This window comes from Phodopus roborovskii, unplaced genomic scaffold (assembly GCF_943737965.1).
Source record: "Phodopus roborovskii unplaced genomic scaffold, PHOROB, whole genome shotgun sequence".
NCBI lineage: Eukaryota > Metazoa > Chordata > Mammalia > Rodentia > Cricetidae > Phodopus > Phodopus roborovskii.
In genome coordinates, this window is record NW_026126013.1 from 25,526 (window position 1) to 169,704 (window position 144,179).

At 36.0% G+C, this 144,179-nt stretch overlaps 1 protein-coding gene across 1 annotated transcript; it reads left to right on the plus strand.

Moving 5' to 3' along the window:
• The first annotated feature begins 9,487 nt into the window (after positions 1-9,487).
• Positions 9,488-104,487, plus strand: Nrk (Nik related kinase). The gene is made up of 28 exons (XM_051179327.1): positions 9,488-9,987; positions 17,057-17,122; positions 49,761-49,817; positions 50,967-51,038; positions 54,672-54,797; positions 56,800-56,910; positions 58,307-58,397; positions 60,617-60,747; positions 62,891-62,945; positions 64,248-64,326; positions 64,883-65,058; positions 66,140-66,203; positions 66,639-67,803; positions 70,228-70,326; positions 74,428-74,495; positions 77,032-77,123; positions 79,142-79,239; positions 80,481-80,863; positions 81,971-82,232; positions 83,942-84,107; positions 84,876-84,947; positions 86,391-86,534; positions 88,827-88,985; positions 92,778-92,878; positions 94,753-94,902; positions 97,823-97,958; positions 100,919-101,058; positions 104,227-104,487. Exons 1-28 carry the CDS (start codon positions 9,931-9,933, stop codon positions 104,320-104,322), a joined length of 4,416 nt encoding a protein of 1,471 aa, XP_051035284.1. The 5' UTR covers positions 9,488-9,930; the 3' UTR covers positions 104,323-104,487.
• Positions 104,488-144,179: the final 39,692 nt, after the last annotated feature.

The window sequence follows — 144,179 nt, forward strand, 5'->3', positions numbered from 1 at the left end:
AATATAAATAAATAAAAACGGTTCTGCCCAGTGAGCACTTTAGACATTTGCCCTAGATTTGGGTATTGTATTGGCCTCTGTTGTCACTATAACACCAAATTAATATTACCTGTTTACATTGGGTTTCTCAAGTTCCATCTTTGTGGACTTGTTTTCTATGCTCAGCTACAAGATTCTTACTTGTATCTCTGTAAAATACAATAAGGTTGGTATAGGCCAATAATTCTGGGCTATTGAACAGTGTGATTTTCTTTAAAATGGACCTGCAGTTTTAATGTTCCAGCTAAAGCCCAAAGAAAATGCGAATCATGAGGGAGGGAAAAGTGGGAGGAACAAGGAAACAAAAATCAGCCGAACTGCCCATCATCTATGCTTATATTCCTTGCTCCATTTCAATCCACTCCCTGCCTCCCTTTCCTAACCTCTTGCCAATTTATCATTTCAGTTTCCTGCCAGCCCCAGTCTCATCTCTAGTTTTATCTTCTCAGCTTTTCTGCTTCACTGCCTCCCAAAACTAGGCCCAATTTATTGCTTCTCTCCTCTAACCTGTTCTGGCCTTGGGACCCTTTCCTTTGAACTCACCCTAAAGACTACCTCCTGACTCAGCCAAATCACTTCTCTAGCTCTACTCCCTTCCTTTTGAGACTATAGTCAGGAAAATACATAAATCTGCAAATGAGTAATTCTGCCAACTTTGGGTTCATCAAGAAAAGTTATGTCTGTGCCTTTCATGTTCCCACCTAAAATATCAATGAATAACTTGAACCATGAGCCAAGAATACAAAACATGTTTCATGCTCCTTTTAGAATAGCTCTGTTTAAGATTCTACTTCCCTTTTTCTCAAGTCTAGAGCATCTAATATCTTAAGCTAAGACTATTCTCTCTTAAGTTAAGACTACTATCTCTATGGCTCTATATAGATTTACTTTTTTCTTAATATGAAATATATTTTAATTTTAACTCCCAAACTCAAACATTCTAAGCATTTGGCCACATACTCCTACTACCTGGCATAGATTCTGTAATATAGATACAGAATATTTTCAATTTTATGAATTTTTTTGTTTGGTTTTTCAAGACAGGGTTTCTCTATGGCTTTGAAGCCTGTCCTGGAACTAGCTCTTGTAGACCATGCTTGTCTCAAAGTCACAGAGATCTGCCTGCCTCTGCTGCCCCAGTGCTGGGATTAAAAATGAAAAGCACGTACCACCAATGAAAGTTATTTTGAACAGTGCTATTCTAAAATGTTTGGTTATTCTGAGAATAATCGTTTGAAAGACCTATTTTTATTTATGTGTATGAGTGGGTCTGTGTGAATGTATGCCTTACATATGCATGTACCCATTAAGAACACAAGAGGACATCCGATTACCCTGGAGCTAGAATTACAGGCAGTTGTGAATGAGGTACCTGATGCAGCTGCTGAGAACCAAATTCAGATCCACTAGAAGAGCAATACTTCTTGTTCTTAAATACTGAGCTTTTCTTGTATTTTTGTATCTAAGTTCACTTTATTTTCCATTGATTAATTTTCTTCTATTAAACTGTTTTCTTTTGTTAAAAAGCCTGGAATAAGCTCGTTGTTGTTTTGATTATATTTATTCTATTTTATTCAATAATAGATTATGAAATCATAATATATATGTAACGTGTGTGTGTGTATGTATTTGTGCACGCACATGTGTGTGTAATGGTCTACTTGATGAGTAAACCAGTCAACTAGTTATTTAGTGCTTCATTATATAGCATCACTAAGGTTAGTTTCTTAAAAAGTACTTTTTCCAGAACCTTCATCCAGTAGCTGATGTAAACAGAAACAAAGATCCACAGCTAAGCATTGAATCAAACTCCTGGAATCCAGTTGTTTTTGGGGGGGATGAGCAAAGCAGTCAAAATCATGCTGAAGAAACCCACAGAAACAGCTGACCCGAACAAGTGGGAGCTCATAGACCCCAGTCTGACAGCTGGTGAACCAACATGGGACCAAACAAGACCTCAGTGTGAGCTAGGAGAACTGGGCAGTGTATGGTGCCCCTGGAAGCAAAAGAAGATGTATTCCCAGTGCATGCACAGACTTCAGAAGCCCATTCCCTATGGAGGGATACTCTTTCAGCCTAAATACATGGGGGAGGGACTAGGCCCTACCCCAAATAACTTGACAGATTTTGATGATCCTTCATTGAAAGCCTCACCCTCCCTTGAGGAGTGGATGGGGGATGGGATTGAGTGTTGGTGGGGGGCATGGGAGGGAGAAGGAACTGGGATTAACATGCAAAAGATGATGATTTATAATAAAATTATGAAAATACTTTTTCTCATGTTTCTTGTATGTCAGAAATTTGGGAACGTATTAAGGTTTATCACATTGCATTTGGTTATTGATTATAACATTGGCTTCATTGGAAATTTAAAGTCTACTTGCAAAATGGTGCATTCACATGACTGCCAATTTGGTGGCAGCTCTTGGCCATAGATTTCACCACAAGACAAACTTCTGTATCTTCAAAGTTTAGAAAATGGCTTCCCTCATACTGTGCAATCTTGAAATTTTAGACATTTTGCTTCGTTCTGATTTTCTTCAAGACAGGGTTTCTCTGTAGATTTGGAGACTGTTCTTGAACTTGCTCTGTAGATCAGGCTGACCTCTAACTCACAGAGATCCATCTGTCTCTGTCTCCCAAGTTCTAGGATTAATGGTGTACACCACTACTGCCCAGCAATTTTAGACATTTTCGTGACTGGATTTTACAAGTCATGCATGAGCACGAACTCGATATTCTATTGACCACACAAGGCCAGATATTATATAATGTGGGAGCAGATTACACAAGATGAGTACAGATATGTAATTTACTAGGGGTTGCACTGAAGGCTTGCAATTACACCATTCAAAACAAGAAAGGAACTAGTTTGTTTGTCATGGCTCATTATAAGTAAACTTTTGTTTTCTCCTGGGGAGCACTCTTTGCAGCCATTCTTACAGTATTCAGAGAGAACATCTCCTAGAATAAACAACATATTAATTATTCTATACTTTTTGTAATTCTTCTTTTGTCCTGTTGTAAATTTTAATTTTTGCCTATTTCTAGACATGTGCCCCTTCTATTATGCTTCAAAGAGCATAATAGGATCTATAGTTGTTGTTTCTTTCTTATTGTAATTATAGTTAAGTATTCTGGGCCTAGACACTTGTTCTTAAACACACACATACAAATGTTTGCCCCCATCAATTTCTTTCCTTTTCAGCTTCTGTATAAAACTATGTAACTTTATTTTTGGTTCAGTAAGTATTCACTCAATAAAATGAGCTTTAAATTTACTTAATCATGTTTGACTGACACTCTACAATTGGAATATTACCTCAGTAATACAAAGTAGTACATTGGAAATCATTATTACTCTAATATAAACTCAAAGTATGTGATTCTTCTTCATAGTACTTTTTTTACACAAAACACACAAAAAATTGGAGTTGTTAACCAGCATTTTAGTATTTTTAAGAAACTTGACTTACTTTTGTTTATCTGATGAAAAAATGCATATGAATATATGTCTGTGTATTGTAAGTACATAATAGATGAATTACAGTAATTTGCTTTTCCCATAACTTATGGATCATGTTTTCTTAAAGTGTATCTGCTGAGGACAATTTACTGATTACTACATACATATGCATAAATATATTCTGATTTTGAACAAAAGATCCCTATGTTCTTAAAAATTGAGTTTTGTCATATGTATGCATGGCTCCTCCCAAACAGTACAATAATCTATATTTAGGAAAATCTTGCCCAGATAGTTCCTTATATCAGTTTATAGTCACACTATAAACTGTGTGCTTTCTTTTATCTCTGAACAAATATTATCCATTTTTTATCCAGTTTTTATCCAGTTTTAAGATAAATTCCTTTTCTTCATAGATGGATAATTTCTTGAAGTTCAGTGCTAGAATTCTGTGGTCTTTTCCTTTTTAAACAAATGTTATTTTCTAGCTTTTCACTGGTAAACTCAACTTGTTTTTAAAACCCTGACTGGTATTACTGGAGATTTTTAGGTACCCACACATTTCAAATTTCCTATGTTGTTAATATGTAGTGCTCTCCTAGCGAAATTCAAATTATTATGTCCGAATCTGTCAGAATTTAGTGAACTCACTAAAAGCAGGAACATAACCATATCAATACAGTATTACTAGGTCATATTAAGAGCTTAAGCCACAGTCACTAAAGCTTGGGATTCTTTTGTCTTGCCCATTAACATGATCTCCTGTGTATATGTAACAAGCAATAGTAAATGTGTATCCTTTAGTTGCTGGGCTCAGAATTTGAGATGAGTATTTCATATCTTCTAAAACAAGAAATGACTAAGAAGGAGACTTGATGATCAATTTCGGAAATCTGCCTATTGGCTTTAGTGGCCCTAGTTTAATTCTCCTATAAAACAATTGACTTCATTTTTAAGAGTAGCATTCCAGTTTTCAATAGCAATGAAACCATGTTCATCCAGGATCAGGTTTCCAGGGCCCCATTTTAGAAACAAGCATAGCTCAAACCAGGCTGAGCTTAAGAGCATTCCATGACAAGCAACAGAAGCTTTGCAAACTATGGTCAGAAGACACATTTCATGACCTTTAGCCTGACAAATAGTGTGTGGATTGTTGCTTTATCCCCAGAGGAGGAGCACATAGGAAATATAAAAAAGCAAGGTAGCAAAAGTCTTCAGAACTGTTGTAGAAACTGTAGCATTGCAAATACATCTCCACAAGCAAAATTTTATCAAGTCTTTAGCACAGCAATTTCCAAAGTTTTCCTTCCTTTACTGGGACTTCTTGAGATTTTCAGATAGATATGCTGTCTCATGTTGATTCTAAGATAATGGACCAGTAGTGGTTTGAATTGAGCTGTATGGATCTTTTTTTCAAGAGAAGTGTTGTATAACCTTGCTTCCCTATTCCTTCTCAGGACCCTAGCCTATACACAATAAACTTATGCTAATAGAAGTTTTTAAGATAATTCATTTTTAGAAGTGACATCTTAAAGGAAACCTAATAAATGACAGACCTTTTGTTTACAGCAGTCTTTCTTAATCCTTAGTAGCTTTCCACATTTTCACTTAACCACAGTGAGCTATGCTTCTAAAGTATTGACTAGAAAATTCCAGAATTACTGATTTATAAGTTTCCAATTACTCTCATTAGAGTATGTTATTATAATTGTTCTGTTCTATCATTAGTTATTGTTATTAATTTCGTGTTCTTAATTATCAATTCAACCGTATATGGAGTAGGAAAAGATTAATAGGTGGGTATAGAATTCAGTAGAGTTCAGTAACTGCTGTGAGTTCTGTCACATACTGGGGTCTTGGAACATATTCTCTGAAGATAAATGAGGTGGAATTGTACTTAATTTTTTAAAATAAAGTATTTCATAACATTCAAAAATTTAAAGTAACATTGTACATCTGTTGACATATATTCTCAATAGTAAATGCATAAATGAAGGGAAAGGAACAACAATTGAAAATCTTTTCATTGCTTTTTTGATATTTTTGTTTTGTTTTGTTTTTGATCATCTTGCTTCTGTTTCTAGGGAGATCTGAAACCTTTGAAACCATTACTTTTCATGAACTATACCTACATTTTTAGTGTTATTCTTTCAAGACTAATTAGCCAAGTCTATGGGAAAAAATGAATATGAAGTTATTTTTTACAAAGATGGAATTACTGACTTGGAATCTGATTTTCTACTAGAAGGCACATTGACTGGTGAGAAAGGAGATGCTATCAAGACCAAAGAGGCACACTGGACACCTGGGGGATCAAACCCCTTATTTACAGAATTTTACAGTGTTTTTCTCAAGTGGCTAACGTTAGCTGTCCCTTTGCATTTAGTGTGACACATCTGCTAAGGAGGATTTCTCACAAACACAGTCTCCTTTCAAGTCCGTACTGAATACAGTTCATTCTCAGCCAAAACTCTCTCTGGGAGAAATGTTAATGGATTTCAAAACTATTTTTATTTATTCTTTGAGAATTTCATACATGTATACAGTGTATCTTTATCATGTGGACTCTGTTCTTCAATTCCTCCAAGACCCTTCCTAGCATGTCTCCCTCTCAACTGCATATACTCATTTCTTTATGACTCACTGAGTCCAGTTAGTGCTGCCATGTGTGTATGAGTGTAGGCTCTCCCCTGGAGCAGGGACCACTTGCCAGGGGCCATGTCCAGGAAGAAAACTGGTTCATCCTCCTCCAGCAGTAAACAACTGCTAATAGTTTCTCTTCTAGGGGCGGAGCTTCATGACCTTCCACCGATCCACGCTGGAATTTCGACTAAGGAGCCATGGCATGTCTTCTAATGGGGATTTTTAGAACACTGAAGGGTGCTTGTGAATTTTCTGGACAGATCTTTAGCTTCAAATTCATGACATTTCCCTATTAGATACTCTTTCTGGAGCTGTTTGCCCAGAGATTCATAGGCTTTGCTTAGGCAATGACTAGGTCCCATTTCTTTTTATAAAGCTCAGGATATTTCTTTAAGGGTGAAGGGGGAACTGGATAGGTTAGGGGCCTAGCTAGTGTTATCTGATCTCACTTACCCTTGGGCTTTTTTGAATCTGGCTGCTCTTCATACAGTCTGAAAATATGCACCAGCCCTTTCACAGAAATTGAGAAGTGGTCACTGGAGTCAGAAAGCTGGGTTGGAAGACAGGATCATCTAATTGTTTACTACCTGTGAGGCTTTAAGCAAGCTACTTCTTAACTCTCTGCCTCAATTTGCTTAACAAGACAATGAAGACAATAATGAATAAACTAGAAAAATGTTGGCAAAATTAAGGAGATATTACACGTAAAGCTATTAGTGTGGTGCGTGTGGTGCATATGGTAAACATTTAAATAAAATTTAGTTATAAAATATATCAACAACCAAAAGTTTAAAAGAGTCCAGGGTTTTAAGAAAACACAATGGGTTGGAGGAAGAGAGTGTGGAAAAACATGGGACCTCAAATGTGGACTGAGAGATCATTTCTGGGTAAAAAACAGTCTGACAAATTCCTGGACCTTGGACAAAGTAGGATTACTTTTATGGCTGTTGAGGTCAGGAGGGAGAGAGGGGAGGAGAGAGAGGGTGGAGAAACATGTGGGACAGGGATAGGGAAACTGGACTGTGGGGTGAGGGGAAAAGAAACCCTGGAGTTGGAAAACAGGTGCTGTTTTTGAAGACTGTCCTTTGAGCTGAGTCTTTGGGTGTTATCTGTATCTGCTGACGCAGTAGTCAGTCAGGTTGACTTTCTTCAAGTACTTCTCAAAAATTCCCATAATGTCATCTTAAAAGTCAAAGTGTCCACATTCCTCCTTGCCTCCTTTTTCCTTGAAAATCATAACCAGAATAAATAAATAAATAAACAAATAAACATTTTTCTATGGAGTTCTGGTTAAACATCTAAGTTCTGCTTGCCCCACCCACAGGAGTCCATCCAGACACTTTAACCAGACCTGTAGAGTCAAGAGGGAAGGCTCCTGCAGTTTCCCAATATGCGACTGGAAAACAGAGATCTAATCTGGATTCTCTTGCTTGGTCAGGATTTACTTTCCTAGGCTGAAACAGTTGGCCACGGAGGCATTTCCCCACCCCCCACATTCAGCAAACACTGGAGGTAAAAATGTCAGTTTGTGAATATGTCTTCCCTTTAACAAAGAAAGATCATCCTAGGATAATCTTCAGATTCCCTGTAATTGTATTTCTTGATTTCCCTGGCTTGATTTCTTAAAACAAGACATAGATACAAAATTATAATTTCCTATCAAATACAAATCTTCCTTTTTAAAGTTATAAAATACCCATATTCCAACTTCCACTTAGGAAAACCCAGAAGCATTTTACTGGCCATTCAGGAAATTTTAAAATGTTTGTAAAGGAATAGAATTTTGTGTGGCAAAGTTGTCAAGTATTGAGTTCTTTGAAAGTGTAATTTCTGTGATTATATATATATATATATATATATATATATATGTATGTATATAAAATTTGGTTTAAGAATATTCAATTTAAAAAGGAAGAAGAAGATTCAATTTAGTACACCCAGGCTTGTTATTCTGAAGGAGGTGCTGGTTGGTTTATTCTACAGCCGTTAACAGAGAATCTCTTAAGTATCAAGACTGGGTTCCTTGGACAAGCTGTAGCCATTACAAAGCTCACCGAGGCTCCGAGATAAAGGATCGTAAAGAAGTCCAACTCTAGCGTTGAAACAGACAGAAAATAAACAAAATCTACTAGCATAAAAGAGGAAAAATTACAAAACTTCTGAAGCTGGGTCAGAATGATAAACTCGAGGCTGGTGGGAGGAATTATTCTTATAAATCTCCTTAGGATAGTTAACAAAATTTGTTAATTTAAAAAAAAAAAAAAAAAAAAAAAAAAAAGAACCAGGAAACGATCCCTAATAGCACTGTGACTTGGTGTTCGGGTACTCAAAGCACAGTAAGCTAGCTCCAGGGAATGTAAGCAGTTTCAGGACATTTTCTAAAGTATTCTTTGTAGTGTGCAAAAGCTTAGAATGTGGTTAGTGTTATGCACTGGTTCCCTTTTCTGTAAATGCTTAAAGAGGCAACTTATTTTAAGGATAAATCACTGTAGGATTTTGCCCCGTAGGAACCAAGTGCCAGCCTCCTTGCGCTTCCCCGGGAAACGGAGGCGCACAGCTCCGAGCCCTTAAAAGTTTTGCAATGAATGAGTGAATGAATGAAACCGGGCCCCGACGCTTCAGGCTGGAAAGCAAGCAGAAACTTTCTGGTCTCACTGCAAGCTCAAAGCCTGCAAATTTAGGACCCAGAGCAGCCAGGACTGCTGACAGTGGGTCTGTGTCTCTTAACCTAGACACCTGTTCACAGGTGTGTTTTTGACTGAGCAGCCTCCGCCAGGCGCCAGTTAGCCCCTGGGCTAGAGGAGAAGCAGATGCCTCCAGGGGGATCTAAGGAACTTTCTGGTCTTTTCTGGGCTGCTAGTAGCTCTGAAGATTCAAGTTGGAGCCAACCTAGAGACTCCACTCCTCCATTCACACTAGAGCATATCCAAGTCTGATTCCCTAATCCGACGGGAGAATCCCTTCCTTCTCTTTCCTGATTTTTTTTCCCCCGAGCGACGGAGCAATTAAATTACAGGGAACGAGAAAGAGAACCCAGACCACTAGGAAAGTTACAGTGTTTCTTTGGGGGGCGATGACGGTGCGGGTTGTTTGGACTGTGGCAGAGCTGTGGGGCCCAGACTGGGAGCGGCGCTGAGCGGGACCGGTTTTCCGGGGCTGGCAGCTGCCTAGCAAAAGTTTCCTGTGGAACAGTGGCCGGCGGGGGCGGGGGCGGGGGCGGCAGGCTCAGCCCAGGACCCGGGGGCGGGGTGCGAGCGGCTAGAGGCTGGCCCGAAGACCGTTAGTGAGGCTCGCTCTGCCCCGGGGCCCCCTGGCTCGCCTCCCTGCTGCGCGGCTGCCCACCTGGCGACGTGACGCTCGACCAATCCCCTTCGAGCTCCTCAGGCCCCTTCGCCTTGCGCCGCCCCCCTCCTCACCCTGAAAGGCGCACCCTGTCCCAGCCGCTGAGCGCTCTCGCCGCGGAGCACCCTTCTGGTTTCTTCGTCTCGGACGGACGGACGTCGGAGCTCTTCTCTTCCCCTTAGCCAGACTTACTTTCCCGCCTCTCGAAAACTCCAGCTTCACTCTTCCTCCTCTCTTCAGCTCGCTCTTTTCCACTCCGTTCCCCTCCTCTCCCACGCCACAAAACCCACGTCCCCTTTCCTCTCTCCCATCCCCTCCTCCCTCCCGGGACCTACTCCCTCCCCGGGACCCCCTTAAACTCTTCTTCCTCCCTCATCTCAGAGACTCAGTCTCAGCGCTCCTGCTGTACTCGGTCTCCTGCTTCGGTTCTTCTCGAAGTCATGGCAGGACCTGGAAGTTGGAGGGACAAGGAGGTGACAGATCTGGGCCACTTACCGGTAAGTACAGAAGTAAAAGGACCCTAGGCCAACGCCCTCCTTGAGCGCTTCTCTCTGAGTCCGTTGGGGGGGGGGAGGGGGCCCACACCCTGGGCAGCCTAGGCCAGGACTTCGACGGGCCATGGCTCACGATGGGCCAGGGAAGCTCCTGAACGGAATCTGTATCCCTGGGCTCCTTGCTAAGGTGAAGGCCACAAAAAGCAAAGGGGCCGGTGAGGTTGGGGTGAAAGTAGTGGGTCCTACAGGGTGGGGCCTTTTCTAAGTAGAGCCCGCTTTGTCTAGCTGCTCCTGGGTACCTGTAATAGCAGAGTCCATGGAGAGGACAAGTGGCTACGACCTTCCCCCTCCCCTTCCCCCCCTCCATGCTTCTTTTGCCAGTAGAGATCTCTGCCTATGGGTGACCCCTTAAAAATAAGGAGCACTAGGAAATTGAAGCATCGAGTCACACTGATCTCACTTTGTGGTAGCAGTTTCTAAAAGTTTATTCTCACCAGGAAAATGTTCTCGATTTGGTATTGCTGGAGGGAAAAGAACTCGACGGCGCCTGGATAAAAACTGAATTCTATACATGCCTTTTAAGTTTTGAAACAATTTATTATGCTCCTTAGATAACTAAATATAATTTTTTTTTTGTTCGTGGTTATGTGCAGGATCTCCTTTTGCTCCATGTCCAGTTGAAATTGATTGGTGAACTATTAAAGTCATCATAAACAGCGAGCAGACTTACTACTGTAACAACACCGTTTATTTCATTGGCATCTGGTTTCTGGCTGATACTGGATCCCACCCAAATCCATTTTTCAAGTTCCCTTTTTAGACTGGCATTTCACTTGCACCGTCTCTTGAATGCAAAGGGCCCCTGGACTCTCCAAAGGAGAACTAAGCAGGCGCTGTTCTGGAATGATCGCCAAGCATGTGTGGTTCAGGGCATTGGCCTCCTTGCCTTGAGAAAAGCTAAATATTAACTGTGAGGTTATAGGACTATTCAAAGTCATCTTGCCTTAATTAATTTTGTGTATGTTTGGTATTTAAAGATATGGGTTGCTAAAGAAAGCAGATACCTGCGTCCCTAAAAAGGGGACACGCCCTAGGCCTCCTTTTATAATTTTACAGTACGTGGTATGGTATGTGGTAAGGGGAAGTGATCTACATGGGCAATATTTTAGCAAACTTATCAATCATTAAGAAAACGTACTGTTGAATGGCAACTGTTAGAAATGCTGTTATTGTTGCAACTCCATAAAACAAGCCAAAGGTTAACAAAATTAAACCATTTTTTTTCATCCTACACACACCCGAAACCATTTCTTTTCCAGGATGTATACATGATATGGATTTTGGAGGACTTAATTGGTGGATTGACTTTTGAGCAGAATTTTCTTTTTCAGATTACGATTGATTTGTTTGTAAATAATACTGTAAAGCCAGTGAATGAGCTGCTCACCTCCTCAGCATTCTGTGTGCATGTGTGCATGTGTGTGTGTGTGTGTGTGTGTGTGTGTGTGTGTGTGTGTTGCTCATCTCCTCAGCATTTTTCAGCATTCTGGGTGTGTGCGTGGCTGTGTGCCTGTGTGTGCTGCTCACCTCAGCATTCTGGGTGTGTGTGCATGCGCGTGCACGCGCTCGCGCGTGCGTGCCTGTGTGTGTGTGTACGTGTGCGCGTGTGCGCCTGTGTGTATGTGTGTGTGTCTTGCTAACCTCAGCATTCTGGGTGCATGAGTGTGTGCATGAGTGAGTGACTGTGTGCATGTGTGAGTGTGTGTGTGTAAGCACATATGAACAAGCTGAAATAAACTGCTATCTAAAAATGACCAAATTGGGGAATGGAAAAAACCTTATAGAAATTGATAGCACAGGGATCTCCAAACCCAAAGAATAACAAACACAAAAACGTATAGGTGCTATTACCACAAACATTGGGGACAAATTCCCTGGATTGACTAACCTGGTCATGTCTTTGGAACACACAGATCTAATGAGAGTCCATGAGATAAGCAAAAAGGCTGGAGTCTTTATATTATAATTCACTAAGCATTAGTGTTCTCAAGATTGGATGATGGTGGCGGTGGGTACAGGAGAAAAAGATGAGATTCTTTTGTAATTTTATGGTACAAATGAGATTTTCTCTCATTTTAAAACATGGGAGGTGCAATTTAGGAAAATTATTATATTTCAGAATTTTATATTAAAGTAATTTTCTGTACTATCTGAGCAAATCATGGGTAATTCTCCCCTCTCAATAGATGCAAATTCAAAGAAAAGAAATATAGCGGAACAGCATCATATTCTTCAATATTTTCTTTACAATAAATGTTTACAGATTTAAAGTCATTCTTTCTTTAGTCACTGAGCTATAGTTTTTGTTTGTTTGTTTGTTTGTTTGTTTTACTAGTGCCGGCTGCAAAGTGAGTTGCAGCATAGCCTGAACTTCCAGAAAGACCCTTTTCATAGCACAAAACAACAAAAGAGTGATATAAACTTACGTGGTGTTTTAATTAGATAAGATTTATACCTAAAACATTAAGCAGTAGTGAAATTAGAGGAGAGAAATTAAATAAATTTCACAATTGTAAATGTTATTTTGATGCAATTATAAAGCTCCTTGCATAGGGGCCTCAGAGTCATAGATAAGAAAACCATTACAATTATCAGTGAATAGTGCCAATTTAATCATATTTGCTCTTTGTTTTTAAGACAGGCTTTCATGTAGACCTGGCAGGCTTCCAGTTATTTATGTAGCTGACACTGGTCTGGAGCTCTTGGTTCTTCTGTCTATATTTTCTAAGTGCTCGTATTAAAAATGGATCACCAGAGAATAATAGTTTTTAATGACTTGCTCTAACTTTTCACGATTTTTAATTGAATATATACTTCCTATAGGAGAAGAAAAGCACAGATTTGTGGCTAATGCTTCGTTTCTTTGCGAAGAAAATTGTATTGTTGTATGTGTTTATAATTATAACTGTATATTACATTTTTGTTAATTTATAAAGTATTATATGTGTATGTATGACCGGTAAACCTGCATAACTCAACCTTCTTCCTCTCCAAATCTAGCTTGTATTTTACGATTGTCCCCCAAGCCTTCTCTGCCCAGTATGGTAATGACATTCCTTACGGATTTGGGCTTGGTATTTGACACTGCCATGTATACTCCTAATCTATATTGGGGTCAGGATTAGACAGAGTTTTGAGAACAGTAGTGGCAGAGGTGATCTGAAATAGCACATGATCCAAACACTATATTTGAAATATATTAGGTTTTCAGTTAAATATAACTTTCAGTTTTCCCAGTCTTCACTAAGAAGGTAAAACCCAAGTTCTGCATTCGGTCATGAGAAGCTTCCCACTTTTCCAAGCCCCTTAGATGCTTTGTGGAAGCAATTTTTCCTTCAAGTGCACAAGGTTTGAAATATCCAGCATATCATCCATTACACGTAGAATACTGCCTCAGCTTGACATTGCAATTCAATCTATTTTATGAGGCATGTTCTCCATCTCTAGGACAGCATTTTTCCATATGTTAGTGTACGAAGACAGGGTACATGCATTAGAAGTCATCTGGGTATCTTAAAAGAATCCAAGGGAATTCTGATTTCATAACAATTTTGTTTTTATTTTTAAGCGGGATTTCTATATGAGTCTCATGGAGTAACTATATGTTCAACCTACAGACTATGAAGTAGAGATCTATATAGATCTTTCTTTCCTAAGCTCTGATTCTATTGTGAAGCTTGCCACTGTCTCTGAGTTTCACTCTGCTACTTATCTCGTTAGAACCAACATTTTAGGAACTCTCCCCACAAGTTCTCATAAAATTACTGTTTGTAATATTAAAAATAATGTAAGAAAATCTCTCTATACACTCACTGCCTTTGTTGTGTAACCAGTGGAACATGCTCCTTAAACTTTAAGTGAATGTAACTACATTTGAAACTTCTTGGTACCTGTGTTGACCATGTATTGCATTTCTTCCCTCCCTTGTATAGGCACATTTACTTTTATTGATCATGCTAGGAAATGTGTCTTCCTTGACCAGGAAACACTGCCTTCTAGTGGTCCATTTGCTTCCCTCTTCCACACCGTTAAGAAAATTAGCCACTGGAGTGTTCAGTCCTCTCCTGCCTTCCTTCAGAAGAAACAACTCTCAAATTCCAGTTTTCAAGGGCGACTCTATTAGGGATTTTAATTTAGAAGAGATAATTTGGATATATAGAAATATGTGAAAATAGTTTTAAATTTTTTCTGGCTCAGAAATAAATTGACTTTTTGACTTTTTTTTTTTTTTTTTTGATTTCTTATTTTATAGGCCAGAGTATATATGGCTGACTAAAAATGGAAAATGAGATATAAATACTGTGCATTGATTTACAAATCAGCACAGTTCTCTCTTTTAGTAAATCATTTAGTTGTAGAACAGATTAGAGGTGAGATACGGGTTAGCAAGAGCAAATGGAATGAATGAAAGGAATAGCCTTAAAATATAAGAATACTAAATTTGATATGCTTTTAAAACTTGAAATTTAAGTATTTATTATTTAATTTAAAATGAGCATTAGGGTAATTAAGATGGTTTCATTACTTATGACTAGAAAACACAGATTTCTGACAATGTTAATGAAGCTAAAAGAAGATTTCTGTGATTTGCACAGTATAGTTCCTCACTTTCTTTTTTGAGTAATTAGATACTTGACTTAAAACAGCACTATAAGATCTTCTTGTTGTAGAAGGGCAGAAATAGAATAAGATAAATTCCTGAAGATTCAGTTTCCAGCTATGTATCAACAGACAATATGAGAGTTCCAAAACATGATATCTTATCATGTTAAACACAACAGTACTTAACAAAAGTAATAGCTTACCAATAGGATTTAGATAACTTGTCTTTTTTAAAAAGTAACCTGGCCCAGCAAGATGGCTCAGCAGGTAAAGGTTCTTGTGGCCAAGTCTAAAGACTGGAGTTCAATCACTGGAACCCACAAGCTGAAAACACAGACTCCCAGAAGTTGTCCTCTGATCTCCATGTGTGTGTGCATCATGACATGCATAAATGTGCCCACAGACATTACAGATTAAATAAATGAATGAATAGATAAATGCAATTTTATAAAGTGAGCAGTTGTTTCTCTTGAATTGCTAATGGTGTAAATAAACTTATCAATGATATCTTTGGAAGAAATGTGCTAAAGTAATAGTCCCTAAAACCTGGTTCCTAGTAACTCTTTTGTTGTTTACCTTTTCCCCATACATCTCCCAGTGAGTCAAAGCAAAAGCTTATACTAGATATTAAATATACTTTGCTTTTCAAATACTAAAAGCAGTCATTTAAAGATTCTTTTTTATTTTCAGCTGGAAGATGTGCCTTGATCTACTTGCTTATAATCATGACTTTATTGTGTTAGTATTAATTTAATTAGTGATTTAAGAAAGTAGGACTCTGGGTTGCTGCCTTAATGTTTTTGTCAATTTTGTGGAAACATCTGGATTTTAGGATGAAAGTATCAGATGTTTTTTCCTGCAAAATATTAGAACTCAGAAATCACCGAACACAATACCTTCATTTTCCACATGTGATAATGGAACCCAAGAGAATAAATGTCACCCAGAGTTGTATAGTTAGTTATTAACATCTGGAGCCAAAACTCACTTCTTCTGACTCTCAGTCCTTTTGACTAAGATTAATCCACAGTTGTCATTTAACTATGGCAGTTTTGCTAGATCACATAAATATCACACTAATCTTAAGAAATCTATGACTTTCTTCATGTATGTTCCTTACACTAAGTAGCTTTCTGTTTATACTTTTTTACCTTGTATTTTTCACAGTGATAAAATTAATTTATAACATCATTAAATATTTGAGTTCTGTATACTTTCTGGATTTCTAAGTATTTTCCAATTTCTTCACCATTCGGTGTATAAATTGACATCTCACAGTTCATACAAATTGTTAAAAAATTCTCTGGTGTTTATTAAAAAAACAAACTTTATAGAACCATATTTTTGGTGAACAGGAAGATAATACTCACATTACGAGGTAAGAGCACAATCCTTGATGATGAGTATGAACGACTAAGGACTGTATCCATCAGTATATTTTCTTTGATCAGTTTGTGCCATGAAAAGACACTCAGGTTATATAAATGTGCATGTAAGAAACAAAGCCAACACTATCTGCTGGTTTTAGATAGAAGTTCCTAATGTCATGATTTGTGCTTTATTATTCATATACAGAAGCAGTAGTTCTAGGTGTTTCTGTCTTATATATCAGTTAATTAGGATTTGTCCAATATCTACCCTCCTTTATGAATGTTAAACTTTTTAATCTATCTCATTAGAACTCAGAAAGGGATAATAAGTGAATACTTTAGCAAGTGTGTTAACTTAGTTCTATCTTACTTATAGCTGTGTAGTTTACTCACAATTATGATTCACTAAAGCTTGCCTGGGGATTCAGAAAAACAAAGTCAGCCTCAAACTATAGAAATCCTGCAGTGTTGATATACACCTTTAATCCCAGCAGCTAGGAAGTGGTGGTGCACACCTTTAATCCCAGAACTCAGGATTAAGAAGTAGACAGATTTCTGTGACTCAAAGGCCACCCAGATAGATCTACACAAGATTAATCCAGTCCTAGAGAGAAACACAAAGGTGATCTCAGCACCTGGGATCACATGCCTTTAATGCCAACATTAGGGAGGTGTAGAAGTCAGGAGCAAGGCGTCAGTATCAGGTATTATTCTCCAGGAACATTGAGAAATATAACGTCCCAGCCCTTTTAGAGGTAAGAATTTCCTTTCAGGCAAGCTTTAATATGTCATAAATAGAATATTACTGCACTTACCCGTATACAGCTTAATGTATGATTATATACTTTCTTTGTGTTTATTTTTCTAAAAAAATAAATTGGTATACTCAATCTAAGGACATTGCTACCTATTTTATTGGGAAATGGGTTCATCAAACAACATGTTTTAGGGGGTGCATTTTATTTTGTGAATTCTAAAAGAACAATGCAGATTGGAATTTTTTTCAAGAAAACTGATAATTTTTGTTCTGCTTTTCATAGGATCCAACTGGAATATTCTCACTAGATAAAACCATTGGTCTTGGTACTTATGGGAAAATCTATTTGGTAAGTGGAACTAGGTCATTTATTCATTCATGTTTAATTTTCTAATAACAACAGTAATTATGAGTCAACCCCCAACAGTGTAAATAAAATATTGGTAAAATATAGGGCACACATTTGAAAGGTGAATAAAATTAAAATATATATCATTGAGACTTTAAAATTTATTGTTTTAATGCAAAAATGGATTGGAAAAACAATGTTGAACCAATGAGCATAAAATGCAAAATTAGTAGCAAAAATGAAACTATTTGATTGAAAGGGGGACGTCAAATAGAATGTACAAAGATTTTAGTCATCTATATTCAACTTTAAATTGAATGTTTTATTATTGATAGACAAAATTCATTAATTTTCTATATTCGTGCACATGAGTTGACAAAAGTGTAGATAGTTTGCTAAAAAAATTCTCAATAAACGCTGTACTTATTTAACAATTATATATTAGAAACTAAGTATGCCCTAGGAACTATGACAACCTCTTGGGACGAACTAATGAATGGAACTAGTGTCATTCCTACTCTTCTGGGGCTAATAATACTGAAACATATCATTAGTGTGCATATGTATAGAGGATTTTTTAAAAAACACCCACATATGTTATGCAAGTAAATACACAGCCGTACAATTTTAATTGTCATGAATTTACTGTTAGAAAACTCATAGCAATATAGATGTGTAAAACATGGAAATTCATTTAGATTGGAGGTTCAATGTTGACCTACTTCCTGAAAAATTAGAAACTGATGTCAGGAGGATAAAAATAAGGTATTGTTGAGGTGGATATTCAGACATTCCAGGGGGGTTAGGATAGCATTAAGGGCTTGCAAGTAGCCTTATCACTTTAGTCAAGCCTGCTTCTTGTACTCTAAAATATTGGAAGCTTATATTTTCTCCCTCTTATAAAGTTTTAAAATAGATGGTTATATACAAGGAAGCACTTTTTTTTCCAATGATTTTCCCTTGAAACCAGTGTTACTGTCCCTAGGCTAACCCTACTGCCCAGTTGACCACAGGTCATATTTATATCAATCATGTAGCAATGCCCCAATATAGACCTAAAGGAAATTTCTTCTTTCCCATTCGGATAAGGATGCCCTCTACAAGGATGTGTCTGGAGCAACATCTTCCTAGTGAGGCTTCTCTAATTTATCTGCCCACATGGGAGTGAGAGATGCTTTGTAAAATTTTTTACCAAAGCACATTCCACACAGTAGCAAGAGCAATGTAGGCAGGCTCTAAGTATAGAAAGCAGCTTAATGAGTACAGGGAACAGAGAGAGTGACAACAAAAACGACAAACGTTTCCTGTTGTTCTTCAAGTGGTTTTGGTCTTACATTACTTATGCAGTTTCATTTCATATTGCTAATATTCTAAGTTTTGCCACATAATACAATGATAAAACACCTTATAAATGCATAGCAAAATACCTTTTTATGACAGATACATTTAGAATATGTATATTCTATAAATATTTCAATTCCTGAGATGGCTGTGTATGTGTATATATGTATTTGTAATTCTTCTGACTAAGAAGCATAGAGCCTTCTCCATCACCAAATGTTGGAAATAAGGTAAGAATTAAAATTCATCAGAGCTCTGATGTCCTCACCAGAAGAACAGTCAAAAAGGAACAAAGGTATGTTATGCATGAAAATTTATTTTTTTAAAACTCTGGGTCTAGTATATAATGAACTGAATTTACTCATGAGTTTAAGCAAATATTGGTAATCATGAGTTTAAACCAATATTTATAATCATATAGCTATCACCACAATTAAGATTTAAATATAGATTTTATGTTAATGAAAATCAAGCAATGCTCTTACACTTAGTTGTATGGTATAATAGATGACATACAATGATTACGATTATTATAAACTTTGTTTTTACATGTAATAAAAGCCTTCAGTTGTGCTATAAGTTTTATTTATATTAAATATACTACTCTATACTTACAGTTTTTTTGGGGGGGCTTAAATGGTCTACTTCTTTAGACAAAAATAAAAGTAATGCCTTTTATATTAATGTTTAGTTTATCCATTTCTAGAATTTTCATTTCTTTATGAAAATCCAATTTTATATCTGCTATGAAGACCTTAAGACAGAATAATGTTCCTTATAGTTTGAGGCTTCTACTAATGAAATGCACGAGTTTCTTTTACTTCTGGAAGGTATTTCCAGGCATAGGGGCTTGATTGAAATTTTCTTTCTGCAATATAAACATGTCACTCCATTTCCATGTGGTTTCTATAGTTTCTGGTAAGTGTGTGTGTGTGTGTGTGTGTTTGTGGTGTGTGTGTGTGTGTGTGTTTGTGGTGTGTGTGTGTGTGTGTGTGTGTGTGTGTGGTTCTGAGATGTCCTCTCTTTCTCTTGCCCTGTCCTAGTAGTGTTTTCTCTTCCTTCATTTTGGCTGTGCCATAAACCCACACAGAGAGATTCGTTATTACATACTGTTTCTCACTTCCCAAGACTTTTGCAAATTCATGCGTTGTCCTTAGTGAGTCACATTTTAAAAATCCATGATTTCTTCATGTCTGCTTGTATGTATGTCTGTTTCCCCTGAAGCTACAGATGAGTTCATACCTTTCTTCAGACTTAAGGCTTGTTGATGGCTTTGAACTCCTCTCTAGATTCAAAAAGTGTGATTGTTTGATTTTTTTGGTTTCTTGCTGTTAGGTTAGGAGTGGTTTTATTTCTGGATTTTATACTCTCATGCAAATTGAGAAGTTTATGTAAATATCTTTTAAATGAATACTTATGATTCAGTCATTCACTGTATGGTAGGACACATCAGCTTCTAAGAATTTTATCTGAACCCATTTAGATCCAGAGCTAAAAGTACTTTCCACTGTCATATTTTCTAAGCAGAATCCAGTTTTGACATAGTGGTGATTGAAGTTCTGTTTACAACATGATGATTTTTGTTCTGTCACTCACGTGTGACTTTACCCCTCTTTATTATATTTCAAATTAATTTTTTCTGTAAAAATACATTATATTGCCCTCATAGAAAATAACATGGAGTAAGTGATCATCAATTTTAAGTGGATTATACTCTTTGCACTAATAATTCTACTTTTAAAAGTTTATAATAAAACACTCCAAATTAGAAGAATAAAGACACTCCCTGGAGCAGAAAGTTGGCATATTGTGAGGGCATAGCTCCACTGAACCAGGCAGATCCAATTCAGTGCTTAGAGCTAGGGCAGGGAATCAGTCATTTAACCCAATTACACATTTCCTTTGGCTATAATGTAGAGTTCATCCTGCTTACCTTGCAAACAGGGATGAAACTTAGAAACAGTATTTATAGAATGTTTGGCATATTGTAGATTTCTATTAAAATGACTATTACTGTCATTACTGTTGCTATTATTTCCACAAAGAAAAACTCAGTAGCATTGTAAATAATAAAAAAAATGATCGAAAGGACTTACCTTATACTTGGTATTACACTGTTTTGTAAAGCAGTATTTAGTAAAATAACAGAAGTATACTTCTAAATAAATAACATATTTATTATTACACTTATATCTTAATTATACTTAAGCTTAAATATGCAGCTGAAAAATATTGAATAAAACTATTAGATTAGTAAGTTATTGGATAATTTTTCTGCTCCAGGTTTTTTTTCTCAACTGTCTTTTCTGACTATAATGTTACATTGTTGAGATAAAAATATGTCTATATTTTACACAGATGTAAATATCTACTATATATTAGACAGTAGCAGCTGTTAAACAAGTAGCCTATACAACAAAATAGAGATATGATACCATTCAAAGTTAATGTGAGAGTGACTCACATAGTCCCTTGCTTTTTCGGGACTGCCAGCCACATCCCCTGCTGTTGTTTGTTTTGGTGAAAGTCTCTGCAATGTCTTCCAGCTTGTTTCCAAGGCCTCCTTCTCTGGCAGGTTTCCAGCTGTCTGCTGAGGTCTCTGCACATAGAAATTAAGACCGACTTTCACTCTATTCTACCTTGTAACTCTTTTCCCTTCCTTCTTCTAAGTAGACACCTATCTTCCCTCCTTATCCCTCATCCTGCCAATACAAGCTTCACTTGACATAGTGGATTTCTTTTTCATTCTTTATATTAGGAGAGAGAGAGAGAAGTACTGCTCTTTCCCCTTTCATCAAGTGGGCTTAGAAATGGCCATTTTTCTTTACCTTTAGCAACTAGTACCATAGCCTTTTGATAAGTAATTTCAATTGGAAAAATAGTTAATATTTGGCCATGGGATGACATAGGGTTATGGGCTAGTAAGATGACTCACTGGATAGAGGGGTTGCAGCATAATAAGTGTGATGACCTGAGTTCAATCTCCGAGCCCTTATGAAGTTAGGAGAAAATCAAATCTACAAAGGTGTTCTCCAATCTCCATATGTACACCATGGTACATAAGTAATGACCCCCAACCTTCCAGAGGGTAAAAATAGGTTGCAACTCATTCTTCAACGATGCAGGATAAAACTCAAATTTCTCAAGGAGCAATGTGCACAGAGGTGCCTCAGTAATCTTATGAAATATTAAGCAAGAGAACAAGACCTTTTAAGGAATAAGGGTAGAAACTAGCAACCTGACTTTCTTTCTTAAACAAAGCATGGCACTTGAATTTTCTGGGCATATTTATTCAACAATAACATAAATTATGTAGACATAATTGCCTCGGGTTTCTTGTAGCTTTGAGATCTAACACTTTACATAGTGCCTGACACCACACATAATGTAAATAAGTCTTAACTATCAACAATATAATGGCAGCAATCCTGTAGTCTTTTCACCTTCTCAAACACTAGAAGTTGATTATTGGCTAGTAGCAATTCATTGGAGTAGTTCCATGTTGTAGTTCACCCAATAAAATATTCTTCAGCATATTTTTTGTTTCCTCCTCTAGTTCATCATTTGATAGTCTTGATAACTAGCTGAGTAATTATTATCCATTGCACTGGTAAAAGTTGGCAGTAGGAATACTAAGAATGCAAAGTTGCATTGGTATATAATATTAGGGAAACAGTCAATAGGATTTTCTGAATGAATAAAATGACCTTGAGTTTCATGAGCTCTCAACTGAACATGAACTTCTGAAACCTGCTCCTACATTGCTATTTAGATATGATGAAGACAATAAAAGGAGCTAAATTATTGGAGGCAACCATTTCAAGCAAAAAAAAAATTCATCTGAAACATAGTAAAAATTTTACATGGATGGTTCTGAAATTGAAGATTATTTTGAATGTTGAACCTTAGGAGACCTTAGTGGAGAAATCTGTCCCTCAGTAGTCAGAAGGTTAATTCAGGTAAATGATAGTGTGGCATTATAGTCATGAGCAAATTTCTGACTTGTTTTTGCTCTGGAAATGTACCACTAATTGTGGACATCTTGTTTAAAAACACTGTCAAATGCATGGCTCTTAAAATTTAATTTTTTTGTACGCCATGCTGGACACATTGCTTCTATTTGCAAACCTTACCAACCAGGTGAGATTGAGGTTTATTAGTTACATGTTCTGTATTTGAATTTGGTGCAATGAATGGGAAAAGAAAGGAAGGAAAGAAATGTCTTCAAAGTTGATGACATGCAATTTATGATATTTAAAATTAATTTCCAGAAATATGGTGCTGACATTTGAGTTGCCTAGCCACTAGGTCTATTGGATGGGAGAGTGAATATTTTTCCTTTTAGGCTGAAATTATACTGTTTATTTGCCTACCAAATGTCTAGCACTGTGAATGCTTTCTTTTTAGGTAGGAAAGTTTCCTCACATCCTTGCCATTTTGCAAATATAGCTCAATTAAGTCAGCCAACAAATATTACTTGAGTGCCCACAGAGAACACAACACTGGGTATTTTATCATACATTGCAAGCCTCTGGAGCAGGCGCTGAAGTTAAAGCTGAGTTGAAGCCATAGGCCTACCAAGCTATTGTGTCTCCCTGATGTAAAATCACAACTCCAGAGCAGTGCCTTGGTTCTACCACCTTCCTGTGGCCTTGCTCCTTTTTGATAACATGCTTCAGATGAAGATTGGTCTCTCCCTCAAGTAACATCAGACTGACCTAGCATTAGAGATGTTACAGGAAAGCATTGTTTTGAATGTTTAAAATGTTCATGATATAAATTTCCAAATTCTTATTGATTACATATTGTGCCTCTTATACTGTATTGAATAGATTGTGATAAGATAATCAGAAACCTGTTGAGAGACAAGTTTTCTTGGTTTATTTAAGTGAGACCTCACATTTGACAAAGGGATACTGATGAGGAAGAAAAATAAAAAGAGATTAATTAGAGTAAGCAGAGAGAGGAGAAAACAGGAATGTTATTTTATTTTTTAACTGGATGTAGAAAGTATAATAGAGCTTTTGATCTATGAGATTCCAAGAGTTTTACCAAGAGAACAGAGATTGAATATTTGTAATGTAGTGGTTAAAAGGACTAGTACAATCCAACTAAATTGAGAGTCAGGACCAAATTAATGGAAAGTAATGATTCATAAAGGCCATGGAGAAAAGGATGTTTTTCTGTTATAGCAATGGCATCTCTCAAACTGTGGGCAAGGATATAGGCCTGTGAATTTTAGGTTTGCCTTTTTTCACTATTTAATCAAAACTCCTTTGTCTCAACTAAACTTGAAGAAGGAAGAAGCCATTAGTACTATATAGTACTATAATTAATGAAGACTAAGTCATGTATGAATTTCTGCCTCTAAGATACCATTGATTTATTCAATATAATATATGGAAGAGCAAGTTTTAAGCACGTGTATAAATCATGTTCACAGTTACAGAACAAATTCAGTTCCTTTGGCTTTTTTTCTTTGCTTTTAGTAGTTTCTTATGAGGTCATCACCACATCTTATAAAATGGACACTTTGTAAAGTAACAATGAAATAATGCAGTAAAATAAGAACAAGTCCTAATTGGGTTTTGCGCTTCTAAACAGTCTATTGTATTGTGTACCTATGTCTAAGGTACTGTTGTGAGTGGTGCCAAATCTGTGTTTAGAAATTGGTATGTGATAATGACACTCTGAGGGGTATAAAAAGAAAAGTGGAAGCTGCTAGAAATTTATTTTGCTCAGAGAATGTAATGGTAAAAACCTACAGAGAAGCCTATTAGCAAAATTAAAGGAAAATATAAAGGACAACCAAAATATACACATAGGTCTTTATGCCACACTTTTATTTTCTCCTGCCTATCTACCCTGTTTAAATAAATTGCTCCTCTACCAAAGCATGAGAAAGAAGGGGAAAATGAGATGTGAATTGTTGTGCTATTAAAATTGGAGAAATAATGGCATCATGGTGGTGGCTTATGCGTCATTTGTATTACAAAATAACAAAGCATTTTTAAGTTTGTCTTTTTAGGCAGAGTCCCTTTATGAATAAGAAAAGAAGGTTGGATTTTCCAGAGTCCCCTGAGGGGAGAAAAGATTGATTATATTCTAAGCACTGCCAGTGACATTTTGTATAAATCATTAACTCTGAAGAGCAAAAACCAGGAAAAAAAAATAAAGCACCACCATGCTTAAAAAGCATAGGTGTAGAGTCCTTGACTTTGAGAAAAATACTGTAATATATGATTTTAATATCCACTTTGAGAGATTTTGACCTCAAGGTCCAAACAGCACATATAGCCTTAGTTCACATTGTCCCTGGCTCTTACTTTTCATTATTTCCTTTACATCTTATAAGAGCACTGTAGTATGAGTACCTTGACCATTCACACATTGGGAAGTATAAGATGGACAAGATAATGGACAAACTGACAAAAGTAGTAACTTAGAAATTGCAAAGTAAAGCCCATTCTCTTGGTGTGCATATACATATACATACATGCATACACACACACACACACACACACACGAATAAAATCATTCTACCAGACATCAAATGCAGGTTTCAACGAACTTACTGTTTGAGGCGTCTCTAGTGGTTAACTTCTACAAGAGTTGTAATCAGCCAAATTCTTCCCACCTTGTCACAAAATACCCAGAAGGCTTAGAGTGGATATCTAATGATTAGTCCTTAAAACTGCTACACAGGGATTCAGGGTTTTGTTTGTTTGTTTGGTTGGTTGGTTGGTTGTTTTGACTGTACACATGTCAGGGGGAAAAGGAAATCAAGGGAAAACTTCCTGGTCCATTTTCTATTGTCTATATTTATATTTCCATTTTATCTATAAAATTATCACTTAAGAAAGAGATTATTATATTAAAAGGGTGCATCCAGAAAATCTATTTTAACTACTTGCGTAATCTCTTTGGAACAAACATGGTACATTATAGACATGGTGCTTAGTGCATTTTCAATTGGAACGAAAAGGATGTGTGCAGAAGGGGCTTCCTCTCACTCAAATACCATTTTATTGGGATGTGCCTTAATGGAAAGGACTAACACCTTGCCTAGCCTTTCAAATTATACCACCTAAATAACTTTCTATACTGACTTTTTTTAAAGGTGGTACTGTGTAGAGATAAATATTTCCAAAGGATGGAAATATTAGCCCTAATTTTTATTACTCTCTCCTGAATGAGTCATTTAGGAAGCTTGAAAGAGTATATTTTTTTTCTCAGGGTACTGTAGTTTTCTGTAGCGTTGTTGGCATGGCCAAATGGGATGGTTTCAAGAGAGCTTCATACCTTCAGGAAGATGTCTAGAACATGTATAAATATTTCCTGACTTGGAAAATTGGCAGCCATTAGAAAGAAAAACACATATAAATAAGAACATAACAAATGTCCTTGCTTCCTTCACCTTCTGCCCATGCTTGCCAGGTTAGTACAGTTCTTAACTATACTAAGTTTTATTATGCTTTAAAAGAAACTAAATGGCCCAAAGTAATAAACTCTACAAGATTTAGTAGTGTAAATTTGATTTTTGACCTGCTCTCCTTGTCTCTCCTTCCTTCCCTTTCTCCTTGGTCTCCTTCCTTCCCTTTCTCCCTCTTTCATTCTATTCCCCACTCTTTCTCTTCATTGCTTAATAAACTTGTCTTGGGTTACTGGGTGCTTTTCTAGCTGCAATGTCCTGGGATGTTACTATTAGCCAAAGACTTTGTATATATGTGTGTGTGTGTGTGTGTGTGTGTGTGTGTGTGTGTGTGTGTTCTTGTTTATGCATGCTTGATTTATGGCCCTTTCATACTTTTAAACTTATTGTAGTTGGTATGAAGTAGACATACCCACTCCTCAATTGCACTACTGACAAAAGTAATCAGTATGAACAAAGGGTGAAAGCTAGTTGAAATGTAAAAGAGAGTAAGTGATATTGGTAGGGTGTAGAGTCCATATTTCCTCCAACCAGTGCAGTGTAAAATTAGTTCAACTGACTTCTTCAACAACACACTACCACCCCTGAAAACATACCAATAGAATTATATGACTGGTTGTTTGAAGGAAATTATTTAAAATGTTGGCACCTGGTGTATATAGCCTTACTAAAATGGAACACAGATGTTTTTTTTTTTTTTGTATTGTATCCAAAATGGTATGGGGGACTTCTCAAACAAACCTGAATGCCTAGACACAAAAGTCGATTCTAAAACATTGACATAGTCTCAGATTTCATCTCTGAGACCCTTCAGATGAGATGCTCTGCTCTGAGGCCAGGACTTTCCAGATAACCCTTCCCTACTTCCCTCCACACATTTGAAAGTACCAAGGACATATGTGAGTATGTGAAGTTGGGAGAGAGTATACAGGAGTCCATTGAAACATGGCCAATAAATCTATGCAAGATAATGTTTAGAAAAATAGCAAAATAACTATACCTATAGTTTTCTTAAAATTGATACAGGGTCTTTGAGATACTACGAAATAGGACAATTTGTAATTTTTAAACTTAGAGATTAATATAATTAACAACAATTCTCTTCCCTTTCCTCCTTTCAAACCTTCCCATATGACACCTTTGCTATCTTTGAAATTCATGGCCTCTTTTTTCATTGATTGATGTTCATGCTTATATGTACACATATGTGCATATATATCTTGAAAGATAATCTGCCCAGTCTGTATAATATTACTTGTATGTATGTTTTCAGTGTTATTGGAGGCAAATGACCTGCTTTTCTACACCAAATTTTATGTAGTTGTGTTCAACTTTGCAAATACTAGTGACTTTTTAGATTCTGTAGGTGTTTTCAATTATCTTTTGATTTATTTTTGATGAGACTTCCATTCACTTGGTGGAAGAGTACAATTCAGATGCCCAAGTTACAGCAATAAAGATTTATTCCATGAGAGTATGTCTCTATGTCTGTAGGCCTTGCCTTCTATTGTCATTAAAATATTCAGAATGACAGGTAATAAAAGCAACTTTGCTGATCTCTAATTAAGACTTTTATCGAAAAACAGCCATGAGGACAAGAGCTAGCTAACATATATCACTTCTTTAATCTTCTCTGCAGAAGCATTATGCCAAAACAAATTTGTTAGTTTATTGTATATTTCCTGGTTGTATTTTAATGCCTTGGATCTGTTAGGAGCAAAAAAGTAAATGAAAATTAAGGTAAAATAAAGCTTGTGTGCTAAAAGCACAGAAATAAAAGAATTTAAGAGACTTTAGAACTAGAGTTGCCAATTTGGCCCCCAAGTGCAGAACATTCAGTTAAATTTGAATCTTATTGAAAGAGAATAATTGTGAGAGCAAGCATGCCCCCAAAATGTTTACCTATACTGCAAACATCCTTTATCTGAAACTAGAATTTAGCTGGCCATCTTCTGTATTTTACCTACCAACTTTATACAGAACCAGCTTTACCTAGTCAAAAGTTTATTGTCTGCTAGCTCACTAGCTCTGTATTAAGAAGTAAGAGGGGCCCTGTAGTACCACCTGCTATGGTATGGCAAGGAATGCTGAATCAGCTTAACTAAAACTGCTGCCAAGGGGTGGGGATGGTAGCTCTTCTAGTCCTAAAACAGCTGCTACTCCTCCCTGCTTCTAGCAAATGTCTTGTGCTTCTTTTGGAGCTCCATAGCAAAGCTGCTTTGCTGGCAGCTGTAGGGGGTACTAAGTCCAGGTAACACATTCTTTTCTCACTGAAGGAAGGCCTAAGTCAAGCAAAGGAGAATTTTCACCTTGCTTACTAAGAACATTTGACTACTAAGTCTACTAGTCAAGAGGAAACAATCAAAGTTTCTCTAAGCTTCTCTACGTGTTTTTTTCTTTCTTACTTTACATGTATATGGGCTCTGGACTGGTGAACTCATCAGTCTTTGTCCAACTTAATTGCACCTGATGTGGGTTCAGTCACTTAGTACAATTGCAACAAATATAAATCAATAATGCTGAATTTTCTTCTGCTAAAAGACCATATATTCTGTGACTGAGATCAGGCAGACTACCCACCAAAAATTAGTGTTGTTTGGAACTCAATCAGATACAGTCCATTTCTTTGAGTTGCGATAAATCACTTATTCTACATATGGTACTTTACCCTAAGGAAACACACACAAGATACCATTAGTTTGTATGTAGCATGGAGTAGTAGACTAGTCCAGAGACACTCCCTCAAGTACAACTGGCAGTCTCCAGAAAAATACTATACCTGTGAATTTTAGGAAGGATCTGAAAGGACATCTCCAGTTAATGTGGCATTGCTAGTTATACCATGTGGGAAATTGCTGAGTCACAATGGAAAGAGAAAAGAACCCTGAGCATTGTCAACACCTCAGGGTCATTTTGTTGGTCCTTTTAACCACAATCAGTTCTCTTTCTAGTGGTCCATGAAAAATAGTTCTTAATATAAAAGTTGATAGAGTTTATCAATGTAATATGTAGAGAAAAACCCATAAGTTTTGATTTCTAGCTAATAAAATTACACAATAACTTGCCATATACCAAATATTCTCTATACTTCATGAGAATTAAACAATTTACTTTCTCATACCAATCCCATGAGTAGTTTTATTAATGTTACTTGTTTGTTTTCCTTTAAGTTTTTGGTGTGTGTGTGTGTGTGTGTGTGTGTGTGTGTGTGTGTGTGTGTGTGTGTACACGAGTATCTGTGTGCATGTGGAGGTCAGAGGATGGCATGCTGAAGTAGGCTCTCTCCTTCTACCATGTGGAGATTGAATGCAGGTTCTTAGGCTTGGCAGCGAGCACCATTACCCATGCCACTTTTGCAACCTGATGCATGTTACTCTTATTTGATCTATAAAACTGAAGTGTAGTGAAGTGAGATAATTTACCTAAAATCATAGAGTAAATTGCTAAGCCAGATTTGTAACACGATTTATTTGGCATACAACAGTGCTTACTTTTAACTATGCATTATAAAATTGTCAGAAAATTATTAAATACAAAAAGGGAGCCTCTTACTACTTGGCAGGTCAAGAACAACACAGAAGGTAGCTCACCATGGTCTCCTAGAATGCTCTGTGTACACAACTCTCCTGGTCTCTATGGTTTCTTGTTTATTTTAATATACATCTCAAAAAAATTGGGCCTTTCACATAAAGATGGAAAATTAGAGAATTGCCATTATGGTTACTTGATGAAGGCAATTTACCTGGTACTTTTTATGGGGAACATAGGGAGCTATGTGAGAAATTACTTAACCATTTATGGCATGTTCATTCTGAATAGTTGGGTAATCCTAGCACTTGGGAGGCAGAGGCAGGCTGATCTCTCTGAGTCTGAAGCCAGCCTTGTCTACAGAGGGAGTGCCAGGAGAGGCTCCAAAGCAATACAGAGAAACCCTGTCTTGAACCCCCCCCCCACAAAAAAAAGAAAAAGAAAATAAACTATCCAGAACAGAAATTAATTAGCTGTGCTATTGATATTGTGCTATACAGTTTCAAAGGGAAAAGCTTTCTTCCAAATAATTAGACAGTAGATGGATACACTACTTAAGAGACTAATGTTCTTGATAAGAGCTTTGCCCAGGAAGATAACTGTTTGTGATTAAATTTTAAGTTCCTAACAAAAATTAACACAAAAACTTACTTTGCCCATATTTCTGTAATGAAATTTAGTATAGTTCCCATGCCACAGTAGGATCCCATGCTTTGGTGTCACACAGGTCTGACTTTAACTTTTTATTAGTAAAATGGCTTCATCAGTGCAATGGCTAGAGGGTGGGTCACTTAACCTGCTTTAAGCTCAGCTTTACAAAACAATGGGAACAGGGAAATTCATTATGAAGTGTTGTTATTATCCCTAATAGAATTTGCAAAAACTTTTCACCAATACTAAAAATTGTACAAAACGTTGTTATCATTGAGGATGGGGGAAATGAAAGAGCTACAGGCAACTAAGGAATGCTCAGAATATGAAAAAAAAGTCTTCTCCAGGGAAGAGCACTGCATATGGTTATCCATGTGCCTCAAGACATACAAACAATAAGAGTATATAGGCTGAGCAGGTTATGTTTATATATATATATATATATATATATATATATATATATATGTGCAACAACAATTAATGAAAGTAGAGGTCATGAATTTGAGGGAGAGAAGGAAGAAGGAAGGGGTGTATGGGAAGGGTTGGAGGGAGGAAAGTGATAAAATGATGTAATTATATTATAATCTCAAAAATAAAGTTAAAAATTATTGCTCTGAAAGCTGAAATAGATTGGGAAGAATCAAGTTTTACTCTGAAGGTCAGAGTGGGAAGAACTCCTTAGATGCTGTAGGTCTGCCATTAATTTACAAATAGAAAGCCGAAGCCCCCAGCAGGAAAATTACATGCTGAAGGTCAAATATGTAAGGATGTGAAACCTCATTCTTTATAGAAAATTCATGTTCTTTGCTAACTTACTCACACTCATTCAAACCTTCCAGATATTAATTAATACTACTCCAATTTGCAGACAGCTGTGATCTACATGTGCTACCTTTTCCAGAGAGCTGAAGGTGAAATGGCTCACTTTTTCCTGTTTCAGTACCAGACGTCAACCATTAAAATGCTAATGCAGACTTGTAGTAGCTTTTGTTACTATACCAGTGGCGTGCCATTTCTGTGGAAATTAGTTATGATCCAAATGTTTATCTGAGATCCTTTGAATGATAATCGCCAGTAAACAATAGTAATCAATTCATGCAAAGGAGTGTCACTGATATTCACCATAATTCAAGCAGGAAATAAAAGAGTCTTCCATCTTTGGCACACATTATAGCCAGGGCATGCATCTTTCTGTGGATAAGGTGTTTTGTTTTGTAGCCTCTCTCCTGACTCTTTTCTCTTTAGATACTAATATTGCTCACTTCAACTGCCATGAATTTCTTTAAATTTTTCTGGAAAGAATCTGAAAACGGGGAAAAAATTTGTTCCTGGCTTTTTACAGCCATTTCCCAGCACGTTTATGTTCATATGTTACGTATTATTATGTAAAATCTTAGATAATTTGCCCTAGCTATGTTAGATGGTGATGGTTATTTGAAAGGAGGAATGTTGGGCTCTATTGCTAATGTCTGATATACCTGGGACTAGAAGGCAGTAATAGAAGGAGAATGAATTATATGAAATGGAGTAAATTTCAGTACTTCGTTCTTTCTAGAGTAATCCACAATTTGATATGAACTAACATTGTAATCAGAGTAAGTCACAGGCCTGGATTTGCGTTCCTCCAATGGAACATAATATCCTCATTTTTGTACTGCACAAGTTCTTAAATTGGCATGCACAGAAAAATCCTCTGGAGGAACCATTTGCACACACACATGTCCAAGGTCTACATGAAAATATTTCCATTGAGAACTACTGCTAAGCTAAACTTCAGATGTGAACTAGAAATCTCCAAGATGGCTTATTGATTATTCAGAAGCTAGAAAGATTATAAAAATAGAAACAACAATAATAGAAGCATAATGGTTTTGAGAACATAGAGGTTTGACTCAGTATGGTATGATTTGCTGGAAAGACAGACTAAAATTATTTCCCACAGAACAACTTGCTGCATTTTGCCAAATTCCCATTATTGGACAATCATACCCTAGGTCTTCTTGCCAGAAATCACCTTTTCACGTGCATTTTATAAATTAAGAAATGCATTAAGCCACTGATTAACAGTTTAGCACATGAGATTAGTTCTCACCTCAATCCCAAGGGAAATGAGGTCCATTGCAGGTAAATTATTTCTGATGGCTGTGTAAGAATTAAGAGGGAGAATTTCGTAATAGGGAGAGTTGCTCCCAAGAAAAGCAAAGCCAGATGTAGCACCTCTGTAAAAGGAAAGAGCCTTAAGGGCTATGTGGGAGGGGTGGGGGATGAAGGCAAAGTACACTTTGCCTGAGGTTGTCCAGTTGCCCTTGATGGAGGGAGCCTGGTTCTCCTACAGACTCAAGTCTTTTTTAGATTGACCCCGCTGTTGACCCTAATTCATTTAAATGCAAAGCAACAGAAAAAGGAAGACTGAAGGACTTAACCCACCCTTTAAGTTACACAGTATTAAACAGCTGACTGAACGGACCAATTTAGAGAAGAGACGACAAACACTTTATATTCAAAGCAACTGTTCAAATTTAATTGTCATTTCAGAAAAATAGACTCGATTAAGCCAGTAGAGAAACAACTTTGCCAATCTCTTTGCACACGGTATTTTATATGCTTACCTGAGCCTCATTTAGAGTTATGAGGCCTTCCAGTGTAAAAGGGAATTGACTATTTTGGGTCAGATACTATGAGACCTCTTCGATATGGTGAAATGTTGAAGTGGTCACAGGCCACTGATTTAAGCTGAAGGACAGAGGAAATGGGGACATGGTCATGTAGATTAGGCTGTTTTAAATTAACTGATGAAGTGAAAAATGGTAACGCTCCATTTGTCGATATAAATGGAATTTGGGGACTTTGATATTGGTAATGATGCCTTTTAGTGTCCCCCTTTAAATCTCTTTCCAGTTATCAATAAAGCCCATTTGTTTAGATGTCTTCAGAGTACATATAGTTCAGAGACTATGTTCCCTTTAAAATGTGGTTTTTATTAATCCATTCTTGGATCATCCAGTTTCTTTTTGGTCAGTTAATTTGAGCCTTGGACTTCAATATTTTTCTTTTTCATATTTGGCCATGTAAAAGGAGGATTAAAGCACATATCTAATCTAAGCAGCAGGGTTTAAACCAAGCCAGACTCATGAACTTATTCCTCTGTTCCAATGTTAGACATCTATCCCCTAAAGCATAACCAATGTTTTCAATTAAGGAAGCCAGTTTAAGTGGCATGTGGACCACTTTCTTAAGTGAAGCCCAGAAGCCAGGCCTAAAGTCTTGGCAGATAATAAGGCAAAATTAAAATCTAGTCACTTAGGATTTACTGGAAATCTGCTAAAACTCCTGTGAAGCCCTAAGATAGTAACAGTCCTGATGGTAAAGTAAGAAGGAATGCAGTGCCTTTCAAAAAATTTTGAATACCCCATTACATCCTTTGGAAATCTATCACCTAACTAATGGCATTACAGAATTGGGTATTTACTTGTGTTTCTTCCCTTTCTCTTGGCTAAGCCTGTAACACTCAGTGCTCCACTGTCATCATCTTTTTATTAATTTATGACCTGTGGAGTAATTAATTAGCAGATTCTACTTTCATATATTAATTCCTTTTATGATTTCACATTCAAAATCAGGCTAGTGTATTACCAACAGTATCAGTATCACCCAAAAACCTTGTTAGAAATGCAGAAATTTTGGTCCATTCCAGTAACATTGGAACACAGAGTTAGGAATTCCAACTGGTTGAAGACAAATAATGTCATTCTGGGCTTACACCTAGTGGAAGACTCGCTGTTGAAAAACATTTCCTAGTTGTATTCCAGCCCTAAAGGTGCCATTTTTCCTCTCATTGTACATATAGCCTTCAGTTAGAATCAGATACTAAATAGAAGAAAAACACATTTTTTTCATGGAGTTTCAAGATCACGTGGCAAAATTTACTTAAGCTCCTTCCCAATCTCATGAATATATGGATCACACAAATTTAAACACACAAGGACAACACACACACACGTATGCATACTCACACATGCAAAGATTCAAGTTAGAAAAAAAATATTTATCATTAATTAAAAATCCCATAATTCCATGAAAGTAAATTGTCTTCTTTCCACTTGGAAAATGTAAAGAAAAAAAAAAAAAAAAGATGAACTCGGCATAAAAATTTCCAGATTAAGATCTCAGAATATATAGATTTGATGAAGAAACGTAAGACTCTCCTTCACAATAAAAATAAATTATCAGCCACGAAAGTATGTCTTTGGGCATGGATAAAAGCAAACACCCTGACTCTCCTGCTCCCACAAATCCCTAAAATTTTAGAAATACATGCAGCCCTGGTTTTGATTATAGAATTAGTTAACTTTTCTCTGCTTGGCATATGTATTCTGTTAGTGGATTGGAAACTTAAGCAATTTGTTCCTTACATCTTAATACACAGTCGAGTAGCATTTTGGGACAATCTTCACAAAGTTCTTTCTTGGCAAGTTAGTGATGGCAGCTTAATGCACTGGTTTGGAGTAGTGTAACAGCATTCTGCAGTAAATTTCTCTGTGATGATGGCTTAGAATGTACTAAATGTTTCTGCAGAACTTTCAGATCTGGAAACCTGGGCAGGATTTTTTTTAAAGGGCAGAAGTTGACAGTGGTGATAGAAAAAGTTGTAATCTCTCATGGTAAGATTTACAAAGAGATAATTTGTAGATGATCTGAAGACTTTTGTTATTTTCTTCTCAAATATATTCTTTCATTGTTCCAGTCAATTTTGTGAATCAATGTAAGAGTAAATAGGGGAATAAGAGAGAAAGAATTTTGGTCAAACCATGTATTTGACTAAATTAATTCTTACACTGGCTGAATATATCATTCAAGATGCATAGCCTCAAGCTACTGCTGAAGCTTTATACATATCTGATAAGAAACTGTGGCAACATTACCATCTGTAAACCACATGTAAATAATATTATATTTAGTTAATGAACTTCAGATGAAGCATATTCACTTTAGTCAGCAAAAGCACCAACCCTTATATACTCTAGAACATGTCACCTATGTTTCTCCTGATCTTCACCAAAGTTAACTGAATGCAGAGTCACTATATTCTGGTATGTAGTATTTAAAGTGGATATGCCATTTGATAAAGGTTCTTAAGTTCTGTCAGAGGTTGGTTTTTTGTAATTATAGAGAAGTAACATTCCAAAACGTGGATATTTGACAATATTTGCATGTAATATATTTGAATTTATATTATTACATACATGCTAGTTGTGGAAGAATATTCATGGAATCAAACGTGAAAATGAAAAGAATATCAATGTTCACTATACTACATGCCATTGTAATTTTGGTAAAAGGGAATAAAATAGACTAGGCTAAGATGTCATTACCATAGTAATACTGTCTGTTTAGGAAAAAGAATAGAGAACTTGGGACCAAATACAGTGATAAAAGGTTCAAATTTCTTAGACACAGAATCAAATACATTTAACAAATATAATTAAACACATGATGAAATGGAATGTTACATAATGGCTGGAAATTTGAGATATGGAGCCAGATGTTTTGGTTCTATATATCAGCTTTATCATTTAAGTGTATGATCTTGGCTATGTAACTTTACTTTCCTCATCTACAAAGTGGGTGTAAAGATACGACTTGGCCTATCAAGTAGTCTTGTTCTTTAACTGAGTTCATTTATGGAGCAGCTTTTAGAACTAATATGTTATATAATAAGCTATCAGAATTTTTGTCATTGACATTATTAATTGAATCTAATGACTGATTTTGAAGAAGCATGGGACAACACAATATCATATTAACCATAGTAAAGGAATGTCAAGTGTTTATTTCCTTTCTAAAGCCGTCATTATTTTGTTGCTCTGTTCTACTTTTTGGAAAATGGTCTTTAATAGGGTAATGGGGTGCAGAGAGACTATTAAAGAATGAAAACAACGAGCAACAGGAGAGTGGGTAGTAGTGAGGGAGGTGTAAATCTATAACGCTGTAACAAAACCAATTACTTTGTATACTAATTTAAACCAGTAATAAAAATGAAAACAGTATTGCACTATCTTTGCTTGGTATCTTAATCTGCTAAAAGTACAGGCAGTTGGTTAAGAAGCAAAAGCTTAATACAGATCCTGTGTTTCACAGTGCTCTTCATAGTCAGCTATCAAGCAATTGAATGTAAACAGCTTAGAAATTGAACCCTGCTTTTTGTCAAAGGACTGGAAGTGATTTATAATATTAATATCTATAGTACCACGGTGAGGAATAAGAAACAGAATAAAGCAAATTATTCCAAGAATCTAACTTGATAATGACATAGTAGAATAAGATAGACTAGGTTTTCTCATATTCTAAGGGAATGTGTGAATAACTACAATCAAGCATTACTTAATGATGGTGATACATTCTGAGGGAAAATCCTTTAGTGAATGTCTTCCATGTTAGAACCCCACAGATTGTGTGTGTGTGCGTGTGTATGTATATGCATACATACATATATATATATATACCTTGGCTATATTATTATTATTTTATAGGGCCACCTTCATATTTGCACAAGCATCATTATGTAGCAGATTAAAATTCTTTGATGACATTTATATCAATTTACAGAGAATGACTGTTTCTTCAGAGAAAAATAGCTATTGTTTTGTGATCAAAATTAGTTAAGCTCAATCATAAGGGCTCATAATTGTCTAGGCATAGGTGTTTTATTACCTGAATAAATTATAAAACAAGTAGAACTACAACAAAAGAAGTTTCAAAAATCATTTTCAGGTATTTATGGATACGCGGCTGGCCACAAATTCAGCTGCACTTCTCATAACCTCTTTGTCTGAAATCAATAGTGAAGACTGACATTTCAAAATATGTGAATAAGCCACATTCATGTTGCCACCTTATACCCCACTTCTATTGCTTCTGTGCCTCTTCTCTGCACCTTCCTCCTCTGTCCTTTTCGTTTGGCCCCATTCTTCTCTTTCTTGGTGAGACTCGTTGACTCTTCTCTCTCCCCATCTCCTCTCCTCCTCACCCCTCTCCCCCCTCCTCACCAGCAAAAGAACTCTGACATATTAGAAAACTTTCAACAAATATAGGACACTAAAATGTTTGGGTTGTCCTTCTTTTAAGCTAAAGATCTGGTAAAAATTGAAGATTCAATTAACTGACAATCCATTATCACAACTGTAATATAGTGAGACACCCAATATATATGTATACAATATGGCAGTGGTTATGTGATTGCACATATTTCTTTAAACCCATAAAAATGTAGACTGAAATTTAGGGATGTAAATTATCCTGCAATTAACCCATCCCAATTATAACTCAGTAAACCTATCCAGTAATTGTGCACCATGAAGCAAGGAATGCTACATATACCTTTTAATCCCAGGACTTGGGAGGTAAAGGCAGGAAGATCAGGGGTTCAAGGATAGTATAAGTACAGAAAACCATGCACAAGAGTAAAATAACCAGGAAATTTGCTTCAAGATATTATCTTCTATATATGACAGGGAAGTTGCAACCATGAAATCTCAACAACGCAGTTGACTAACTAGACCTGAAATATAATAATACCAATTGACATATCAATATAAATGGGAGAAAACCTACAATGTCCCACTCCTACATGAAGAGCTACAGGTACTGAGAGCCACAGGCTACTGAGAGAGGGAGAGGGAGAGGGAGAATCAGTCTTATTTAAGGACAAGCCCCTATTTAGGTTATCCAGTTGCACTGCTCATCCCTAAACATGTATACATACAAAACGAAAGGGGCTCAAGGGCTGGACTATAATTATAAACACGCACACCACAACATATATATAATGCAGATATATATGAATAATAAAAATAAGAAGCTATGAATTTTAAGTTTAGAGGGATGTATGGGAACCCTCAAGGAATTGGAGTGAGAAGAGGGGAAATATATCAATAAAAATTAAAGAAAAAAATGAACACATGAGGCAGATATGTAGATGAATTAATGACAAACAACCAAAGGGTAAAAATGAAAATTTCTAAAGCAAATCATGGTAGTTTGCATCACTTTTATCAGATAGCAATTAGGAAGGCTGGGAACGATTGCTTGTGCCAAGGCCTTTGAGGCCAGCTTGGACAAAATAGCAAGACCCTCTCCCATAAAAGAAAGAAATAAAATTTGACATATGAAAGAATTGAAACTTGGATACCACAGGCATAATGTCATGCTTGGCTGGTAATATGCTTCCTCCAAGTGGCACCACCAGGGTACTTTCATTTGCTGTAGTTTGTTTATGTGTGTATAAACTGAAAGGGTTTTATTAGAATCTCATTAAGTTACGACAGTTCCCAGTTGAGGTGACTTGATTTGTAGGGTGATGGGGGAATAGAATTGTTTAAGTATCAGAAAGTAAATCATTTGTCACAAAAACAGGTGGAATGGATAATGGCATGTGAAATTTGAGGAACATCTGTTTGCCTATAACAGTGCCTGGGTCAAGATGGAACCACCTGGTTGAAATGATGGATCAGGTTACAAAAATCAGAATCTGGTTGACCCAGTACATTTTGAGCAGTGTGCATGAAGCAGGGAGACTTACCAGTTTTGTAGTTTTAAAAATCATTTGACTTTAATTCTGGGGGTTTTGCTCTCACACTAGGAGGGGAAGAAGAAAATTGGGTTAATGAAAAGTCACCATCATTTTGAGGATTGTGCTCAAAAGAATACATTGTGGCTAAGATGAGTAAGCACTGTATTCCAAAACCGAATCTTTTATTTTCTTGCTTTCCTACATTGGCTTGTTCAAATGGCCCTTTTTTCCTGTAGGAAAAGGAGAAAAACCTGTGTCACTGATTGCATCAATGTAAAATGTAAATGATTAATGCATTTATGTAACTTTCTTAATTTTGTATTACGAATTGAATTTACACTCCTAAGCATACACAAAATACAAACCGTGATGTAAAAAAATTATGATTTTTGAAAAGGAAATAATAGGAACCAAGGCAAAGTACATCCTCTGTTTGACCTTGGATTCTCTGGAGTACACTTATTTCAGTGACTTTACAAATCATTTTTCATAGCTGATCCCATGGATTTTCAAGTGCCTTGGGTATCCCCTGCTGTATTATGTTCACTTAGGGACATACAAGCAAAATCATTTCTGTGGGTGTTTAACACAGGGGAAAATCAATGGTTGGGGATTCATTTTCATACAGAAAGTATAGAAAGAATGCGAAACTGGTTGATGGTTATTTTGAAATACTACTTGATCTTCAATGAAATCCTTGACTTAATTTCGTTTTGAAGCTCATGCCTAGAACTTTGCTTTGAATGCAATAGTTTTATTTGATTTTTCATAGTGATTACTATGGGACAGACACTCTGATACTTTTTGTATTTATTTTTTTCTTTCTAATTTCTAAAGCAACCATCTGTAGAAGAGGCATCCTGTTTCACTGAGGCAAATAATGATCAGAAGGAAATCCAGAAACTTGCATTTCCTAATAACCAATAATTTTGAGTATCTTGTTTTCAGCATATTGACCTCTTGGGTATCTTTCTTTATACTCATGAAAGAATGGTGGCTTTTAAAATTGAACGTAAATATGGCCAGATATGGTCATTCACACTTGCAATACTACTACTTTGATGACCAAGGCAGTATTTCTGTCAGAATAAGGCATACCTGGCTAACAAAGTTAGTTTTATGCTAGCTTAGGCCATACAGTGAAACTCTGTCTCAGAATAATCAAACAAAACAAAATAAAAACAAAACCATGCAGGCAATAACACCAAAGCAAATGTAATTGAGTCCCTGTTAAAATAAATTAATTTTTATCTACAGTAGCTTAATCTTGAATTTGGATTTTGTTAGGAGCTAGTTTGGAAAAAAATATATAAATGTCATCATTGACGCCATTTGTAAAATCCAAGAATTCTTCACTGATTAGCCACTAAAATTTAAAACAGGAAAAGAAAAGGAAGCTAGATAATTATCCTTCACTAATTAAACCTAATCATAAGACATTTCACAAAACAAGAATCACAGGAAAGTCTAAAAGGAATGAAAATGTATTTTAAAGTTTCAGACTTTCTTCCTCCTTATTTTCCTTTGAGATTATCCACAGATATGTTTCAAAGGATAGCAACGGGTGACAGAATATTTTGGTACCAGGATATGGATCATTTGGTGTATAAACAAACTATATAGAGAAAAAGTTGGCTCCAAAGTGGATGTATTTGTGGCTTTAACATTCCTAAGTCAACATTTATGATGAACACAATTAATGGCAGATGTTAGAACCAGGATAGAGAGGGTTGTATTTACAACATTTTTAGTGCTTCTCAGAAAATTTGCTGAACTTATTCCTAGCTGGCGATGTATTTGTGGCAGACTGGCACTATATTGTACATAGCAAGCTCATACTTTGTTTTTAGACTTTCTGTATGATAAGTGGTTGTTTTGAAAGTAAAGATTTTAGTCATTAGATAAAATATAGCAAGAAATGTTATATTCTATTCATTCTTTGGATGAACATATACAAAGTGAAACACACACTCATATATATTAATATTCCTCAATGATTGAAAAATTTCCCTGCTTCAATTTGATGGCTAAACTTGCCAAAATATTAATAGTTTCTGATTGACTTTTTGTAAGGGAACACTTGGTCAGGACAGAATTCATTTAGTAGAATGAAACTAAGTCACTTATGGAACCTAGATTTTGCTAAAAGTAGTAGATAGTGTTACCAAATTCAAAACAAAAAGAATCAGTTACATGAGTTGGCTGTACGAGTTACTCAGTCTCCTGATATTCAACAAATAGCAGTTAACATAAAAACCCCAACTCTGCCTAATTTTCTTGGTTCATATTTATTTTGTAAGTAATAAGAGGTTTAATACAAAGTTGAATTTTTAAAATGTATTGTTCTAATATTAAAATATAAGAACTTTTAGGTTAGGCAAATCAAATGAAAAAAATGTCCTAAAATAAGTGAGGTTGAATTAGGAAAATGCACTCAAAATTACAATGGAAGTTGACAAAAAATTGATAAAAATACAATTAGGATATTTGATCTCTTTGAACTATAATAAATTTTGCTATCAATACGTAGAGAATAATCATTCTTTGCATGCTTATAGAGAAAATTTTAAAAACCCTTATTGTATACTTAAGTATAAAGGAATATTATATTTCAGAGAAGCCATATTCTATAGAACATACTTCAGCTAAATTTAATAAAATTTAGAAAACAATGACAAAATGCACCCAAACTCCTTATGATGCAATCAGAAATGGAGCACATGCTTGTGTTTATCATTTGGAGCCAAATGACTACTTTAACATAAACTTAAAAGTATAAACTCAAAGCATACTTTCTTAGATGCTAATCTAACCTAATAGTGCTTTTGTTTGTGACATTTAATGCATATCAAGTAATCATAAATTCATAGAATAATTCATAAATGTTTGCTGAAGGTCTGGCGAAAATATTGCTAAATCAGTTAGCATAATTGATTTACGTGTAGGGAGATTATTTGACCTACTTGTAAAAATAGATTTGTTCAAATTCTTTGGCACCATGAGATTATGTATCACATATCTGGCTTGCTATAATAATTTTAAAAAATACAGAGACAGCTTCATAAAGTAAAAAAAAAAAAAAAACAAAACAAAACAAAACAAAAAAACACTGAAATAGGAAGTGATTCTTACTGTATCTTGGATCTGTTATTAATCCTACCACTGGCTGTATGGACTAACAAATTTTGGATTAGTAGTAAAGAATATAGTAGAAAAAATTATGAAACAATTTGGAGTAGAAAAGATACAGGTCAAAATTTTGAACATGGCAAACTTGTACTCTACATGCTCCCATGGTGTTTTATAGCTTTTTCCTTTATTCCAAATCTGAGGATATTTTTATATAAATGTATGATTCCTTTAGGTTACTGTCTTAATCCTTCATATTACCTTACTCTTCCAGATTACCTTATTAAATTGAGCTGGCATTCTTCAATGATTTTCTTAACTAAAATCTCGTCCACACCCCACATGAAAATTTTACGTGACGTCATAGACACCCCTTAGATCCACTTTAGAGTCACACTCAGGGCTGTTGTGCATAACCCTCTATATGCAGACTTGGAAGAGTTAAGACTCTGCTTCTGAGTGGGTAGATTTGTAAGGCAAAGCTGCTGCTTTGAGTCATTGTGCCCCTCGCCTCACCGTCACACAGCACTTTCAGTGTTTTTCTTTCACTAGTTGGGCTGCTTGATAGAATTGGAGACAACTGCAGCTCACATCTGTCGGAACACATGGAATACATTTTGTGAGTGTTAACTGATTCATGCATTGCATAAAGAAGGCAGTTTATGTTAAAACATTGTGATATCATGATGGAGTTTTACCCATTCTGTGCTTATAAAGGATTTGTTTCTTTGTCCTTGCCCATGCCTTGACACAATGTCCCAAGGTTAAGTCCAGATATATCTTAGTTAAAAAAAAAAAAAAAAAAAAACAGCAATTCTGTGACAGTGAAAAAAAAAATAGTAACAGAGAAGGGAGAGGAAGGAATGTGAAAAGCAAAGTGGCTTCTGGTATCCACATCCCCTCTTATTTTTGCAATTTGTGGTGCTTTTGAGGAAAAAATTGTTGTAGGCTTAAAAGCATACTCACAGAGAGCTAGGTAGACCTCTTTTACTTTGTCATATTCACTACATTTTAAGGAATAATGATGCTTAGTAGTGTGATCAGTGGGTTTTAGATGCTGTGGTCCCTAGGCTCATGCATGTCAGTTTTTTCACCATGTAAAATATAGATTGTAAGGTGACAGTTTAAACAAGCTCTGTCTCTGTCTCTCTGTATCTCTTTGTCTCTCTCTGCCCCCGTGTGTGTGTGTGTGTGTGTGTGTGTGTGTGTGTGTGTGTGTGTGTGTGTGTGTGTGTGTGTGAACATGCCATGTATATGCAGCTGCCAATAGGGACCAAAAGATGGTGTTGGAGTTGGATTCCCTGGAGCTAGGGTTGGAGGTGATTGTCAGCTTCCAGATATGGTACAGAAACCAAGCTCGGGTCCTCTGAGGGAACAGCTATTGTTCTTAGTCTCTGAGCCAATTTTCATCCCCATAGACTGTGACTTCAATTTTTTATTAATAGCCAGCATTAAAAATTTTATAATGCCACCTAATTGTAAGAATTAACTTCAGTGGTATCTCCTTTAGACCTGACTTATAAAGTAGCAGTTTACTGAGGGCATCTCTTAGTTACCTACTAGCCACTATTCATATATTTCTTCTTCTTCTCCTCCTCCTCCTCCTCCTCCTCCTCCTCCTCCTACTACTACTACTACTACTACTACTACTATTACTACTACCACCACTACACACACACACACACACACACAAAGCACCACACAATTTTACCCAATAATATTGCACTACATTGCCCATTTTGTGCAATTTGCTGTTTGAGTGTTATTGTGTCAGAGAGAGCAACTCCACTTGCAATTGCAAATGATGTTAGTACGTATTTTGACCTATTTTTCCCTGCAGGAGTAATAACAAGGGTAATAAAAGTCAGTTGAAGCTGCTGTATAAGCACACATAACTGCCTCAAATTACAGGGCAGATCCTAAACTACAAAGCCACTGGAACCACAAAGGCCCTCTTTCGACTGTTTCACAGTTCTAGTTAGCATGACCATGACTGTCCCAGATTTCTGGAAGAGGAAAAACATTACTCTGTCTGATTACTCTGGTGCTTCTGTAGCTTTTTACAAAATCTTGTGCAGTATGGATCAATTTACTACAGGCAACCATGGTTTGGATGGATTGCTGTGAAAGAAAAAGATTAAGTACTTGGCGTTCTCACCAGTTCACCCTGCTGAACTTGATAGAACCACAATACACACACACACACACACACACACACACACAATTTATGTATACATACACATGGTGATAGTGTATGTATAATATTGACATATAATATATACTACAGATATTTAGTGAGGCTTTCAGCATAGTGGCACAGATGAGGTTTAGGAAATACTGCCTGACAGATCAACCTTGTGTGGGTTTGGAAATAGCTTTGACTCTGCTTGCTTTCAATAGATCTCTGCCCTCTGACTAGGGCAAACATCTATCTTTTCAAGCCTTGAGGCTTTCTAACTTAAGAGAATTGTTGGAACTTTGAGTGACCTCACAGTGGAACCACAGACAAGATTATAGGGTTAAAGAAGGGAAATTCACTTAGTGATAATCAAGACCCTTTGTATTCCTTGAGTACCATGCAACACTGCAGCATTTAACAAGCTTTGTCTGGAAATATCAGTGTATCATGGTGATTATTAGGCACTATGGTCATTCTAAATTTTCTTCTAATTTGTATGGCATAAAAAAAAATTATCTGTCCTCACCACCACTTACCACTTGGCCAAGTCTCTTCCTTTTTATAGTCATTGCAATTAAGTTGGTTTAGCTAAATACACATTTGCTGACTGCCTGCAACCCTAAAATTAAATAAAACTGAAATTTTCCCTTTGACATCTGTCATCTAGTAGTGGATGAATAGGTAAATGGTTCATTAGGTAAAAGGAATGTACAAGGTCTCGGACACACAAAGTATCAAGTGGTTATATAATTGAACTTTATGTAACTTAGTAACTGAAGTACAAACTTACCCTTATTTTATGCAAAGATATGGCATAGCTTTGTAGCCGCCGTAATAACAATTGTTTTATAAGTAATATGTATAACGTCTTAAAAAAGTTTCTTCATTAGAATTCTTAACAGAAAATTACTCCTTTTTACTCTCACCCTTTTAACTTGCAATGCCAGCCATGAAAGTTGTAGTAGTTTGATTATCCTAAGGATTCAATGTTAAAATTTGTTGAGCTTTTGGCTCCATCTGCTTCTAGCCACAACCATTGAACTACTCTGAGTTTTTTTTTTAAAGCTCTCCCTGAGAGCTCACACCTAGGAAGACTTTTCCAATTTTGATACACATGCTCTGCCAAAACCTTTACACCAATGAGATATTCATGCAAATGTTGAATAACATGTTCTGCATAATGCACTCTGGCAGTCATTCAGTCTAATGTAATGATCACAGTGTGTGTTCTTATAGTACACTTATGGGACTGGAAATGGGCGAGTCTTAATAATTTTGTCATTTAGTAATTATCGCCTCTCTAATATCTGCATATTTGAGTCCCTTAACGTGTCTTTTAAAAATCTAAATTTGAAGCTCATGAAATTCTTCCAAAATATACTGAAGCTCTTTCTTGGACAGTGATTGATATTTCATGTATCTCACCCTCTGTCTTCACTATATTTTTGCTGATTTTATTAACACCTCCAAGCACTGATTACTCTGAACACATCTGTAAGACAGCTATGTAAGAAACAGTACCCTTATTATCAGTCTAAAGGGATAGTTACTGGAAGGACATACTTGGAAGGTACGCCTTGCTAATCTTTGAAAGTACTCAACCAACCACATGCCTTTATATTTCCTCATAGATAGAAGTGTTTGCCATTTTGTCTCAACAAGGACTTCCAGATATTGCTTATAGCTGTCCTTGTGCTGTCCTTCAGGATCAGTTAAGTGTTTTGCTAGTGATCAAAACAGATGACAAAAGACAAAACTATGTGAATGAAAATCAAGCCACACACTTATAATAATGGACATGAATATTGAGAATATATGAGTGGTCATTCTCTACCACAAGCCCAACTGAAAAGAAAGAATGCCATGGAGATTGTGTGGTTTCAGTTTGCCACCTGAAAGCAAAACAAATAACTGGAAGGACTCTGAATGAATGGCTGAAGAGAAGGCAGTTTTCCCCCCACAACCATTACTTTAACTACATAATATAAAAATGCCTAATGATAATGACAAGTCCGTCAAGAACTATCCTATATTTTTTCTAGGGGGAAACACAGTAATTACCAGTTTACAGAATGATGGATTTTGCCAACACAGCTGTCACAACTGTTATTTTAAATCATTTGTTATGGTTTGAATGTATAATACCCAAGAAATTGATCATTGCTGCAATTCAGCTCTGATTTTTCAGTGCCTTACCAATTTTGAGTCTTGCATCAGACTATTAGCTAACAAAAGCCCATCAAGAAGTACACAACTAAGAGCTTATTTTTTCTAAAATATATATATTTAGATATACAGTGTTTTCTCTCTCTCTGCATTTATGCCTGCAGGCCAGAAGAGGGCGCCAGATCTCATTACAGATGGTTGTGAGCCACCATGTGGTTGCTGGGAACTGAACTCAGGAACTCTGGAAGAGCAGATAGTGCTTTTAAACGCTGAGCCATCTCTCCAGCCCCCACTAATGGCTTATTTTATCAATGATGTTTTCTCCCTTTCAGTAAGATTTTATTTTTCCACTGACATTTCTGATATGACTAAAGCAGGTGTGTTCTGACATTCTGTTTCTAATTTTCTGCTGTGTGTTCATTCCCCATTTCCTAATATATTTTGTGGTTAGTGGGTTGAGTTTTTCTACCCAGCATTGCCTGATCATATTTGCTTATGAAGTTCTATCCACTTGGAGACCTTGATTTAATCTTCTGTCTTTTCAAATGCTGTGATATAGTCATGTTCCATTTGATGTCTGTGCCACCTCTAAGGTTTTCCAACTATTGTAATGGGAATCTGCAAGTAACTGGGACACTCATTTTCATTTTAACAGCCCCACAGGAAAAGGGAAGAATTGTAAAAAAAGCTTACTGAAAAGTTCTGTGCCAACAGAAAGAAAATATTGGCTTGGAAAGGTGGTTGAATTATTGGTCTGTTGGAAGCTGGTTCATTAAGTGTCAAGTGATAAAGACCCCGACAACTCATACATTTCTTCTGTAGTTATAAGTTCAGTGACATTTGCTTTTGGAACCCTAGTGTTTAAATTAGCCTTACTTTCTTATTTTCAAAATACTTCCCCAAATTGTAGTTATTCTATAGTGTCATAATTTGACTTCCCAAGGTCATTGAAGGAGTAGTAGTGAAAGTTTTCTTTAACTCCTCAACATTGTGTTGTTGATCTCCCCTTAACTTATACGTATAAAGGGCTTTAGTCTCCAATTAAATAAACACATGCATTTATATATGTGTATAGCACATATAAATATGTTTGTATGTGATAACTGTCTTAAATTTAGGAGTATGTGGCATTTTCTGTTAGTAAGATCTATTCGGAATGATGGTACTAATTTTCAAGCAAGTGAAGACCAACAGCACAATAATGAACTTTGCTTTTCCCAGAGAAAGCAAACTAAATAAGAGTGTTTATTTGATTAGCCTAAATTAATTAAGAACACAAATCTCTGCTAAGCTGAAATGAGAACATTGAGGGATTTATGTTCTCTCCTGAGTTATTTCAATTAGATCTGTGTAAAGAATACATGTTTAGTTGTGAAAGCATTATAATTTCTTAGGACAGTCATTTTGGACCTTATTTATGTCTTTTGGTATTCTGTATTCATTGCCTTGAACCCTTGAACAGACTGTATTATGGATTCACGAATTTATCTGAGGAACAAGTCTTTGACTTTTCCTTTCCCTGTTATAGGCATACAAATCTTGAAACCTGTGTGACTCCCTGCAGTTTATCGTTCTAGCATTTTGACTGTTTTATAATTTAAGAAGAATTATTGTACCGGTACAAGTAGTGCTTTCTGAATATTGTTGATATTTCCAAAAGGAAAGTGGACACCAAAATCCAGTTTATAATTTTGGACATTTTAATACTCAGTAGAGCATACGGCAATTCTTAATATTTTAGAATACAAAGCCTATCTGATTTCTTAGGATTTTCTACATATATTTACAGAAAATTTTGCACACATAAAACATAAATTGTACCTGAAAAAGAAAAGACTACACCAAACCCCACATTACAAGTGCTGCAGTCCTCTCTCTGTAACATAGTCTTCAGCTCTTAGCAGAAAACAAGTTCCACATAATCAGCAAACCACAAGATGGCACTACTGAACAATTAGCTTATTTCAGAAAGGCCCCTTCTAGAGTATCTAAATAGCTAGTCATGAATAACAGTATCCTTCAAAACTAATGTCAGCCACTTCCAATGAATTACACTATGGCATGGAGAATAGTGACTTGATAGTGCTACAATATTAATTGACTGTTTTTATTATTGTACTGTAGTCTTGTAATATACTAACATTATAGAAATCGGGAAAACAATACATAGGAACTCTGCTAGATTTGAAACTAATCTCCGAATTTGAAATTATTTTATTGTAGATGTTAAAAGAAAATCAGTGTACAAGGGAAAACTTTGAAATATTAATCTTAGTGACAGCAATTTTTAATCATGTATTTTTAATACACTAGACATCTACTGAAGTCTGTAATGGTTGTGTCTTAATCTATTAAATGATTTCAAGACGCAAGGTCTAGTTTCCTTCAGGAATAGTAAGTAAATTCTTGAAACTCCACTTTAGTATATAATTGTCCTGCAAATAATTGTGTGCAATTTTGAAATGAGAATCAATCATAGATTGAGAGGATATTAATGAACTTATTCTTTAGACCATGAGTACTAGCACTTAACTGATATTCAATTACCTCACTATGTGTTTTGGCAAGTATGGTAGTGACTGAGTTTAAATTTTTCAAGGTTTTAAATTTTACTATCAAAGATTATGCTATATGGTTAATATCTTTGCTAGTACCCAAATACTTTATATTGCACAGAATAGTAGTATGAACAGAATAGCAAGTTGACCCATGAATAACTTCTTAGAAACAAAGAAAGCTTTAATTCATTGTGCATACTGAGAAATGCAGGTATAACCAAATAAGGTCACAATGTGGAGTACAAGGTGAACTTTGAATTTAGGGGAATATTGTCCAACTAGTATATAGTCCAAGAATAATTTTCTGCTAAAGAACTATCATAGAAGGCATTCCACTTAACTTACTCATAGTAGCACTGGGCTGGGATTTTTTATTACCACACCATGAATTTTTTTTTTTAATTACATGCCACAAATGAACTTGAACTTAAAAAAAATCTATATGTTAACTTTAATATCTTTATAAATCTATGAGCTGCATTTAGGTCTTAACTATATTATTAGAAGTCACTGTTATTCCAGTAAGAAAACAAATATTCTAGAATTTATTTAAGTGTTAGTTCCTATGACACGAGACATATTAAGAAGTTTAGAGTCTTTTGACCTAATTATGTGCCACTCTCACCAGTGATCATTATGGGGGAAATTGTGCGTATGAGGCAGTATTCAGTAGGAAGATATCTCTGCACAGTATCACATACATGTAGGTCAAAAAGTGTAGAGTAATATGTCTTCTTGCTATCTTTAATTGAAGATTTGCACTTTTCATCTGGATCCTTTGCTGGAACACAAACCACGACTATTATTTGTATTAAGTAAATGATCATTTTCGATGATCAATTACAGCGTGATATAAGCACAAACATCTAAGCTACTTAATAATCTTTCTTTATTTTCAGTGAAATGTTTTGGATTTATGTAAATGTTGATAACATAGTTATATTCGATATAAACACATATCCCTATTTATTAGCATGCTATGATGACCTTGACTTTAACTAATTATAATCTATGTTGCTTTATTAGTTTCTTAGTAGCTGTGTGAATAACAAACATTTGACATTTATCACTATCCTTTCTTTCAGGGACTCCATGAAAAAACGGGTTCATTCACAGCTGTTAAAGTAATGAATGCCCGGAAGGTAATCAATATTGAGCCCTCTCTATATTCTGCGCACTTAATACACTATGTTCATGGGATAAACAACTCCAAAAGCTTTGTTTTAAAGTCATGATTTTATACATCAGTTCGATTTAATCTGGAAAAACTATAGCCATCTGGAAAAAAGTATAGTCATAATCACAATTAATAATGTATTACACTTACTGGTTTGTTTTATTTCCACATTAATTAACTCTTACCATAAATTCCAAATATTTGATATGATAAGCCAATTGGGAAAATACCTATCCCTCCCTATTTTAGTTGATTTTCTGTTGTTGTGGATAGCAAGAAGATATTTCCTTTAGCATTGTGCTAATACTGCTCTGCTCTGTCATATTTTTCTCCAATGATTTCTTTTGAGAATTGAGGCCATTAGATCACCAATGACAGATAGAAGGAAAGAAGTTGTCAGAAATGTACATGTTTCATATATTTTCTGACAGATAAGCAAGAGAGACAATTTAATTGGCACTGTTCCTGCTCACATTCATAAAATTGTGTTACAGTTCATGATCTATTGTCAATGAATTTGCAAAGGACTGATTTCTGCCCTCTGTCTTTAGCTTGAGTAATTCACTTTCTCAAATAATATTAACATAAACATAACAGAAGTCAAGAAATTTTTATTTCATAATTTCCTAAAGGAAAAATACTTGACAGACAATGTAGAGTTATGGAACTGCTGTATCCTACAGTGAAATGTTACTTTAAAATTAGTGAAAAAAGGATCAAGTACTTTTCTTTTGCCAGTAAATGTCAAATGTTGCAAACCAATGTGAAATTCAAATGATTTGGAGGTTTTGTGGACTTATAAACCATAGTTTCTGAATAACCCATTTTTAGTAAGATTCTATAAAATACTTATTTCCTTATTTTAGCTTAGGAGCTCTAGAACCACATTAAACACTTGTTCAAATATTTTAAATTTCATTAACATGAATTTAGTGACCAGTTTACACATGTCATAAGAAACTGATTTTTTTTTTAGATTAATACTATTATTGGGAAGCAAGAAAAGAATGTTTTATTCATCTACAATTTAATGCTAAAGTAGCACAAAAACTTCAGCATAAACGATTATGAAATTATACTAAGTAAGTCTAACAATATTTCTCTTTTTTTCCAGACTCCTTTGCCTGAAATAGGGAGGAAAGTGCGAGTGAATAAATATCAAAAGTCTGTTGGATGGAGATACAGTGTGAGTACTAAATGTGTTCATTAGCACCTCCATAGTCTTTCCTTTAATTTCAGGTTTCAGTTAATCATTATCTCTGCATGGGATCCCTCTAAATGCTGCTAACCATGCTGGAAATTATAACATGTATATCTTCTACTTTCATATTGATTCACTCATCAGAGTTGAATATCATGTGTCAAAGACGAGGACCTGGAAGAGATGGTCCTTCATATAGTCGATCACTGGCTGTAGGGGAAATCTTGAGTATGTCCACAAAGTATAGAACCTTCTCATTGACTCGTAACAGGGGAAGAGTTGACTATACCAAGAATAACTTTTTCCTGAAATTAACCTTAGCAATGTCCTTTTTACATTGCACACCTTTTCTAGAATGAATCATTGTTATCCAATTATGTCACTTACAGACATCAATGTGTTTGAGCCAAATTTTGCCCACGTTTTATACTGCAAAGCTGATAGTAGAAAGCCTAGAGGGTACACATATATCCTAACATTCCAGATATTTGTCAACAATACTTGAACACAAGAAGGAATGTGAAAAACTTTCTCTTTTCAGAATTTCTGAGATTTCTCTTATCCCAATAATCACTGACTTTAGAATAAGTTTAGACATACAGAAATAATGTTTCAAAAGACCTTAATTCTCTATCAAAATATTATATGAGCTATGAGCATAAAACCGAAATTATTGTTCATATCAATATAAATAATTGATTAATTTTTCTAGTTTTTTTTCCTGCAGCCAAATAAATAACGTTTAGATATTTTTAGCCTTTGTGCCTTAGTAAATATAGTTTCATATACATTAAAAATAACCCTTTCTATTAACACAAACACATTTAGAATCTTTCTATGTATGTGAAAAACCCATTGCCAAATACCTTCATGATTTATCTGTTACACAACAGGCTTCTTCTTTTGTTTATAAAATATCATAACAGTAGAAACATATTCAAAGTAAGCAGCTGTAAGTAGCTTTGGTAGATCAAAAACACACTAAACAATGGGAATGAAAATTAGAATCATTTGAACAATTCTGTTTTCCACAAAAGTCTATTATTAATAAAAATGTTAAAGTCTCCAAGACCTTTTTGGTATTTTTCCAAATAAAGAGGATTTTGATTGTAGCATTGGTGAATTTACAAAGGGAATTCTGGCATCCTTAAGCTGCCTTCTGACAAAAAGCAGGTTATTCAGGCCAGTCTAGGATCTTCTGGCCCACCGCCAGGAAATACTGGAGCATCATATTACTGGGAGATGTGTGAGAGTTTTAAATTACCCACTTGCACTGATGGATATTATGTACTTGTGTGTTTCTTACAAGCTCAACTTCCCGTTAATTGAGAGTGGCAAACACACTAATGCTTTCCAAACATATCTGATCTTCATTTGTTTGTTTTGGGAGAGTTTACATTTATGTGGGAAACCCACTCTTGGAAGTTTTATTTTTTTAAGTCATGTATTTTGAATTTTGTGATTATGTTTTAGTAAAGGAACATCGTTGCTAGCTAATCAGTTAGCATCTCTAAATCAGCTTGATTATTTTGGCTAAAAAGTGTGTTAGTTGCACATGCATAGATTTTCTATAAAGACAGGAGAATGTTCCTGTCTTCTACTGTATTTTTTTTTTAAGTAAATGGAACATTAGTAAGAGTAAGTGGGCTTCCTACTGTGGAAAACCAATGGTAAAAAATAGAAGAATTACAAGTATTCTGAATACTTGCTCTTTTCTGGCTTTTCACCCCAATCAGTTATCTCACCTAACCAGACGAATTCAGTTATCAATAAATTGCTAATTCTTAAAGAGTACTTCAACATTCCCTAATCACAAAAACCATATCTCCATTATATATCATTTCATGCTGCCACCACAGGATATAAAAGTTTTAATAGCTATGAATAGATGTTATTAATAAAAATTTTTAGGGACACATGCAGCTGTTTAAAGTATGTTCCACATATGCATATCTGTAGCTATTGTGTGTTTGTGTATCATATGTTACATATATGTGTTGTGTATTTATCTATATATATGTATTGTGTATTTATCACTTCAGGCTCTAGGTACATTTTTAGCATGCACAACTCTGACGGAATATATACTACAACCCTTTAATGAGACTCTGAAAATAATCAGTGAGACTAGATCATTATTTGTTTTACAGACATGATGTACTTACTTTACAAAATCAACATCAAATTAACCCATGACGTTCAAATGTATAAAAGGCTAATTAAAACATTTTGCTACTAGTTCTATACATTTACAATAAAAAATCTGACTGAAAATATATCCAGGGCCTAAACATGAGATCCATAAAATGGTTTACAAACAATAAAATGCTTATAAAATAACATAAAGGTAAATGCTTGTGATTTTTATTTGATGATGAATCTTTAGATATAAAACAAAAGTACTAACAATAAAATAATAATCAGTTGAACTTTATCAAAAGTAAAAATGCATGCTTCATAGAAAATATGAAAGTTTAAGGCAACTCACAGAATGGATGAAGATACTTATAAATTCGTGTTCTAATAAAGAATTTGTATCTAGAATTCTTTTTAAAAAAACACCTTAGTTATACAATGAAAAGACAACCAAACATTTAAACGTACAAAGAACATTTTATTTCAGTATTTTGTCATACACACACACACACACACACACACACACACTAACTAATAAGAAATTGATAAGATAATCTGAAACCACTTTTTACCAGGGTATTATAAGTCAAAAACCACATAATGCTGTCATTTCACTCTCAGTAAACAGATAATGACCACTATTGGTGAGTGTAGAACAATCAGAACTTCCTTTATATGCTATGTTGGTAAGGCAAAGTGATGCACTTGTTTTTGAATATGAGTTTAGCATTTCACCATATTATTAAACATACTAGAATCATGAGAATGAAACATGTACATTAAAATTTTCATTTGAATGCTCATAGAAACATTATTCACAGTACCCAGAAGGTAGAAGTAACCAATGTGCCCATCATTTGATTGATTGTAAACCAAAATAATTGAAAAACTCATATTTTATGAATAGACATTTCATGTATAAACCTCAGAAATGTCTAGTCTGAAGAGACTACCTATTATAAAATTTAATTTATGTACTTTGGATACAATGTAAATCAGCGGTTTCTCAGAACTAAGATGAGTGTGGGAGAATTTGGGGTAGGCTACCAATGAAAGTTTATACTGTATCATTTTAGAGGGGAAATGTTCTGTGATTTACTGTGGTGACATTAATATATATCTAAGTTAATAAAAATGGGTGTTACATTTTAAGTGACTGAATTCTATAATGTGTGAACTGTATTTCAGTAAAATTACAAAACAAAAGTACACCTTTTACTGAATACGTTCTCAAGGTGTGGGAAGTGCCGCTGTTCCAGGGTCACATTTTAAGAACTTCTGAATTAAGAGATCTTTCTTTTTTCTCCTAAACTGTAATTTTATCAGAGATTTCCAATCATTGCTTATTCTTGATCTTATTCTGAATTACCATAGAATATACCATTAATATAAAATTTTCCTTTATGCATATGTTATGTATAATTATAGAAATGCTACTGATTTACATAGCTTAAAGCTTTGTTGTCTGCTTTTACTGCTTAGGATGAAGAGGAGGATCTCAGGACTGAACTCAATCTGCTGAGGAAGTACTCTTTCCACAAAAACATTGTGTCCTTCTATGGTGCGTTTTTCAAGCTGAGTCCTCCTGGCCATAGGCACCAGCTTTGGGTATGTTTTTCTTTACCCTGATCTTTTTCCATAGGAAAAGTCAGACAGGGAAGAAGCCGAGATGTGATGTTTGCTTTCCTACTAGAAAATGTAAACTCTCAACTGTTCAAAATAGTATGGCAATATATATTCTGGCTCCATGAGACATCATGATAAGAAATGGAAATGATAAGTTAAACGCCTGGCTAGGAACTTTTCAGCAGGCTGGAGGAGGATAGAGGAACTGTTAATTTGAAATTCAAATTGTAAACTATAGCTCTGCTGTTCTTCTTGCTGGTACCCAGGTGCCATTATGAGAGAAAAATAATAAACAGATGAGGATAAATTTGAATTAGTACTTAACACATACAGATAGGTATTTTGACATATTGTGCACTTATGCATAAATATAGCCACGTTGTTGGTTGATTTGTCATCATGGCTGTACTACTAAATTCCAGATGAAAAGCATACAAATTTCAGTAACTAACTTGAACTTAGTCTAATTAGTCCAGTTATTAGACTTTTTACCATGCTTCACTATTTTAGAAACTGAGTTTTATATTCAATGATACCTTTGAAGACAGAGTATTTGGACTTAAATTGGGATAATGGCTTTAAAAAAAATAGCAACAGAAAGATTTCAGGATCTTTTAGTGTCAATAAAAAGTCCTATTACAATCTACATAATAGATTTTGAGGATTAAGGTAATTGATGTTAGAGAAATTCTTACAACACATTACAATAAAATTCAAATTTATCATGAATTGGGGTCTTCTGGAGAACGTTCTATAGCACAGAATGTTCACCGACCTTTATAGAATTTTTAATTGAGTAGGTCTGGCATGTGTTTTAGGTTTGCACTTTCTAGTAAGTCCATAGATGACAGTGGTGCTTCTAGTATAATAACAGCATGCTTAGGACCATCAAATTTAGAGATATTCAAATTACCCTGTTTTTCTTGCAAGTGCAAGTAACTGGATTTTCTGTTCTCTGACATCCATAGTTGAAAATTTATTAAATATTGTTCCACACTTCTATGGTTACTGTATTTAATGTTTGCATGTATGCCATAATTTTCATAAAATATTACAAACTTAGCTTTCACACAACATATTAGAAACATTGACTCTCATTATCAGATATATTAGTACTCTGTTCATTCAGTCATTCTAGCCCATTAAGAAATGGAAACAAATAATGTTAACAGTGACCTGTAGAGTCTTTTAACATTCTCCATATGTCAAATATTCTTTCTTTGTTTTCCACACCAATCAACAGGCTTCTCCTCCTCACCAACTTCTTATCAAGGTCAAGGGCATTGTTTCTTTTTTTCTTTCTTTCTTATTTATTTAATTTTTTTGGAGGGGCTTGAATCAATTTCTCTGTTGCTTGTAGACCAGGCTAGCTTCGAACTCCCAAGTGCTAGGACTAAAGGCATGTGCCACGACCACCCAGTTCCATTGGTTCTTTTCTTAAAATATAAACTTAAAGGATCTTCCTTCTAAGTGCCTCACACCACAACCTATGAAACCTATGTGTCATAGATTAGTTAAAATTCCACCTGCTAATAAAACATGTGAATGTGCTTCCAGGTTTAGTTATCCTCACAAATCTTGATCCAGACCCCCTGATCGTGGGTGCCAGGTAGAAGGCCTGGCCAGTTTATGGGACCTCTGGCAGTGTAACCAGGATTTATCCCTGGTACACAAAAGGACTTTGGGAGCACATTCCCCATGGAGGGATACTCCCTTAACCTAGAGACAGGAGGGAGGCCCTAGGCCCTACCCCAAATGACTTCAAAGATTTTGATGATATCTTATGGAAGGCCTCCCCTTCCCTGGGGAGTGGATGGGGGATGGGATGGAGGGCTGGTGGGGAGCATGGAGAGGGAACTAGAATTGACATGTAAAATAAGAAAAATAAATAAATAATAAAAAAAATTAAAACTTAAAAAAATTTCAATCCACTGTTGTAATTTTTAAAATATTTCGTATTTTTTTTTTTACGGTTCCTTTGCAGATGGTGATGGAGTTATGTGCAGCAGGCTCAGTCACTGATGTAGTGAGGATGACAAAAAATCAGAGTTTAAAAGAAGACTGGATTGCTTATATCTGTCGGGAGATTCTTGAGGTGAGTGGTCAAATTATCCTTGCCCCTAGCTCTAACACACTACACACACACACACACACACACACACACACACACACAGAGCAAAGTTACATATAAATATTTATATTGTATTCCTGACTAAAAATTTTAGATATAACCTGTGGATAAGAAATCCCCAAAACCTCTAAGCCTTGAGTGGCTCTCTCTGAGATTCATGCTGTGTTCATCAGATCATGGGACTGATGTTATGGCTTAATTAGTTTTTTAATAATAGCACTATCATTATAGTTTAAGGTGAGGTCTAGTCAGAAAAAGTCAGTTTCTTACATTATGACCCCAAACCATCTGCACCCTTTTTAAAAGGCATATATCCACTTTGGAAATGGTCCCACATTTTTCTGTACTTCTCACATTAAATTGGATTAAAGCAATGAGTTTCTTGTTAGCCAGCTTCAATTGGTGTTCAATCTTTAAGTCATTAGGGTGACCAAAACAGAATATTAATAAAATAAAGGGTATCCTCAACACTTTGGGTATACAATCCATCTCATTTTGTTTGATTTATTTGTGAAAACAATGCAAATGTTTTAAGAGTGCAAGTCATATACCAGATTTGGATTCTAGCTCATCAACATATTAGTTGTGTTAACTTTAATCAATTCCTTGAATTCCCCAGGTCTCATTTTCCTTATCCATGATATAAGATGATAGCATATTGTCCAAAAGGATTCTGGGATAACTTATTAATGACTCCTTCTAAACATTTAGCACAATGTCTGGCACAGAATAAAAGCTCAATAAATGTATTATTAATGCCCAACTAGTGTCTGGCATGATCTCACTGAAGTGTAATATTGCATACCACATCATGATTTAGTCAGGTCATGGGGTTCTTTCAATGGTGAATGGTCAGGAGCCAACATGGTAAGCCAATACAAATTGTACATACTTTGAAATGAATTTCCATATTCCCTCAAATTCTAAGTCTACAGACCTCACCAGAAAATACTTTTGACTAAACAAATATTTGAATAAGAAATAGAACCAAAAAGTTAATAGTTTAGATGTCCATGGCTTTACTGTCATGGCTACTTAGAAATATAGACTGTAAAAGGGGATAAAGTTTCCTAATCTATATAAATATTAATTTTTGGTGTTCTTTTTCTTTCATGATTACCCTGATTTATTTTCCTTTCCTTATAGCCAAAAAGTAGTATTTCTGGGAACTGGTTGTAGTCATTCCAGCCTAAAGAAAGAATTTTGTTTGAAAAGCCAAATGTGAACCATTTTTCTTAACAAAAGCTTTTTTTTTTTTTCAAAAAAAAAAGAAAAAAAAAACTTAAAAGCACTACTAGAAAACTGAAAAAAATGTGTATCTTTATACTTACTTGACTTTAAAATGTGTGTGTATGTACAGGGCTTAGTTCACCTTCATTCACACCAAGTAATTCACCGGGACATCAAAGGACAAAATGTGCTGCTGACTCACAACGCTGAAGTAAAATTAGGTAAGTTCATTCTCACATAGGTCAGTCAGATGAGGTAGAAAGTGAAGAAGAATGAATGCCCTTCATCATATCATGCCATATCATAATATATCATATATTATTTGTATTTTCTTGTAACTTTGTTTGGCAGGGAGTTGGCATGAAAGTGAAAAGGACATGTCTAATAATTTCTTTGACTCTGCAGCTAATCTTTAAATACAATAGGAATTGTTCTTTTTGGTCATTTATAGCTTTACACTATGCTAGACATAACTGTCACACTTATTTCAGTGATTGAATCATGGTAGCTATTAAACATTTAAGAATATTCATGCCCATAATAGAGCCAATTCCTCAAATTGTATTGATCAGAAGAGATGTTGCAGTAATATGTATACCAAATTCTGAATTTCCCTCTTTATTTTTAAATAAGCAAAACAAGAGTAGATTCTTTGTCATTAGAACATTTTTATTGAATATTTGTGGAACAAATGAGATAGTAATAGTAATTCTCGAAAAAACAGTAATTTTTTGAAAATATTTCATGTCTTCTATGTATAAACTACAATAATAGTAACATAAACTGCACTGACTGAAATACATAAGATGCATATAGATGTCACATTCAACTACACAATATTGATATCATTGTCAGGCTATATACCCTATATTCACAAGTTTGTGTCAAGTTGCTGGTAATGTCAAATATTAACATGAAACAAGTTGCAAGTACAAAGTGTCTTTAAATATCTATTTCATTGCACATTCACTAAAGTAGATGTCATTTATTCATGAAGCAAAACCTTTTAATCAGGCTTATTTGACACATAATCCTTACACATTTTGACTTTGATTTTTCAGATAGCAATACACTTTAAACAATATACACAAACATAACGATTGCCACAGGAAGTGACAGCAGGAACGATAATGTAAAATAATAATAATCTCTATAATCTGTTCCTTGTATCACTAAGGAAAATAACAATTATTCCATTGTTGAGTTTTGTTTTGATTTTGTTCTACTTCTTGTTGTTATTACTGTTGTTTTGAGACAGAGTCTCTCTGTGTAGCTCCAGTGTCCTGGAACTCACTCTGCCAAGGAGGTTAGCTTTGAACTCAAACATCCTCCTGCCTGTCTCCCAAGTTCAAGGAATAAAAGTGTATACCACCATAGTCAGCTTCATAGTTGAGCTTTCAACTCCACATTTTATTATTTTCTTTGCCCTTTAAAACTTGTATTTGCCATTATTACTTCTAGATTTTACTTGCTTTCCCTGAATATATGGGATATATCAGTTTATGGCTTTCCTAGGTATTTATTGGCTTTTAAAGTTGGCTATTAGAAGGAGTGGGAATGTTGAGCTATTATGTAAAAAAATATTTTTAAATTGTAGATAATGATACTAAAGATCTACCAAAAATTTGGAATATTCCCCTTTGTTAGATACTCTCTGAAAGATTCCCTTAAACTATTAATTTTGTTTCATTTTTCTTTGATTCCATTAAATTATTCAAGCTGCTTTTCAGTTATTTTGTTCACCATCTTCCAGATTCCCAGAAACCATTATAAATTTGAAAATCTACTTCATATTTCATCCCTGTCTTATTGTTTTTGGAATTAATAACCCCAGTCTACTTCAGCCCTTTTCTGTTTCTCAGGATACCATACTAAATATTTTCTTACAATATACCCCACAGATGAATGAGAAACTAAACTTTATAGCACAAAACTGAGATATAGATAGTCCAGATAATATTTTTACCTAATTCAGAAGGCTTGCATACTTAGTGAACTTCTCTCAAGAAGCTCGTTTTTCCTTATCATTAGGATTGGAGTGTCTGATGTCATGCATGAGACTTCCTAACTAACTGTTAACAGGATTTACATTACTAAGATGTGGCGCATAGTGTTATTCATCCTCCAGTTTGGTGGCAGATCGAAGCTCAACATATGCCATATGCCACATTTTAGCAATCAGTGGAGCTTTATTTTTAATATTCATGATAAACATTTATCCAAACCTACATTAAATTTATAACAGCACTGTTGGGTCTCATTCCAACATAAATAGAAGCTAAAGCTCATTTCCCAGTATTTCTGGAGAAAACTTCATGGTAAAGTTTTCTGGGCCAGAAAGAAAATTTGTTATCCATTGTGGCTTTTGTAATGCCTTTCCAAGTTAAAGCAATAACTTACTGAGATTTGTGTTCCTGATTAATTATTTTGACATATGTAGTGGATTTTGGTGTGAGTGCCCAAGTGAGCAAAACAAAAGGAAGGAGAAATAGCTTCATTGGTACACCATACTGGATGGCCCCTGAAGTGATTCATTGTGATGAGGACCCAAGACGCTCCTATGATTACAGAGTGAGTATGATAGTGCAGACTGAGGATTCAAATTTGAAAAAAGGAAGTTGAATGTATTTGTCTTATTTCATTATTTAAAGATTTATTTTATTTCTGTGTATGTATGTGTCGGTGTGAGTATATGCACACATTTGTGTGTGCATGTGTCCATGGAGGACAGGAAACAGCAGTAATTTCCTGTAATTGAAGTTATAATTATTTGTCAACCAGGTGACCATGAGTGCTGGTATCTGACTCCAGGTCTTCGTGATTAAGCATGTGCTCTTAAATACTTCACCATCTCTCTAGCACCAACTATGTCTATTTTAATGATAAAAGGAGATCTTCCTTTTAAGCACCGTCTCATCAGAAATAGTAGATTCTATTACAATATGTGGTTTCATAGTATGCATAAGAATGACATTTTCTAATAATGAAGACAAAGTAGAACATTGGCACTTTTTCAGATTCAGGAGGGAATATCTAGCTAAAGTTGCTGGCAGCTTCTTTATAAAAATATTTTAGATTTGGATATTTAATTTCCAAGAAGAGAGGAATTTCTAAATTCAGTGAAATGAAGCCAGGACTGGGGAATCAAGACTGTAATCCCAAATACTTGGACAGCTAAGGCAAGAGTATTAAGCCTGCTTGAGCTACAAAATGAGTTTAAGGTTGGCTCTGTGTCAAAATTAAGAGTGACAGATAGTGTTGATGATAGTGGCTAGTATGTAGAACATTCACAGGGCCCTAAGTTTAATGACCAGTTCCACACATAAAAAATAAATATAAGGCAAATAATTAATCCTTATAGAATCAAAAATAAAAATAATTCCTTGAAGTACTGGTGAAAATCTTTGGCATTTGCCTCATCTCCAGAACCACAGAAAATCAGTGGAATAGGCAAATTAACAAGTTGTGGTATATATTAATGTTTCTAGTGAAATTTTAATTTGAAATGCACATATATATATATATATATATATATATATATATATATATATATACACACACACACACACACACACACACACACACACACACACACACACAAATATCTATTCCAAAAAGTCGACATAGAAAGGAACAAAACTCCCCATTTGCTAAAAACTAGAGCAACCTCACTCTTTTGCCACATCCTACATCTTCCAAACAATTCACTATCTGTAGAACTTAGAACTCAACACTTGAAGTTAATCAGTGTATATTTCATCTCTTTGTCATTTTGTCTGATGTTCTTTGCTTATTCTGTAAAGGAATTATTTACCAAGAGCCTATTGCATTTTCTGCATTACATTGGGAGCTATGAGGACTATTGAAAAAAGTTATTTCACTCATTTATTGCAAGACGCAGTGACTTATAATGGGTATTAATTTCAGTCTTCAAAGTATGGTATCCGTGCTCATGCACCTCCATGCTGTGTGTGTGTAAAGGAGTTCAAAGAAAAACATGTAGAAGTCAATTCGGACTTACACCATGTTAATCCCGAGGATGGAAGTCATCAGCAGGCTTGCATAAATGTCCTTATGCACTGAACCATCTCAGCCCCTTTTTCATATTTTGAAAAACCATGTATATCTGATAATGATGAAGATAATTTATAAGAGCTTCATAATGATTCATGGTTCAATCAATTATATTCCAGGACCTATTGAAATACATATCCAATAATTTATGTAAAATATATCAGCAAATATAGTTTATATGTAGCCTAATTCATATATTAATTTTTAACTGATAAATCATAAAGACATGTGTATATATGCACATACACTCATATATATGTGCTATTAAAAAGCATCCTACATTAAATGAAATTGAGATACATAGAATTAAATTACTTTCTCAAAATTGCATACTATGGATTAAGATTTCTGAATAAAAATGTTACTTTTTATGTTTAAAGTGTAGCAATAATAGAAATGCTCCCAGCATGAACTCTACTTTTACCCAATATCATTCCTTATGAGCCTGTGGTACAGTGAGGTACTGGCTAGTTACAAACTTAAATAAAGCCTTTCTGTAGCTTCGGTTTCTAAAGAAGCTTTATTCTAGAAAACCCATGAATTGGCTCTCTCGTAGATAGGCCATCGAAGCACAAATGGTTTTGAGATTCTTAATACTATTTTTCCATGTTAATAGTGGTTTTCTTGCTATCATTTTTAGAGTGATGTGTGGTCTGTGGGAATCACTGCTATCGAAATGGCTGAAGGGGCTCCTCGTAAGTAAAAATGTTTATTATTGTTGATCTATTTCAAAGATTGTGCAAGTATACTGTACAATCTATCATCTAAAGAAATAATGTGAAACTTGGAACAATTAACTTTGATTTGATTACACATGTGACAAATTATGTACCAAATCATAAATGGTCATGTTTTCAGTGATGACCAAATGCTTTTGTTACGAATCACCATATGTAAGTATGTGATAAATATCTTACTATTTTCTGTTTTTTATACCTTATCCTTTGATATCTATTTCTCTGTCCATCTCTTCAAATTCAGGATGTGGTAGTTGGCACTAATCTTATTTTAAGTAACAGAATGAAAAGGGAACTGAAGAGCGAACACATAGGAGGGTAGAAGAATTTTGCAAAGAAATGGCAAATGGTGAACTTCTTTGGAAAGATGAGTAAGGGCCAGGAGATTCTGAACTCACAAGGAGATAGGCTGTCTTCCCAGATAATTAGTGAAAATTGTTTAATGCTAAGTAATCTAGATAGCCTCCCTATCAAAAATTTTTCTTTCACCACTATCCGTTTTTACCTGGAGTATTTACTCTGCATAGTCATCAATTTAACTGCAGCAATTGTCATCTCAGAGGGGATAGTTTTCCAAAACTACAATTATCAGATGGTGCCTTCCAATATTTAGGTAAGAAAGTTATCATCCTTTGAACTTTTGTACCTCAGGCTCTCCCAGAGAAACAGAGAAGAAGAAGAGGAAAGTCTTAGCAGGAAGAGGGTGTATTAACAATAAAAAAACAGAAGTTTTGGACTTTCACAGACTCTTTTAGTTATTAGGGTGTAGGTGGGGACTTAAGTAATATGGAACATTTATACTGAGGCTGGAAGATTTATAGCAGCATTCAAACACCATAACACCATAAGCCACAAGCTGAAGAGATGTGCTTCTTAGCCTCCACCTTTTTTTCTTATCATGTAAATCTTCTGCTTGATGCAAAGCAGAATATGAACAAAATTCCTCCTGTGTGCCAGGCCAGTTTACTTTCATCTGGACCATATATTTCCTGATTTTTGCATTATAGATATTGTGTAAAATATTTTTAGTAGCCCATTTTTAATTGATTTGTTAGACCTAGTAATGGCGACACTGATTTAATGTAATATTTTTATTAAAACAAAATTTACTTTTAGTAGATCTACATTTATTGGGATCTGTTCATCTTTTAGTGCCTTTTTAACAGGATATGTGAATGAAACACTGAGACTATGGAATGAGCAGTAGGCTCAGCAGTCACATTTTGACTTTTTTCTAAATACATCTGTTTCCCTTAACAGCTCTTTGTAACCTTCAGCCCCTGGAAGCCCTTTTCGTTATTCTACGGGAATCTGCTCCCACAGTCAAATCCAGTGGATGGTAAACATGAATTTCTTAAATGTATTGATTAAGTATTTTATAACAAAGTTTTCATCCATTTGGTCATTCTTGTTTTAACATTTCTGTTGGACACCGTTTCCTGTATTCCAGTAACTTGACTTGGATGTCTAAATTTCTGACATGCAGATGGTAATTCAGATATAGAGTTCTATTGGTTGGCCAGTTAAATTAAACATCCATAGACCTTAAGAACTCCCTCTGTATTTCTGCAGACCAGGAAACCATGAGAATTCTGTTCTATGAAGCTGTTTAATTCAGTTAAACACTTGTTTATGATTAGTAAGAGGTGTAAGTGTTATTTCATTGTTGGCATTTTTTCTGAACTTGACTCTACATAGATATAAGCTTTTGGACTGTATCTCTTTTCATGTGCTATTTTAGAAGCTTAGTTTGTCTTGGTTATCAATACCTTCATTTAGAATTATAGTTAAGCCTATGTGCCTATAATTGTTTATAGAAAGTAAAACATTCCAGCTCCAGAGGAACGGTGCAGCAGGTGACAATGTCTTTCATCTGTGTGCTTCATTTGTTTCAGGTCCCATAAGTTCCTCAATTTCATGGAAAAGTGCATGATAAAAAATTTCCTATTTCGTCCTACATCTGGAAATATGCTTCATCACCCATTTGTTCAGACTATTAAAAATGAACGGCATGTTGTGGAGTCATTGACAAGCCATCTTACTGGAATCATTAAAAAGAGACAGAAGAAAGGTAGAGACAACAAAGTTTTGTAGAATTCAGATAAGTTAGGCTCTTCTATTTATTTATTTGTTGCTTTTAGTTTCATATTTGTTTAAGAATTTAAGAATTTAGTTGCTTGGGGCTGGAGAGGTTCAGCAGGGAAGAGATCCTGATTTCAGTTCCCAGTACCCTTGTCAGATGGCTCATAACCATCTTTAGCTCCACCTCAAGTAGATCTGACACATCTGACCTGTGTAATCACACACATTCACACTCACATTCACTCGTGCACGCACACACACACACACACACACACACACACACACACACACACTGAAAGTTAAAAGCCAAAAGCTTTTTGACATGTAGTGTTTTCAGTGCTGTATGCCACTAATTCATATGATTACCTCATTTGTGATCATTTATCTATGAGGTTATGTATTTTTTCCTACTATACCTATAAAGTATTCACATTTGCAAGACTTAAACCTCAGATTAAATAGAATTATGTATTGTGGATATATTATTTTAAGTAAACTTCTAACTAAAGAAATTTAACCAAGTCTTTGGAAATAAATGTGTTCATAATTGCACATTTTATGACTTAGTTTTGAAATAATTTGTATATATCATGTGAAGTTAATTCTATGAATTAGTCACAAACACATAATTAAAGAAGCTAATTTATGTACACAAAGGTGAGCTTTCACTTACTGATGCCAAAAGTGACAAGATGATTTTACTCAATGTAGGAGAAAATACTCAGGAAGCTTAAATTTCTTTATGTCCTAGAACTTTCTGCATTTAATTTCTTGTCCCTCCCTATACCTTTATTCTATTCTGCCTTTTATTTATTTAGAACTGCAACAATCCGATTGTTAAAAATTTCTTTCTTGTGTCCAGATAAACTAATCTGCCTGAACTATTTCTACTTGTTTCAAAAGTATACCCTGAGCGTTGACAGCAGCAACAAAGTATGTTTGAAAAGCTGGCTTACTTGTTACTGTGTTACCTGTGTGGATGTACTCTACTTCCTGGGCCTTAGAAGCTGCTAAGTGACTAAGGAGAATCACACTCAATTTATGCAATTTTTTTTTCTCTTTTTCATAAGGCATACCTCTGGTCTTTGAAAGAGAAGCAGCTATTCAGCAACAGAACATCCCAAGGAGATTCAGGTGTGTTGGGAAAACTGGATATTATAATTAGATAGCAGCATTTTACCTAAGAAAATAGCTTTACTACTACTGCCTTCTGCTCAAGTCAATTTTATCTTTTCTGGTATGAAACAACAAGCCAAAAATAAAATCCCAAAGGACTTCTGTTTTTTATGAGATATTGTGTGAAAATATTGATTGTTTTTGTTACTATTCCAAAATGACTTCATATATATCAACAGAATTATCAAGTGGAATACCAGCCCACATTAATGATTTAATCCATTAGCATTGCACATATTACCTACAGGCTGTTTCAGACATAGCAAGAATTACTACATAATCATTTGCTATCTTTGTAGGGGAGGCTGTATCTTTTAAAAACTAATTCTCATGTATGACCTAATTCCACTGAAAACTCTCATTATATGGCAATCATCTGTGTGTTTATTTTAGAGAACTTGCTTGCTCTCATGAACTTCTGAGACTGCCAACTAACAGCACTTGTAGACCTCTTAAAGTCCTGACTGGAGAACCCCCTCAGCCAAGGTGGTTACCTGATCCAGAAGAGCCACAACTCGAAGCACTTCAGCAACTGCAGGGGGAAGCTGGAGAGTTCATGCCTCTACATGCTGAGGACAATACACCTGGGCCTGTACAGATGCAGGCTCAGGCATCACAGTGGCTACAAGAAGCAGCTCAGGTGTTCAAGCCACTACAGGCTCTGGCTAAGGCAACTTCACCTGTATTAGTTCAGATTCAGGAACCTCCCAGCCTAAGTAGAACAGCCCGGGTACGAGTGTTCATGCCATTCCCTACTCAGGATATAGAACCTAGTCCTTTAGAGGTACAGGTCCCCATACCCAAAGAGCAGCAGGCCCAGTCTGAGGCATTAGAAACAGGGCAGCCTGAAGATCTAGACCAGGTACCAGAAGAATTTCAGGGGCAAGATAGAGCACCTGAACAGCAAAGGCAAGGCCAGGCTGCTGAACAACAGCAGGGGCAGAATCAAGTTCCTGAGCAGGATCCGGAGCAGAATAGGGCACCTGAGCAGCCAGAGGTGCAAGAACCGGCTGTGGAGCCTCCACAAGCTGAGGTTGAGAATAAGGAACCTGAGGTTATACAAGTACATGCCCAGGTGTTCCTGCCTTTATTGTCACAGAACCATCATGTGCTCTTGCCTCTTCACCTGGACACACAGGTGCTAATTCCAGTAGGGGAACCAAGTGAAGAGTCACCTCAAGCACAGGCCTGGGCTCCAGAGGTCTCACAGGCTGTCGGTGCAATTCAAGCACTGATAGAGGGATTATCAAGGGACTTGCTTCAAGCACCAAATGCCTGTATCTCAAAACCACTTGGTCCGCTGCAAATCTTGATGGAAAATTTGTCGATCAATGAGTTTTACACTGAACCAGAACAGACACAGAAGAAAAAGTCAAGAATTTCTAGTCTAAGGCAAGCACTGGCGAAAAGACTATCACCCAGGAGGTTCAGGGCAAAGTCTTTATGGAGAATTGAGGAGTTTGAATTTTCAGACTTAGAAACCAGCAGGAGACGGCGCCAGCGTAGATGGGAGGAAATCTTTAATCAGCACGAAGAGGAATTGAGACAAGTTGGAAATGTAAGAGATGTTGATATTTCTCCTGAGCGAAAACTATTAAAGTGTGTTAGTTAATGCTTGTATTTTTCTCTGTGAAGCACAATGGATGGATAGCCTAGGCTCTACCAGATATTGATTAATTTGCACATCAAATGAGTCATTCTGAAATCTCCAGATAATTGTCATCAAAAGAGGAGAAATTGCTTTAATAATACAAGTAATGCTTTAATGTATCTCTGCAAGAGTTGTACCTTAATTATTAGGGGATTGTTTGGCTTTTACCTGTTACTCCTTTAACCAGTAAAGGGATGGCATACAAACACATAAAATAATTATTTTGACTCTTGAAACATTCCTATTTTAAAATTCCAAAGTTGCCTCCACTTTAATTCCTATAAAATGTAACTTTCTGGGCTTACAGAGAGATGGCTCAGCAGATGAGAAAATTTACTATTCCTGAAGTGAACACAAGTTTAGTTCCCAGAACCCCACACGGAAGCTCATAACTGCCAGTAACCTTCTGTCTTCCATGGCTTCTGCACACCTGTGGTGCATATGAGTTAGAGTAGGCATGTAACACAAAAATAAAATAATTTTCTTTTAATTTGAAGTTGCTTATTGTATCTTGCCATAGAATGAGGACATTCTGTGAATTGAATTTATTTGTACCTTGGTACCTTTCAATTGAGATTAAAATAAGAAAAACTAAGCCAGGGCTAGAGAGATGTCTCAAAGATTAAGAACACTTGCTCATTCAGAGGTCTCAGGTTCAGTTCCCAGTGTCACATGACATGTAACAACTCCAGTTCCAAGGGATCTGATACCTTCTATACATGATGCCAAAAGTATATGTACAAATAAAATAAAATAAAACTAAATCTTTTTAAAATGACAACAGAACCATTTTTCAAAGCACTTTTTGTGTATAGTTGCCATAATTACAACTTGTGTTCTTAATACTCCCATGTTTTTAGGCAATTATTCAATGACTTGCCTGCACAGACAGGAAACAAGTAGACACTAACTTCTCATTGAGGATCAGAAAATAAAACTTCACTATATCCAAACTCTCATATGGAGGAGGATAAAATTTGACAGGCCTTGTTAACTTTTATCTGAAAATACTAATCTGATAATGAATAGTTTATAGGTCTGATAAACAAATTTGTAAGGTCAGGAAAATTTAGAGTAGTTGTTTTCTAATATTTTTTAGTATTCATTTATGCAAAAGGAATTGTTATATGATGATTAAACAGTTAACCAGATCCATTTAAATAATAACTGATGTAGTAATTATAAATGAACCTTGCCTGAGTATCTAGATAAGTAATTATTTAGGTGTGTGCACAGTAAACCAATTAAACAAGTGATAATTCCTTGCCTCATTTACATGAGAAAAGATTTTTTTACAAAAATGACTTAAAAAGGGGAAATGGATGTCATCACTCCTAGAATATAGAGATATGCAGAAGGGGAGAGATGAGTCTGAAATGGCAATGCGTGGTAGGTATTAAGGCATTTAATATGCTAATGAATATTCTCAATGAAGTCTCTTAACCATTTAGAGCTAATGGGATTTGCATTCATGAACAAGACTTTTATATATTATTAAATATGCCTAATATTAGCAGCAGAGAACATATTGCCATTGTTTTGGATGTGTGTGTGTGTGTGTGAATATCCAAGATACATACATACATACATACATACATACATACATACATACATACAAAGCTATTTCAAAATGTAACCAAGTCAGTGAACAATTGTTACCATCCTATGAGACTAGGTTCTTACATAGGCATTCATATCTTTATATGTATTCCTTAAAATCAACTTAAAGGAAATATAATTCTTCATACTAAAGACAAAGTTGTATTTCTTTAGAAAGATATGAAATTTAATTGGAATTTAGAAACATGTCTGAGTGCCTTGCCATACTAGTGACAAAAAGTGCATACATTTTCCTTATAATTGGAAGAGATAATAGTGGTTGATTCATTTGATTGAAAAATTTCTTAACTCTGAGAGCTTAATTTAGGAGGAATATTTGCACCCCTGTACCACAGATCTTCCTCTACTCAGAACCAAATGTTGGAGTTATAACAGCTCTCCAAATATGAAAGTTAGGTTGTGATTAAGTGCTAATCAAGCATTAAATCAGACTCTTAATTTGGAACCCATAGAAAAGCTTCAGAAACGCAACCGTTTCCCTGAAAATCTATGTGAATGCGCTTGTCTATATGCAGTTTTCTGTGTCCAATTGGTACCTTTTCTCAGTTTCAAAAGGGGTCTCTAACCAAACACTGTTAAAAGCTACTCATTTAAATAATATATAAATATTTGTAAATTACTCATTCTGGTTACAAATTAAGATGATTCTGTTATTCCTATCACTTTCACTCTCACAGTCATTTAAATATTTATGTGATTTTTGTTTTAAAGAATAAAGAAGATGACTCATCAGACAATGATGAAGTGTTTCGTTCTATACAGGCTGAAGCCCAAATAGAACCATACGCTCCAAATCCTACAGGAAATGAGGTAAATTTCTCAATGAGTTGTTTTGACATTAATAAGTACCTAGAAAAGTGCCTCTTAAACTTAAGGTTCTCAGGATCCCTTTAAATCCTAAATATTGAGACTTTTGTAAAGCTTTTTCATTATGTCATTCACTAACTTACTGAAAATTAAAACCAAAAAGGTACAAATATATTTAACACGATAAATAAATACAAATAAAAAGTATCTTACCCAAAATATTATTATAGGGATGTCATTGTCTCATATTTTCAGATTCTTTTAATCTGTCTTGCTTAATAGAAAACAGCTGGATTCATATCTACTTCATAATTCAATCTGTGGCCATATGGTGTTTTGTTAGAAATTTTTGTGTAAGGCCTGGCTTGTTACTCATAGATGTCTAGAAAGGGAAATTTTGTGTAAAATTTTCAGATAATTGTGACTGTTGTAGATTTTCGTTCAGATACTTACGCATATTCTTTGGTAGTATGCCCAAACTAGACAAATAGAGTCTAAAATTACATTCATAAAATTTTGTGTAACTAATGATATTACAATCCATTACAATCCATTGCCTTTTCTTATACTATGGATAGATATTTTACTTATATATTATTTCCAAATTCATGTATTCATCAATTGGAAAATATTAGTTCACTGGGTATACAGATTTTCCCAAAAGTTTACATTCCATTTTACAATATAAAAACAGCACTTTTTAACATCACTACCAATTTTACCATATATGTAACTGGGTATTCTTAAGCTGTCAACTACTCAGGACCAGATACCAATTTATAATTTCTACTTCTCCCTTGAAAGCTCATGTTTTTGTCATTGCTGGAAAATGGCATCACTTTTATTTTTCTTAGGTTTGCAAACTTATTTCATTGAAAATATCTAGCATATGCACATAGCTCAAGTAAGAATGCTTTTCAGTGTTTTTTTTAAATATACCATTTCATATCAAAATGTGGGTAGTTCACTGTGCAACATAACCACATGCCATCCCTTACCTTGATTTTGTCCCTTTCTGCTATACTATTTATCACAAATCTGACTCAGTTAATCTATGACTCATTTTCTCTCACACAAAAATTTAAGTGATTACATGTTAGAATGACTTCTGTTTTGATGACTACATCAAATAATGCAGTATTCTTAACACATATTTGTGAGACTGACATTGTGAGTTTACTTATTATAAAGACATGGTAGCATTATCAAGACTTGTGTTCCTAACAGCCAACATTCCAAATTCCTTTTGGTCACTGAAAATAAATAACACTAATGTTCATCTGGTGATGGTGGTTTAGGAGTCGCATCATTGTACTTAATCAGCATAAGATACCTCAAGGAATTCTACTATGAATTTTTTTCAAGACTTTTGGAATATAGTTTCTTTGATACTAAATCCTTGATTGACTAGTTAAGATTATTTTTTATAAATACCAAGTATTTATAGAAGGAATATAAGTGGGATTATGACAGTTAATTAAAATAAATCAATAATGTCTCCCTTGCTGCCATGTTTAACACTTGGCTTTGCCTGTATTCTCAGATGGTAAGCATTACATTTAGCTTGACACTAAGCAAAACATGCAGTGAATTAGCAATATTTGGTTTAGAATGTAATATATGCAATCTAACTAATTGTTTTCCATCCCCCATTTTCCATACCAAAGAATGTCAATTCATATTAATCCTTGTCTTTTCATTTATTTAATTTAGAAACAATCTTATCTTACATATAAATCAAAGTTCCCTTTCCCTCCCATCCTCCCATTCCCCCCCCCACCAAACTCACCCCCCATCCCATCACCCACCCACTCTGCAAGGACGGTGAGGCCTTCCATAGGGGATCATCAAAGTCTGTCACATAATTTGGAGGAGGGCCTTGGTCCTCCTTGGGCTGAAATAGTATCCCTCCATAGGAAATGGGGTTCCCAAGGACCATTTGTGCAGTAGGGATAAATATTGGTTCTACTGTTAGAGGTCCCATAGACTGCCCAGACCTCCTAACTGGCACCCACATTCAGAGGGCTTGGTTTGGTCCAATGCTGGTTTCCCAGCTTTACGACTGGTGTCAGTGTGCTCAAACTTGGTCAGGTCAGCTGATTCTGTGGATTTCTCCAACACAGTCTTGATCCATTTGCTCATACATACTCCCTTTCTACGAGTGGATTCCAGGAGTATGGCTCAGTGTTTAGCTGTGGGTATCTGCTTCTGCTTCCATCAGCTACTGGATAAAGGCTCTAGGATGACAATTCAGATGGTCATCAATCTCATTATAGGGGAAGGACATTTAAGGTATCCTCTCCTCTACTGCCTAGAATCTTAACTGAGGTCATCATTGTGGATCTCTATACATTTCCCTAATGTCAGATTTATCTTTAAACCTATACTGGCTCCCTCTATTAAGGTATCTTTTTCTTGTTCTCTTCCATTCCTCTCCCTACTCAGTTTTCCTGACCCCTCATGTTCTCTGCCCCCCTCCTCTTTCCCCTTCTCTGCCCTCCTGTGTTCTCAATTTGCTCAGGAGTTCTTGTCCTTGTCCCCTTCTCCAGAGACAATGTATGTCTCTTTTAGGGTTCTCCTTGTTTCCTCATTTCTCTGGAGGTATGGATTGTAGCCTGGGTGTCCTTTTCTCTATGTCTGATATCTATATACAAGTGAGTACATACCATGCTTGTCTTTCTGTGGCTGCTAGGTTACCTCACTCGGGATGGTTTCTTCCAGTTCCATCCATATGCCTGCATATTTAAAGATTTCATTGTTTTGTTTCTGCTGAGTAATACCCATTGTGTAAATATACCACATTTTTTCCATCCATTCTTCGGATGATGAACATCTAAGTTATTTCCAGATTCTGGCTATTACAAACAATGCTGTATAAACATAGTTGAAAGTATGTCCTTGTTGTATGAATGTGCATTCTTTTGGTATTTGCCCAAGGGTAGAATTTCTGGATCTTGAGGTAGACTGATTGATTCCTATTTTCCCAAGGAACCACCATACTGATTTCTAAAGTGGCTGCACAAATTTGCACTCCCACCAGCAGTGGAGGAGTGTTCCCCTTTCTCCACATCCTCTCCAGCATGGACTGTCGTTGGTGATTTTCATTTTAGCCATTCTGACAGGTGCAAGATGGTAGCTCAGAGTTGTTTTGATTTGCATTTCTGTGATGGCCAAGGATATTGAGCACTTTTTTAAGTGTGTTTCAGCCATTTTAGATTCCTCTATTGAGAATTCTCTATTCAGTTCTGTACCCTACTTTTTAACTGGATTGTTTGGTGGTCTGGTCACTGGCTTCTTGAGTTCTGTGTATATTTTGGAAATCAGCCCTCTGTCAGATGTAGGGTTAGTGAAGATCTTTTCCCAGTATGCAGGCTGCCATTTTGTATTGGTGACTGTCCCTTGCCTTACAGAAGCTTCTCAATTTCAGGAGGTCGCATTTGTTAATTGTCAGTCTCAGTGGCTGTGCTATTGGAGTTAGGTTCTTGCAGTGATCTCCTGTACCAATTTGTACAAGGGTACCTACCACTTTCTCTTCTAAGAGATTCACTGTGGCTGGGTTCATGTTGAGGTCTTTGATACATTTGAACTTTAGTTTTGTGCATGGTGATAGATAAGGATCTATGTGTAATCTTCTACATGTCACTATCCAGTTTTGACAGCACCATTTGTTGAAAATGCTTTCTTTTTTCCATTGTATCAGTTTAGCTTCTTTGTCAAAAATTAGGTGTTCAAAGGTGTGTGGATTAATATCAGGGTTTTCAATTTGAATCTATTGGTCTACCTGTCTGTTTTTGTGCTAATACCAGGCTGTTTTCATTACTTTTGCTCTATAGTAAATCTTGAAGTCAGGGATGGTGATGCCTCCAGAAGTTCTTTTATTGGACAGGGTTGTTTTGGCTATCCTGGGTTTTTTTTTTTTTTTTCATATAAAGTTGAGTATTTTTCTTTCAAAGTCAATGAAGAATTGTGCTGGGATTTTGATGGGGATTGCATTGAATCTGTATGAAACTATATGTGAAGAAAGTAAATTTCAAATCAATTAGTAACACAAAGAATTTATGGTCAAGAACTTTATCAAACTATTTATTGGATTGCATCTTTAAGGTCCACGAGAGATCTGCTTCTATGCCTTGCAACCGGAATCGTAAACACCGTGTGACATTTTCTTCAAGGTATGTGTTTCCATTTTCAAATTATTTGTAAGTAACTGAGGTAAAAAAAAAAAGTTTTTGCTGGGTGGTTTCCAAAGATCGTGTTCCATAAGTCAGGTGTTCTGTGACATACATTAGATGTGAGTAACAATTTTAAAATGTACCAAACTCACAATGAAGCCTTTGTTCAGTATGACATTCAGTAAATACTTATTGACTATTTTGTATATCATTAGACAGTGACAGTGAGGTGTCTGGGGTAGGGGCAGGTGAGCAAAAAACATTGTGTCATGCCTAATGGACTGAGTTCAGTTCCCATAACCCACATAGTCAGAGAGAGTGAAATTTCACAAGTTGTCCCTATGACTTCCACATATGTGACATGAAATATTTTCATTTCCAGGTGCATGTACACACACACACACACACACACACACACACACACACACACACACACACACACACAGAAAATGTATGTCATAATCAGTGTTCCAAAAAATTTTGCCCCTAAGTAAATTATTTTGGATTTTACTACTTATATACTCATCATATACTATAATAAAAGGTTCACAAAAAATACAAATGAAATAAAATTTAAAATTAAAGAGACTGCAAAGTATGGATAGATGACAACGAGTTCATCCATAATAATCAAAACCATACAACATTTTTTTAAGTTCTATGACTATATCTTCCCACAAAGTCTGAGGGAGAAACTCTGAAAACTAGAAAGTAAGATTGAGAACTCTTTTTCTCTACACTCCATGCCTGAGTCACCATGGTAACATCAAAGAAGAAACCAGGTTAGCTGTGAATAAATTTAAGTGCCATTGAACATAATCTTAATATAATTCAGTATATAACATCTAAACTTAATGTTAATTTGAGAGTGATTGGTAACTTTACAAACCAATTTGTAACTGATTAATAACAAATACATTTTCTGTAAATTTATAAAATGCATGAAGCTGTAATGGACTCACAAACAAAAAATAAATTTATAAAATCAGTGTAAATAAATATTGAGTTTCTTCTGAAATGGTGGGTCATACTAATGCCTTTTGTCTGTTATAATTGAATTAACAAAGGAACTCATTCCTAGATAGGAAACCAAAAGCAAATAAAATTATCTACAGTGGCATTTGAAAATCAATATACATATATCCAAAATCTTACCTATTCAAATCAGGAACAATTTATTAAAAATGTGAATTATGGGCAGGAACACTTGTTGTAAAATACTCTGTATTTTCCATGTTAAAACTCTATTATGTTCCCCCAGAGAACATGGGAAGTGGGGGGCAGCAAATAGAGAGAGAACTAGGAGAAAGAGAAGGGGAGGAGAGGAAAGCACATGCGACTAGGAAGATTGAGTCAGGGAAGGAATAGAAGGCAAGAGAGAGAGAGAGTGACAGAGAGAGAGAGAGAGAGAGAGAGAACACATAAAAGAGGGAGCCATTATTGGTTTGAAGAGAAAAATGAACCTACAGAAAGGTCTAGAGACCTACATGACTGACTCCAACTAACAATTTGAGCAACCATGGAAAGGCTACCATAAATGCCCTTCCCTGATAGTGAGATCAACAACTAACTTATCCACCATCATGGAGCCTCATCTAGTACCTGTTGGAAACAGAAGCAAACACCCATAACTAAACATTGAGTTGAACTAGAAACCAGATGCAGAGAGAGAGGACAAGACCAGGTTGCAGAAACACATAAAGACAGATGACCTGAACAAGGAGGAGCTAACGGGCCCCCAGACTGATATCAGGGAATCCAGCATGGGACTGACTCAGACCCCCTGAACATGGGTCTCAGCTAGGACTGAGCAGTCTAAGGGACCTCAGACATTGGAACCAGGATGTATTCCTGGTGTACAAAAGGACCTTGTGGACATATCCCCCATGAAGGGACACTCTGTTAACCTAGAGACAGGAGAGAAGTCCTAGTTCCTACTTTAAATGCCTTGAAAGATTTACATGACCCCACCTGGATGGCATTACCCTAGATGTGAAATGGGGGCAGGGAGATCGAGGGGAGGTTGGTCAGGGTGCATGTGAGGAGAGAGAGGGTAACAGGGAGGGAGGGAGGGAGGGAGAACAGGGATCAACATGTAAAATAAAAAAACTCTATTATGCACTAGATTTTGTTTTCTGATGTTATCTGGGTAATTTTATCTGACTATTGCTTTGAACACTGGAGAAAGTGTATTATGTGAAGGGAATGCATACTATATTGAAATGTGCTTTCCTTTATGTGGAAACTGTTTATTGTAGATAAAATAGGTTTGGGAAACTAAAATTGGAAAATAACATACAAGCTCCAGTTTTTTTCCATTGCTATATATAATAGAGTTTTAAGAAAATCATTCTGTGATGAGTTGTATATATTCTATCATTTTAGAATGTGTCACATGTGTTCATGTCTTTTCTTTGGTTTGATTTGCTTTGGTTTTCTTTCAGAGATGGTTTTAAGAGATGAAGGAACAGCACAGTATGCTTATCATGATTATATGCATTTCTTCATTAAACCCTTTGTCTCTTTATCACTGTAGTGTCTCTGAGAGACCTATTTTTGAAGATCATCAGCCGATGGACGTCAGACATAGGAGTTCCCTCAATGTTCACAATTATCAAGGAGCAGCAGGTGATTCGAAACTTAAAGTTAGAAAAATCATACATAGGCCTAATACTTAACAGCTTATATTTCAGAAGTAAGGAAGAGTTTTGAGACAGAATGAATGAAACCTATTAAAGATGCCAGGCAGTATTAAGACGAGCAGTAGATTTGAATTGGTATTTGAGTGATGAGTGGTGACCTCTGAGAAATAGAAAGTGACCTTTCATTTAGTACCTATAAAACATGAAATAATATATTAAAGAACTTGAGAGATTATTTTTTGACTAGCCAAAATTTATTAGGCTTCCTTTACAATATAAGTAGAATAATTGTGACAGTTTTACTTGTGATTTTATCTCACCTCTCCAAAATATGGTATACACAATATCACATAAATATTTCTTAAATGCTACAAACCATTGGCTATCTTCAAAAATACATGAAAAATTAATTGATCAAGTAATGACAAGAGTGCTTCTCAAATTTTGGTGTCAGTTTCAATCAAGTATTTTAGTGGCGTTGTGCATTTAATAGACTTTAAATTTGTTATGCATTTTTAGACATAAGGAAAATCCAAAAATTGTGCATTAAGTCATAAAATTTGCCTTTTTTTCAGTTTTAAGCAAACAACATAAGTTTAATTAGAGGGCGTTTGCTGACCAGGCCCTAAGTATATTTATAAAAATGTAGCATATGAATTTTTGCTAAATGCTTATGTATAAGAGATATGGAAAACCAAATATTGAAATTGCTAACTTTTTCCCCCAAAATGTTTTCATTCTAGTTTGGTCAGATATAAATTTGCTAGTACATGGCAAACACATCAGTTTTACAGTTCAATCACTTGCCTTTCTGAAATAAAATAATCCATCACCACTGACAGAAGGAAGCAGCATTCTTTCTGCAAATAAGTGCTAAACATTTAGGGCTGAGACTGTCACATGTATGACACAGAGCACCTGAGATTCCCAGCAGATTGGCTTCCTTGGAGAGGAAATCACCTCATTGTCAATGTGCCAGAGAAATCAACCTTTATAATCACTCTATTTCCTCTCTAAAAGACTTGAATTACTTCCTGAAAAAAATAAATATCAACATTACAACCCTAGAAGTCAAGAATGCTCATTCTAGGACATGAGGTATAACATTCTCAAAAGATAGCAGCATTACAAATGCAGGGTTTTCAATCTGTAGTATCTAGACTTTGACTAATATAGTTAAGTTGCAGATAAAAGGAGGGCAGTAGTATTTATACTTAATATCCCTAGAAATAAATATGAGTCCAGTATTCTTTTGGGAAATCTAGGCTACACTTATTTCTAAGCCTATTAAATATTCTCACTGAATTTCTAATGCAACTTGTTATTTACCACATAAGAGTTTTCAAAACCTGTACTTACACACTGAATTTTATTTTAAATAGAAATGTTATCATAATGGAATTGTACTATTTCATGTGACAGTAACCATCTAGGCTACATGTGATTATCGAAGTGAAAACTAAAACAAAAATTAAATAAACATTTTAACAGCCTATTTCTATGTAATTAATCAGTAGCTACTCTGGTGGTCCAGAGGTTAATATTCAGTACTCTCAAATGTTCATAGCCAAACAGACATGGAATACTTCCATCACTTTTAGAAAGTTGTTTCACAAATTATTATAAAGTTTCCAGCTGTTAAGTTTCCACAGTTAAGTTTTATGATTTTGATTAGTTCACTTTTCATCTTTATTAAAATATTTGGGAATTCATAACTTGGTTATATCTTGGGAGGTTGATGGATTTATCATATGTACACTAAATATTGAAGACAAAAATGTCTTTAGGTCTACAATATGAACAATAATACCTGAGCCTGGTAGTATCCTTGAAAGCAGAAATCAGGATCACAGACACTATAGGTTTTAATATGAGGAGATATTCCCATATTATGATAACAAAGGCTAAAAGAAAAAACAATAAGTTATTTAATTGACCCACTACACAAACTGAAGTAATTATAAAATTGCTGCTGTTACTAATGTCCTTTTTGACAATCCATAGAATCATCTTCTGAGGAGGAGAGTCCTGTGACTAGAAGGAGGTCCCAATCATCACCGCCTTATTCTACTATTGATCAGAAGTTACTGATTGACATCCATGTAGGTTTATCTCATGATGCATTTATATATATTTTTAATACTAGTTTGCTTTGGCCAATTGTTTCTGATCTTAAAACACAGAGGCTAGGCATGGACAGATGGCACAGCACTTGTTTCTGTTTCAGAAGACAAGGGTGTATTTTCCAGAATGAATATGGTGACTCATAATCACCTGCAAGTCCAGTTCCAGAAAATTAAACACCCTATTCTGGCCTGTGTATGCACCAGGAAGGCACAAGGTACACATATATGTGTACAAGCAAACACTTACACAGAGAATACTTTTAAATGGAGGAGGAAAAGAATTTAAATGTGCTGTATTAGTTTTTACTTACAAAGATCACATTGTTGGGCAAGTATTCAGAATATAAAATTTTGAATTTGAAAATGAAATGAGGAAAAAAAGCACTTCTCTAATCAGACAATATTGTATTTTCCCAATTTTATCAGAATGTATTGATGACAGGTGTTGAGAATATAGTCTGTTGGCACAGTGCTTGCCTAGTATACTCAATCCCAGTATCGCACAAAATAGAGATAGAATGTGTAGGAATGAATATTGACAAACAGATACATCTAAAAACTAAGCTGTGGTCAAGATGTGTAAGTTAAATTTTCTACTGTTGTTTAATAGTGTTCCTTAGATAATGAGACAAAATATTTGTCTAAAATATTGTCCTCTGATTATATAAGTAAAAGGCTTCCCTAAACTTTTGCAATATGCTTTAAGATCATTATATTTTATTTTCATACTACACTTACTCTATCATGTGCATGTACATGTAATGTAAGAATAAGGTTTGTATTCATTTGCTTTTTGGAGGCATTTGAAGTAATTTAAGATAATATATGGCATGTGCAGACGAAACTGGAAAAATACCCTATCTATTTCAAGAGCTGTACCTTAATCTCAGTGTTTGAATAAAACAAAAGAAAAACACACACTTTGTCTAAAGCGTACTGTCCATCATCAAAAGCAAATGTCTATTTCTCAAAGGCAAGTAGGGTTAATAAAACAGTGAGTAAAATTGCTGTGTGATCTACAAAGCCCACTACTAATTACTAATGTTTGGATTTGGGCAACTCATCTTCACTAAAATATTTTCTCTTTGTGGACATCTTTGTTTCAGTAAAGAATATAATTTTAACATGTTTTTAAATGTTGTCATTTTGGAAACTTGGAATATCTAAAGAAAATGAGAAGCTATTAGAGACTACCTTAACCTTTCTTGTGTACACAGGTTCCAGATGGATTTAAAGTGGGAAAAATATCACCCCCTGTATACTTGACAAATGAATGGGTAGGCTATAATGCACTCTCTGAAATCTTCTGGGATGATTGGTTAATTCCACATGCACCTGTCATTCAGCCACCTGAAGAAGATGGTGATTATGTTGAACTCTATGATGCTGGTGCTAATAATTATGATGATGATGATGATGATGATGATGATGAGGAAGCTTCTAACGATGAAGATATCTATGACCGTGTCAATGGCCATTATGACTGGAATAATCAGGTTGATCAGGCAAATGCCTATAAAGTCCGTGATGAAGGTGACTATGAAGATGGATCTGGTCGTGACAGACGTGATAATTTTGATGCTGGAACTAATAGGCCAAGGTTAGTTTGTCTCTATTATTATCAGATAGATGGCTTATAAGTTCAGAACTATTGAATTATTTGGTTTATTTTTAAATGTAACATAACATTAAAAGAATTCATGAATTGCACTTACATATAGGTAAATGTTCAGTAATATAATTTCAAATTTTTCTAATATAGAACACATAATTCTGAGTTATTTACATACAATTTAAATTCAGTTATTTATTAGTTTATTGATAACTGAGATTGAGTGTTTCTCTTAAAATTAATTCCACTAAATCCCCCTTCCCAACAAAATGACAATGAGAAAAGAGGTACAAAATGAAGTATTATACTACTATCTGAAAGAATAGCTAAGAATTTCACAGAGAGTTGAGATTTTGCCATATATATCATCAATTTAGAATAATGTTTATTCGTTTAATTGGTAGAGAAGTTATCAAAAGATCTTTTTCCCAAAATAGAAGACATATCTATAAAGAATTACATTTCCATACAGATTTTAATTTATGATCACCATAGGAACATATGTTCAATATTGTCTTCCATGCAAAATTAAGTATTGGGCATTTTTAGAACATATATTTATGAACCCTGATTATGTGATTAGCTTAATTGTTCTCTAACATATTCTGGTGAGAATATTGACCAAGGGTCTATAGCAGAGCTGTTGGTATACATGTAAATAAATGAAAGCATATATTAAAATTGACAGAATCTAGATTACTAAAAATATTCTAATATCACTATGGGTTTGATCATTAATATGACTAGAATTTATTCATAAATTATTTAGTTATTTAAGAAAAATGAGTATTTTCTACACTAGCCAGTCACATATACCTAATAACAAAGTACAGTTCTTTTTCCTGTCACCATCATGATAACAAAGGCTTGACAGGGACTATCATGTTAATTCAGTATGTAATACTGGCAAAGCATTGAGGAATTTTTCATGTGTATATAAAACTAAAAGCATTCACAAAAAGCAAAGTCATTCCTGAGCATAACATATTTGGGTCTCCATGTGTGTATATAAAATCTGATTTCTCTTTCACTTTCTGGCCTTGATTTGTGTTTTTATTGATTAGCCTTCTTTCATTAATATGTCCTTGTTAACAGGGCAAGCCATCACAGGCAGGGAATATTGAAGCGAGTTGGTAGTGGTGGAAGTAATGCACAACAGGGAGCGTTCAGAGCCTATAGAGGTGCTGAAGGGAATGCTGGTGCTGCCTTTGGAGGCCAGGATGGACATAGAGGTAACAGATACAGAGGAATCCGTGAAGAGGATGGAGCATGTGGATACAGTGGAGAAGCTTTCTCACAGGAAGATGGTGCAGGACTGGATCAACACAGTCTTCAGGATTTTGAACATGAACAAATGGTAATAAAGCCTTTGGAGATAAGAATATACTTCTCTTGTAAATGTATAACAGCACATGATATGTAATGTTAGAGCTATTTAATACTGATTATATTCTTGTATCCCAAAACCTGAAATAATTTAAATAATATAATAATAAGTGCATGGGGTATTCACTACATACTTCACTATATATTTCCAAGGACAAAAGAACATGATTTATTTTAAGTAAGATAATATACTTAGGTAAGTAATATTATTTATAGACATAGAATATACATACTGAAATTTTCCAAATATTCAAATCTCTAGCACTTTAGACTTCTACAATATTTATATTTATTTATATTTTATAGCACATAAAATAATGGACCTCATTACAGCATTGCCACATATACTTTGTTTTTGATAGTCCTCCTCTTCCTTCCATCCTCCTGCCCCCTCAACTGTACCTTTGCCCTCCAGTCAACTCATGTCACATGTATTCTATTGACCCATTTCCCCCCATTATTATTTCTTAATTAAAATCTTTCTCCCTCTCACTGATGATCTCTTCTAGTTCTCTACTACACACACACACACACACACACACACACACACACACACACTAAAATCTAGGATCTGTGTGTTTATCATAAAGAACTAGAAGTATGTTTCTCTCTGAGTAGAATTTTGTCCATTAATACAATAATTTCCACACCCATCCATATTGTGAAATTTTAATTACTTCATTTTCCTTTGTGGCTGAATAAATTCCATTGTGTATATGTTCACACCACACTTTTGTTTTTCTATTAATCTGTTAGACATCTAGGCTGGTAGAATTAATTAACTCCTAATTCTTCCCTTGACCTTCAATAACCTCAACAGAATTGATAATTTTACCACATATAGAATTGTCACGCCTGCAGGTTTTATTCCAATAATACAAGCATGAGAGACTTATAGTGAAATATGCTTTCTCTGGGATTGTTGTAAGTTGGTGTTTTTGGTTTCTAGCATTTGTTTGATAGTTTGAACCACACCCCACACAGTTCTTCTTACTATCAGTTCTTAAGACATCTTTTTTTTTCTTGTATTCTCATTGTTTTGTTTTGTATTAGTTGTTGTTGTTGTTGTTGTTTTACAATTTTAGGGCCAGGGCCTATATCAGTAGGCCCATGTTAGCCTGGAATTTACTATGCAGCCAAGACTTGCCTAAGACTCATGACCAGTGCCTTGCACATGCCAGGAGTTTGTTCATTTGCCATGAGACCCAGCTCTGTAAATATCTTAAACCAACTAGTGTGATTTTTTTTTTCCCTAAGTGGTTATCTGGCATATCTGTTTTGGGATTAGATTCCTTCCAAACCTTAAATCCCCTACTTACCAGCTCTCTGATACAGAAAACTTTTAATTTCTCTAAGTTTTTGTTTCCTTGTAGCAAAATCAGAGGCAATGCCATTTACTTTTTCATGTTATGGTAAATGTTCATAGAGATACATATATTGCCACAAATATTAGATCTGAAATTGTACACTTGGCAACTAACTGGATGCTCCTTCTATTTCTCCCCTCATACTCTCAATGATAACTTATTTCTCTGATGAGACTTGAATATATTTAATAAATATGGAGTTGTACAGATGTATGTATTACAGATTTTTCATTCAATTTTTCAACTCACCCATAGCATTTTTTTCCTGCTATTAACCAAATATATTAAGAAATGGCCTTTGGTTTCCTTATAGGATTCAGATGAGACCTCAGACTCAATTGCCTTGGATGTCACATCTCTCGCACTTGATGGTGAGAATCCCAATAACATATCAGCATCATCAGCAACTGTGAGTTTTCCTATCATCCACTTACCTTCCGGAGGGTCTGCATCTGATATTGACATTGAGAGCGCCAACTGTAAGTATCTCTGGTGTCATCTTCTCATGCTGAATGCTTCTACTTGCTTGTACAATAATTCATGCTGTATAATGATCAATTTGAATGCACATTTGATATGAAATGAGATCTATGAATGCTTTTAGGAAATGTATTCCTCAGACAGACAAGATGAGTTGGAAGGTAACTGTATTTGCCAACAACCTAACAAGTTTAATCCCCTAGACCCACATGGTGGAAGGAGAAAACCAACCACAATAAATGTGCCTAAATAAGTAAATAATATATAATTTTTGAAATTACTCCTCAGTGAAATCATTTCTTTTTTCCTTAGATTTTTGGGAGTCTCATGTAACCAGGATGGCATTGATCTCATTCTATAGCTCTTACTGGCACTGACTTCCTCATCTTCCTGGGAACACAGGCCCTTGCTATCACACCCAGCTATCACTGAATGTTTATGGTGACTAAATTTGGCCAGCAACTGAAATTGCGTGCTTCATTCAATTATTGGTTTTGCAATATAACGAAACCAGACATCACATCCATATTCGGCAATGTATTTAACCACTATTTTCTAATTAGTTAAGAATTTCCTAAAACTAAGATAAAGAAACCAAACTTTAAGGGCCCTCTCATTATGGAAATACTTGGCAAATTCAGTAAATAGATCAGTGATTTGTCTCAATGCCTTTCCCTCTGCAGTATATGCTGGATTTGTTGAGGTTCCTGAAAAACCTCCTCATCTACCATCTGAAGTAAATGTTAACCCACTCTATGTCTCCCCAGCATGTGACAAGCCACTAATCTATGTGTATGACAAGGAGTTCACATCTGAGATCTGCTGTGGTTCTTTGTGGGGTGAGTTCAAGTTCTTGAAACTGAGTTTGTTTAGTTTTTCTTTAAATCCATGTTTGTACAGAAAACTTGTGAAGCTTGTAGAAGTAAAATATTTTAGCATTGCCAATTAATTAAAAATGAATTTATAGTAACTGGTTCAAGCCTGATTTGCCTTGTTGAATTAGTATCTTGCACTTTTTATGCTTTTTAACTTTAGTTAACTGGAGTAAAATACAAAATTAGACTTCATTTGACAATTTGAGTTTAATATTTTCTAAGTATATACTTAGTACAAGAAAGACTTCTACAGGATCTTGCAATTTTTAAGTGTAGAGGATGTGTAAGTTCCCTCTATGAAGTCTTAAATTGGACAGCTTTTTTCAACTTTTTGTTTCAGAAAATTTATGACCATAGAAGTAGAGCTGAGATTATATATAGCTTGTCCCAAACTAGTCTACACAGTATATTGCTATAAAATATTTTAATACAACCAGGGTCCAAAGTAAATACTACCTTCTAACTTAACATTTCATAGATCTTTACCTATGTATGATTGAAAAGAGATGGGTTTTAAAAAAAAGAAATACAAAGAAATAGCAACTTTAACTATAGGGACTGTGCCCTTAGAAGAAAATGGTCATCCTCAATGATTTTCTAACTTAGTGCTCAGACTATGATGCATGAGCATTTGAGTCTGCCAAGTACCTGGAAATGTAGTTGATGTCTAGAAAATGAACCAAAACTAACTGTATATGTATAGAAAATATTTGCTTAATGGTAACATTCCGAATGTCTGGTTCTGGAAATGTTTGTGACAATAAATAGTGCTATGACATACCTAATATCCTTTATGTTAGATGGCACACTAGACAGCAGGCAATAGAATATCTCTAGGATGTATGGACATCTGTTTATACATTTTAATGAAGCATACTGTTAGGAATATGCATAGTTGAACAATATGATGTTAACAAGACCAATATCAGCCTGAAATGATAAAAGTCATCTTTATATGAATTAGCAAAGTGCAATAACAAAAGTAATTATACATATATATTTACCTAGAAAATCAATAGTTAAAGTGTAAAGAAATGTGGATTACACATACACACACTAGAGTATTATTCTGCTGTGAAAAAGAGCAGAATTATGTTTGTAGGAAAATAAATCATGACTGGATATTGAAATAAACCAGATGTGTAAAGCAAATATCACAGTTCCCTCACATGCAAAATCTAGATTTATTTTTTTAAAAGGTCCTAAAACTTGAATGGAGAATATTAGGGAAATGGAAGAGGACCCAGGAAGAGTGAGAAGGAATAATAAGGGAGGGTGATGAGAGTGATTTTGATTAAATTATGTAATAGGTAATTATAAAAAATCATATTGAAAACACTTTCTGTAGAATTAATACACACTAATATAAATTACCTTCTAATACAGCACTTTTCTATGTCTTAACAGGAGTCAATTTGTTGCTGGGCACCCGATCTAATCTGTACCTGATGGACAGAAGTGGAAAGGCAGACATCATTAAACTTATAAAGCGAAGACCGTTCCGCCAGATTCAAGTCGTGGAGCCACTCAATTTGCTGATTACCATCTCTGGTTTGTTTAAATCCTAAAATTAACTGAGTAATTATGCAAAGTAATTGAACTGCAAACTAGGTTAAAGGCTTTCTTAGGTGCAAATATTCATAGGAAAACACTTTAAATATAACCTTTAATTGGGACATCAGAATTTCTTCTGTTTTCTTGTACATTTACACTGTAAACAAAATCCATTTGATCTTGATGCACTTAACCTAGGTTTGTTATCAAGAAAACTACATTTGCATTCTCGGAAGTTCTTTTCAGAGCTGTCTCCAAAACTTCAGATCTGTAATCTCACACACCAGTGGCCCCACCAATATCTACCATCTAGATTTGTTGTGTCCTAAACACAAGTGAATAAGTAATTGAGCAAAACAGAATTGTCCTTGTCTCCACTTAATATTCCAAGGGCAAACAGACAGATTATTTACAAGAATGGATTCCCTAAAAACATCTACACCTTTCCCAAACAGTAGTTGATTTTCATAATCTTTCATAATCACAGCCTGGAACCTTGACTATGAAAAAGCAAGTAAGTTGGTATTAAATTAATTTTGACTTCTAAATGAATGAAAATAAATAAGTAAAAGCAGGAAATGACTGCTCCTAGGCATGGTAGAGGAGAACGTTTATTTGGAGATACGGGGAGAACATAGTCAGAGGCACGTGGGAGAGTCCAAAGTAGACATGATAGGAGAGCAGACTGGATAGGCCCTATGAGGAGAGAGAGGGGAACATGGAGTAGCAGCCAAGAGGCCAGGGCACCAAAAGGAGAAAGAGTGAAACAATCAGTGTAGCCAAAATGGCTGGGGTATATACGAAAGAGAAGTTAGGAGGAGAGCAGCCCAGCTCCTGGGATGGAAACTTCAGGGTAGGGGGCAGGATATGGCAGTAAGGAGGACCCTGTAACAGGTAGGGACTGAGGGATGCTAGGAGAAGCTGGCAGCTAGTGTCTGCTTTGATATGTTAATAAGCACCTTAGTTAGCTCTTTGTCCTAAGTATGAGACCTAAACCTAAAAAGAATTCATGGAAATGGTTGACATAAGATTTGCCCACCAAATAAAATCATACCAACCACTGATATTTATATGAATTTTTATACTTCATAACATAGAAGATGTATGTGGAATATATATTAGTGTGCAATCTGTCATATGATTGAATGAGATTCATTTGGCTTCAAGGTTTGATTAAAGGCAAATCCCTTTAGAGATGAACTCAGACTTCATAATATTTTAATCATATTTCATGACCAACCATTTGTAATGATTTCAGGTACACAAAAGCAATGCTTAGTTTCGAAAATATCTGAGTATCTTAGCAACTGGACGAGAGACTTTTTCATCTGATTTGCTCAAACCAAGATAGACATTTTACAACCCTTAAACTGAACCCAAATGTAATGGGGATTGAGGGGGGCAGGTTGCTGGGTTTTAACACTGAGGGCCTTGTGCACAGTAAGCAAGCACCCCTCAGCCTAAAAATTATTTTTGTAGCCTCAAAGGCTACACTGGAAAGAACTTACATGGATGCAATGTGAAGTTGTTCAGTAGATTATGCTACCAGTCAAGTATAAAATGACTATAAGTGTCTTTAATTTGACACTCAAATTTCCCTATAAAAACAGAGTAAAATTAATCACATTAAGAATTTTACTGGTATGATGAGCATGGGGGCACACACATTTAATCTCAACACTCAGGAGGCAAAGGCAAGTAGGCCTGCAAGTTTGAAGCTAGCCTGATCTCAAAAAAAAAATTCTTAATAGTGGGATTTTTATAACAATTTTAAAATGACTAAAAAATGAAGTCATTATATAGGGCCTTTAGTATTTAAATAAATTGTATGAACTTGACAAGATTATTAATTAAAAAATTAAAATTCAAGACTATCTCACTCATTAGTAGTATATAAAATTATCTCAATACATTATATGTATGTATTTATGAATATCCATGTATATCTTTTCATCCACACATAATACAAGGAACAGCCTCTAAGTCTGGGAACCACTCAGGAACCATGAGTCAGGAAAGTTCAAATGAATGGATAGTCATCAGGCTGACTGCCTAGAGACATTCTTAATCTATCCTAGTGGAGTATGTTAAATCCACTTCAGATAGACACAGAGGCAGCAAAAGAACAGCCCAATTGTCCCTTGGTATTGAGACAGAAGTCAAAAGTATCATGCTAGTTTTTAACAGTGACTTTTAGTTTAATGAACATTTGATTTAAAGAGCAGCACACTTCTAAAATGAAAAAAAAAAGAGAGAGAAAATTGAAATGCCATCATGTGTTCCCACCAGGCCACAAGAACAGACTTCGCGTGTATCATTTGACTTGGCTGAGGAACAAGATTCTGAATAATGATCCAGAAAGCAAGAGAAGGCAGAAGGAAATGCTGAAGACAGAGGAGGCTTGTAAATCCATTGATAAGTTGACTGGCTGTGAACACTTCAGTGTCCGTATGTACATTTCACATTTAATAATGCTATATAGTTTATGCTACCATTCATGTAGAGAGGTGCACAATTACAAAAGACAGGACAAAGAAATGGAAGAATTTGGCTGAGAAGTTAAGTTTGGTTTACTTCTTCTACCTTCCTTTCCTAGTCACTCATCACTCATAATATTTGAAATCAATATTTCCCTTATTATAACTATGCTTGATGTATCTGTAGCAATTGCCTTTCTCTTGAATGACAAAAAATATGATTTCATTTAATGCTGACCAGGAAATTTTACAGTGAAACTGAGTTTGTCTGTGATCTCCGAATAGTTTGTTTCATTATAGAATGTTTTCATATCCTGTGTCTCTCCACAAATATCTCTGTAAAATAGAATAATAATCCCTTATGTCCTCAGAGTACTGTTCTCAGCTGTCAACAACTATGATGTAAAGTTATACTAACTTCCCTTTCTGAATCAAATCCCCTGTCTTCTTAGCTTTTTACTCTGAAGCAATTGGCCCTTAGAGCAGAATTGATAGTCCAGGTGAAAGATTGCTGAAATCACATTGTATAAATTGCAAGATAATATTTGTATCAACTGATGTTTTTTGCTTTCACATGTGCACATGTGTATATATATACACATATACCTTTAAATGAAGGAATTAATATCTAGAAAACTGAAGTACAAGAAAACTCTTAGCTTTAGATACCACGACTGTCTTGCAATTATATTATATAAATATAATAGCTCCAAAGGTGAAAGATATTCTAAGATATTAATCCAGAAGCTTATATTGTACAACTACCTCTTACTGAGATGCTACAATTTATCTCAATGACAGACCTTTACAAAGATCTTGGAAATCTGTATTCTAGGTGAATGAGCAAGTAAAGTCCATTTTCCTAGCTGAGTTCATTTAAATCAATGATAGTATCATCCTTGACAAAAGTCATTTCTTCCATTGACAAGTAGAATGGTAGGTGAGATAAAGTAAGAGGAGGAAAAAATATGATCAAGAGACAGAATAATGGAGAGAATCAGGAGACAGTATTCTAGCCAAAGAAGAGGGATGTTACATAAACAAGCAAATGTTTTGCATAACTTTTACTTTCTCAACTTTTACTTTCTCTACCAATAGTGCTATTGAAACTATTCAAATACTACAAAATGTAGTTTTTTTAAAAGTGAACTTTAAAAATGATCTTATTTTTATTATTACTATGATCTTATTTACATGAAAGTTAAGATGAGTATTCCATTGCAGGTATTTAGTATTTCTTTCCTTCACCCCTTCCCCACTTTTTTTGTTTGATTTTTCAAGACAGGGCTTCTCTGTGTAGCCTTGGCTGGCCTGTAACTTGCTCTATGTGCCACCACCGCCTGGTCCTTTTCCCACTTTTTGTCAAGTACTTTATAAACATTGACCTACTTTCGTTCCCTATATATTTGCCTTATCTCAGAAGCTAACAGAAATACATCCATGTATTATGTAGTCTTCTATAACACATTTTTTTTCACTTTATGTAATGCTCTCAAGATTCATTCATGTTGTATCACAATACAGCATGCTTCAATATTTCATTTTTTTAAACTACACAATATTAATGTATTATATAGGTATCACTTGTATTTATTCACATATAAGTTAATAGACATTTGAATGCTTCCTACTTTCAGGCTTATAACAATAATTCTGTATTTTTAGCATCTTTTTTTCTCTTGAATAGTACTCTTAAACTCTTTTCAAATTAGATGCAGAATTTCCCATTGCAACTATTAATACACATGGACTACATTTTCTCTGTATCCATTTGAACACACATATGTGTCTGGGTCTCTTTATAATACTAGTCATCATACCAGATTTAAAGCAGTTCCTCATAATTCAATATGCTTTTTGTTATTTAGTAATGCCTTTCCATACTTTTCAGTGTATTTATTGACCATTTGTATATTGTTCTTGGAGAAAGTACTTTCTAGTCTTTTTGCCCTGTTGTTGAATAGAATTGTAGAAATTCTTTGTAAATCCTGTATGCTAGACTCCTATCAGATAAGTAATTGCGAATACTTTTTCTTAGTACCTGGATTGTGTATCTTCCTTCTTTCATTTCCACTTTTACCTTTCCTGTGATACTGAAAAGTTAACTTAGGCTCCTGGTCTATACCAGGCTTTAACTTTATTACTGAGATATTTTTCCAGCCATTGTTATATTCTCAGACAGGAACTCACTAAGTTGGGCAGACTGGCCTTGTTTTTACAATACTAATTCTTTTATAAGACTTCCATATAGATGAATGTTCAAGTCTGCACCACCAGAGCCAAATTCACTTTCTTAGACCTAAGAATGCACAAAAGTTTTTAATTTGAATGAAGCTTTGGTAACTTTTTCTTTTATCACTTATATATAGTTTTTTGTCAAAAATAAAGATATATTGCTATATAGAAAGGTATCAATTTTTATCCATTTGTTATTGCTTAGCGTTTTACAGCATAAACTCTGCCATTTAGATCTTTGATCCAGTTTAACTTATTTCATGTATGCTGTGACACAGTCTGTTGCTCTGTTCTTTTGCATATAGTTTACTATATGTCCTAGCACCATTTGTTTAAGGCACTGTTTTTATTATTGAATGGTCTTGAGCCATTGAGTTTAGATATGATGAGTTTTTTTTGCTGAAGCTCAATTGTATTCAGTTTGTCTGTATTTGCATTGTTTTACAAATATTTTGTCTGTTTTACTGTCTTGCTTGCATGTATGTCTATGCACCATGTGTATCTGGTTCCCAACAAGGTCAGCAAAGATAACATTGATCTAGACTCTAGATTCTAGAGTAACAGGTAATTTTAAAGTATCCAAGTAAGTTGCCAGTCTCTGAACTTGGGTCCTGTGCAAAAGCAGTTTGCTCCTTTAATCACTGGGCCATCTCATCAGCCCCATTTTCTTAAATGCAAGTAATATATGTGAGAAAAATATCTGTGCTATTGGTCTCCTAGAATCTGATTTTTTAGCTTAATGTAACAAGCTCTAGCTATATCTATTCCTGAAAAATTATATAATCTCATTCTTTCTTATGACTTAATGATACAGTAAGTCTACTAGTATAATTTTCAGTAAACACTGAGCTCAGAAAATGGGTGTACTTCAACTTTGGGTTTTTGGGAAGACTTCTGTGAAGAGTTTGAATGATTACAAGACAATGTGTGACATTTAGGACTTAGCCTCCTCATTTCTACAGAACAAATCAATGAGATTTCAATATAGGTTATATTTAATCTGTAGAGATTATTTTAAATTATTGCATTTTGAGAAAACCTACATATCTGTGAACCTAGGAAGTTTTTCCATTTATTTTGACTTTAATCTTATTCTCTGCTAAGAATGAAACAATGAGCCTTGTGTGTAGTACAAAAACACTTCAGCACTACTATACACACAAAGCCCTTGGATTTCTGAGATAGGCTCTTGGTATTTAGCCCTAAGATGGTCTCAAACTCAGAGTCTTTCTTCCTGAGCCTCCCAAGGGCTAAGATAAAATTTAGATGCACTCAACTTTACTAGAGCTTTATTTTTATCCCTTATTTTGCAGTAGTGTATAGTAAAAATCAAATGCATTTGAATGTTAATAAACACAATTCATGAATTACACAGATATTGAATGAAGAGAACACAACTCTAGCCAAGTAGCTATTCTAAAAATACAAAGCATTTGCTCTTAACATTGTGGTTATTTCAACTGTCATAATAAATATAAACTCCTGCTTGTTGATTCTGAGGTATGACTTTTGTATATTGCCCTTGTAGTTCAACACGAAGAAACCACATACATTGCAGTTGCTTTGAAATCATCAATTCACCTTTATGCGTGGGCACCAAAATCCTTTGATGAAAGCACTGCTATTAAAGTGAGTAACCATTTCATTTGCATCATCTCGTTTTTCTCTAAAGAAGACATTATAAACAAACAGTTTGGAATGTAGATGTGGAAATACATATCATTTAGCTACAGTTACTGCAATTTGAATATATCAATAATTATCATTTAACCTTTTTTAGACAATCCACAGGCACCACAGCAAGGGAGAGTTTAGGGGAAGTCCCCAACCCCTCCCCTTACAGGACATACCCACCAGCTCCTCACTCCCATTTCCTGTAGTCAACCTGAAGATCTTCTCTTCTAGAGGCCCAAATACCCCAATGACTTGAAGCTGGAAAAGTCCCTGTTCTCTCTTAGTGGGCGGGCGGGGGGTGTGGAGAGCAGAGGGGAAGGTAAGACGAGATATGGAGATACTGAGGAAACCATATTGGAAAGGGGGAGATAAAAGCTTTACTCCAATTGTCATTATAGTAGGTGAGTGGGGGAAGGAAGTGGGGGGAATATATTTCTTCCAATCTGAAACACACTTCTCTGTAGAACTGATCTGGGACAACAGTGGGTAAGTACATCAGTGCGCTTTAGATTAGAACTTGTATGGCTCAGCTATGGAAACAAACCATCTAATGGCCAAAATAAAATATGGCTGATTTCTTCTCTTCCCATAAATTGAGTTCTATTGAAATAGATAGATGTTTTCAAAAGCCAAGTAGCTATTTTATCATGTTTTTTATAGGCATCAGAATCAGTGAGAGCATTTGTTAAATGTTTAGATCTCAGACCCAACCCCAGGCTGATTTCGTGGGTCTGCAGTGGGGCCTGAGAATCAGATTTTAACAAATGTTCTCAGTGATCTTGAACTACTTTTCCAAATAAAGATTTCACAAATCACTAATAGGAGCACATGCTGATAAACTTTAAGGTATTCATGAAATACATTTGTATCTTAGATCAGGATCTATTTACATCTTCTAATTTTTAGGTACAAACATCATATATATATCATGATAATACATGTGAATACTCCTCAAGAATTATTTGCACTCATGATAATACATGTGAATACTCCTCAAGAACTATTTGCACTGTCTGCACAGTATCCTATAGCCTCTTTTTACAATCAGTCTGCCATGACACATATAGCATCCTTAATCTGATCTGCATAAATTGGGTCTTGGTTCAACTGCCAACATTTGGATATGGTTAATTCTTGGGTGTCTGCTGACTGACTTGTCAGTGCTACCTGGAATGGAACTGGAAAACAAAGAAATAAATACCAATAGTGTGTCTACCTAGTTCCTGTCTAAGTCCTGTCTAAGATCCATTCTTGATGCCTGCCTCGTGAATATGTTATTATGAGTCCCATAATGCTCAGTCCTTTATATAATCTGATCTTTGCAACAAATCCTGTTTGGCCTTTTATTTCCATGAACTATAAACCATAGGAGTCTTAGAGCATAATCTGTCTACCATAGGTTAATATATATGGCCTTTTTCCTTCCTTACCAAGTATGCATTGATCAATCAGCAGACTCCGAAGGAGACTACATGTCCTATGAAGCCTATATACGAATATTGGCAAAAATACAGGCAGCTGATCCAGCGAACCGGTTTAAGAGACCAGATGAGCTACTTCATTTGCTGAAGCTCAAGGCAAGGAATTTAAGGGCAGCTAATAAGATAACGAGGCCATAAGCAGTTTCCAGAGTGAAAACAATTTGGTCATTGTAGGTTGTAGGAAGCCCGAGTTTTCAATCCCCAGGATCATAAATCAGTTCATCAACCAACCATAAACAGCCATCTGAGGTTGATAAACTTGTAAATCTGGTAAAAGAATAGGGAAATATTTGCCTAAGTCAGAATGTCATTTTGGCCTTTGGGCCACATTTACTTTTATATTTTCAGGTGTTTCCTACCCCTGATCTTAAGCCAGTGACAGTTGACCTGGCTGTTGGTTCTGAGAAAACACTGAAGATTTTCTTCAGCTCAGCTAATGGATATCACATCATTGATGCAGAATCTGAAGTGATGTCTGATGTGACCTTGCCAAATAACGTAAGATTCAGATCTCTAGAACTTATTGTATATTCTTTGAAATTTTCCAGTTACTAAAATTCTCAAAAGCTTAAAGTATAACTTTCCTCCATTTCTTTAACTTTTTAACGCTATTTTAATTATTATTTCATGTGCATTAATCTTTTACCTGCATGTACATGTATGTTTTAGGGTGTAGAGATCTAACAGGTAAGTTTAGCATGGCAGAGAATATTGCTACATAAATAAAAATCACTAATGGTTATATTCCTCAAATATTTAAGTGCAGTCTGCAGACAGATTTTCTTTGACCACAATTATTTTGTTATTAATGAATACACGTAGCCTTTAAAATCCAGAGTTCTATTGATTAACCAGATCTGATAATCTCAAGCCCACACCACCATCTGGCCATTATCAAGTGGAACTAATTGAGGTCTGTCTCCTTTTAATGGTTTTGTGTTCTACATTCACTATCCATTCATCTTTGTGCATTTATGCTAATTGAGCCTAGGATGCTTTTTCAGTTGGCTTTAGTATTCTATACCCTGTAATATACTAATATACTTTATTTAAAAAAACAACAAGAGAATTACATAATTATGTGCACTCCCATCTTTATTGTATTGTCTATAGACTATAGCAAACTACTTTAAAAATTATTCAATTTCTTAACTATTTTTGAAATTTTCTGATGAAAAGATTCAGTATTTTTACAGTAATTCACAACAATATGTACATGTAAGTAAGGCCCAAGATATAAATTGTGAATGCTTATACAAATATTCATCATTAATGTAAAGAGCTTGATAATAACACCATACCACTCCAAATGCATCATACAAAATATTGATGGTGGAATTGATGGTTTTCCTAGATGAAAGTTATATTTAAAAGGCATGCCTTTACCAGCAGTTGTTTTTTTTTGCTTCATCCTTTCTTGATATTCAATTTATTAAATATTAAAATTTCAGCAGGTTATCATTATGTAAAATCCATGGACAAGACATTTATGTACTTTAAATAACTCAATTTGGGTGGTATTTTGAACAATTTTAGAAATATAGTCCATGTCTCTAATAATGCAATTAAACCAATGACATAAAATAATTAGCAGAACATTGGTTAAGGCATCTTTAAAGATATTTTGGTGAAAATAACTGTCATTAGCTAATGACCCTGTAGTTGCCTATATATACAATTTATCCTGTTTCTACTATGGAAATATTAAACACAATCTCAGCCAAAACCACAAAAGAATTTTGATATAACTATATTACTCTTCGTTTAAGTTGTCTCTATAGCTTCATGTATCTTCTATTTATCATCATAACAGATAGCCTTCATTCAGAAGCCAGTGCAATAAGGAATATTTGAATGTTGGTTTAAGTCTACACTACTAAAAAAGCCCAACTAGATATATTAGAGTACACATAACACACATAATCCCATATCTTTGGAAGTGTAGTCAGGATGTTTGGGAGTATTATGGCCAGCGTTGGCTATTTAGCAAATTTGAGACCAGCCTGGGATACACTAGTCACTGGCTTGAAAAATAAAATCATTGAAGAAGTTTAAATCTAAGTAATAAGCAGGGAATTTATTTGCTATAGAAATGTGAATGAGAGAAGAGATGAAATCATTTTCTGACCTAATTAGGATACCTCATATGTATGCAAACATATTTTTAGACAAATTCCCTAGTGTCTTGACCCACTAAAATAGAAAGGACTCTATTATAAGGGAGAGGAGGGTGTCTTCTGAAAAAGAATATCCTAAAAATATTTCCTCCAAAGTGCTAGATCACAAAGGCTCTCACATTGTTGGGGAGCCACATGTGCTGAAGAGTACCCGGTTGTTTGAGCATTCGAGAAGCAGGGAAATTACCTCAGAGGCTGTTTGGGTTCACAGCAGTCCCTTTTTATTACAAACAGATCTTCTTGAGACAACCTTATTTCTTGCATTTTCTTTCATTCTTTCGTCTGGCTTCTGGTTCAACTGCTCATGCAAGTACCCAGGGAACGCATTAAAATTGCTTTTTGCCTCTGGATTCCCATTTTAGTTTTGAGGATTGTTGTTGCTGAGACATGGCCTCAAGCAATTGGCCTGAGTACGCTGGCTTTGGCAAGTACAAGTTTCTGGCCCTTTCCCCCCCTGTAACTTGCTAATTTGGAAAAACAGCAAAACACACCTTTTTAAAAATTTATCAGAGAAATACTGTCAATGGCATAATATCTGTGCTCTAAACAGATTGTGTCTCATTTATGAATCTGAAAAATTACAAATTCTTACTTATCTCTTAGTATTTCCTTATTCTGCCAACCAATACTTCTGAATTTGCATATTAAGCCTATGTTAACATTATGTGACTTGAATGAGATAGTCTAAATTTTCTTGAATAGGAGACAAATATAATAAAACAAGATATAAACAGTATTAAAAGTTGTCCCTTAAAATATTTGAGGCTCAAGCTATTTGAGGTTTATTTTCCTTTTTTTACATTAATTTGCTAATGATCAAGAATTATGTATATGATTTATTACTTGGCTCACAATTCATTATGAAAATATTGCTTAATTTCTGAAATGAATCCTAAATTCAGGACTTTATTAATTGTCCTATATAATACATAATGCTTTTGTGGCATTCCAAGAAATTTCTCTGTGCTAGAAGTACAGCTTGACTTTTTCTTCCAAATTATTATCCTAAACAAAAATAGAGAATATTAAAATTGATGGTTTTGTGACATAATGGAAAGCAACTCTTCGCAAATGTTTAGTTAAATTTAGAAACAGAGATAATCTTTCTCTCTGCATTTGGAACATCTTTTTGTCTTTAATTAAAGTAATAGTTGCTTCAATTAATATAATAGTGATGAAATTCTAGATACAAAAATCTTTATGAGACATAATCCAAGTCCCTGGAAATCATTATATCACAGAATATCATCATTTTACCTGATTGCTTGGGAATTGGAGTGATGCTCACCTTCAATGCTGGATCTGCCTCTGAGGAAGCAAATGAACAACTCTTCAAGAAGATCCTTGAAGTGTGGAGAGACATACCATCTTCCGTGGGTATGTACTAAATTTCTTTTCCTCCCAGATGATTCAGAGAAGCTTTAAGAGAATGAAAATGTGTACTAAATAATTTGGGTTTTTACTTAAAGCACTTAGTTTAAAGTCTTATACTTTAATAGTACTTCTATTTTGTCTGGTCATCAGTGTTCTGTTTATAGAGTGGTATTTGTGTGAAGTGACTTATATCAAAAGACATATAGAACTGCCTGGAATACTTGTTAGTGGCCACCCAGGTGGCAACATGGAGAATTACTTTTTTTTTTTTTTTTCTGGATAGAACACTTTGTTTCTATAAATAGCCTAGGGATACTGGTCTGGGAAATTAAATAATTTCAGATTCTTTGTTATGCTTATTATAACACATAGTGACTAGAGAACAGAATAAATGCAAATAGTTAAAAATTAGACAGTGTAAAGGGTAGAATGACAACATGAATGACACCCCCCTTGTGTGTGTGTGTGTGTGTGTGTGTGTGTGTGTGTGTGTGTGTGTGTGTGTGTGCAGGTGCACATGCACATGTTTTTAAAGAGACAGTAGGTAATACAAAAGAAAGGTAAGGGGAAGGAAAAGCTGTTTGTCCAAACAGGCCAACATCCTCTTAGTCTTTTGCATTGCATCTGCAGAATCTTTTAATTTTTTATACATAGTCAGTATTAAGGACTATCCCGAAAACCTGCTCTAATTTCTTCAAAAAGCTAAGAATTCGCAGAGGGCTTAAGGCCATTATAAATGACAGACACTAAATGCTTATAGGACAAATTGATAGATCTAGGGCAAAAGAAAATATGAGTGATGAGTCATGTTATATCTTTTATAGTGATACTTTTGGGAATAATGTGATGCAGCCTAGGGAAAGAATCCATCCCCAGAACATCAAAAAGTATATGATCCCAGAAATGAAAATCAGGTAGCCAAGTTAAAATGAGAAACTAAGCATAATAACTTTAGTATTCAAGCCACTAGATCATCATGAGAATAAAAGGAATCTTCAATGTCTACAACATCTCTTGTCCTCAGGCAAGAAAATTTCTAACCTCGATCAAAAGGATATTTTCACTTGGTAGAATTTGAAAGACAACTAAAGTAAATTATAGCACTATAAGCACATGGAACAATTGCTTATTTACTGCATATTGAGAATATATTACAATATAGCACTGATATCAAGGAAATAATTCAATCTGCTTTTTACCTCAAAACAACTTACTATTTATAACTAGCTTAAATCCAGATGTTCCTAAACTAAAATTTACATTTGTTTAAACTGTTTTCAATAACAAGGAAAATATTCTTTATTCCCAAATAATTGTTAGAAGTTTTAAGAATTAAAAAAAGTTTTGCTAAAAAATCACTACTTTCAGAGTCCCATTTTAGAAAGCAAACTAGTTTTGTAAGTGTCTAGGTTAAGTGAATCTGTGATTATGTAAATACTGGGTATTGGACTCAGGAGACAGGCTGTGTTAAATTAGAAAGTTTTGCTCTGTGCAGCTGCTGAGAGGAATACTATTTTAATAATAGTAGTCATGTGAATAAAAAATTCAAATTCATACATGCTAAATCTCTTAACTAGTTACTGTAAGCCAGACCATTGGCTCTTCACACTTCATAAATTTAATTAGAGCCTGAAATTACACTAATAAAGTTATTTCAGGACAGCTATTTTTCATAGTCAATATATGACAGTAATTTATTGACAATGTTGATATCAGAATCATACAGGAAGTCGTTTGCATTGTAATAAACCCAGGATAATGTGTGCACTCATGCTCTGCATTTTCTTTGAGATAAGCTCCATTGCTCAGAGTTTGCATTTGCTAGTTACTTTTGTACTTTACTTAGTCTTCCATAAGTTATTTTATGTAAATTTAATGTAGACTACGGCAGATAAATTTTGGTTTAAACAGGAGTACCTGAGAACATTTGATAAAAAACCATTGAATTAAAAAAATAGCTATGCTAATTCCAGTTTCCCCCTTTAAAATGAAAGAAACAAAACAAAAAAGAGAGTCATATTAAGAATTCTGCTTTCAGTCATCAAAGTGCCACATTTTGTTTTTTAACTTCAGTTAAAAGTTGTGTCGTTTTAAATGTTACAATTTAATTTATATATGGAAATTTTCTCCCCCGTAAGTTTCATAAAGAATAGAAACTTGAAAGTCAAACAATTAATAATATTAGTTCTTCAGCCACAACATACTTCACAAAATCAAAGAAGGCAATGACCTTTTCAGAACAAAAGTCCTGCTTTCAGATAGTATTTTCATAAATGATATTGTCACAAACGATTATCAAACAAGCCAAAAGAGTTTCAAATGTTTTCAATTTTCCTTGACAAGAAAAAAAAAAAACTTTTAACTGCACAAAATTACCCTCACTTCTGCTTGTAATGGGAAAATGTACTCAGTGAAATGAGAGTTACTGAGTCATGGTTTGAATTAGACATTATTTCAGTTTTAACTATTCCCAGGGCTGAGACCTGAACCCAGAGTCTTGCCCTTTACCACTGAACTAAATCCCAAGCCCTTGTTTTCATTTGTTCATAACTCAATTTTCTTTTTATGCTATAATCCAGCTCTTTGTGACCCCTCAGTCCATATTTGCTGTGACACTGTACTTTACCTACACTATTACTATTTTTTTTAAAGCCATGGATTTATCTGAATGTTTACAAAGTTGTTAACACGGGTTAGTCTGATCTTACAGTATACAAATACAAACATTGACTAAGATCTAACAAGTCAATGTTGATTCCTGTGGGATGTATAGATTAACTACCCTGAATACCAGCCCAAAATGGCAACATGTCTAAATTGGAGGACTTCAGAATAAGATTAAAACCAGATGCTTTTAACCTTACCTATAACTGTTAACTTCTGAATGGTCAACTGTGGTTATGATTTTTATCCTCCTGCTACAAAAATGAAATATTCTGCTGATGTTTCCATTTGTATTGTAGCTTTTGAGTGTACACAGAGAATCACCGGGTCAGACCAAAAAGCTATTGAAGCGCGCTCCCTGCAGTCCAGCATCCTTGAGAATGAGCTGAAGCGCAGGTCAATCAAGAAACTGAGATTCCTGTGTACCCGTGGTGACAAGGTACAGTTTACACCCTTCAATAAAACGGAAATAAACTAGGCATTGACATTAATTAGACTTTCTGAAATTTTTCTTTCACTCATAAATATTTAGGAATATACTTTTTAAAATGGCACACTATTGAAAAAAATGTACCCCAATTTCAAAGTAAAGATCTAGTTATATTGATATTTTATTTGGCAAGAAATTGCATTATTTTTGATTCTTAATCATTTTCTTTTTCATATAAAGATATTTAAGAAAACTTTGAAAGCAAACCTCAGGATGGTTTAAATATTTTGGTTTTGATTACCACAATTTAATCCCACATATCAATGAATTCTTTGTGATATTCCATGTGCACTAATCAGATCTAAACTCCCTTTAGCTGCCTTAGTCCCAGTGTCATTCCTATCACTACATGGATTTCTTTTAGCTTTGATATATGAAATAAATCATTAATGTTTTATTTTTTTATCTTATTTAAATTAATCTAAGTTGACTAATTCTATGTATTTTCGTGCAAATGGATGGTTTTTGTTTGGGCTTGGGTTTTCTTGTCTATTCATTGGTTGACAGGTGCCTAGATTGACTCAAAAGTTATTGTGGATAGTGTGCCAATAACCATGGCATATGAATATCCCTGGTAGGCTAGTACCAAATTCCTGTGATACAAACCGAGATATGTGAGAGCCAAAACACATGGCAAGTTTATTACGGTTGTACTTTTGTTGTTGTCTTGGTTTGTTGTTGTTTTATGCTCCTTTCCAGGATGGCTGTAATAATGCACTCCTACCAACCATGTGTGAGACACCCTTTTGCAGCCATCTCCTTAGAAGCATTTCTTTGCTTTTTGAAAATCCTCCATTTCTAGCTTTCAGCATATTCCAAGAATAAAAGGAGGCAAAAGTACTTAAATTTGTTGAATATATAATTGTATGCTAGGCGTTATGCTTGCTATTTTAGAGGCTGTCTCAATTTATTTTCACATGTAGGTATAATGATAACTGTTTTACAGGAAAGAAAACTAAAATTGAGACTTGGAAATTTTCTGTGAAATTTGATCAGTGTTAACTATTAAAAATAGCTAGGTGGGAAAGTTCATCATCCACGATAATATTTTAAGAAATAATACTTGAAAGAAATAATCTTAGTAAGATTAAAAGTCATTATCAAGGATTACACAGAATTTAAGCTAATACAGGAGAAAGCAGGGCAAAATCACTTCCTGTAAAGGAAAGAACCCCAATTTTGGAATATAATGCTAAGAACCAAGGTTTGAGATCAGAGTTTGAGATTGCAGTTCTGCCTCTGTCACCTAACAAGATGTGAGAGCCAAAGAACTTTGATATTTAGTGTTTCTTTTGTTAGGGGGTGGGAGAATGCTGGACATGGAACCCTGGACCTCACACATGTGCTATGCAAACACTCTTACTATTGGGCCACATTACCAACCCTTGTTTGATCTTTAAAAAAAACAAAAACAAAAAAACACACAATCCCTTCATCTCTAAGATGGAACTATTAAGAGCTTTTTGGGGAGCCAAGGTAAAAATCTTACATAATATGTATGCAGTAAGCATCTTAGACAGGACTTGACACATAAAATGTGTTAAGGATAGTCTGTTTATTTTACACTCATCTTCATTATGATAACCTACTAAGTGTAACTTTTGATGATTGTTAAGAGTAGTTTTTTTCCACCAGCCTGTTCCCAGAGCTGTGCCAGCCCCAAATAACACACAAAGACACTGTATTAGATATAAAGCTGTAGACTAGTTACTTGTTTCTTATGGGCTAGCTCTGTCTTAAATATTAATCCATTTCTATCAGTCTAAGTATTTCCACGTGATCTCATCTTACTGGAGAGAGGGGCCGGCTTTCTGCTCTCTCAAGACTCTCCATGTTGACTCCTCCCTACTACTTTTTCGAATGCTCCTTGTCTCCTAGTCCCACCTATCTTGTTTTCTTATTGGCCAACAGTGCTTTATTCATTAACCAATACAAGAAACATATTTACAGAATATCTGTGCTCTGTTCTGATTTCCTTTATTATGGAAGAACGAATGTTTATTCAACATGTTCCTCTCTGTCCCATTGGGTTTAACTCATTATACCAAAGAAAGGAGGAAATGTTGCAATTTAATTATAATCTCAAAAATAAAAACAAATTTATTTTAATTGAAATTTTCCTTTAATACAAGAAAACAAACTTTTCTGTCACTTGTCATTTCTGTTTATATTTAAGAAATTATGGAAATTTTCTACTTTTTATGGTTTTCTTATTTCAGTGAAATGAGATGACATCATAAAAAGTAAAAAAAAAAAAAAATTAATTCCCTTCTCTCCTCCAAACTCTCTGATATACTCCTCCCCAGTCATTAAAATTCATAATCCCTTTTTTCACTAGTTGTTATTGCATGCTTACATGTATAAGCATACATATTCCTAAATATAACCTGTTTAGCCCACAAAACGTTGTGTGTATGTAGGTATTAAGGGCTGGCATGTTGGCACTGGACAACAAATTGATGTGCTCTTCCCTGGGGAGGACCACCTCTTCTGCTCTCAGATCCCAGCTTTCCTCATTGCCTGTAGTTCTTTGTGTAGAGTTGAGGTCTTGTGAGATTTCCCCAGTCCAATTTGGCATGTCCATTGTTGTCACCCTTACTCAACTAAAGGAAAGTTTTGTTAACCAAAACTAATAAGCAACTTCATCCAGTGAAAACCACCTACAGTAAATATTACATGGCAGTTGGTGGCTGATAAGGGAAGAAGAATCATTGTTCTTTGGGAAGGGCACTGGCAGCTTTTGAAAAGAGATCATTGAGATTGAAGAAAATTGACCAGAGGGAATTGACCAAGTGATCATGTGATCATATTTCATTCTGTGGATGGATGAAAGTCTCAAAGGATAGATTTTAAAAGTGAAAACAAATTCAAACCATATGAATTACAATTCTATAAACTATGGTAAGAAGGTTCCTGTGAAATACATATTGTAAATTCCAAACTAATCAAATTTATGCTCTTTAAAATAAAGAAAAGTTGCTCCAAACAAGATGGCTTAATATTTTAATTACACCAAATTATAGGTATAATTTGGTACTGCACATTTTGTTTATGAATTATTTGGCTAAAATGGATTATAAACTCACTGATAATGCTTTTTCTCTGATTTTTTTAAAGCTGTTCTTTACTTCTATCCTGAACAATCACCACAGCCGGGTTTACTTTATGACCCTCGGAAAACTTGAAGAACTCCAAAGAAGTTATGCTGTTTAAAAGGTCCCGATGATGTCCTACATTTACATCCATCACATACATGCAATTACATCCTAACATTTCAGTTTTACCATTAGAAACACTTTAACCAGAGGCTTTTTAATATAGCACATAATAGTTTCAATGAGAAATTCAGCTTTATAAATAAAGTTAACTCTATAGCAAGCTCTATGTACTCCAATGGTGTACAATACCTTTTGCACAAACTTTGTAACTTTTGTTACTGTGAATTCAGACATTATTCTTAGGACAGTTTGGACAGTATCTGTATTCAGATTTACAATATGGAGTAAAGAAACCTGTTATAAATTACATAACAAGTGAATTTCAATTGAATTAGCCCTAAATAAGTTTTTCTAAAATAAACAAATATGTTTTGTGATTTTTCCCAAGCAAAGGTTAGATTAAGACACAGAAACCTACTGATTTTATTGCCCAGACTAAGGTTGAGCAACCTGCATGTGCAAGGAAAATTATAGTGATCAAGCGGAACATGCCACCCAGTCTTTGTCACAATTAATCCACAGTTGGAGACCAATTGTGAATTTTTTTCTGCCTCTTAGTCTACTGGCTTTCTCCATATAAGAAGGAAAAAAGAAAACCTCAGATGTTTGCTTTCCCTTTTCTGAAACCTCAAACATGTGCATTAACTGTTTTTACAATCTACCAAACAATACATTTACCAGTTTGAATACAGGACTGAACTCCAATACACATGTACTGTAGAAAGATTTTTTTTTTAAAATTCTTTAAAGTAGGCGTCAAATTCTGTCCCCATGATTGGCTGAGTTCTCAATTTTATTATCTATCCAAGACTATGACCCTCGGAGAGCATTGAATATTTCGCCAGTCTTATATTAAACTATATAAAATATCCTTCCAGTTATTAAGCAAAGCAATGTGGCAAAATGAAAAGACCATTGATAGCTAATACATTTTCACATTTCTATCCCTAAAAACTGAGAAATGAAAGTAATCAAGCAATAATCTCAAATTTAGTCATTTGTTGTAAGCAAGTAAATTTTAAGACTAAAAAAATAACATTCATTGGATATCGAAGTCTACAAAATTGTAGGAGTGAAATTCAAGCCAGTCCATACCCAAATATTTTATTGACGCCAAAAATAGGTGATACTTGCTCACCTATGGTAACTGCTACCTGATAAGAAAGCGTGATTTATGCCTATCCATCCTCAATGCCATGGTTAGTTCTGGGGCAAGAGAAAAAGCTACAGAACCAACCGCAAAGTATACCTCAGTGAGTCCTCTAGTTCTGCTTCTAAAGTCTGAAGACTTTGCTAGTAGGATAATAATTTTTAAACTACCTGGTTAACCAAAACAGAAAGCAGCTGACTTCATGTGATTTCCTGATAGTGTATCATTTCCTGGAAACTTTGTGCCAGAAAGGAAGATTTGGGTTTTCCTTATGGCTTCTACAAGTTAAATGTGATTCACATTTCTGTTACTGTGACACAATAATGTGATCCTAAAACTGGCTTATCCTTGAGTGTTTACAATTCAAATTACTTTTTTTTTTAAGTTCAGTAGTTACTTTAAATAAACAAACATTAATGTCAAATTAATACCTTAGAAGTAGTTTTCTTTAAAAACAAAAAATTGTACACCAAAGGCCATGGGGAACTTGGTGCAAGTACCTCATTGCTGAGCAAATGGAGCTTGCTATGCATGAATCTCAGAAATTTTTTCTCATTTAAGTAGTATGTAGGAAAAGCCTTTTAAGAATTTTTTTCTTCATAATATTTACTCAAAGTTACGCTTATAAGTTTTATCTTAAAATCATATGTTCAAGGCAATAATACATTTAAAAACGTATTTTAGCAACTCAACTCCCATTGTTCTTTGTGGCAATTATTCTAGCAAGCACAGGAAATAGCAAACAGAATCTACAAAGTTGTCCCAAAGCAACCACACAGAAAAGATCACCAGTGCAATGCCATGCTTCAAAGGCTAGTCTGTTAATGAAGATGACATCTACCAAATAAAAAGGAGCTTTAAGCCTTGGGTGTCCAGGTATGAAAGAATGAAATATTTGAAGTAGTTCATTAGTAATCAATCTCACTAATGAATATTTCCAACTTAGGTGTTAATCTGTGTGGGATCTATATAGTCTTGGGCAGGCAGATCAGAAAAGAAGAACAATGTCATTTCATAGTCATTGTACTTTGTAATAGAAGGAATGACTGTCTATGTACTATACTTTGGAACAGTACCTAGAAGGACCAGCACATCACAGAATTGTGGAGAGGCACCCCTGAAAACCAGTGTAACTAGAATTATGGTTTGAAGCATGAACATTTTGGCAGGTTATGAGCAGCATTGGTGACAGTGTGGTCTTATTTCATGGTGGATTAGTTTTGTTTTATTACCAAATCACTTGTAATAGAACATATCGTGTGAAATGTTTGAAAACTAGAAAATGCTAAAAGAATAGGGCCGATAACAAAATTTCTGAGTGAGCTCAAAACAAGTAAGATGCTAAGGGCAAAAAGCAAGAAGTGAAAACCATCAAAGCAATAAATAAGCAAAACAGTATCTCCCAAACACTCACATTCCTTCACCCCAACCTTAGAATGTAAAGAATAAAAACCCTTTTTTGAGATGAATTGATAATCAGTTGATGTTTCCATTTATTTGAGCACTGGACAGACAGCTAGATTAGTAAAGCCCATGCCTCATTCAATCCCTAGTAATCACATAAAAATTCCAGTTATGGTAGTGGACACGTTGAATCCCTGTACTCAATACAGGTAGACAAGTAGATTTCTGGAGCTTGCTTGCCAGGTAGTCAAAATTAATTGGAGAGCTTCCAGCAAGTGAGAGACTCTGAGGATGACACTGGATGTTATCCTCTGATTCCCTTCCTCCCTCTCTCCTTCCCTCCCTCCCTCCCTCCTTCCCTCCCTCCCTCCTTCCCTTTCTTTGTCTCCCTTCCTCCCTCCCTCTCCCTTGCTCTCTCACACACACATACATACACACACACACACACACACACACACACACACAAACAAATATATACACATGCATAGACAGGGACACACAAACACAAACAAACACACAAAACACAATTCATTCATCTGATACAGTCTCCATAAGACAAGGAATAATGCCACACACTCTCAATGGGACCTTTTACGTATTTTTTGATTTGGTTCAAGATATGTGCCTGTTTGAATCACTTACATTCAACTTGTATGGACTTCATCTTTGGGACTAATTGTTTGATCAGAAACTCTGTATTCAATTATTGATTGGCTTATTAAATAAAAATTGGCAGTTATTGATTGGCGTCATTATTGAAAGACACAAGCATGATGTCTTGGAATTCAGGGTCATCAGGAATAATTTCTTTAAAATGGGTAAGAACCTACCCATTGGGAATATTCGAGGGGCCCTCTATTGTATGCTTCTGATCAAGGAAAGCTGTATTCATCTAATAGGAGTTCTTTCTATAGAGTGCAGACATGAGTCAGTGAAGAGCTTGTCATTCAAGAAGGAAAGTGTCAGTTGAGTCCTAAAGCACTAGTAAAACTTGTAAAAAGCCAGCGCTGGGGAAGGAGTGACAAGAGGGTTCCTGGAGCTTTCTAAGCCAGCCAGTATGGTCAAATCAGAGCTTCAGTACGATGAAAAAATAAGGTGGCAAGCAACTGAGGAACATGTCCAGCATTGATCTATGCTCTCCAAGTGCACATGAACACTTACAGGAAACATACACAAACACACATAATATCCTAGCAAAATAGTTCTGAGTCTCCACCTGTGAAATTAGAAACTAATAGTGTTTTCTCTAGATATGTGGCCCATATAGGCATAGAATCACATAGGATAGAGTATGACACATTTTGGGTACCCATGGAAATCTGGTGGACACATAGGTATAGAGTCATTCAGTATGGCTAAACCAAAGCAAAGCTCAGTACTACCTTCCCTCATATCACACCTTGGTTTCTTCATGTCTGGTGGTGAATTAAACGTAGGAACTTTATCCAAAGAGGAGAGTACATATTTATAGTTTATTAGCAATACAAAAGGGCTTTGCAAAAACTGATAATAGAAAACAGAAAGAGAGCATAAAGATGACATTGCCACATGTTGTGTATATTCAGAAGCATATCTGATTCAAAATAGTACTTCTAGAGGAAATAAAAGAATAAAGTAACCTAGTCATAAAAAGAGGAACATGGTATGTACTCACTCATATATGGATTTTGGAAATAGAGTAAAGGATCACCAGCCTATAATTCACACAGCCAGAGAAACTAGTATACAAGGAGGAATCTAAGTGATTTATACAAGGTCCCTCACAGGAGGGGAAAGGAACAAGATCTCATGAGCGTTTTGGGAGTTGGGGGGGCAGTGTGTGGAGAGGGAGCTAGGAGAAAGAGGAGGAGAGGAAAGCACGTGGGACTAGGAAGTTTGAGTCAGGGGAGGAATAGACAGAGAGAGAGAGAGAGAGAGAGAGAGAGAGAGAGAGAGAGCATAAAAGAGGGAGCTATTATAGGTTGAAGAGAAAACTGAACCTAGAGAAATGAACAGCGACCTACAAGACTGACCCCAATGTAGCGCCCGCGCTCCCATCCCAACAAACAATTTGAGCAACAGTGGAAAGGCTACCATAAATGCCCTTCCCTGGTAACAGAGATTGATGACTAACTTATCCACCATCATAGGGACCTCATCTAGTAGCTGATGGAAACAGAAGCAGACACCCACAACTAAACAATGAGCCCTGAGCCAAACTAGAATCCAGATGCAGAGAAGGAGGACAAGACCAGGCTGCAGAAACACATAGAGACAGCTGACCTGAACAAGGAGAAGCTAACAGACCCCCCCAGACTGATAGCTGGGAATCCAGCATGGGACTGACTCAGACCCCCTGAAGATGGGTCTCAGAAGGCCTGTGCAGTCTAAGGGTCCTCGGCCAGTGGAACCAGGATGTATCCCTGGTGCACAAAAAGACTTTGGGGGCATATCCCCCATGGATGGATACTTCTTTAACTTAGAGGCAGGAGAGAAGACCTAGTCCCTACTCCAAATGACTTGACAGATTTAGATGACCCCTTCTGAAAGGCATCACCCTACATGTGGAGTGGTGGGGGGTGGGAGGGGAGAGGAAGGGGGTGGGGGCATGAGAGGGTGGGATAAAGGGAAAAAGAGAGGGAGGGAAGGAGGGAGAGGACACTGGGATATGTGAAATAAAAATAAAAAATAATAATAATAAATTCAAAGTCAGATTTGGAGCTGACTTATGCCTTTACCACTCCATGTGCTAAAGTACCTCATTTGGTACCCATCATAGGCATGAGATAAAGGAAAATTGAAGGCTTCAGCAGTGGGAGGCTGAGGTTATCCTCCACGTTATTTTATTCTCAAACACTTGAAGTTCAGAAGCATACTTGCTGTTTTGTCAATGTATCATTTGATCCACTGATTGCATGGATATAGCACATTTTGGTTCACTTCAAAAGATCCTCACAAACCTTCAATTTTAATATAGGTCACTATAATAAGCTTCTTAATTTATTATTTTCCTTGAAAAGAAACTAAAGGGAAGCCACTATAATCTTTTTATAATTCAAGACTTGTTACATCAAGACATTTACTTTCTAGTTTCATGCGAACATTTTTTATTTGTTTATTGTTTTCACAAATTATATTGTAGCATCCTGAGATATGTTTAAGTGTCTTCAAAAGTTTTCAATATGTTTTCACTCACAAATGTTATGTTACTATAAACAAATATATTCCATGCATTCTTTGAAGGTATGTTTCTACTAGTAAAATTAGTTTTAGGGAGGAAGCCATTAAAACAAACATTCCATACAAGAAAGATGAGTCCCTTGTGTTGAAATACAACCAATATAATGGAGTTAAAAACTGATTTAATTACCCGAATGTAGTTCTTTTCCAAAGGTAAAATTAAATTATATGACAAGCTGGTAAAATACATGCTACATTTGATATTTCTCCATTGGCCAATTGTCTACACTCATCTGAATAGATATTTGATTCCTTGGTGTGGCTTGGGGGTTTTCTGGGCATGAGTATCCATTGGGTGCCCAAATACCTTGGGTCATATCCAAATGGCCCTACTGCCTCCTGGGTGATGTGGACATGTGGGTTCCTATTGCTTTGCAGACTATAGCTCCTCTTATCCTTTCCCATTCCTGATGAAGCCTTCTCTAGTAAAGCCTTTAATTCTGTCTGTGACCCATCCCATCCCATGTAGAATTAAGCATCTCTTTCCATTCACTTTTAAGAATGACCTAATATAATCATCATGTCAATGAACTTACACTTTTAAAGTTTCATTTGTATTACACTATATAATCCCTTTAAATGCCTAAGAATTTTAAGTAACTCTCCATGAGTTGTGTTACTTAAACTAGGGAAAATGAATAAGTATATATTCGCTCCATATAGGACCTCAATGACAGACTAGCTTTATGAATCATTGACTTTACTGAGCTTGAGTACAGGAAACTGAGGGATGAGTTATTGGATATGGGTGATCATGCAACCAGCTTCGTTCCTGTGAATTCTTTGGGGATTTTAGATTCAGAAGGTGTGTTTGTTAGAACTGAGAAGAAATGAAGATCAACACAATCCAAACAATATCTTTTTCTAAACAATAATTAAGTTCAATTTTTCATGTACTTGTCGGTTGTTGGAGGATAAGATTATACTTAGTTGACATGAAATCCCACTCTTAATATTAAAACCATAGGTATGATTGGAGTCTTAAAGAGTTGGTGAGGGCTAAAGAGATGGTTCAATCAGTAAGAACCCTTACTGTGAAAGTATTAAGATCCGAGTTGAAATTCTAAGCACTCATGTAAAATCAATGCATGGTAGAGACTCAGGAGGAGCTTCAGGGATTGCTAGATACCACCCTAGCATCCAATTCAGTGAGAGACCCTGTGTCAAGGGAATAAGGTGTGGAATGTTAGAGCAAGATACCTGATGGTCCTCTTCTGACCTCCATAAGCACGTAGGTGAGCACACTCGATAGAATGCACACAGGTACATACACTGCACACACAATCACATGCCCTCAAAAAAGACTGACTGATCGACCAAATGAATGAATGAATAGAATGCCTTGGGTATGGTGTGGAACAAAAAGAGAGCAAATAGAATCTTGTACTACTACAGCAGAGCCACACACGTCTCTATGACACATAACTGTATAGTTGCCATGAATATTTAGCTCTCCTGGTACTTACCAGATAACACGAGTTAGGAAAAAATATTTTTTTCTTGAATTAGAGTTGAAGGCAGAAATAACTCATGAGAGGTAAGTGAAGTGGAAGGCAGGTATTATCCCCAACAACTACATCTTTTTCTTACTAGTCTCTATGCATGTGCACACACTGGGAACTCTTGACAAATTCTGCATCTGTTTATCACCTACAAGTTTAAGTGAGGTTATATAATCGGCTTCAGTTCAAAGAGTGTGCTTGCTTGTATATGCAAGTATCTGTCTAAACTGCTTAAAATAAGTTGTTTAACACCAGAAACTGAGGCTGTTTGGCGTCAAATATTGGAGCATGGTCCCTCATTAGGTTCCCCTATTATAAGCACATGGAATGTAGGATGGCTTCTTGTAGTCCTGAGTGTCAAGTACCTTCAGCCACATAACAGTTCACTTCAGAGTAAGGGAAGAAGCTAGTCTCTCATTCCATTCAAGAACTAGAGTTGGGAGACTGATTTGATTTGTGATGGCTTTTAAAATGAGTGTTTATCCTTTTAAATGGTTTTATTATTTTTGTATGTGATGGGGGGCATGAGTGTGTCAATGCACCCCTGTGGTGTGTGATTTGTGGAGAACAGTATGAGTTTGTAGACGTCTATGGACAATTGTGTGAAATCAATTTTCTCCTCCCATTTTTACATGGGTTCTGAGGATTGAGCTCAGGTCATCAGGCTTGCACCAAGTGAGCCATGTTCTTAACCTTGTTCTGCTCTCTCTCTCTCTCTCTCTCTCTCTCTCTCTCTCTCTCTCTCTCTCTCTCTCTCTCTTTGAGACAATGCTTCTCTGTGTAATATCCCTGGCTGTCCTGGAACTCACTCTGCAGACCAGGCTGGCCTCAAAACCACAGACATCCTCCTACCTCTGCCTACAGAATAGTAGGATTAAAGGTGTATGTCACCATGCCTGGTCTTGTTCTGGATTTTTTTTTCATTTTATTTTTTAATTTTCATAAAATTCTGATTACTCTTTCCCCTTTCAGAACTGCACCCAGATTTTCTCCCACAAATCCACACCCTTTCTTTCTCTCATTAGAATACAAACAGGCATATAAAACAATAATAAAATAAAATAAAACCAAAGAAACATGAACAGGACTAAACAAATAATGTTGTTAAGCTTCTTACAAGCTTCATTGCTGGAGCTGCCCACTTTAGTTACTCTTCTGTTAACTGAGTGTTCTATCTCCTCCTGGGACCTCACCCAGCTGGTTCCTATGTATTTTATCTCCTCCTGGGACCTCACTCAGCTGGTTTCTATGTGTTCTATCCCCTCATGAAACCTCATCCAGCTGGTTTCTGTGGGTTCTAGCTCCTCATGGTACATCATCCAGGTGGTTTCTGTCTTTCACTTTGTCTCCATCTCTGTCTTTTCCTCTATTTCTCCCTCCCTCTCTGTCTCCCTCCCATCCACCATCTGTGTGTGTGTGTGTGTGTGTGTGTGTGTTTCCTCACCTTCAATGAATTCTCTTCCTTCACCAGCTCATTTTGTCTGCTGTCTGATAGTTTTTCCTGCTGCTACCCATTGTGTTTGAGCATTGTCCTGCCTTTTAAGACTTTAACTGGCAGAGAAAACAACCCTGATCAAGACCCCTTGACCCCTTGATGGTACCTTGATGTTAACATTAGGGCCCTACCAGGAGGAGCTACAATGCACTCCTACACACACACACACACACACACACACACACACACACACACACACACACCGGCTCACTAGGATTGGTTTCTACTACTTAAGCTAACAGGAGCCAAAGAATATCAGGGCCATGCCCTCTCTGGTTGAACAACTGCACAGATCACTCAACACAAGCAGTGCAAGGTGCAAACATTGATTTACACTAATGGGAAAAAATGTGTAATGGATTATACTTATACTCTTTTACCAATAACAAATGTTGCCTGTAAGGAGAGAAACACTACCTGAGTGAGTAAAATACCTAGTTTTCATTGTCTAATCCCTTTGTACTCTTGCAATTCCTATACATATGGAGTAAAAATATTTTGCTTATTTTTTTAATTCTCCAAAACCTAAGTATTATTTTAGATATAAAATATTGGAAACGTCCTGTCTTCTGAGAAAGTCCTACTTCTATATTCTACATGACACAATTGAGGATTGTCTCCTTACTCAAAGCTACTTTAACAAACATTAACTGGTCCTTTCTCCACCTTTCCTACTGGTTTAATTTTGGTTGTTGGAATGGAGTAGTATATGGTGATACAGAGCATTTTCCTAACCCAGAGCAGACAAGGGTGAGCATGATGCTCATCTGAGCTCTCATTGGACAACTATTTACTATTTGGATCTTAGAGTTTGACTGTGGCTTACTTTAAGTAGCATTAGACCAAATGTAGTTCATAGAGGCAGTCTTTAGTCTTAGGACCACTTGAACCTTTCTCATATAATTCTTAGACCTATGTCTATGAACTATGTAAACCACTAAGTGGTGCTATAAGCTCAGGTTTGAGAAACATGAACCCTGAGTTCAGTTATTTTGTTACATATGATGATACTCAAGCTTCTTTGGGCACAACAGAAAACTATAAGCTGTTTTCCACCCCAAAATTTGCCATCTTGTTTGAAATGAGTAGTCAGAGGCTGTGGTTTGAGAATGGTAGGTATGACCTAAGGGAGAAAGAGACAAAGAACATTTAATATTGTGATCCCATTGCATACTGCGTTATTTATAATAGTTGCAAGATTGTAATATAACTGCAACATTAGAGAATGTCATCTTTTTATTTAAAAATCGATTCTTCTTGCCTTTAATTTGCTTATGCTCTATGGGTATTGAAAACATATGTAAAAACTTGATATACAAGAAAGTTTGAAGAGACAAATGCCTGAAATTTATTTTATATTCACTAAATCTTTGTTAACTACTTCACATTTATAATTGAAAGTTCTATTTGTCACCTCAATTTTCAATATTTTACTATTTAGTTAGTGATTGTCTCACAGGCATTTTACTCTCAGGACATATGGCAGAATCTAAAAAGAATTTTGGTTGCCAAAACTGGATGAAGGTGGTGTTATTTACATCCAAGGTAGAACCAAGGGAGACAAGGATACTAGAGAGGGAAGTAAATAAAAGTAGAGGGGGACTGGAGAGGTGGTGCTGTTAGTAAGTTGCTTGTTTTCTACAGGAGCCTGAGTTCCTGAATTCATCACAGCACAGAGGAAGGCAACAGGACGATCCCTAGAGCTTTCTGGCCAGCTACTGTATCTGAACAGGTTAGTTCCAGGTCCAGTGAGAGTCCATGTCCCAAAAAAGAAGTTGAAGAGTTATCAAAAAAGAGATAGGGATATCAATCTCTGACCAATGTGAAGTTCTGACTTACACACACACACACACACACACACACACACACACACACACGAGAGGAATAATGTCAAAAGAATAAATAAATTAAGCCAATCTGAGGAAGACAGCCATCATATTTTCACTCGTGTCATTTGTAGATTTCATATAGTCAAGTAAAATCATGAATGAATATACTAAGCAAAAGAAGAAATGAAAATAGTTTGAGGGAAATGGAGAGGAGTGAGAAAAGTGAAGAAGAAGAGTGAAAAAGAGGGAGGATGGGGAGGATGTGGTAGGAAGACATTATACAATACTATACATTACTATGCATTGCTAATTTTACAATATATACCTAATTGATAAGAATAAAAAGTAGAGAAAAGAAAAAGAAGCTTTGGTAGTAAGAATGTTGTTTCTGGACACAAGGTATTGCTACTAGAGCCTGTCATAACTTTGATCTTCTATTCCTCCTGCTTCTGCTTCCTGAGTCCTATAATTACAAAAAAACCTTGATTTTGTTTTCAGACAGAAGGTCACATACATGTATCATCCAAGTTACTCAGAAGGTTATGTTTCGTAACCTTTCATAAGAGTTCATAATAATGTCTATTTCATAACTACTGTCATTATCAAATTACAATATACAGACTTTGTAGGAACTGAAAACCATTCTGGACAGCATAGACAAGCCAGACTGGATGGCATAGTCCTTGCTCCAAAATAGATGAAGAAAGAATATTAATAGAAATGCCCAAAGACATTTTAAATATATTTACCTGATTTTAAGGTCCTTCTAGAAAGCCAAATGTTCTGAAAAATTATACACTATGCTATAAACATATTGAATCTCTTCACTGTAAAGCACTGCATATGAGTGTCTGTATCATTTATATGAATAAATATGTATACTTATAATATTGAATTTTCTGTTTATTGCAATTAATTAAATTCTTACTTTATATACATTGCTATGAGCAAATTACAGCAAATTAATCTTTGTAGTTTATGTGGTAACTTCAGCTTAATAGAGAGCAAAATAAGATTTGGGAAGGTAAAGTAATTTGATGAGAAGCATCCAATGTTAATTCTGAAGTCTATTTTTGTTTTTGAGACAGAGTTTCTCCGTGTAGCCCTGGCTGTCCTGGAATTCACTCCGTAGACCAGGCTGGCCTCAAACTCTTGTAGAGAGCCGCGCCTTAAAGATGGAGCTGGCTTCTGCCTTCCACCTTCCTGATGGTGAGTGCTCTCTGTCGTAAACAAGTCCTTATTTGGCTAAGCCTGTTCAGCTTGCTTTCTTCCTCAAAAGAGCAGCCTATCTGCAGGGTCCATGTGGCTCACTAGGGTTGGTCAGTGCAAGGGGATTTAAGCCTGTCCCGGGCCTTTCCCTGGGGTCGCCAGAAGAAGAAGCATGTTCGAGGATCCTGATTAAACTGCTAGAAGAAGATCTTCCCTGAGTCGCATTTTTCCTTGCTGGTCGAGGTTGGGCGCAACAAACTCTGATATCCTCCTAATAGCTAGGACTAAAGGCATGAGTCACTACACTGCTCACATTCGGGGGCAACTTTCCTTTTTTTGTGGTGCTGGAGATTAAATTCAGGTACTTACACATGTTATTATTAATGAGAAGGACCCATGAGCTACATCCCAGATCTTTAAATGCTTTTTTTTCCCTCCAATATTACTAGATTATACTATTATACTGTATAGAATAGTTTGAAAGTCACAGCAAAATCGAATGGAATCAAGTCCATGCTCTTAACTGTCATCTTCACTCATATTTTACCTCCCTTAAAAGTTGCTATATCTAGAGAGGAAAGGATTACAATGCTCAGGAGAGAGAATGGCTAACTGCTTGCATATATGTATAACTGAGAAGTAACTTAATTGATAAAAGTTAGTTTAGAGGGTGCTTTATCTAGTTTCTAGAATCTGATACTACTGTTACCTTGAGCATTAAGTTTCAACCTGAATATTCAAAACATTGCACCAAGTCTTAGTTGCAATCAGCCAAGTTAGTATTTTTAGAAGGGGTTGTAGTTAGCAGAAAACCAAATGAATCTGTGAAGGCTTCTGCGATTGGCCTTTCCACTCATGCAGGGTACCTCCATTCAAATTCCCTTTTAAAAATCTTTATTTTTATTTTGTTTTAAATTTTGTAGTTTTATTTTGTTGTTGTTGTTGTTGTTATTTTTTGGTTTGGTTTGGTTTGGTTTTGAGACAGGACCTCACTGTGTATCTCTGGCTATCCTGGAGACTGCTATGTAAACCAGGCTGGCCTCGAACTCACAGAATCTGCCTGCATCTACCTTCCAGGTACTGAGATGAAAGACATATGATACAGCAAAAGTATGATTTTAAATTAGCTTAAAACATAGTGAATTTTCATAAAGTTTTCATTTATCTTTCATTTAGATTATCATTGCTATCATCTCCTGTTCCCTGAACTCCCATCCTTAGATTTTATATCATACAATATGTATCTATTTAATGCTTTATGAACATTGATCTTGAAGCTTAACAAATTTTATAGTTTTATTTTCATGTTGATATAATTCAAGCTATGTTTAAATTTCCCTTTAGAGATCTTTGATCCATGTTTTATTTATATGTATGTTGTTTAATCTCTTTAGATGTGACAATTTCCCAGCCATTTTTGTTTGCTAGTTAGGTGTACTTTCTGGCCTATAATGTAGGATACTCCATGGACTATCTCATCATTAATGTCAATTCCTTCATGTTGATTTTACTAGTGCTTTTCCAATTTACTGAATCCTTACCAACCTTCTGGATGCTTAATCTATTCACTGCTGCCAGTTTTCATGACATCTCCAAAAATAGAGGTGAATTTACCTATTGTTATTTGTAGCTTTAGCAGTTTTGTGCCTCCTACATTGATGTTTTATTGTTAAGTGAATACAATTTAAAAATTATTATGTCTGGATAACTGACACATCTATTACATGTAATGCCTATTTTTATCTATAATAGGCATCCTGATTTTGACATTCGATTTACTGAAATTAATAGAAAGTACAGCTTTCTTTTATTCACATATATCTTCGTCATACCTTATCTTTCAATTTGGCTTTTTATTTAAAATAGGCTTGTTAGCTGGAAGTGAGAGCCATTCCCATAGTCTCAGCTATTCAGCAGGCTGGGACCAGAGGAGTCTAGATGTTTGTGACCAGTCTAGGCAACATAGTGAAAACCTGCTCAATCAACTAATTAAGTCTTTATAGACAATATGTACTCAGGACCTGTTTTGCATTGACTTTATGTGATTTAATTGCTGTATTCAGGCTGGGTTCTTTTATCACAATTAGTACATTTTGATTAGTAGTAGTAACTTCATGTTTATCTTCTGTTCATTGCACTTGCTCTTTTTAGCCTTCTCTGGTTATACTCGCACTTACATTTCATTTCTTTTTGAACTTTTTAAATAGTAACCTTAAGTTCCAATAGGCATTTGAATTAAGCTAAATCTGCCTTCAAATAACACTTTACCACTTCATATGCAGCATGCATACCCTTGAATAGAGTATAATAAATTCTTCAGACATTTCCTTCATGGTACTTCTACCATTACTTTCTCATCTCCATAGGCTACAACTCTGTAACACAGTGTTGTCTCTATTACTTTAATCAATCTACTGCATTTAAGAACAGCTAAGGAAAACAGAGGCTTTTGTTTTGTCTTCATTTATCTTTTCTTCTAGAATTCTTCCCATTTTTATATGAAAACATGTTTTTGATTTATAGAACTCCTTGTTCCTAAAGAAAACACTGTTAGGTTCTTTGAGCAGTGATTTTCAACCTTCCTAACGCTGTGACCCTTGCATATAGTTCCTGATTCTGTGGTGAGCCACAGCCATAAAATTACTTTCATTGCTGTATCGTGACTATAGTTTTTCTACTGTTATGAATCGTAATGTAAGCATCTGTGCTTTCTGGTGTTCTTGCGTGTCCCCTGTGAAAGGGTCATTTGACTCCCAAAGGGGTTGGGACTCACAGGTTGAGAACTACTGTAAAAATTACCTAAAAATGAATTCTCTCATTGTTTGTTTTGCCTTTGTATTTTACTTTATTTGTAATATTTGAGATGGATTGAAGCCTTAGCCCATGGTAGGCAAGCACTATACCACTGAGTTAACCCACAGCTTATAGCATATTTTAGACAGGATTTCATTAGGGTTCTCAAGTAGCCTTAATTTCACTCTGTAGCCTCAGCAGGCACTGGATTTACAACCTCTCTGCCTCAGCCTCAGAGTAATTAGGAATGCAGACCTGTAAGAACAGGCTGAGCTTTACTTTAATCTTATTGAACTGGTGACAGAATTGTAAATTCTTTGTTGCTCTTTGTTCACCAACAATTTAAATGTATCACACTTCTGTTTACATACATGGGCTATATTTTTATAATTTATTTATCTTTATTTTGTGTGTATTGTTGTTTTGCCTGCATATATGTGTGTGTGAGGGTATCAGATCTTGGAATTATAGACCATTGTTTGTTTGGCACGTGGGTGCTGGGAATTGAAACCTGGTCCTCTAGTAGAGCAGTCAGTGCTCTTAACTGTTGGGCCACTATTATCTCAAGCCTCCCATGAACTACATTTTTAAACAGCAAAGTACTACTCTATTTCCAGCAAAGTGGGAGCCTACAGAATAGGCTACCTACAGAAGGGAAGATAGAAAGATTTGAAGAGCTAGGGGTGGTGAATGATTCCAGGAAAACAGCATCTACCAGACCTAACTAGGCTGATACACATATGAACTCACAGAGACTGTGACAGCAAATGGAAGACCTGCACAGACTCAAACCAGAAAAAAAGCCTAGCACTGAGAATGGGAAGTAGATACAACATCCCATGCCTAACCAAGGAACTATTTCTAGTTGATACCTATTGGAAAAGGAAGAAAACACATTTCTCCAATGCAGTGACATTTGGTTTATCAACCAAACTCTAAGGCAGGCCCTATACTCAGACTACAGAAGTTTTTAATGCATTTTCATTTTCCTTCATATTTTTTTTATTAATTTCTTTAGCTTGTCTGTTTTGATTTTTGTTTATTGAATTTCTTCTGGTTCCTATTTTTTTCCTTTTTATTTAAATTAGAAGCAATCTTATTTTATATATCAATCGCAGTTCCCTCTTCCTTCCATCCTCCTAATTGAGCCCACTTCCTGGAATCCAGTTATAGAGAGGGAGGAGTAATAAGAAAAGGGGTCAAGATCAGGATGGAGAAACCCACAGATACTGCTGACCTGAACAAGGAGGAGCTCATGGACCCCAGTCTGATAGCTGGAAAACCAGCATAGGACTGACCCAGCCCCCCTGAACATGGGTGTCAGTTGGGAGAACTGGGCAGTCTATGGGGCCTCTGGTAGTGGATCAGTATTAATCCCTAGTGCAAGAATGGAAATTGAAAGCCCATTCTCTATGGATGGATACTATTTCAGCCTAGATACACAGGGGAAGACCTAGGTCCTGCCCCAAATGATGTTTTTGTTTCTGTTTTAGAGAATGAACATGAAGTTGGGCGGGAAGAGAGGCAGGGAGGATATAGAATAGTTGGGGTATTTCAAAGAATACAGTCAAAATATACCACATTAAAATTTAAATAAAAATAACAATTTAAACAAGTTAACTAGGACACCCTGGAAAAGAGTGGAAGGGAGACACAAAGGAAGTGGAAAGAGAGAGAGAGAGAGAGAGAGAGAGAGAGAGAGAGAGAGAGAGAGAGAGAGAGAGAGAGATTGGAGGAGGCTGAAGCCAATGGGATGCTTTTCTGGTTGTCATGAAGCTCTGATAAATTCTGTTTCTTTGGAGAACAGGTCTTCTCCATGCAAACAAAATCGTTGTCCTTTGGGCTTTCCATTATGAAAAGATGACAGGATTTCTGGAGATAAAACTCAGAAAACTGTAGTGGCCTCGCCCTCCCTTGCCCTGAAAATTCAGCCTGATAATTTTCCAGTGTTTTTGCGTAACAAGAAATCCATCAGTTCCCTTCTCCTTCTTGCCCTCAGGCCCTCAGAGCTGCCCATCTTCAAGCCCCTCCCACACCCCACTTCAGGTTGATAGGCTATTTTTTAATTATATACTTGATAAAAAAAGAAAAACAATTAAAATGGAAAACCAACATTGTTTTAGTTCTTAGTTTTTGGAAATAGTGGTTGTTCAGGTTTTTCTGTGTTCAAGATTAAACCAGAAGTCAAAAACTGACCTTGTAAAAAAAGATAAAAATTTAAAAAAAAAAAACCTTCAATTGGTCAAATTTAATTTGTGTTTATTTATTTGTGTGTGTGTGTGTGTGAAAGACAGAGCCTAAAATTTCAAGTGTACAATAAAGTAATGTGCGTTGCTTCTAGCATGTCTCTGGAGCTTTTCTTCCTGGCAAAAATGAAAGCTGAGACTATAGCTGCAGCAGCTCCTCCATCCTCACTCCCCCAGCACCTGGTGAGCATCAATCTCCTTGCCACTCCTACTGTTAGACCACTTTATCCATGCTGTGGAAATGGATCCATGTAGTACTAGGTTTTTTGCAACCAGTTTGTTTAAACTTAGTATATTGTCCTTAAGGCTCATCTACATTATAACACATAAATCTTGATTTGAAAATAAAAATTCAAAGCCAAAGCTTACCAACCATGTTCAAGTTTCAATAGCCTTTGCTATTGAGACATTGATTTTGAAGAAGAGATTTGAAGGAAGTGGAAAACGTACTCCAGCAGGTATCTGGGGGAAACAATCCGAGGTGGGTAGAGCCAGAGCAAAGAACCTAAACTAAGAGTGTACTAAATATATCAGCACAACCTCTATACGGCCACATCAGTGCAGTAAAAGACAAAAGGAATATTCCAGGAACAGAGATTAGATACAGAAGAGTAAGTATAGCAGTCAGAAACTGAAGGCCCTGCAGGCAATTATAATTGCCTCTGAATGAAATTTGACTTTCTTGCAGGGGGTTAAAACAGGAGAGGTATACAATCTAATGTGCACTATGGAAAGAATACTGTGTGGTTGTGTGCTATGCTAAAAATAGGCTGTATATGTGAACTAGATGAGGCCCAGATGCAAATAGAATTCACATGAACCAATGATTCATTGTGCAAACATATCCTGAATATTTGTCCAGATTATATCAGTGGAAAATAGGAATGAAGACAAAGAAAAACTGCAGTAATTATGTTCCCATAGTTCTTGGATTTTAGGCTGTGAAAACTAGAATCCAAATGAACCTAAAATATTAGGTACTACAGCCTAAATCCCTTTCAAATCGAAAAATGTCAAATTAAAAGTAGTGGCAGTGGTGCAATTGGGAATTAGTCTCATCAGCTATGCAGTAAATTTAATTAAAGCTATAACTATGTCCTAGTTCAACTCTAATATAAGACGAATGAAAATGTTCATCCTTTCAACCTAACCTGTAAACAGCAAACTAAAGTATAAGTCCTGAGGCAGATTTTCTCCTACATTGACAAATAATGTTTTATGGAACCCAAACCACACCAATTCATGTACATATTTGTGTGATGGTGTTTTAATATAATGGCAGAATTCAGAAGTTGCAAAAAGAGTATGGAGCCTACAATGCTAAAAGTATTTATTCTCCCTCTTTCCTGAATAATATGGTGTCATATTGGTAACCACAAAATCTACCTACAAAATCATAAAATAGAAAGTAAAACCCAAATTAAGCTAATAAAGATCAGAGTAGAAGTTAATGAAGAAGAAAACTAAGGAACAATGGGAACTATCAATGAAAAGAAAAGCTGTTTCTTTGATATATCCTTAGTATAATGGAAAGGGGGAAAATTGCAGATAATAGAAATGAGAGAGGTGCCATCACAGGGGCCACTAGGGATTCTAAAACTGTTACAAAGATTGTTCTAAGTAAAATGGAGTAACTAAGGAGCCTGCTATGGTGGAGAATACACCATATCCACCTGGCAAGGCTATAGTTCCCAGTTGTTTGCTCAAACACTAAATGATGTTAGGAATGTGATATTTTTATTTTACATTTTCTTTTATTTTCTATGGAGAGGGTGTGAACACATGCCACAGAAACCCATGTAGAGGTCAGTGGACAACTTGTAGAAGTTCATTTACTTCTTCTTCCACCACTACATGAGTCTCAGCCACCTACCTCAGATTGCCAAACTTATTACCAAGTACCCTTATCACATCAGTCTAGCTCCCTGGTCCATTAGTATGTTTTTCAACTATGATAAACATCTGCAAATAGGTCACTTTAAGTAAATATTTCCACTCTGTTTAGTTATGTTTGCATTGTGTCACTATGATCAAGAGCAACTTGGAAGAGTGGGTGGTTTTGCTTGCTTGTAATTCCACATCATAGTCCACAATCAAAGGAAGTCAGGGCAGGAACTAAAGCAGAAGCCACAGCACGGTGCTATTTACTGGCTTGGCCCTCTTGGTTTGCTCAGCCTGCATTCTTATACAAGCCAGGACCACTTACTCAGGGGTGGCAATGCCCACAGTGTCTAGTGCCCTTCCACATCCATCATTAATCAAGAAATGCCCATACAGCGTTGCCTATAGGCCAACCTGATGGAGGCAATTCCTCAGTCATGGTTCTCTCTGCCCAGATGACTAGCATGTGTCAAGTTTACAGTGTTTAAAATCATTTGATCATGTTCAGATGTGTGTGATATAAGATTTACCATGTTAACTGCTTTAAATATATCCTTCAATGGGTATTGTTCAGTTCACATTCAAACCCCAGAGTTTAATCACTTATGTCAATACAAGAATCTTTAAATTAATCAGTAATTGTCAAATGAGTATGTTATCCTTCAAGAAGTGAACAAGAGACCAAAATGTGGTTTTCATTTAGCAATAAAAGTGAATGAGATATCAAGGTATGGAAAGGTAAAAGTGGGAAAAAAGTTACTGCATATTTCTAAGACAAAGAAGCCATACTATATGATCCATGTATACTATATGATCCAAATCATATGAAATTCTGGACAAAACAAAAATATAGACAACATAAAAAGTCAGTGATTGTCAAGGGCTTATGATAGTTTGTATGAGATACACAGGTAGAGTGCAAAGAATTTTTTTATATATATGGATACATGTAATTACAGATTTTGATATATGTATACCATCATGTATTTATCAAATCCTTAGAAATGCATAAGCCCCAAAATTAAAGTTAATATAAGCTATTATTTAGCTATTAATAATACAAAGCTATTTTATACTAATTGTTTGAAATGTACAGCATTAAATCAAGATGCTAATTATTTATGGAACATGAAAGAATGAAAGTAGTTGGAACTCTGTTCTGTTCACTCTTTTTCTTTTTGCAGCTCTAGTAATTGAATTAGCAAATTACCTTGTCCATTCCAAGAAAGTGTTATAACACTGAGCTACACCCTCATCTCCACTCAACTGGTTTTATAAACCAAATGGTGTTCTAGAAAATGAAACCTTCTAAAGTTGTGTGAGATCTCTAAGTAATCATCAATAGATTAAATTTGTTGAAGATACCACATACCTGTGTCACAGGACATGGAGAAATCAAGCTACTACCAACCTAGAAGCTTCATTCCTATTGACTAACTTTCACAATTGCTGAGAAGTTCTATTCACACTATTTTGTGAGAAAAGTTATCATCAGTCTTACCCAGCTGTGGAACATTTGTTTATAATAATGACCATCTTGGCAAAATATGTCCATTTCTGCAAGAGTGGCACAAATGTTTGTAAACTAGGCATTTTCTGGTACTTGCCATAAATGAGACCCCATGCTCAATACTATTTACTGGAAAACACACACACACACACACACACACACACACACACACACACACACACACACACACCTACCTCTGCTGGCTATAACATAGGCCCTAGGAAAAACCTTCATCCTTTTATTCTGCTAAATGAATAATAATAACCCACCCCCTAAGTTCTTACATTTATACTAATAGGGACATCTATCAATTCTCATCAGAGAAACTTCTTTTTGCAGCAAGTGGTGATTAATACAGAAACTCTTAACTGTTAATGCAGAGAACAAAAGACTACGGACTGCTTGGCTCTAAGTGTGACATCTATAACACACCTCATTTCTCCCAGACTCAGGAAGTGGAAAGACTGTAAGAGTGAAAGGAAGTGGGTGTCTCTAGTGAGACATGCATTTGCTGGACATGACAGTACAGTTGCACACATGAACTCCCAACAGCTGTGAGAATGTACAACCCTTGCACAAAATCGAGCCAAGCCAAATCCCAATACAGATGGGGGTGGGGCTCATGAAGTCCCACCTCAATATGAAAAGGTATTGACAATGCACAGCTGCCGGGAAAGAGTTTTCTTCAAGGTTGCAGCAACTGAGAGGCTACCTATGCTCCAGTAGATGGCTCTGCACCCATGCACATACTGGTAGCACCTAGTGGACTCCATGGGTATTAAATTTTAAAAAAGAGGGGGAAAATCGCATGAAGTTGGAAAAGTGTGGGGAATAGGGGAGGAATGGGGGGGCAATGATGGATCCAGAAACATTATATGCATGCATGGCTATTACATAAAATATTTAATTTAAAAAGACAAGAAAAAACCTCTGGCAAAAGAAGGAAAAAAAAAAGGTTGCCATGTAATCAATATAGTGAGAGGCTTTAAATAAAGTCAGATGTTTGTAAACAAAAAATAATGTAAAAGCAGCATCAAAGTAAAAATAAGTTACACTTTCTGGCATCAATAACTGCTGGCAAGTATACTTGAAGGGTGATAGGGAAAACAGTACTACTGCTTTAGGAAAACAGTTTAGTAGCATCCCACAAAGTTAAACATATTCTCACCACAAGATCCAACAATACCACTACTATGTATTTACTGTAGAGAAAGTAAAATGCTGTGCTCACAAAGTACTTGTGTAATAATGTTAATAGCATCTTTGATGTGCACTATCCCCATATACACAAAATGAATCCACTGTTGTGAAAAAGGAATTGAATAAGAAAACTATCATGCATTCATACAGGAGAATATTACCCAGCAATGCAATAAATAAGCTGGTGCTACATATAGAAATGTTAACAATTGCACTTATTAGGTGTAACTGGGAAGAATTTAAATTTAGGAATTTCATATAGATCAGATTGGCCTATAGGCACATCTGTGAAAGACATTGTCTGACTGTTAATCGATGCAGGAAGAGCAAGCCTATTGTGAGTTGACACCATTCCCTGCTTTCAGGCTCTGGACTGTGTTAGAACACATAGGGCTAGCTAAGTATTAAGCAGTAAGCAAACAAAGATCACATGTTTATTCTCTCTCTCTACTCCTAACTGTGAATGTGTGTTAGAACACACAGGGCTAGCTAAGTATTAAGCAGCAAGCAAACATGGATCATGTTTACTCTTTCTCCTCTCTCTCTCTCACTGATTCTCTCTCTCTCTCTCTCTCTCTCTCTTTCTCTCTCTCTCTCTCTCTCTCTCTCTCTCTCTGTTCTCCACCTCCTCCTAACTGTGCACGTGATGTTTAAAGAACCTTCCCTGACTTCTCACAATAATGGACTGTATCCTGGAATTAAAAGCTAAATAATCATGTTTCTGAACAAAGTTGCTTTTTCTCAAGGTAGAACAGTAACTTCAAAAGTTTTAATTTGAGCCTCATCTACTCGTACTCTGTCCACTAGAAAGTGAGTCATGCCAATGATTTTAGGAATGGACAAATACTAAACACTTTACACTAAACAGTTATTTATTTGTCACATACACTCACAGCTTTGTGGAAGAGGATACCACATGCCATACAGGACCACAGTGGGTTTGAATTTGGGGACTAACAAAGACTATGTATGATAGGGAAGTATCTGGTGAAAGACGGATGGAGTGATGTCTAGTTCCCACAAGAGGATGATTTAGATGTCTTTGATTAACTTCACAGACCCAGGATAAGTTGAAACCTGTAGAGTGAGGACTAGGTTGAGTACCATTTGGTCCTGCCAATAAGGAGACTAGCCCAGAAGGCTTTCGTGAAACATTCCTGGAAAGGGTATGAGAATTCACCACTAAAACTTATGGCTCTGTGGCTCAAAAATATAAAGTTAGTACAAGAGTAACATTAAAGTATCTAGACACTAGAGGATTTCCCCATGAAATATTGAATCCAGTTAAATTTAATTGAAGATTCGATTATACTAATTTCTAACTCTGAACATGGAAACAAAATATTTGATTGAGGTGAATGTAGACCTTCAGTAGAAAGGGATATGGGAACTCTCTGGGTGGATGTTGTGTTATTTCTTGATTTGAAGATGGCCTTTTTGAGATTGAATACATATAATTGTATACTTCAAATGTAATTATTTTGCTTCGTGTAAATTGTCATAAAACATCAACATACATATAGGGAATAAGCACAATAACACTGGAGATAAAGATTAGATGGGATTAGATGGAATGGGATAGGGACAGGGACTGGAATGGGAGGAGATTAGATGAGATGGGATTGTAAACATTTTTTAAAGGAGTGAAGATACTTCAAAAGAGACACTTGTATCCCTCCCTTCAGCTATTAAGCTGGAGAGACAATTGGCCTCAAGGAATTAGAATTTCCCCCAGGAAAATCCCAACAAAGAAGAAAAGGTCTGATACTCTGGGGCCCACTACAGGGACTACTTACCTTGCCAGACAATTATTTCACACAGGACTAAAATCTTTATGTAAGTGATATATGGACTATGGATGCATGATGAGTAGGACCAGGTCATGACCAGGAATGCTTACACCTTATAAAAAACTGAACCTCATGCTAGTGGCCCAGAGGTGGATGTGGGAGAAGTAAGGTATCACTGGACCACTTGCTTTGTTCATCTTTCCGCTGTGACCACATTGAATAAATCTTTCTTTGATATTTACCATTGCTTATATAAAATATATTTCCAGTAGTGTAAGAAAACACCATGACCAAAAGCAATTTATGGGAGAGTTTATTTGAAATCAGGGTTGCAGGGAAATAAGGGTTTATCATGGCAGGGAAGCATGGCAGGAAGGGGTAGGCATGCTGCCAGGACCAAGATACTAGTCTAGATAAAAAATAAAAATAAAAAATAAAAACAAACAAACAAATCAGCTGAATTCTTTAAGCTGGGCTTACTGGGCCACCTGAGTTGTAACATAAACAAGGATGCTAAGAGAAATGTGGATAGTGGCAGCCCAGCACAAAAAGTTTCAGAGAGAAAAATATAGTGAGTAGCCTAGAGACCATTCTTGTGATATTTTGGCAAAGAATGTGGTTGGTTTTTGCCCTTAATCTCTACCAAAGGCTAAATTGGAAAAAAAAAAGTGGATTAATGGAATTGGCAGAGGAGATTTCAAGATAGCCTATTATTGACTATTGTCATGTAGTTAGCTGTAATCACTCTGATGCAGATCTACAATGCAAGCAAGACTAGGAGAAATACAAAATGTACATTGTGAAGAGAAGAGAAAAAGGATACCAGAAAGAGCTAAATCCTATGCTCAAGGAGATCCAAAGTTTAAAGAAATGCCTTATGTTAAATGGAACCAAGGGAGTGCTGACCTGAGGGCAAAGTCCCACACAGCTAAACTGCCAGGTTGTAAGAAGAAATTGAAGGAATGCTTCAGTGGTTAAGGAAACAATCAACAAGGCAAAGTTTAGGCAAACATAAGTAATCCAAGGCCTCAAGTTTCAGCCCTAGGTAGCAGCATAATTTTCCAGCTTTGGGGACACTTGGTTCTGGCTTTAAAGTCAAGAATAAAAGAAAGAGGTTGTGCGATCTCCCTCCATGGCTTAGGAAAACTGCTGAGGCCAGATATAAGGCAAGAGGAGCCTCTCTATGGAGACCCAACAAGGTCAATGTTTAAAGCTGCAAAGTTGAAGTTTCCCAAGACTCCAAGATGTCGGCGATGCCAGAGTACTGGGATACCCACCAAGGGAAGTAGCAGCTATTGTGGAGCCAGCTCAGGAGAGAGAAAATTTGCTACAATCAATAAAGTTTATAGGAGTTAGAGATCTGAAATCACTTTGACATCAGACATTGGAATACAGAATTTGTAGTTGGCCCTGCTGGTTTTCAGTCTTGCTTTGGTCACTGGACGCATGTGATCGGCATTTTATTTTTGGCTTTTGCAGGGAGTTACAGTCATAAGATTTCCATGAGTCTCAGGAGTCTGTGAAAGACTGTGGGGACTTTTGAAATCAGACTGAGTGCATTTTGTATAAAGATATGGCTACAGGCCTGAGGGGGCCAGGAGGTGGAATGTGATGATTTCAGTGGAATTAATCCCCCCCATGGGCTCTTGTATTGATAAGCTTGGTTCCCACTTGGAAAGCTGTTTGGAAAGGATTAGGATGTATGGCTTTGTTGAAGAAAGTGTGGCCTTATGGGAAGAGATGCATCATTGGAAATTGGCTTCGAGGTTTCAAACCCTCTCAGGCAGCCCAGTGCCTCTGCCTGCTTCCAGTGTCTCTCAGCTCCTTCTCCAGCACTATACCTGCCTGTGTGTCACCATGCTTCCCACCATGATGACAATGGAGTAAGCCTCTGAAACTGTAAGCCAGTTTTTCTTTATAAGACTTGTTGTCACAGTGTCTCTTCCCAGTGATAGAACAATACCTAAGACACACATAAAATAAAATTTCTTTTGGTTTTTTTGAGACAGAGTTTCTCTGTGTAACAGCCTTGAATGTCCTGGCACTCACTCTGTAGACCAGGGGTAGCCTTGAACTCATAGAGATCTGCCTGCCTCTGCACCCCAAGCAAATAAAACTTTTTAAAGAAAGACATTTTAAATAACCATGTTAGACCACCAATATACTATACTATGTTAAGGCATAAATAATATGTGGTTTTTCATCTTTCCCAGTAGTAAACCTACAATTTTCTAGAAACCTCATTTAAAAGCTCTGTTTGCAGTAAAGGACATGACTTTACTTCACACCCTTGTACAACCCTTGTGGCCCATGGTTTATTAGATTACAGACCAATCCAAGATACAGAATCCTGAATATACCTTGTAATTTCACTTATCTACCAGATGCCACTATGTTACAGAGACTCCCAACAAAGCCACTGCCACCACATCTGACCAGAAGGTAAAGCCTTCAATTGTGGACTTAGGGGACAAGAATGTAGGGAAATACATTAAACTCAGAGTTATTGGACAGGATAGCAATGAGAAACATTTCAAAGGGAAAATGACAACCTCAAGAAACCGAAAGAATCACAGTGTCAAAGACAGGGAGTTCCAATGAATTCACTCAGATTTCTCTTGGAAGGGCAGAGAAATGCTGATAATCATACGCCAAAGGGACTGAGAATGGAAGACCAAGATGTGGTTGAGGTTCATCAGGAACAAATGGTGGGGGGTGGTTGAGAGAGTGTCATTGGATGCTTTAGACAATTCTTTTTATTTTTCCTTTTCTCTCAATACTTCTTTATTTTTAAAAAATAGTAATTTTGTAATGTGGTATTCAAAATGAGAACTGAATACTGGCGCTCCAGCTCTTTAGAACATCTGCTACTCTGAATTCTAGTGTTCAATATCCACGACTGGTTGTTATCATTGTGTTGATTTTTGGTGATCAAACCTCAGCTCCCTTAATATTCCCCTCCATTTTTTTATTTAAAAAATGTTGTGTGTGCACAGTGAGGCCACCCTTTTCAAGACTGTGCATTTCAGGTTTGTCATGATAAAAGGACCAATGCATGGGAGCTTAACTGTGACCTTCCAGTAGGCTCTGAAGCTCCAGCATGCAGTTGCTTCACACCTGGACTGTGATTTTCAGAGAGAGACTTAAATTTTCCAGGGAACTTAACTGTGGGGAAAAGATCTTTCCCCAGCTTGAAGCTCCTTTAAAATCTGAGGGGTCTGGATCCAAAGAAGAATATCATATTTGTAGTGAAGATGACAGATACAGTGAGAGTAACAACCAATTCCACAGATGGCTTCACTGGAGAGAAAGGGAAAAAAGAGCAAGACAGGCTGTGTGAAGATCTCGGGAAAGTTCTAATTTTCATCAGCAGTTAGGAAAATTGCTACCCATGTAGAGGTATACGTAACAGGCACGGCTCCTTTTTACTCTGTACTTTTTGACCCAGGACAAGAATTCTTAAGGAACATCATCTGTACCAGCTTCATAAAAACAAAAAAATATTTGTATAAAAAGCATTAAAAAATAATGAAAATAGAAAAAAGGAGGGAAACTTTCTTAGCAAGCCTTTGAAATGTAACTGGAAAGCCTCTAAAATGCTTACTTTGTTGCTGCTGAGGTATTTAAGACTCTTCCTCCAACAGTCAAGTTGTGCACTTGAGTGCATCTTATTCTCTACAGGAACTCTGCTCTTTCTCACTAACTTCAACCTAGTTGGATCTGCTTAAATCTACTTCAACATCTCTTCTTTATAAACTCCAATTCTAGCCCACAGGACATGGCTTAGTCAGCAAAGTGCTCACAGCACAGACATGAATGAGGACCTGAGTTCAAATCTCCAGCATGAGGACCTAGGTTCAGACCTCCAGCACACATGCAGACAGAGCTGGAAATCACAGATGTGTAATCCCTTTCTGGAGAAGTAGTACCTCAGGAAATCACAGACTAATCAATCTAGAAGAATTTGTAAAGCCTAGATTCAGAAGAAAATCAATCTTAAAAAATGGTTGTGATGCACACCTTTACTTCTAGCAGTTGGGAGGCAAATCTCTGTCAGTTTCAGGCCAGCAGTCTTGTCTACTTAGCACGAAAAATCATGACATCCAGGGGCTACATAGTAAGAGCATGTTTCAAAATTAATTAATGAAATAGGTAGAGAAGTGATTGAGGAAGACACCAAATGTTCATTTATGATATGTACACTTATGCACATGCAAATGCACCCCACATCCCCCTCTGCATAAACATGCAGACACTGAACTCCAACCCTAGTTCATATTGGCTTATCCTTTCTTATGGTGAAGTCAATAATCCTATATTAACTGTGTTGTCACTGTGAAGAAGCCCCCAGATTGCTTCAGGTCGCATTGGGATTGTGTCTCTCACCCATGCAATAGACAATAACTCAAAAAGCAAGTCAAGGGCACACTCAAAAAATGGTTATGATGATTGACCACAGAGATGACAGCTACATAAAACACTTACATAGATTATTTCAATGATTTACCAAAAAAATGCTTTTGGAAGGAAAAAAACATAGTTTTAAAATTGTCTAATTATCACATGCTCTATTTGGAAAAATGTGAAGTATATAAAATTAAATTTTAAATGCTTTATGTCTATAGCTCCATTTTTACCTCTACTTTTGCCTTCTACTATTCAGGCCTAACTAACTACTGCTAACAGCTTAGTATGTATGCTGGCACATCAAAAATGTAGTGATATACTCAAACAAATTGTTGGATTCTCTGAAACTTTGAACACCTCCTTGAAAAAAGTTGAACTGAAAAAACTGTCATCTCCCTATCTACTACCTACATAATGATCCAAATGTCTTTTGAGCATTATATCTGTGTCATATTACTGAGCTAGGCATTATGTAATTTGCCAAATCCTCATAGGAGATAAGCAGTAGAATCAGGGTTTGTACTCAGGTACCTTTCACTTCAAACCTCAACATTCTGATCCTGGTCCTGCTCCTTGCAGGGAGGGGTTGGAGAAGAGTGGAAACTGTGAGCCTGGAGTCAGGAAGTGAGTAAAGGGACCGCATAGGAGATATTCTTCACAGAGGACAGACTACATAGTACACTCACAACCAGCAAAGAGGAGGCCTTTTATTGTCAGAATGGAGAGTAAATATGACATTTGTGACAACACAGTGGGGGAGGGAGATACAGACTAAAGCAAAGCCCTTGCAAAATCTCCCTCTACAAGGTTAATCATTTGCAGACATACAAAACAAATAAGTGATAGGAATAGGCAAAACTTAGATCTTGTGGGGGTGGGCGTTTCTTCCCAGATTCTGGGAAGTATAGTATGACAGAGAGAGAGAGAGAGAGAGAGAGAGAGAGAGAGAGAGAGAGAGAGAGAGAGATTTAGTTTCTCCAGCATGCAGAGCTGGGAATAGCAATAGCAGCTTTATTGTTCCATATCTTTGTTTATTTTTTGTATTGAAAATTTCATAAGTGAATTTAATGTGGTTTGATCAAATCTATCCCCATTCCTTCCTGACTTGTCCCTTTGTCCCCACACCAGTATTCCTTCTGAATTTCATGTGCTCTTTTTTGAAGCTCACGAGTTCACTTAGCACTGTCTGTGTGCACATGGGTGTAGAACTGTGTGCCAGAGCATGGGTGAGTCTCTCAAGACACATCCCTACAGAAAAGTGACTCTTCCTCTCCAAGAAGCTATCAATTTCCAATTGCTTATCACCGCAGCACTGTACTTACTACTTACTCAGTTTACTCTTTTGTGCCAATTTAGAATGTCCAATTCATGTGGGGTTGTATTGTTTTGTCTTGTAAAAACATGCTCTTCTGGGCTTTCTACTGGTGTGTGTCAAGAGACATAATCAATGAGGTGACATCAAGGGGATTTGTAAGCCCTTCCTTTGGATGGAGATGTTGGGACTCTAGTATCATATTGCAATTCCTAACTGGCTTCTGGGAAATTGGTGATTCCTTATCAAAACCCAGTAAAGCTTTCTGACTACATTTGTTTATTGCCTTCTATTTACCTTGTGACTGGCTTTCTTCTGTAACACTAAGTAACTTTGGAAAGAGGCCACTATTGTGGTCAATGCCCCTGTTACAACCCTTTCCTGAGAGGCAGATGAAATCCTAGTCCAGAGAAGACAGTACTGATCACACTCCTAAATACCTGTGAGCCTTTTGCTTTGAGCGAGTGCCTTAGCCTTCTCTGAATCTACTTTCTCATCTCCATGACGGGATAATATTGGTATATGTCTACCTGAGTAATGTTTTATCAATAATTATCACTGTTTCTATGGCTTAATAAACTAGTAATTTGTTTCACTCTTGTGTATAAATCAAATGCATTTGTTTATGACAGATGGTTTTCTTAATTCCATGGCAGGAGAGATGATATTATAAAGAGAAACACTTGTGCCTTTTCCTTTGGCTATCAGACGAGTGAAACTATGAACCTCGAAGAATTAAAATTTCCCCAGGAATTCTATTCCAGGGGGACATGAGCAGCTGTCATTCCAGCTAGAGGAGGAACTTGCCTACCCAGAAAAAAAATTTCACCCAACAGAGACCACTTGAATAAACATATGCATATTTCGTGGCTTTTATTTCATCATTTCTCTATAAAATTACAACACTGTGGTGGAAAAGGAGGAAATGTATTCTGTCTTTCAATCCCTAGTCTTGCTAAACAAAAACAAAACAAAAGGATATATTTTCCTTTATTTTCGTTTTGATGTCATTTAAGATGTGAAGAGGCTTATGAATCTTTGTTCTTTAGTCATTCTGAGGTTCAGGCTCCTTTCTGTCTTATAACTGACTGACTCTTCAGTACCTGCCAGCTCTGGAATTTCCTATATACAGCAGAAAAAAAAAGAGAAACAATGATGGAATGGAATTTATGCCTCTTCGTCACCTTAACTCAGAGGCTATAAAGATCTTTCCAAATATATTAATATGAATAAATCACAATATCCATCTAGATTGAAGTCAGTCTGAGAAACACAAGCCATGAATATGCCACCGTTTGTCGTCAACAAATTTGGCCAATAGAAAGCAATCTTCTAGAAATAACTTCTGAGTTCTTTGGCACTAAAAACATCTCAAAACTTAGTAAACTTTCACTCTGTTTACATGAAAGTAGTCCTGTCCACCTGTAAGGACACCTAACCCCTTTTCTAAACGGTTATTCTCCATTTTTTTTCCTGCAATAACTCACCCTACTCAGTCTTTTCTGTAGGCATATGTCAGTGTGTGTGTGTGTGTGTGTGTGTGTGTGTGTGTGTGTGTGTGTACTTGTTGAGACAGGGTCCCTCACTGAACCTGAAATTCACTGATTGGGTAGACAGGCTGTCCAGAGAACCCCAGGAAGCCAACTATTTCTGCACTTCCCAAAGCTGATTGCAAGTGTATGCCTCCATACCAGGCTTTTATGTGGTTGCTAGGGACACAAAACCATGTTTGCAAAGCAAACACTTTACCCAGAGAGCCATCTCCTTAGCTATTCTCTGCTTTGTATACGTGTACTCATACCTTTTGAAATTTAAGTAGTTTTCCACCATCATTGTTTGCACAAATACCTTTTTCTCCCTTCTTCCCTTTAGGAGTCTCGTGTTGCTCATATATTAATCCTCCCAATACTGTACTTTACCCATAAAGCTACCTTCCATGATCTGTTCTGTTTTCTTTTGTTTCGAGATCAGATTTCTTTTATAATTTGTTATTACACTATTTCATTGATTTTATTGTAAACTTCCCTTGGAAAGATTGATTTCCCCTCTCTCAGCAGTCCTTACTTACCTATACATGTTTGTCTAGGCGTGAGCCCTGTCAGGCTTCTCACTCCCAAGTTAGCATGTCTATTTATGCTGTCCTTGCTCAGATCTTGTTCAGGTAGCCATTTTGTCAAGGTAACATGGGCAAAGCTTCCCTGCCATTTCTAGGAAACCCTCTTTCTTACAGCATATTTCATAGCCCTCTGTCTCTTAGAATTTTCTGCACCTTCTTCCACAATATTGCCTGGTTCTTGGGTGTAGTTGTTGTGTTGAGGATATAGCTATTGGTGCAGAGCACCCCATGATCAGTAGCTCTGCATTTTGACCAAGTGTGGTTTTCTGTACCAGTCTGCATCTGCGGCAGAGGAGCTTCTTTGATGAGACATGGGAAGCACACTTATCCTTAAAGAATGAATATTTAGAATGCAGTTGGGAATTATGTTGCCAAGGTAGTAGCAGTATTTTAGTTAGTCTGGTTAAGTTGCGTGTGTAATTTTCAAATTTATTCTCCTTTTTTAGGATTAAGTATATATGAATACGTTTCTACACATTTATTTTAATTGTGCTAGTTCAGTAAAATTATGGTAGTAGGTTCTCCTCTAAGATCTGTGACCTAGCCGGGCAGTGGTGGTGGATGCCTTTATTCCCAGCATTCAGGAGTCAGAGACAGGTGGGTCTCTGTGTTTGAGACCAGCCTGGTCAACAAGAGCTAGTTCCACAACAGGCTCCAAACTACAGAGAAACCCTGTCTTGAGAGGAAAAAAAAATCTGTGACCACACTAGCCCAATAAAGTCTAGTATCAGGTATGATTTCCCCCCTCTGCTGATTAGTTCTTCAAGTCCAATGAGACAGTTATTAGTTGCCACCAAATATGAATGCCACTATTGCACCTTTATGAATATCTTCCCATCTGGTCATCACTGTAGTTCATAGGTTTTACAGCAGGTAGGGCTAACAGTTGCTTCCCTCCCTTGGCAGCTGACAAAGCATCTTCAGCCACTATCTGAACCAGTTGTGTTGAATGTAAAAAAAAAAAAAAAAAAAAAATCTTTCCTTTGATCTTTGTTGAAGGGCCAAGCCCATCATTTTAAATGACAGGTCTCCATAGGCCTTTGTGGTTAGGGACTCTTTAATGCTGAAGTACTTGCACTTGAGATAGATTTTTGTATACGGTATGAGTCCTATTTCATTCTTTTTCATATAGATATCTAGTTGTCCAAGCATCTATCCTCTTAGAGTTATCATTTCTGTTTTAATGGTCATGAAGTCCCGGTTAAAAAGAAAATCAATTCACCATAAAAGCAAAAGCTATTTCTAGACTCCCATTTCTAGCCCAATGATTGATCTGCATGCTTATCAGAGCCAGTAACACACTGATTTTTATTGAGACAGGTTTTCATAAGCTTAGAAATGGAGATATGTGAGCCTTGTATCATTCTTGTCTTTTACAATTCAATATATCTTTTAGGGCTAATACTTCATTTTCGTAGGAGCAGAGGGTTGTTAAAATCTTGCTAAGAATTGTGATGAGTATACAAATTGATAGGAAGAAGAAGAATATCATCGTAACAATATAATTTTTTCTAAAGAACCCAGGATAGATTTCTATCTGGGGGTCTGTTTTGATTTCTTTCAACAATGTTTTATAGTTTGAGTGCACAAGTCTTAAATTTCTTGGTGAAGACTATTTCTAGGAATTTTCATCTTTACTGTATGAGTGTAAATGGAATTTTCAAATTTTCTTTGCAATTGTTTATTCCTGATGGATGGCTACAGGACTTATTTTTATGCATTGCTTTTTCATCTTGTAACAGTACTGAATATATTAACTACCTTTTTAGTGGTTCTCTTAGAAGGTCAATACGTTATAAAGCATTACAAAATGTCAGCAGCAGCGAGCTACTTTAGTTCTTTTGTTGTTGTTCTTTATTTTTTTTCTTTCATCATTATTTGAAAGGAAGTTATATCAAGACAGAAGATTAATCTTCACTTCTCCAGATTCCATTTATTTTTCATGTCTTTTACTTCAACCTCTCTTGTATACTTCCTCCCTCAGTTCCTCGTCTTTCTCTCCCTCCCTTCTCACAGGCAAGTGAACTCTATTCTCAACAGTAATTTTGGGGGAGTTCAAAAGATGAATGTGATCATTCATATCTTTTTTCTTTCTAAAAATGTTTATTTAAATTCCTTTCATACAATGTATTTGGTCACGTCTTTCCTTCCCCATGAACCATATATTTTTCCTCCTGTGGAATTGAAGTGTCAGCTGATATTCTTTTGCTTCATCCTGAAGTTAATATTTCATTTAAGGAAACTCTACTAATAACATATTCCTTTTACTATTTTTTTCTTTCTAGGGATATCTTAATTTGTCTTATTTCAATGGATAGTTTGCTAGATTTGAAAACGTTGTTGATATACTTTTGTTTTTCATTATTTTAAATATGCCTTCCCATCATCTTCAGTGATTTTGACAAAATGTAAGTTAGTAATTTTATTCAGGAACCCTTAGAACTGAGAGGTTGCCTCTGTATTTCTGTATTCAGGATTATCATTCCATTTTTCCTCTGACTGACTCTAATATATCTCAGTATGGATCTCTTTTACTTTACCCTAATTTAAATTAATTTAGTTTTGTGTATATATAGTCACATCTGTCAAATTTCAGTTAGATTTCTCCATCATTACTTATTCAAACATCTTTTCTTCCCCCTTCCCTTCAGGGATTCCCGTTTTTCATATGTTGATCCAACAAATCATTCATTCTTTTATTTCACCATTCTGATTCTCAAATAATCATAAAATTCTCAGTGGACAGGGCGAGAGCAGGTGAGGGGAGCATGGGGAGGTGCGGGACTGGGAACTGAGATAGGTATGTAAAATGAGAAAAAATCAAATAAAATAATCATTAAAGAATTCTCAATAATCTATCTTCACTAGCCTTGCCATTTTCTTTTGCCTACTCAAATCAGCTACTGAATCCAGTAAGGGATTTTTGGGTAAAGTTTTCAAGTGAAAAGTTTCTAATCGGTTTGTTTTTATGCTTTAATTGGTGATATATCATTTCTTAGTGTCTTTTAATTCTGACCATGAGATTTCCCTTGGCTCTTTAAATATAAATTACTTATTTTAAAGACCTTATCTAGTAAGTTCAATATGTGTATTCTACCAGGAAATTTTCTATTGCCCATAGTATATTGGCTATATTTTCACATTTTTACATGCTATCTAATTTCTTATAAAATTCTGGAAATTTTGAATTTTATAAATGGCAATTATGGAAATCAGATACTACCCCCTTGGGTTTGGTTGTTATCCATATTTAGTAGAGTTGTTACTCTTATTTATTTAGTTATTACTTTTCTAATTTTGTGATAAAATACCTCACAAAAACAATTTAAAGGAATAATCATTTCTTTCTTCCCGTGATTTCAGAGGATTCAATAAACTTTTTTGGGGGAATGAATGGTAGAGCAGTTTACTTAATAGTGGTAGTAGTATGTGGCAGTGGTTCAGAAGTTTTTCACATTACAGTATTCAAGAAACAGAGAGAATGTGTGAAGAACTGCCACAGAACATATCATGAATTGCAAAGGATCATATGTTGTTCTTTTGGTGCAGCTAATGCCTAAGAAACACAAACACAAGACTCAGTGCCCATGTGGAGTTTATTGAGAGAGGGAAGAGAAAGAGGGGGTAGCTGGTGGCTGACTGAAAGCAGGACAGAGAGAGAGAGAGAGAGAGAGCAACAGGGGACAGAGAGAGAGAGACCAGAGACAGAGAGCAGGAGCCAGAGAGAGAGAGAGAGAGAGAGAGAGAGAGAGAGAGAGAGAGGCACGCTTGGCACGCTTGCTTTAAAAGGGGGCCTTGCGCATGCTGTGTAACTGAGTCCTCTGGCAGCCAGGTAAAGCTTGAGCCGCCAGGTAAGGCTGACATAGTGATGACATGGCCATGAGCATCCTGCCCATCATTGGGGGCAGGGGTCAGCTGGCTGCTAGTTCCTAACATCATATATCCACAAGGACCCACCTCCAGACACAATTCATCCAGCTGGGCTCCACATCCCAAAGTTTACTTCACCTTGAAAATTAGTGTCAACAACTGGGGACAAAGCATCCAAGCTGTGAGCTTCTGAGCTCCATTTCAGACTTCAATAATTCTTTTTCTTGACTAGATTAATAAAGTCCATGTTCTTTCTGTGTGTGTTTAATAAAAGTTTTTCTATATTAGCTTAATGGTCAGTATATTTATTAGGACATATCCTGAATATTTAGTATTATCACTTCTTGTATGTGCTCATTTGATTCCTAAGAATATGCTAGAGAATTTGAAAAGTCATATGCTCCAAAAAAAAAAAAAAATCTCATTTCTAGCCAACTTTTTCCAATGTATGTTATTTGTCTTTAAATAGGATCAACAGCAAATTTTTGGACTGCCATCTCATCTGTGAGATAACAAGTTAAAATAAGATACATTGACAGACAACCCTCTAGCCATCACAGACATAAAACATAATAACAGCAATACATTGAAAAAATGTCCATCCTTCTCCTTGTGTTACCTCTCTAGAATATGAGCTGTTGCCTGGAAGGATTGAGTTGGGCAATCAAAGAAATTAAGTTTCACAAATCACTCCTTCTATTTTAATTCTACCACAATTTTCTCAATTATTAATTTTTCTAGTCTGCAGCTTTTTGTTTGTGTCTGGAGTTTAGAAAACTGAGTATAACTTATTGTTAGTTTGTTGGTTGATTCTGTGATACTATAGGATTTTAGAGCTTTTAATTCTAATATCTTCTCCATGGTTGAAGCATGTCAGATTACCTTTTTACTCAAAGACACTTTCACATTAAATTTTGTTTTGGATCCAGCAGTAGCAAGCATTTTAAATCACAGAATGTAAGTGCTGAGGCTGTCGGTATCAATATGAATGTTTCTAGAGACAAAGATTTTGGAATACAACTAAGGTTAAGTAAGATCATGTTAACGGGGCCTTAATCTGCTAGGTTTTGTGGACTTATAGCAGTAGAAAAGAAAATAATTTTCTTTCTTCATACACAGATCATCGGAGAATTCAGTTAGAAGGCATAAATGCCTACAAGCATAAGGAAAATCTTTAACAAATAGATCCTACTGCTAGATCTCAATCTTAGACCTCAGTCTTGCCAAACTGTGAGAAAATGGATTTCTACTGATTAAGCCACTTACTCTGTAATATTTAGTTGTAGCAACTATAGATTCCTAGTACAAACACTAACTGTTAAATTATTGCTTCTTTCCTTTAATCTCAAAAGCATTGGGTTCTTTTTGTACCTTGCTAAAATGCCACAACTACACAAATCTATACTACCAACATTACCTTTAGTTTCTAGAGATTCAATTATTTTCCATCTTTGAAATGATTTCCAAATTTTCACATGTGATAAATTCACCCAATATTCTGCACTATACATGGTTGGTACCAAGATCTCATTTTCAGTGTCTGGTTCTTTCTTTCACGTTAATTTATCACTAAGGCAAATCCACACAGTATAAGGTTACACTACAGATACATTCTGCCTTTGCTGCTTTCTAAACCTGCTACACTCTCGTAATTTGAGACAATGTAAGTTTTTTCCCCCATTTAAGTAATAATACAATGTAAGTATCCCTGAATAAATAGTAACTGGCCTTGTCATTTTGTTTTCATCTTGACATAAGCCACAATCTTTTAGGAATAGGGAGTATCAATTAAGGAAATGCCTCTATCAGATTGCCTTTAGGCAACTCTGTAGGGACGTCTCTTAATTAACATTGATATGGGAGAACCCAGCCCATTGTAGGTTATACTGCCCCTGGGCAGGTGGTCCTTGGTGACATAAAAAGGCAGATAGAAGAAACCCTGTGGAGAAAGCTGGTAGCAAGCATTTCTTCATGGCTTCTGCTTCAGTTCCTGCTTTCAGATTTCTGCCATGAATCCCTGCCCTAATTTCCTTTCAGGATGAAGTAAACTGAAATAAACCCTTTCCTACCCAAGTTTCGTGTGGTCTCAGTTTTTATCAGAGCAACAGAACACAAGCTAGGGTACAACTTAGTGTCAAGAATAAGGGATTGCTGTTACAGACCTGATTGTGTTGTTCCAGGAGAGGATGTGGAAGCATTTGGTTTTTGTTTGTTTGTGTTTTGTTTTGTTTTGGGTGGTTGGAAAATTAGTTCTCAGAGCTTTATGAGCTATTGTGAGAACTTGGAAAATAGTGTGGAGACCAGCGCAGATGGTGGAGGCCTAGCTTAACAGTCCGAGATGGAAGGTTAAGAGTCTCCTAAAGGTCTATGCTGCCATCAGAGCCATCCTGATCTGAGCCACCCCTCAGACCAATGATGTCCACCATGATAAACTGCTGCCTGAGGCCAGGTTTGGGTCTGTAGCCCAGTTGCAACTGGTTGTGGTCTATCATTGCACAGATTATAATACACAGGAGGATATTATAATATGGTTTATATATTTTATTCTGGGAGAAGTCACTAAACGAGAAACCAATGACTCTCAAGTTCTTCCTCCAAGGATCAATGCCTAGGCTGCTCTCTGTAACCCGACTGGAACCACGAGGTAGCAAGCTGGGGTCTGGAACCCCAGACCTAGCCTTCCCCGGTCACATCTGCATCTGTGACCACACCAATTTGGGCATGGTCAGGGCAACAGGTGCGGGTGGGGTGAATATCTCACTACAGTGGTCTTCATTGAACTCACTGTTATAGTTTACCACAGGCCTGGAATCTGGGCCTGAGCCTGTGGCTTGGGTAGAGTTGGGAAGGTCATGCCACAGCAGGGGCCATACAGATATAGGTGGCCTGTACATAACCCAGGGCCAGGGTGAGATCTGGGTGCAGGCTGCCACAGAGGGTCATATTGGGCTCCCTGCCCCTGTAGTGGTCAGGGTCTGGATTGACATATGTGGCTCTGGTTGCCACCAAGAGCCATGAAGAAGCCTAGAGTCAAACCAGCAACCCAAGTTCAGGTTTGTGTGTGAGGACCAGGATGCATCCATATCTGAGTGGCCTGGGCTGTAAGGCGTACGGGTTTTTCCGCCTGCCGCCTCCCGGTCTTGTCCCGCTGCCGCACCAGCCCCAAATAATGCCCAGAGACTCTGTATTAGATATTATACTATTGGCCAGGTACTAGTTTCTTATCGGCTAGCTCTGCCTTAGTTATTAACCCATTTGTGTTAATCTATGTATGTCCACGTGTTCTTCTTACCGGGAGCTGGCTGCCGCATACTGCTTTCTTCAGACTCTCCATCTTGACTCCTCCTCCCTACTTCCTATTTCCTCCTTGTCTCCTAGTCCCTCCTATCTTCCTTTCCTATTGGCCAACAGTGCTTTATTATTAACCAGTATGAGAAACATATACAGAATGACATCTCCCATCACTGGGCTGCATCTTAAAGACATGGAGATGTTCCAGCCCCACTGCAGCCAGGGGTTATGTTGATATCCAGTGGTCCTGCTACCATCAAAAGATGTCCAAACACCCAAGATTAAGGGTCAAGTTACTGTCTCAGGGTCATAGTGCCGCTGGGTCCTACCTCGGCTGGGGGGTTTCACCTAAAGTCTCAGTTCTGCACTGGCACTGATGGTCACATAAAGGCCTAAGGTTGGGGCTGAAACCTGAGGCTTTGGTGGTGTCCTACAACCACAAAGATGCCAGAACCATCCCTACCTTTGTAGTCAATCCTTCCATTCAGAACCAAAATGTTGTCAAGGCCTAAGCTGCTGCCAAGGGACATGTCTAGGTCGATGGTCCAGCCACAGGTGGGATTTACGTGGGTACCTGTGGCCAATGTCGCCTCAGGAAGCCTTAGGAGATCGTGGGAGATCAAATCAGAGGGCTATATTGACCCAGTGCCAACCTTCATTTCCCTGCAAAAGTTGGCCTTACCTCTCAATGCCCACTATAGCAAGAGAGACGGACCCTGTACTCGGGAAAGAGGGAGGGCCCTCCCCTCTCACTACTGGCAAGGATGACTACTCTGAGGGCATGTGTATAAGGGAGCTGACTTCACCATCATACCCGAGGTGGGTGCTGCCAGGGCCTTCGGTTAATCCATCCTAGCATCTACCCCATCTAGATCTTGCTGGAACTTATAAAGGGACTGACTGGTCCTGTGGAACTATACTCAAAAGATCTCCAAGACAAAAGATACCCAAGAATAGCTCTCGTGAAGATCCAGTGAGGGCGGTGTGCCTAAAACCAGAAGCCTTGAACCACTTGAACCTCAGACCATAGACTCATTGCAATGAACAGTTGGCTAGTCAAACTGATGGAATAAAGAGAAATTACTATATGACACACCGAAGCCTCCGATGCCATCAGGGCAGATGAAGAAGAGATGGAGAGCAGGAGAAGCAGAGATTTTTGGTTTTGGTGTGGTTTTTGTTCTATTTTGGTTTATTGGGGTTTTGTTGTTGTTCTTTCTTTTGTTTGTTTGCTTTCTTACTTTGTTTTCTTTTGTGGGAGAGATGCAACAGGGATGAGAGGGGAATATGGATGGATGGCAACTGGGAGGTGAACAGAATTTTGGGGTGCATGATATGAAACCCCCAAAGATTAAATAAGGAAGTTTTTTTTTAAGAGTCTCTTGAACTCCTGAAGACTCTGCTAGGGCTGCTGATTTGATATTTTGAATTAAGAATCTATGATTCTGGTCTCTGGAGCTAAGGCTTTAATTAAGAGACCAAAACTACTTAAACAAAACTGGCTTTACAGGAAAAAAATCAATGTTGATAGGCTGGAACTGAGAAATTCACAATTATTAACAAGAGACCAATCTTGTTGAGGTAGAATCTTCTGGAAGTATTTCCTCAGGGTCAGTATACAGAAGGTC

What these genes read in the sequence shown, in the direction of transcription:
- Nrk (XM_051179327.1), top strand. Translation starts at nt 9,931, where the DNA reads ATGGCAGGACCTGGAAGTTGGAGGGACAAGGAGGTGACAGATCTGGGC. An exon ending in GACGCTCCTATGATTACAGA is followed by an intron (nt 60,748 to 62,890) that starts GTGAGTATGATA and finishes TATCATTTTTAG; the next exon opens with AGTGATGTGTGGTCTGTGGG. An exon ending in TGTGTACCCGTGGTGACAAG is followed by an intron (nt 101,059 to 104,226) that starts GTACAGTTTACA and finishes ATTTTTTTAAAG; the next exon opens with CTGTTCTTTACTTCTATCCT.